The sequence below is a fragment of the Sminthopsis crassicaudata genome, chromosome 2 (assembly GCF_048593235.1).
Source record: "Sminthopsis crassicaudata isolate SCR6 chromosome 2, ASM4859323v1, whole genome shotgun sequence".
NCBI lineage: Eukaryota > Metazoa > Chordata > Mammalia > Dasyuromorphia > Dasyuridae > Sminthopsis > Sminthopsis crassicaudata.
Genome location: NC_133618.1, coordinates 515,106,777 through 515,250,955, shown reverse-complemented (window position 1 = coordinate 515,250,955; position 144,179 = coordinate 515,106,777). Strand labels below are relative to the sequence as shown.

At 37.6% G+C, this 144,179-nt stretch overlaps 3 protein-coding genes across 5 annotated transcripts; 2 read left to right on the top strand and 1 right to left on the bottom strand.

Moving 5' to 3' along the window:
* The first annotated feature begins 2,106 nt into the window (after window positions 1-2,106).
* LOC141553680 (chymase-like) lies at window positions 2,107-5,850 on the top strand. The gene is made up of 5 exons (XM_074285213.1): window positions 2,107-2,196; window positions 2,668-2,815; window positions 3,536-3,671; window positions 4,885-5,139; window positions 5,605-5,850. The coding sequence occupies exons 1-5, from the start codon at window positions 2,133-2,135 to the stop codon at window positions 5,743-5,745; spliced, it is 744 nt and encodes a 247-aa protein (XP_074141314.1). The 5' UTR covers window positions 2,107-2,132; the 3' UTR covers window positions 5,746-5,850.
* A 24,475-nt stretch (window positions 5,851-30,325) lies between these two features.
* Window positions 30,326-133,911, bottom strand: LOC141557955 (chymase-like). Of its 3 annotated transcripts, XR_012486924.1 has the most exons (6): window positions 133,841-133,911; window positions 35,375-35,522; window positions 33,907-34,042; window positions 32,469-32,723; window positions 31,284-32,007; window positions 30,326-31,205 (listed from the first exon to the last, which is right to left on the bottom strand). XR_012486924.1 is itself a non-coding variant. In XM_074294388.1 (5 exons), exons 1-5 carry the CDS (start codon window positions 133,902-133,904, stop codon window positions 31,864-31,866), a joined length of 747 nt encoding a protein of 248 aa, XP_074150489.1. In that variant the 5' UTR covers window positions 133,905-133,911; the 3' UTR covers window positions 30,326-31,863. The 3 variants fall into 3 exon arrangements, 2 of the variants coding, with proteins under 2 accessions (XP_074150489.1, XP_074150490.1); XM_074294388.1 differs by having other exon boundaries at window positions 30,326-32,007; XM_074294389.1 differs by lacking the exon at window positions 133,841-133,911 and adding an exon at window positions 36,044-36,171 and having other exon boundaries at window positions 30,326-32,007.
* Window positions 93,093-98,233, top strand: LOC141557956 (chymase-like). The gene is made up of 5 exons (XM_074294390.1): window positions 93,093-93,306; window positions 93,853-94,000; window positions 95,340-95,475; window positions 97,192-97,449; window positions 97,912-98,233. The coding sequence occupies exons 1-5, from the start codon at window positions 93,246-93,248 to the stop codon at window positions 98,053-98,055; spliced, it is 747 nt and encodes a 248-aa protein (XP_074150491.1). The 5' UTR covers window positions 93,093-93,245; the 3' UTR covers window positions 98,056-98,233.
* Window positions 133,912-144,179: the final 10,268 nt, after the last annotated feature.

The following is a 144,179-nucleotide window of genomic DNA, read 5'->3' as shown; positions in this document are numbered from 1 at the left end:
ACTAGAAACGATGTCATGATTATTGTCCTTAGAACATCTGGATCCCTATCAGTAGGTACCCATTGAAAAGTAGGCAGAGCTCAAGACCACTTGAAAAATATGTCAATGTGTAGCCTCAGGAAGAAAAGATTTAAGGATATGATAGCAATTTTCAAGATTTTTGGCTCTATTTAAGGAAGACATCTTAACAATTAAGGCTACATATCAGGAATAACTGCCTAACAACCAGAGATATACAAAAGTAAAAAGGGATGCCTCAAGAACTTGTAGGAGGCCCTTCTTGGATGTCTTTATGCAAAGGCTATATGGTTAGTTGAGTTATTTCAGGCGAAGAGATTAATTCCTTTTATGTATAGGTTAGACTCGAAGGCCACTGAGTTTCTTTCTGTGCTTTTCTGAGTTAGATCTATTCAAAAGTGGAATCCACTGCTGGAGAAAGTATAATCCTAATGAATCATTGATCAATCTCCTATGAGTTTCATTAGTATAATAATTTTTCAGAATTTGATTGCTTCTGAGTAAACTGAGAAAAACCAAGTTTTTAATCAGAAAAAAGCCAATGACCAGACTTGGAATCCTGTGGTATCCCCACCAAAGTATAGAAATCTTTTGAGAGTTTGCCAGGCCACAAATCACAAGGCTAAAAATTTCCTATACCAATATAGTGGCAAATTGCAACTGTCCATATCTCTATCAAAATCTAGTTTCTGGGGAAGTTATGTGGGGCAGTGGATAGAGCACCAGCCCTGAAGTCAGAAGGAACTGAGTTCAAATCTTTCCTCAGACTCTTACTCTTTCTAGCTGTGTGGCCCTGGGCAAATCACTTAAGCTCAATTGCCTCAACACAAAAAACAAACCAAAAAATAGTTTTTTAAACACTTTTAGCAGCACTTTTTGTTGTAGCAAAGAACTGCTAACAAAGTGAATGCCCATCATCTAGGAAATAGATGAATAAATTAATGCATATGAATGTTATGGGATATTATTCTTCCATAAAAAATTTATGGATGGGATCAATTCATGGAAGCCTGGAGAAACTAGTATGAAAGGCTTGAGTGAGGTAAGCAGAAGTGAGAGTAAAAATGTATACAGTGGAATAGTGCAAAGACTTAAGAACTTTCATAAATGTAATAAATAGTCAGAAGACTGATGGTGAATATGTATGCATGAGAGATAGAGGCAAAGACCAGAATCAGGTGTGTGAGCTAATGGAAAATATTTTCCCCCTGTGTTTCCCCATTACTGTTCCCAGACTCAGTAGAAACAAAAGATCTCTTCACCCATGATCTTGGCCCATTTAGTGATTTGTCTGGATTACTTTTGATTCTCAGTGGCCTTGAGTAATACTCCTACAAGGTCATGGATCGGCATGCTCCTGAGTCAGGACTCAACAAAGTCAAGTGAGATACAGAATGAGAAAAGGGTCACCCTTCCTTTCCCCCCTGTAAATATTCTTACCTTTACCTCATTGCCTCTTTTCCACAATTCCATTCCTTTTCTCTTGTCATATCAGGGTTTTTTGTATCCTTTCTCTTCTGTCATTTCCCAAAACTTCCTCACTCCCATACACTTCACTTCAACTACTATCATTCTATCCTTTCTTTAACTACTCTGCTGAATGTCCAAAAGGGCCCAGGTCTTAGTGTCTTTAGCAGTCTGAAAGGAGTGATCCACCTTCCAGTGGACTTCAGACTCATTTTTGTTCAGAGTTACTTATTCTGCTAATATAATATGTAAACATTGATAATGCAAAACCTTGAAAAAAAGTATTGGTTGGGTTGGGGAGAGGGTCTTAATGGTTGTTATTTTGGTTTTTTGTTTTGGTTTGTTTTGGTTTTTTGGTATATGTAGCCCTAGCAAGTGACACATAAGAAGTACTTTAGTTGGTAGTTTGATTAGTCCAAGTAACAACTTGAGGACCCAGGGCAACACAGAGGGGAGTCAAGAGCAACTGCCAGAGAAATTATGATTAATCAGATAACTGGCTCTGCCCCATTGGAAGACATCATGACGAGGAAGTTCCTGTGGTCAGTGTGGCCCTCCCTCTTCTACCTGCCTTAGCTACAAATGTCAGAAGGTAGGAGAGAGCTGGAGCAGAAGCATCATCTGCTCTGTGTATCCTCTCTGAGAAGATGAAGCTCCTCTGCCTCCTCCTCCTGCTGCTGACTTTTCTTCTGGCTCATGAGACTGGAGCTGGTGAGTCTCCTTTTGCCCAGAGAATCAGGTTTGAGTCAAAGTTCTACATACACTTCCAGGAGTACATGTGGCAGTGTCCCAGGACAGAGACTTCTGCTTGGTAGACACGTCTTACTGGGCCAATCTCTTTCTAGAAAGGCTCTCTAGCCTAAAGGTAAAGGTTAGGTAAAAGTAAAGGGGTAAAGGTGGGATTCAAGCTTGGAGATATTGTCCTATGCTGAAATAGAGATGGATTTTGCAAGGGGATGTAAGAAATATAGTGATGGTGATATTCAGAGTCACAATATTGGACTTAATTCCAGAGGAGAAAAAATAAGACCTGAGAAGCAATAATGACAGAGGGAAAGCCTAGGGGGCTTGGGTTTGGGCTAGGTAGGAGGTGGTGTCCCACTATTTCCATGGACCTGTTTGGCCTCAGTTGTGTATATCTATATATTTGGGGTATGTGCATATGGGGGAATTCTCTTTCAGATGAGATCCTTGGTGGCAAAGAAGCAAGGCGCCATTCCCGTCCTTACATGGCTTTTCTGGATATCAAACTTTGTAATGATCTGTTCAGCTGTGGTGGGTTCCTGATTCGCAATGACTTTGTGATGACAGCAGCCCATTGTGTAGGAGAGTAAGTGTGTCTATCTCCCTTCCCCCTCCCTGATACTCACCAGGTGAGGGATCCATTAAAAATAAGAGTCTAATAAGGGCACTCCTGTCACGTGAAAGGAAAAGAATCCCAGTCTGAGCAAAAGCAAGAGTGAGAAGAGTATTTGTGCTCCTAGTTGAGATCTGCCCTTTCCCTTTCAGGCCAATCCACCTTTGATGACTGTCCTACCCTAAATGATGAAGCTCATGCTTCAGATCTTACCACCCAAGATTCCATAGCTCAGCCAATTTCTTCTTCCCTGACACACTATGATATTTGTTGTTCCCAGAACTTAGCAACTGTAGTTCTATGGAGAACTAAAGTCTATCACAGGGTTCTCTGGGAGCACACATTGGTACAGTGAATCTCCTTTTAATTTCATCCTGGACCTTCTGGACTTTTTGTTCCCTGGAGGCTGAATCAAGAGCAGCCTGAGGCAAAACAAGCAGATCCACTTGTCACCCAGAACTCACCTGGACAACCCTTCCAAAGGAAGTTAGGGAACTGTCTCTACCCCTTACAAGTACTTCAGCCCTGATTGCTTGAGTCCCACATCCCAACCCTGAGCCCCATCAGCTACCATAGAGACAGGGAGGGGAGACTGACATTCTAGGAGAGTCCTTGGACCCCATTCTCAAAATGTTCCCTTCCTGAAGAATCTGGAACTCCTAATACCCCCCTCTTCTCTTGCTTCTCCAACAGTTTCATCTCTGTCAGACTTGGAGCACATAACATCAACAAGAGAGAAGAGACTTGGCAGATCATTAATGTCACAAAACAATTTCCTCACCCAGAATATAATGCTGAAAGGCTTCTCAATGACATCATGTTACTAAAGGTAATAATTAATAGAAAACAAAGAACTGGGAATCAATAAGTTTGGGGCACTAATTCGATCTTATCCCCTGCCTTACCTCTGTCACTTTGGGCAAATAACTTGAACTTTCACACCTCCAGTTTTCTTATTTATACCATGAGAAGTTGGGCAAAAATATGTCTGAGATCCATTCTTGCTTCACTATTCCTTGCTCAATGTTCAGAGATGGGAGTGGGGGGAAGAGGGCAGATCAGCATATTTTACTTCTCCACAAAGAACAGAACCATTAGTAACAGATGGGAGGAGGTGATGGAGAGGCCCATATTTCAATTCTGTTTGAGTAAGAAAAGGTATTCTTCATGGGATCGTAGATTTAAACTTAGAATATTAGAGACTATCTAGTCCAACCCCTTCACTTTATACATGAGGAAACTCTGGCTCAGAGAGGTTTGAACACCTTGCCCAGGATCACAAAGCTACGAAGAGCTAGAGGCAATATTTGGACCCAGGTCTTCTTGGCTCCAAATTCAACCCCCTCCCCACTAACACTCTCAAAATCAGGCCTTCTCAGAGTTCAAATCCAAGAGCTTTTCCATGAAATATTCCACTAAACCAATAAGCCAGCAGCTCAGGAAGTAGTAAGTTCCCCATTACTGAAGGTCCTCAAAGGTTGGATTTCAAGGAGGACATTTCTATTTGGGAACAAATCATACTGTGATGTCTAGGGGCCATTATAACTCTGAGACACTGTGATAGCTGTTTTAGGGGCTATAGTCTATGAGAATTGTGTAATCTAGTAGGAAGCACTAATTCACAATCAGAAAACATGGTTAAGTTCTAACTGTAACCACTTATTACCTACGTGACTATTGACAAGTCATTTAACTTGTGGGAGCTTCAGTTTTCTCATGTGTAATATGAGAATAATAATACATTACCTACTTCACAAGAATGTTATAAGAAAGGTGAGCATGCTGCCTGGGAAACAAATAGTGCTTAATAAATGCTTTTTCAGTCATTCATTCATTCAAATCACTTTGCTACCTATAAAATGCTGTATAAATGTGAGAAATGCTCTTTTCCTACCTCTCTCATTCTGTGATATTAACTCTATATCCTTTTGTCTTCTAGTGTTTTCTCAAAAATCTGAGGTCCCTGCATCTCTGGAGCCCTTAACCCAGCCCATATGACCCATCCCTGGCGCTGACAAAGCCCTTTTCCTTCCTTTTCACAGCTGGAAAAGAAAGCCAAACAGACAACAGCAGTGAGGCCTATTCCCCTGCCCTCAACATCCAATTCTGTCTTACCTGGGAAAGAATGCATAATAGCTGGCTGGGGAGGTACAAAACTAAAGTCCTCGGGATCAGACACTTTACAGGAGGCTGAAGTGAGAGTAACGAATCCCATTTACTGCAAAAACTTTACATGTTTTGATGAGAGATCCCTCTTGTGTGTAGGAACGCCCAAATCAATTAAAACAACGTTCTCGGTGAGTCCACAATTCATATTAAACTTCTTTGGAAATCACTCTCTCTCTAAGAGTCAGAATCCTCCTAAGAAGGGATGGCGTCAGCACTTTCAGCTGGATCTAGGACTTGGGCAGGGGTTTGGAGCATAGGGTTGAGGGGAAGAAATGAGGTCTGTAAGAACAGGAAATATTCCAAATCCCCAAATCCAAGCCCCATTTCCCTAGTATTTGTAGGTGGGAGGATGGGAGACTCATTCTCTACCCCTCCTCCATATCCTACTCAGAGTTTCAGAGAGATACTGATAGGGAGGAGAGAAGGAAACCTGGGTGGGAAGGTGCCTCTGGATATGACCCAAGAAAAGAATCTGTGAGGGAACTTATGAACCCAGGAAGGTCCAGGATTTCTACAAACAGCTCAGAAAGGGCCAGGGCTAAGTGGGGCAAGGTAAGATCTACCTTTCTTGCTTACTCCTCTTTGTCTAACAGGGAGATTCTGGAGGACCCCTCGTTTGTTCTGGTGTGGCCCACGGCATTGTCTCATATGGAAACAATAAATATCCGCCTTCTGTCTTCACAAAAATTGCTCATTACAGCTCTTGGATCAACCAAATCCTAAATGCAAATTAGCTCTGTGGCCCTGGCTCAGCAAAAAGGAATCTCCCTCCTAGGGCCCAGCCTCCTGTCTAGGACTGTTCCTCATCCTAGGGCTGTCCCCTTGTCTGCGCACTTTCATCCGGGAGTCTAAGATGTGTGGGGAAGGGGAGGAGGTTAAAGGGTATGAAGAATTACTCTGGATATTGAACTGAAGGTCTATTATGACTGCAATAAACCTAAGCATCCAAGCTTGTGTGCATCATTACTCTCCACCACTGTAGTCCCCTCTCTTCCTGCCCAAGGTAGTCAGCATAGCAGCAAAGGACCTCCTAGAGAAGAGGGAGTCAGTATTTACAGTTTGGGAGTGGAAGTAAATAGTCCTCATCCTCCTTAGTTGTTGTTTCCTAATGGCCACTCACTGCATTAGGTTTTAATTGGACACCACTAAGAATGCTGGCCTTATTTTGGAAAGAAATAAAAAAAGAAGAGAGTACAGGCTTCACAGAATTCACTAGTGAGCTTCACTATAATTCCTAGTAAAATGCTGGCTTATATTACTTCAAAAATTATTTGTGAACATTTTAAAGAGCTTTTATTTCTTTTTCTTTTTTATTCTTTGCTGTAAGGAATGGCCTTCTGGGATGAAGGAGAGAAAGATATATTTGGAAATAAAATGATAAAAATTTTATAAATGCAAAGCATATAAATTTAAAAACTTGAAAGAAAAAAATTGAAAGATAAGTAATCTTCCACAAGAGTTTATAATGGTTCATCAAGAATAGCGCATGCTAGATTCTCATTAGTTCCCTTTTTGATTGGATTACTAGACTGATAGATGAGGAAAGCCATAGTCTTAGATTTCATCAAGATAGTTGAGAGTGGTCAGATCACAGAATTTAAAGCTGAAGGGGATCTTAGAGAATATGTACTAAGTCTCCTTCATTCTGTACAAGAATGAGGCACAGATTAAGGTTAAGTTACTTGCTCAATTTCATACAGGTACTAAATAACAAATCCAAGTTCTCTGATTCGAAATTCCTACTACCTTAGTATTTCTTTGACAGTATCATGGACAAGATGAATTTAATCATCCAAATTATAATATAGTGAAATTTTACGTTAAATATGTTTGGAATTGTTTCAGTGATAAATCCAAGAGTAGTCAATAATATCAACCATCAATCTATATTGATCTATATTGCCGTGTCCTGGGATCTATGCTTGGTGCTTTCATGTTAACATTTTCATGAAGAACTTGGATAAGGATATAGATGGAATCTTTCTCTTTTTTTTGTTTTTATATTCTCCAGTTACATGTACAAAAAACCTTTTTTTTTTTTTTTTGGTTATACATCTACATATTTTTTACATATTTCCTTATGATTCATTTTAGGAGAGAAACATCAGAACAAAAGGGGAAAATCACAAGAAAGAGAAAATAAAACAAACAAAAAAAAGTGAACATAGCATGTATTCATTTACAGTCACTCTCCATAGTGCTTTTCATATTTGGGTGGTGTTTTTCAAAAGTGTATTGCAGTTACTTTGGATCACTGAACGTCTGAGAAGAATCAAATTTGTCATATTGATCACTACCCAATCTTAATGTTGCTATTGTGTGGGACAAGACCACCAGCTCAAATAAATCAAATAAATTAAGGAGATTTCTCAAGGCAAAAGCAGAAAGGAATTCTCTTATGATCTTGCCAGAAAGGGTATCTCCCTCCCCACAAGCAGTTGGGCAAGAACAAGGGAGGTCCAGTTAACAGACAAGAATTATATGGGGGCCTGGGCTGACACTCCCTATTAGGCTAGACCTTTGCCATGATTAGCCAGGACAAATGACTTCACATTCTAAGTCATAAATGAGGAAAAGCTTTCAACCCAACCACATCTTTAGCATTACTAAATTATCTTCTATGGGAGTTTCAGTGCCAAGGTGGCCCCAACTTAGTCTCACAAAGAAAAGGTCCCACTCCTTGTAAACCAGGAGATTTCTGGAGAAAGAAACCTTGCCCTGGGGCACAGCTGGCCTTCACTCAGGCTTTAGAACACTATCTCCACCTTTTGAGACAGCTGTCAGAGTTCACTTCATTCACTACCTACATCTGCTTATTTCATTCAGCATTAATCCATGTAAATTCTTCTAGGCCTTTCTAAAATCAGGCTGTTCATCATTTTTTTTTTTTTTATAGAATGATAATATTCTATTATTTTTACATACCATAACTTATTCAGGAATTCCCCAACTGATGGGTTTATAGAAGTCATCTCTACAAAACACAGTTGGTAATAAACTCAAAGATAGTAAATACATTAGATGAAAGAATTAGGATTCAAAAGCACTCAATTGAAGTGATTTTTCTGGACTCCTCAATAATACAAAGAAAAAAAGGTGTCAGATAGTCAGAAGACCTGGATTCCAATCACATTTCGGGGACTTATGGCCAATCTGTTCTTAAGATAAGATACTTGAACTTCTCTAGCTTTGTCTATAAAATGAAAGAATTGTACTCAGCTAATCTCGGAGGTCCCTTCAATATCTAGATTTGGTCTTATGTGGGACAGAGACCTTTGTCCAAATGGATCTTTGGGGTGGGGGTGAGGAGGGGAGTTCTGGAGCTGCAACTTAGGAGATGCTGTGTGCTTATTGAAGGCTTCTTTGAATTTGCACCCAGCTCTCAGGGGATCCACAGTTCTTATCAGCAACTAGGGCACCTACCCAAACAAAACAATGGTATTTAATCCCTATACATTTTGATACTTCATCCCAATTCTTCCTAATGTGAAATCTTTTTTTTTTTTAAATAAATATATTTTTAGAGCTAGCTACCTTCCATTTTTCCTTTCCCAAGGTTCACAATATCTGCCCTCCCTTATATGAAGGACTCACCAAATCTTGTCAAAGTCAAAAGGGAGCACCTTTACAGGCTCAAACCGCTTAAAGTTTCCCATGTCAAAAGGAAATGGGAACCTTTAACACATGTTATAGAAGAGAAGCAATCCTAAGAAAGTTCAAGGACCAATCTACTCAGTTAAATCTTTGGAAATACATTGGATTAGGACACCCCTGGGGATTCCAGATAGAGATATTGATACTCTCCCACAGCCTGAATAGCTAGCGAGACTCAGAGATTTGTTGCACTCTTGGGATTATGTAGAATCCAAATATCCCACCAGGATGTTTTAATAGTCCTTTTTTAGTGGACCATCTGCTTCTTTGTAGTGATGCTTAATATAGCTCATGACCTTGGAAGATCTAAAGAAGTCTGAGATGCTTTCTCTCTCCCTGAGTACTTATGTCCCTTTGGGAATTTATGCTCCTGAAGGTCTCTTTCCATAATGATTTTGCTGAAGAGAAATTTTTGCAGGTGTCCTGCTGAGAACAGATTAAATAACTGTTAGGTTTCTGGATCCATAAGCTGTCCCAAATTGTCACTTGTTATATACCACTATTAATGTTATGCCACAGTTCTCAGTCTCCCTAATTTTCCTGACCAAGTCCTCACTCAGTTTCTCTGCTTCTGCTCAAAGCTCAGTCCTGCAAAACCTCCCCTCCCTCTTTATCAGAACATTTGATAAGGAAAAAAGATATTGTGTTTTAGAATATCAGAATGCCTCTCCCTATCCCAAGCTATCAGAATGTCAGATACCATCTTATCAAGATGCCTCTCTTCATATCCAGGGTGCCTCCCCATCTCCAGAAGCTCACCCCACCCTGTCACAGTTCCATTCCAGCTCTCTGCACCCTGACTCTGTCCCTGCCCCAATCTACCCCCCCCCCCCCCCCGCATCTGAGCCATGAGTACATATGTCTTTGAGAACTCATATTGTTGGCTGGATTCTTGGAGATGATAGTCTCATTCAGCCCTGGGACCAAGCCATGAATCCCATGATCCCAGTAAATCTCTCCATTAAATAAATTATTGAATTGTTTTCAAATCTCTATCTTGCTCACTTTCTCCGGTCTTACATTAAAAAAATTTCTTTTGGATTATTAAATGTCAGTGTTACATTTAATACAATACTATCCTGGGCCCCTTGGATGTTAATGTACTTCATTAACAAGTTATTCCTCCAACTGCACAGGATTTATCAGTGCCTAACAGACATAATATTCACCCTCTGCTAATCAGAATGATACTCTTTAAAAAAAAAAATTAAGCTTAAATGCAAAAGAAAAAAAAAATCATTGTCATAAGCAGAGCAGAATATCAAAAAGAATTCAAAATATGAAATCAATATCAACTTCAAGAAAGCCTAGATAATTAGTATACATTGTGTTTAGACCTATCCATCTTTTCTTTGCTTCCTTGTAAATTTTCTTTTGTTCTCTACTGTGTACTTTTTACTTTATTCTTTTTTCTCCCTTCCCTTCTCCCTATCTCCCCCAAGCAGGCTACAATTAGTATGAATATATATACACACATAAACACATAACATATTGCATATATATGTACATACATATACATAGATTATTTATAATCAGATACTTACATATACATATACAGCAAATACATCTACATAAGAAAGACCATATCAAGGTTGTTTGTTCTCCGTTTCTCTGAAGGTGAATAACATCATTCCCCATACTTCCAAATCTTCACATATTTTTCTAAATCCACCAATTCATTTCTTATACCATAGCAATATTCCAAGATAGTCTAAAACAATATTAATATGGCTTACATATACTGCAGTTTCCTTAGTTTTCTTTTTTGACTAAATACCTTTTAGCTTTGACCTTGTCTTGAGATGATTACTGCCACTTTTGATAATAATTTCTTATATTGGACCATCCGTGAACACTATTCTAGACTGCCAGGGCCATACATATCAGTCTTTGGGATGCCCCCAAATACACATGAAGATGAGTCAATCTTGAGGTGCAAAACAGCCTTTCTTTATTAAAAATCTCAATAGGAGTTAGCAGGAAGCAAGGGCAAGAGAGTACAAAAGCAAGTATGTATATGTGTGTCCTATATGCCCGCGTCTCTTTCTCTGCCTGTCTCTCTATGGACTCAGAACTAGTTATTTATACTTACTCTCCTCTGGGATTACCCCATGCCTAGCCCACTGTGCAGATGGAACTACAAAAGGTAAACATCTGGAATTAGTGCTGTGTCCCAGGTGGAGATAGAGCAAGAGGGCACATGCCCATCATCCCAAGGGACTTATTAGGAGTTCCTTTAACACCTGACAGACACCTCCTGCCTCAGAGGCCAAGCCCCTTTTTACCTCCTGGGCTCACCCTACCAGCTGACATGGCCTACATGGCAATGCTCAGAGAAGGAGAAACATCCCTAACAATTTCTATTCCTGATCATTATGTTTGTGTTTCCCATCCCTTATATCTAATCTTATTTCCTATCCCTTTTGACTCCCAACTTCTACCTTGCCTTGCTGTTACTTAATCTACCTCTTTCTTCAAGGATCCCTCCCTTATCTTCTCCCCCCATCCTTCCCCTTTCTCTTTATCCCATTTCCATTAATCTACACACTCTTTCTACCCTCCTCTTAACCTATTCCATATCCTTCTTATAACTTTATAATATTAGAAGACTTTTATGTACATATATGATATATATGTATATGTATACAGATATATGTATATATATGCATATATATGTTATTCACTCATTAACCCATTCTCAATGACAATAAAGTTCCAGAACTACCATCCTGCTTCCCTATCTAATTACTCTGTGTCACTTCTTCCTTTTAACCTCATTCACTTAACATAATATTAAAACAAATTTTAACAAATAATATTAAAACATTCGCAAATAAATATTAAAACAAATTTTAACAAATAATATTAAAGGCTATTAAGAGAGTAACACAATTATCTGGGATAAGTCCTGAAAAAATATACACATTCTATACTAACGCACAGATTAATGTATGCTGTGAGACCATCCCAGAATGGCAAATTTTATTAGCCACCGCTCCAAATTTTGCACATGGATCTCCATTAAAGATTACCCGGCTACTACATAATTGGCGATGGATTTTTGAAGAAAAGGTTTCTAAGGTTCCTCTTAAAGGACCAACAATCTTTACAGATGCCTCCAAAGAAAATATTTGTGCCATATACTCTCATGATTTAACCATAAAGAGAGTAATCAGGACTCCTTTTCAATCCACTCAACAGAATGAATTATTTGCTATCATGCTAGCTCTCACTTATTACCCAGGAGACGTAAATATAATTACTGATTCAGCCTATTCAGTAGGTGTAGTACAAAGAATTGCTAACAATTCCTAACAACTCTTTTCCCACATAGTTTTGCTTTTTAGAATCAAATCATACTCAACTCTACCCCAATCTTTCTTTCAAACAATCAAATTGCTAATAACAATCTTAGACATATGTTTCACATGCATGTATAAAACACTTTATCCTTATTGAGTCCCTTGGAAATAGACTTTGATGTCTACCTTATTTTTCTCATGGATCCTTATGTCAAATTTTTGTTAATTTCAGGTCTTATTGCAACAAATTTTCTTAAAAGTCTGGCAATTCATTGAATATCTATTTTTTTTTAATTCAGGATTATGCTTACTTTCATTGGGTATTATATTTTCAGCAGCACTCCCAGCTCTTTTGCTCTTCAATATGTAGTGTTCCAAGATCTGCCGTCTTTTAATGTAGCCACTGCTAGATCTTATGTAATTGTAACTGTGGCTTTACCATGTTTCAATTAGTTTTCTTGTTGCTTTCAATATTTTCTACTTGACTTGATGATTTCAGAATTGGCTATGCAGGATAATATTCAGAAGCCTGGACTACATTTTCCACCTTGCTTGGCATCCCAAAGTAGCTGCATCATTAAATAGTGGAATGGACCTTTTAGACAATCATATTTTACTCATCATATTTCTCAGATTATCAGGATTGTGTGATCCATTTTCCAGCAATTATTTCTTTATCAAAATCCATTCTACCCCAAAAAGGGAGAGTAATTTCCAGTCCAGAAATTTCTTAAATCTGGCTTTAGAAAACACTAATCTTATTTGGATGGATTATTTTTTTATATAGCTGTAGCTAATCCTCTCCATTCCTTCTTTTTCCTATTCTCTATGCAGAATTGCTGAGGCCTTGAATCTTTTGTCCCCACAGAAAATTCTATACAACTCAGGGAAATACTTTAAGTTCCCCTCCTTTCATTCACATTGCCATTTTCTTTTTTAAAATTAGTACTTTATTTTTTCCTAATTGTATATAAAAACAATTCTAAGATTTCATTTTCACAAGTATTAGAGTTTCAAGTTTTTCTCTCCCCTCTCCCTTCCCTTCTTCCTAAAATGTTAAGCAATTTGATATATATATATATGCAATCATGTAAAGCATCTTTCTATATTAGTCACAGTTATGAGAGAAGAAACAGACCAAAAGGAAAAACATCATGAAAAAGTAAATATGAAATAGGGAAAAATTTTTAAATATGCTTAAATCTATAGTCAAACAAAGTCGATAAGCCCTTTATCTGAATGAGGATGGTATTTAAGAGCTAAGCTGTTCATAGTTGATCATAGCTTTTACTGTATACAATGATTTTCTGCTTCATCTCATTTCACTTTGTTTCAATTCCTACAAAGCTTTCCAGATTTTTTTAAAATCCACCTGCTCATTTTTTGTTGCACAATAGTATTCCCTTGCATCCATATATCACAACGTCTTTAACCATTCCACAACTGATAGTTTCCAGTATTTTGCCACTAAGAGCTGCTGAAATCTCAGTTAAAGTCCTGCATCTAACACTATGGAATACTAGGAACAGATCATTTAGATCACTGAGCCTCTGTTTCCTCACCTGTAAATTGAGGACAGTGAAATTTGCATAAATCTACCTCTTGGATTGTTGTATGATGCTTTAAACTTTAGAGATAGAAAGGGCTTTAGATATTGTACATCCCAAACACTTCCTCTTATAAATGAAGAAGCAGGTCCAGAAATGTTAAGGTGCTAAGCAAAGCTCACCTGAGACAGCTAAGTGACCTGGTGGATGGAGCATTTGACCTAAAGTTGGGAAGAACTGAGATCAAATGCAGTTTTCTTGGCAAAGATACTAGAGTGGCTTCTCATTCCCTTCTCCAGCTCATTTTCCAAATGAGCAACTCATTTATTCGATCTCTGCCTCAATTTCCTCTTCTGTAAAAATAGATTAAAATAGTATCTATCTCCTAGGATTGTTGTGAAGCTAAGAAAACATAATGTGCATAAGGTTCTTTGCAAACTTCCAAATAATATAATATATATATATATATTATATATATGACATTATATATAGATAATATATATTAATATTGTTACCTCAGATGGCAAAAAGCATGATACAATGTTGGTCCTGATACCCAACTGCACAACTAGGTATGACAAGATACCTGCCTGAGATTTTTTAAATTGTATGGAATGTATCATTGGATAGCTTCTTTTTTTAATGTCTAAGCAGTCGAAAATGGCAAAAGAAAATGATAAATGTGTGATCAATAAGCCTGGGTGATCAATGTCAATGACATGAACCTTTTCTGAAGCATTGGTAATAATGATAAAAAAGTTCTTTCCTTCCAGGTTCTTTTGAACTTTCTGAGAGATACCTCACACCCACACTAGAGACATGATAAGATTTTTTTTTTCTCTCATAAAGGATATGGATATTAAAGCAATTTGCAGAGGTTTTAGGTACTTACTCATGCATCTGTGAAAAAATGAATAGTCATAAGCATGTTGACATGGAGTCAGGAACACTTCCATTAGATTTTACTAGCTACATGATCATGGGTAAATCACATACCTTTTGTGAAACTCAGTTTCTGCGTCTATAAAACAGGGAAAACAATATCTATCACACCTACCTTACAGGATTATCCCTGCTATTGGTTCTTGATTTTGGTTTTGTGATGGGATGAGTGGGAGAAGGGAGTGTTTGTTTTGTTATTGTTATCATTGTATACCTAGTGAAGAAACTCACTCTATCAATGTAGAGGAGAAAGTGAGAGATTATTCTAAGTTTGCATCACAGAGATTGTTCGAGTCAGAGGCAGCTCTTGAACACAGTTCTTCCTGACTGAAACTCTCTCCCCATTTATTATATTTCATTCTGAAATTCTCTCTCCATTTATTATATTTCATTCTCTCACAGATTTATTGATAGGCAAAAATAAGCTATTGTAAAATGTTTTGTAAAACTTAAAATGCTATATAAATGTCTGTTGTAGTTGTAGTTGTGGTTGTTGTTAGTACAGTAGATAAAGACAGAACCAGAAATATTTGGGTTACAGTCCAACTTCTGATACATATTGATTGCATCACCAGGCTTAACTTTTCAGTCACTGGACATTTCAGTGTTATATCCGACTGTATAAAACTTTGAGTTGGAGAGAAGGAACCTGCATGCACTGGAAAAAATAATTTCCTAAACTGAAATTTCCTTGTATAAATGAAATCACAAGTCCAATCCCATCCCTTTTTTATGCATGAGTTGATACCACAAGCATATCCTTTTTAATATTTTATTTACGCACTCACTTTTCCTTCTCATGCCATAGAACCCCAATGTATTTTGAGACAAAAATACAGTTCCAAGATTGATATACTTTATTTATTTAATAATAGCTTTTTATTTTCAAAATACCTAAAAAGATAGTGTTCAGCAATCATCCTTGCAAAATCCTGAGTTCCAAATTTTTCTCCCTTACTCTCTCCCTATCTCTTCCCCTGGACAGCAAACCACCCAGAATTGCATATGTTGAACATATGCAATTCTTCTATACATATTTCCACATTTATCATGCTGCACAAGAAAAATAGAATCAAAAAAGGAAAAAATAGAAAGGGAAAAAAGCAAGTAAATAACAAAAATGATGAAAATACTGTGTTGTGATCCACATTCAGTCCCCATGGTCCTCTTTCTGGATGCTGATGGCTCTCTCGATCACAAGTCTATTGAAATTGGACTGAATCACCTCATTTTTGAAAAGAGCCACATGCATCACAGTTAATCATCTCATAATCTTCTTGTTGCTGTGTACAATGTTCTCTTGGTTCTACTCATTTTACTTATATCAGGTTCATGTAAGTCTTTCCAGGCCTTTCTGAAATAATGTTGCAGGTCATTTCTTATATAACAATAATATTCCATAACATTCATATACCACAACTTATTCAGCCATTCTCCAACTGATAGGCATCCACTCAGTTTCTGGTTCCTTGCCACTACAAAAAGGACTGCTGCAAACATTTTTGCACATCAGTCTCTTTCCCTTTTGAATGATCTCTTTGGGATATAGGCCCAGTAGAGACACTGCTAGATCAAAGGGTATGCATAATTTGATAGTCCTTTGAGCATAGTTCCAAATTGCTCTCCAAAATCAATTCACAACTCCACTAACAATGTATTAATGTCTCAGTTTTCCTCCATCCCCTCCAACATTTCTCATTATCTTTTTCTGTCATCTTAGCCACAAGATGGATATATTTTAGAAAGAGTTGTTGAATCTTACTTGTGATAAGCAGCTGGAGGCAGCATAGAACTACCCAAGTGCTACCCTGTTTCTATAGAAGATGAAAGGTTGAGACATGCATGATTTAAGATTTTTTTTACATTTTTCCCCCCTGAGGCTGGGGTTAGGTGACTTGCCCAGGGTCACACAGCTAGGAAGTGTTAAGTGTCTGAGACCAGATTTGAACTCCGGTCCTCCTGAATTCAAGGCTGGTGCTCTATCCACTTCACCACCTAGCTGCCCTCTACATTATATTTTCTTACTTAATGAGATCTATTTTCTCTGCCTCCCATTTCCAGCCCCATTGGAAAAGAAAAAGAAAAGGAAAAATGAAATTCTTGTAATAAATCTGCACAGATATACAAAACAAATTCCCATATTAGCCATGTCCAAAAAATAGAGGTTTCATTCTACTCTTTGTCAAGAAGTCTTTTAAAATAATGGTAGTAACTGCAATGATCAAAGATCTTTGTTTTGCCACGTTATTTGTCTTTACAATATTTTGATGTGATTATATAAATTGTTTTCCTGCTTCTGTTCACTTTAGTCTGCTCATTTCACACAAGTCTTTCTCAGTTTCTCTAAAACCCTCCCCTTAATTATTTCTCATATCTTCTGTATATATCATAATTTGTTCATTCCCAATAATTTGCACATATCATAACTAGTTCATTTTCCAATTGATGGGTATCCTCTCAATTTCAAGAGAGTTTGGGGTTTTTAAATCTACCATAAGAAGAGTTGCTATTAGTGTTTTAGTAAATAATTTCTTTGTTCTCTTTGGGATACATACCTAGGCAGGGTATTCAAAGAGTACACACAGTGAAGTGACTCTGGTTCCATGGTTCCAAATTACTTTCTAGAATGAATGAATCCATTCTTATCTGTGAGTAACTTTGGCAGAGCAAAGCCAGAGAACAAGTGGGCAGGGAGAGCAAGGGAAAAGCCAAATTAAGAATAGTATTCAAAATCAATAAAGACAAGAATTCAGAGTCCCATGTCTGTAACACAGAGCAGACAGTCACATGGGTCAGAGCTCAGCCTGTGGAAGAAATTAAAACAGATAGCTGCCTGCAGATGCCAAAGTTTTTGACCCTCTTCCTCAGCCCTGCCACAGAAGGCCTCTGATGTTTAATGGATACTTCCTGACTCTTGGCCAGGGTCAGAAACAGACCCATAGCACTACTAGCACTGACTTATGCTTTAGAAAGACATCCATGTTTCTACCAGCAACAGGCTCTTGGAGGAGCTGTCCACTAGCAGTTACAGTTAGATCTCTAATCACAATGGACTGGAAAACTACATTTGTCTCATCCTGGAGTTTAGAGGAAGAAGCAGATGTGAAACTTTCCCAGCCTCACAGGCTGAAACATTAAATAATGAGAATGATGGAGTATTCTGACATCTCCCCAATTCACAACATCAGTAGATCCCAATTTCATTGAAATGGGTCTTCCCTCTATTTACCTTGTAGGTTCTCCATGCCTTCTCATTTTCTTCTTGTGTCCATGACCTTATATACTTCCCTCCAAGGAGGGATATATTGAAGTCAGCTTGTACAGCCTTGAGAAAATCAATTGTTAAATTGTCTTTGTAAGTATTTTCAACTTGGATATCAGTAAATGATACAAATTAATGTTTGATTTATTGTTCTATGGATTGTATTACACTTAGTGTAAGTTCTAAGCTAGCTCCCTGGAGGCTTCAGAATCAACCTGAGTCAGGATAATCTAAAGTCCTTGGTCTTTAGGGGAAAAGTGAAGAGAATGGATAAAACTGCCACAAACTCTCCATCTCCCCTTCTCCCTTCTCATTGTCTTCCTCCAAAATGACTCTGGCTTGTCTCACTCCACCCCCTAAACCTTCCTACAATTGTCCTAACCCTAAGCATTGAGCTAGTATTAACTGTGAGAAGAGAAATTCCAAACATGCTAATAGAGTTATTTTTCAATAGGTAATTAGCCTTAAGTGCTTGGTTGTCTGATTCAAGCACACCTTTTAAGGGTTTCAGCCCTTTACATGCCCTGATTTCTTTTCTTTTAGAATACAGGTGATCACTCCATCCCTGACTTCTCAGGAAGATGAGAACCCCAAAAAGGAGGTGATCCCACTCCCCCTTACTTTTCAGGAAGGGAGGTGAAGGCACTAAAAAGGAGATAATTACACCCTACCTGACTTCTTGGGAAGAGAGATGAAAAACACCAAAGGGAAGTGAGGAGTCAAGCCATTTATTGTTAGCAGATTTCTGGGGTGTAGTGTCTTACTAGAAACAGGTATGCACAAACCCATCAGCCTAGGAAGTATTACAGAAGCACATACCAATAAAGCACAGGCTATTAGTGGTGACTCTCCCCACAGCCTGGACAGGCTCATTGTGGTGTAACAAACATGAATTGTACGTGCAAGTAGTGATCTAACAAACAATATGAATCAACAGGGTGGTGTAAAACATTTCCAGAAGTCCTAGAAGGAGGATATAAAAACACCAATCACACATATGCCTCCTTCAGCAGCCAAGACATAGTCCAAAACCAATCTATCCATTGCTTCATGTGTCAGGGAATCCAATAATCCCCACAAGTTTTTGAAATCCTGCAACAGTCTTTTTATGTGTTAGGGAATTCAATGATTCCTGCAGATTTTGAAGTCCTGCAACAGTCTTATCATTTTTGAGAAAATCCAATGATTCCTGAGGGTTTTCAAGTCCTACAATGAGTCAAATACCATAACTGCCATGCTCTTTCAGTGGTGAGCACAATCAGCAATGGAACCACCCGATGTTTCTTGGGTCTTCTCCTTCAAGGGTCAGCTCCATCCCTCTCCAATGGACAAGGCAAATATGGGTCATTGGCACCCATCTGATTCCTTCTCCATCTGTCGAGATACAAGCAAACCTTCTGCCCTAAGCAGTTAACCTATGTGGTCCTTGCCATTCACCATTTTCTGGATCTCTCCATATCACTTGGAGATTATTGAAAGGTAGTGGAGCTGCTCGCATTGGACACTGGCCTTCCGGTGGGTTATAAAACCTGTCTGCTGGTGCCAGTGCATCTTTATCAAAGATTAAGAAGTTAATAGTATAAAGGGGTAGATTTAGAAGTTCTCTAGGGTTACCTGTGGCTTTCCCTTTCTTTTGTTTTTGGAGGAGCATCTTAATGTCATTGTTTCTCCTCTCTACTATTGTCTATACTTGAGGATTAAAGGGTATACCAGTGGTATGTAAAATCTTATACTGGGAACAAAAGTGTGCAAAATGTTTAGAAGTAAATGCAGGTCCATTGTCTGTTTTTATTGCTTTTGGCACACCCATAATTGTAAATGCTTGTGTAAGGAATTCAGTGACCACTCAGGCTGTCTCTTTTGCTGCTGGTATTGCAAAACTGAATCCTGAAAAGGTGTCTACCACAACATGGATAAAAGACAGACGGTCAAAAGATTTATACCGGGTCACATTCATTAGCCAAATTTCATTGGGTCTCAAACCATGAGGGTTCTTCCCTGGAGGGAGTGTAGGAGCGTGGAAAGGAAGGCAAGCTATACAGGTTTTTATTATGCTCCTAGCTTCCTCTTTTGTTATTCCAAATTGTAAATATAAAGCTAGAGGTGCCTGATAATATTTAAAATGAGATTCTTGGGCTTCTTGAAACAAAGGAGTATTGGCCAACATGGTTAGAAGCCTATCTTCCTTTGAATTACCATCAAAAATAGGACCTGGAAGTCCACTTTGAGAGTAGACATGCAAAATATAAATCTTACCTGGAAACTTTCTCACTTGCTCTTGAAATTCCTTAAAGAGCTGATATATATTAGAAGCTACAAATTTTATTTAGGCTGTAGTAATTCTTTGTACCACACCTACTGAATAGGCTGAATCAGATATTATATTTATATCTCCTGGATAATAAGAGTGAGCTAGAATGATTGCATACAATTCATTCTGCTGAGTGGACTGAAAAAAAGTTCTGAATATTCTCTTTATAGTTAAGTCACAAGAGTATACAGCACAAATATTATGTTTGGATGCATCTGTAAAGATAGTTGGTCCTTTAAGAGAAACTTTAGAAACCTTTTCTTCAAGAATCCATCACCAATTATGTAATAATCTGGTTATCTTTAATGGAGACCCATGTGTAAAATTTGGAACCATGACTAATAAAATTTGCCACTCTAGGATGGTTTCACAGCATACATTAATTTGTGCATTAGTATAAAAGGTGTATATCTTGTCAGGTCTTATCCCAGATAATTGTATTGCTGGCTCAATGGCCTTTAAGAAAATTCTAGCCACAAGCACTGGGTAAGGAGTAGGGCTTTGTTTTGGTTGTGCTAGGAGGTTCACCCACTCTAGCACACTGCTCCTTGATGAAGGATTGCTGTGAGTGCCTCTTGTGTAGCAAAAACTGATATTTCCAAGAATTTTTGAGTGACTCAACCACATTGGATAAAGCCACTTCATCTTCTCTCAAGGCCTCTTGAGCTTCTTTTGTAAGCTGTCAAGGTGAGTTTAAAGCACTGTCTCCCTTAAAATGTCATATAATGGGGGCAGCAAAATGGTGCAGTGGATAGAGCATGAGCCCTAGAATCAGGAGGACCTGAGTTCAAATCCAACCTCAGACCCTTAACACTTCCAAGCTCTGTGACCTTAGGCAAGTCACTTAACCCCAATTGCCTAGCAATAAAATAAAAATAAAATAAAAAAAGAAGTGCCCTGGACTAGAACCCACAATCAAAATTAACCAGGCCTTAAAAAAAATGTCATATAATGGTTGCAATTGCTAGGTAGTCAAGCCTAACACTGGACACAACCACTGGATATTTCCTATAAATTTCTGAAAGTTATTTAAGGTGTTTAGCTTCTTTGTTCTTAAAGAAAGTTTTTGTACTGTAAGCACCTTAGAGTATACTTCATATCCTAAATATTGAAAAGGAGCATATCTTTGAATTTTTTCTGGAGCTATATGCAATTTGTAGTTCCATAGTGTTTCTATGGTCTTTTGTAGGCATGCTTCTAACATTTATTCCTCACGTGCACATCCCAATATATCATCCATGTAATGTAATAACATTACTTTTGGAAATTCTTTTCTTACTGGACTAAGAGCAGCAGCAACATACATTTGACACATAGTAGGGCTGTTTTCATTCCCTGTGGCAAAACTGTCCATTCATATCTTTTATAAGGCTCAGCTAAGTTAACGCTGGGCACTGAAAAGGCAAATCTTTTCATATCCTCCTTCTCCAGAGGGATAGAATAGAAACAATCCTCAATGTCTATAACCCAAAGAGACCATTCTCTAGGCAACTGAGTAAGAGATGATAGTCCATGCTGAAAATTTCTCATAGTTTCCATCTGTTCATTTACCTTTCTTAAATCAGTCAACATCCTCCATTTTCCATATTTCTTTCTTACAACAACTACTGGGGAATTCCAAGGACTTAGAAAAGGTTGTAAGTGTCCTTGGTCAAGTTGCTCCTGTACTATTTCTAATAAGGCCTGAAATTTATTGCTACCTAAGGGCCACTGTTCTATGCACACTGGTGAATCAGTTTTCCATTGGATAAGAACAGGTAAAAGTGTTGGCAGGCCTTCAACAGCAGCCCTGACTAAAAAGCTGGAGTAGTTATTTGTAATTCTAATTGTTGTGAAATGTCTCTTCCCCACAGATTGATGGGTATTTTTTCAACTATAAAAGGAATAAAAACTCCTGTTTCACCTTCAAAAGTCCCTCTCAAAGGGGTAGCACTAACTTCAGCTGCTATTGATTCTCCTACACCAGACATGTAGTGTCTGCCTTAATCTTTGAATAGTGACTGAGCCAATTGGCACCTCTAATGACTGTGCGATCTGCACCAGTGTCTACCAATCCTTCAAATGGTATGCCATTTATATAGATGGTGAGCATAAGTCAGTCAGATGTCACAGCTGCTTTTCAGTATATTCCTGGGTTTTGCTGCTTGGAGTCAGAACGTGGGTGACTGTCACCAGATTGCTTATTAGGGGTCTGTATCTATAAACCCAATGCTACTAGAAAACCATTTATATAGATAGTGAGCATAGGTGAGTTAGCTGTCAATAATTTACTTAAATTTAAATTTAAAAAAGAAGCAATTTGCTCATATGCTGCTATGGATTCTGCACAAGAACCTACACCTTTTAGTTGGTCATAGGTGATTGGAGGATTAACTTTGACTATTTTGTTGGGCTTATATCCTTCAGAGTACACTATATTCAGAAAGCCACAACAAATTTTGTCTAGATTCTAAGCATGTCCTTGCTATAGATTTCCATTCAGTAGGGGTTAAGACTTCATAAGCCAAATTCTGTAATAACATCTTAACATAAGATGATGTAGCCCCATAAAAAGCACAAGCCTTTTTTCAGGTCTTTGAGGATTTCTAGATCAAAAGGTGTGTATCTTCTACTTTCTTGACCTGAAGAGTTAAACTCTTGAATCACAGGATACATTTCTATTCTCAAATCAGCTAAATCCTGCCTTTCTTCTGTGGTCATAGTGGTCTAGTCATAGGATGAGGTGATTACTTCGGGGGAGGTGCTGGTGATATAACTGCCCCTCCTACTTCTCCTCCTTCCTCCATCCTGGAATTAAAGTTGATGGGGGCTTGTCAAGGACCTGCTACATAGGCTAAGTTGAAGCTGGGCTGTGAGAGTGAGAATCACCACACCCTTCAAGTTCACTTAAGTTCTCAAGCCCTCTGGCAATATTGCCATTAATCTGTAGTTGGTCTTCCTCTTTTTCCTCACACTTCATCATCTGGCTGTTCTTAAAACTTTTCTTTTTTCTATAACTTGCAGGATTCTTTAAGGCTAATTGTATTATGTTGTATATATAGAACGTTTTCTTCAAAATTGAATCAGGACCATTATCATTATAACATTCACATAGCTGAGCTCCTACTAGTTTCCAATTATCTGCCTCTATTTCTTCTTCCTTGAAGAACCAAGAGGAGTTCATCCTAATGTATCCATGAGTCTATCAATCTGCTCCAAGTTACAAGTAAACCCTGTATTTTTATCAGTCTGAATGTGCTTCCTGTAGATTTCCTTTGGGGTGGGGAAGGAGGTGGGGCTGGAGGTGGGGGAGGATCTTTTCCTAATATCTGCCCCATTTCAGCTAGAAAGTGAGAGTTACTAATTTAGCTCTTAACAAAATAAGTTCGCTGTTTATCTATTAAAATATTTACCCTATTTTCTGGTTACCTGGCACTTCTTCAGTGAAATTAGGGTCTTTGGTTCACATGTTGGGCACCAACATGTAAGTTCTAGGCTAGCTCCCTCGAGGCCTCAGAATCAGCTAGAGTCTAAGCAGAAGTCCTTGGTCTTCAGGCAGAGAAGTGAAGGGGATGGAAAAAACTGCCACAAACTCTCTACCAACCTCCCTTCTCTTCATTCTCCTCCAAAGTGACTCTGGCTTGTCTCACTCCATCCCTAATCCCTCCTACAATTCTCCTAACCCCAAGCATTGAGCTAGGATTAACTGTGAGAAGAGAAATTCCAAACATGCTAATAGAGTTATTGTCCAATAGGTAATTAGCCTTAAGTGCTTGGTTGGTTCAAGTGCACCTATTCAGAGTTTCAGCCCTTTACACTTAAGAAAATGATGGTCAAACACTAATAATACAGAATAAATTTGAAAGTGTGTCCTCATTTTCAGAGAGCCTTTTATTACATTTTTATCAACATATTCCTGCCTATATGATTGAGGTCTTCTTCTAGGTCTTATTACAATACATGAACAATGGTGCAACACTAGAACTTTCTGTCATTCTATGCTCTTATCACATAACTGAGATACTTTCTTTTCTGATTGTACATTTTCAACATAATGTCTTTTATACCAACTCTTGCATACAAGTTATCACTGACAATATGCTACAGCCTACTATACACTATATACTCATCTCCATTAATCTTTGGGTCATCTACAATTTTAATTTTTGGACGAATGTTCCATATCTTACAGTCACATAATATCAGAAGAAAAATAATGATGTTTTTAAAACATGGGATTTTTGGTTGGGGAGCAAAATAACTTAAAATACTGTATGAAAAAAAGTTATATATACATAATAAAAATTCTTAGTTTCCATATAATCAATATTTTTTGTTGTACTTTGTATAAAGTGTGTGCTACCCATGTACAATGTGATTATCCATATGGGTGATTTAAACATATAGAGAGCTAGATCAAGCAGAGACGTTGACAGGTACCTCTAGAATCTTGCCCCAGACCTCCAAATGAGACTGTGATTCCTGTTTTGAGAGGACGAAGAAAGGGGAGCCATGACACTGGCCAGTGTGGGGACTATGCTAGAATTCTTTCTATCTGAGTCCTTGTACATTACTGATGGAGAGATACAATTTATTCAAAAAAAAAAAAAAAAAAAAAAAGCTACTAGCTTCCCTAGTCTCTTAGCTAGGGAAAGAAATTACAAGCTTAGCCACTTCCCACCAAACAATGTTTACACAAAATACCATAAAATAGTAATTAAACCAATTTATTCAAGCAAATACCAAAGTGAAACAAGCAAGGTCTTATGGAATAGAATATACAAGAAAGTACTCAATAGTGAATGAATTGCTGGGAATAAGATGAGATCCACCAAGAGAATAATTCCATCTCACTCAAGGGGAAAGTCCTTAGAGTCCCTAGGGATACAAGCTGGAAACAGAGATATGTTGAGGATCCAGTTTCCCACTTGTAAAGGGCTGAAATTCTTGAATCAATGCACTAGGGTAAGACAATCAAGCACTTGAGGCTAATTACTGATTGGACAATACTCTATAAGAATTTGCTTGGAAAATGGCCCTTCCCAATATCCTGTGGTCCAATCATTTGGTGTATACAGAGAATTGTGGGAGGGACTAGGAGGTTCAGTGAGACTAGCAGAGTCACTTCTGGGAGAGAGACGAGCTGGTGAGGTTGCAGAGATCCTACTCATTCACTCTCATAGTGGACTTCCAGGTCCTATTTTTGATGATAATTCAAAGGCAGATAGCCTTCTAACCATGTTAGCCAATACTCCTTTGTTTCAAAAAGCCCAAGAATCTCATTTTAAATATCATCACACTGCTTGAGCTTTATATTTAAAACTTGGAATAACAAAAGAGGAAGCTAGGAGTATAGTAAAAGCCTGTACAGCTTGAATTCCTTTCCATGCTCCTACACTCCCTCCAGGGAAGAACTCTTGTGGTTTGAGACCTAATAAAATTTGGCAAATGGATATGACCCATTATAAATCTTTTGGTCATCTGTCTTTTATCCATGTTGTGGTAGGAATAGGTGAAAGTGTTGACAGGCCTTCAACAGCAGGCCCTGCCTAAATAGCCAAAGTACTCATTTGTAATCCTCATTGCTGTAAAATGTCTCTTCCCCACAGATTGATGGAGATTTTTTCAGCTATAAAACAAGTAAAAACTTCTGTTTCACCTTCAAAAGTCCATCTCAAAGGGGTAGCACTAATGTCAGCTGCTATTGATCCTCCTATGCCAGACATGTAGTGTCTGCCTTAATCTTCGGCCAGTGACTGGGACAGTTGGCACCTCTAATGACTGTATCATCTGAACCAGTGTCTACCAATCCTTCTAATGGTATGCCATTTATATAAGTAGTGAGCATAGAACAGTCAGCTGTCATAGCTGCTGTTCAGTATATTCCTGGATTTTGTTGCTTAGAGCCAGAATCTGGGCAACTATCACCAGATTGCTTATTAGGAGTCTGTATCAATAAACTTTAGGCTACTACTTCTCCTGGTTGATAAGTCACACATTGTCTACATGTTTTAATGACTGGGAAGTTATCTACACATTCCCCAGTTTCCCACATCAGTGTATGGATGAAGACTGTTTTGTAAGTACTCTCAGGAGGTGAAATGGTCAAGCCTACTATAGAGGCAAGGGATCCATAGGCTGGAGAGGAACAGACTTCGTGTCTCCAGGGGTATCTCAGTAGTCCCAGCTGCATACAACTCTATTCTCTCCAATTGTAATCCCTTTCTCCCATCAGATGGCTTCCTGGCTGATTGGTCATGTCTGGGTATTGGACTTGGAGGCACTCTCTGGGTGTGGCATTGGCTGCCATCATGCCCCAAATATTTTTTGCCTTGGGCCCTGGAGCTGGGCCCCTCATCCTGTTTTCCTAAATCAACCTAAATTCTGATTCCCAATGGTAGCCTCTGTTGCATTTTGGACATGGGATATTGGGTCTTGTTTTCCCACTCTGTTTTCTCACTCTATCTCTATGCCAACATTAAGCTTTCAGAGGCCCTACTTTACCACATTAAAAGCATTGATGAGTCTCTCTGGAAGTCCCTTGTCAAAAGGGAATCTGTCTTCCCATGTTGGGATCTTGGAAAGTCTACATCATGCCTGGCTATAAAAGGTATTTGTGCCCACTGGCACAGTGTCTTATGATTTCCTCTAAAGGAGCATCCTTGTGTAGTACTAGTATAATTCTTCTACAAACCTCATTAACATTTTCTTTAGCAAATCATAATTTCTGTTGCTGCATTTTCACCAATAGTTCATATCACAGCTGTCTGCAAAATTCCCACAAAATCATCAAAGGGATCATTTGACCCTTGTGCTATTTTTGTATCCTTTTCCTTTAAAAAAAAAAAAGTCTCCATTTTGAAATCTTGAGTTACCTTTAGTTCCTTTTACATATATGATATTATCACTTCATACTCTAAATGATGACAGTGAAAATTATGTACAGACTCAATTATGGCACTCAAATCAAACAGGGTTTGGTTCTAAGAAAGAGGGTGCCTGAAAAGTATTGGAATTGCTTGGTCTCATGTCATGATGTAGAGTCTTTTTTGGTATGATTCCCATGGAAAGTTCCAATTAGGATTAAAGAAGGAGAAAAACATCTGAAATTTAGATTAATATTTCTACATATTTTATTTAACGAACCTCATAGATATGATTGAAAGTTATTTAATGGTTCTTCCATGACCACTAATAAAAGAAGGGAAAGTTTTAATTCAGGCCCTATAAAAAATCAATTCACTGAAGACATCACAAAAATCATTAGCAACTGGTCTCTCATTAACTCCCAGTGAAGAATTTAATGTATCTTGACTAAGCAAGAATTGTTCAAGACAAAAAATAATAATAATAATTGAGTTAGCAAGCATTTTGCCCCCAGTAGAACATTATCTGAAATTTGAGAATATGTATTTCAGAATTTCTACCTTGTCTCTGAAAATGGTGTTTTTTCTGTGAATTTTAAGATACTATGTCTTTACAGTCAGCAATTAAATAGTTATTGGATCTCCATGAGAAAATCTAAATCTACTTGACTTTATATTCTTTAGTGAATTAACTAACCTATTTCATCATTTTGGTACTGTGAAAACTTTAGTCAGTTAATGAAAACTAGTCTTTGCTTACATTTTCATCAAATAGTACATAAGCATTGGTTTGAAAGGTACTCAAGTATCTAAGTTCCAGTGCTAGGCTACCTATCAATAAGCTAAAACTCTAGGCAAGGTCAATGACTTCTTTATATCTTCATTTCATTTTCTGTGAAATGTAATAATCGTACTTGTATCACCTATATCTCAAAGGTTTGCTCAGAGGAAAGAGATCTACAAAATTCTTAAAGCATTATATTAATGAGGTTTATGTGTATTATCATGAAGAAGGATCTTATGACAATAAGCATTTAGTAAAAATCAATAGGAAGCAAAGTTATGAATAGGAAACAGTAAACAGATACAGGCTTCTGGAATCTCTTTTTGCCCTCACTTTTGTACTCCCAAAAGGAAAAAAAAAAAGTCATCTGAGATTTTTAAAAAGCAGGCTGCACCTAGAATTATAAGGAAGCAGGGAACGACTGTAATGCGTGAATAATCATTGAAAACTTTTCAAATAAGGTAGAAGGGTTTAAATCAATAGTTCAGACACCTTCATTTGAGAATACTTAAAAATTGGTCTAAAGCAATGACTATAATAATGAATATCTTCAAGAAGAAAATGAGAAAGTCAGACCCATATATTACAAACCCAGAGGTTATTCTAACCAGAGGTTATAATAAGTATAACCTCTTATACACAGAAAACATTGGTGAGGAGAGGAGAAGGAACCTTTTTTGAGAACTGTGGACCTGTGATTTAATCAGATAAGAAACTTCCAGTGCAAAATCATCCTCAATTTCTTTATAATATATAGTCTAGGGGAATCAATTAGGGCACAAAGATAAATGTATTTGCCCAAGATCATATGGACAATATGTGGTCTCAGAGGCAGAATATAAACCCAAATCTTCTTGACCCTAAGGTTGACCCTCTACATAGCTGTCATAGCCACCTTTCAAAAGAAACCTTATCTCTCACCAAATATCTAAGAACATAATATATCACAGGATCTTTTAGGAACGTGTGTGTGTGTATAAATATAATAAGGGTGCACATATAAAGTATATATTATTATTATTATTATTAAATTAGAGGAATGCACATATTTTTACAGATAAAAGAAACTTCAGAAATGATCTGGTACAAAAATTTAATTGACATATGAATAAATTGAGAGAGGAAATGACAGATGTAGTTTTCTTTCCAATAATGTTTGCTGTTATTTCCAAAACCAGGGAAGTCAAAACATTCTTGACTTCAATAATACTTTTAAGCTTTTTCTATATGACTATGTTTATAACAAACTTAAAATAGAGGTAAAGGTTAGATCAAACTGGCATAAGGTAGACTTGGAAAACATTTGTGCTCAAAGACCATTGTAGAGATACTCAAAGATTTGTGCTCAAAAATTATAATGATCAAATCTCCTATTAAGTCATGTCATATCTTGATGACTTTCATTTGCCTTAAAAGGGTTATTGCTATTCTTATTTTTAAACCTGAATTATCTATTTCAAAGATTGCTTTGGAAGAAATGTTTTTGTCTTTGTAGCCCTTAAAGTACCATACAAATACACAATTTCAAATTTTAAGTCCTTAAACTTTATCCCCAACCTCTGTTCTTTACCTCCCACACATTCTATAATACTCTCATAATGGTTCTACTGAAGTTTTCTTTGGATTGTGACCATGTAATTGACAAATCTGCATCATCCCCTTCATATCCCCAGTTTTTATCCCTTTGGATCTCTGTATCATTCCACTTTTTTACCACCCCCTATCTTGACATTTTCTCCTGTGCCTTCTATTATGCTTACACTATCCTTGTTTTCACCCCAACCCCCAATCCTGAATTATTCTTCCTCCTTTGGAAGCTTTTATTTACTCTGCCTACCTAGAAACTCACTCTTGATGTTGCCCAAAATTCTCTCCTTGGGTTTTTGCTTTTTCCCCCTATTTAGTCTCAGTTGTCATTTCTGTAATCTGGCTTTGATGTTATGTGTATCTTTTCCAAACTCCAGTCATACTTGTCAAACTTCTTCTAAACAGCACCACCACTTTATTTAATATTTAGTTATTTTCCTTAACCATGCATTTTTAAAATTATAGCTTTTTTATTTACAAGGCATATGTGAAATACAAACATTTTAGTAGTTTGACAAATCTCAGTATGGCAATGATTATAATCTCAGATGGAAAAGCATAAAATCTTCACTTTCTTTATCTTAAAGCAATGTAGAAGTGACCAAATATAGCATTGATAAAATAGTGTTTCATATCATATCAACAAGTTACAGTATGTCATATCAACTTTACCTTAGTAAAAGATATTTGTATGAATATAAAGAACAGACATTATTATCACAGCATCAATATCAGCCCACCAGTCCTAAGTCCAAGGACCTAAAATGATTTAGCATGTGTATAAATAGATAACACACTTCATATCCAAATGATTTAAAATAAGGTTAGAAAAATCAGCCAAGTATATGACAGGATACCTCATCCAGACTCAAATATAACCAGGTGAAAAAATTCTTGCAGGGAAAACTAAGTTAGGAAATATTAATTTGGTCTTCTCCAGTTCTCCCTTCCAACCTTTTTCATGTGGACAGAGATCCACTGGCCTCATTCCCATTAAGCTAGACATTTTTCTTGAATTCATGAAACATTAGTTTAAGGACACACACACACATAAAAAATTTGTAAACAAAACTCAGACAATTTGATTATATTCCCCTGAGTTTATTTTGGCACATAGCAAGTCTCACTCTTCATGGATAGACTTAGATATAGTTATTATCAATTCTCTCCTATCATTGCAACAAATTAGCTAGCAAGTAAAAGCCATCAGACCTTCAAAAAATGTACAAAAGTCTTAACATACTTTTCTTCCTGTTTTGCCATTCTCCCAGGACACTGCAATATAGATCAATATAGACTGATGGTTGATATTAATGACTACTCTTTAGATTTAGTCACTCAAACAACTCCAAATATATTTAACATAAAATTTCACTATATTATAATTTGGATGATTAAGAGAATCTTGTCCATAAGAGTGTCAAAGAGATACTATGGTTTCAGGAATTTAGAATCAGAGAATCTGTATTTGCTATTTATTACCTGTATTAAACTGAGCAAGTAACTTAACCTTAATCTGTGCCTCATTCTTGCAGAGAATAAAGGAGACTTAGTACATTTTCTCTAAGATCCCCTTCAGCTTTAAATTCTGTGATCTTACCACAGTCAACTATCTTGATGAAATCTAAGACTATGGCTTTCCTCTTATCTATCAGTCTAGTAATCCAATCAAAAAGGGAACTAATGGGAATCTAGCATGAGCAATTCTTGATGAACCATTATAAATTCTTATGAAAGATTACTTCTCTTTCATTTTTTCTTTTCTTAAGGTTATTAATTTATATACTTTGCATTTTAAAAATTTTTATCATTTTATTTCCAAATTTATCTTTCTCCTTCATCCCAGAAGGCCATTCCTTACGCAAAGAATAAAAAAGACAAAGAAATAAAAGCTCTGCATCCTTTTTTAAATGTTCACAAATAATTTTTGAAGTAATATAAGCCAGCATTTTGCTAGGAACTATAGTGAATTTTATTGGTTTATCACGTGAAGGCTGTACTCTCCTCTTTTTTTCTTTCATTCAAATCACTTTGCTACCTATAAAATGCCATGTATATGTGAGAAATTATGCTCCTTTTCCTTCCGCAGTCTATGATACTATTTCCTTTTGTCTTCCCTTGTTTTCTCAAGAATCTGAGTCCCTGCATCTCTGGAGCCCTTTTTTTCTTTTTCTTTTTTATTTCCTTCCAAAATAAGTCCAGCATTCTTAGTGGTGTACAATTAAAACCCAATGCAATGAGTGGCCATTAGGAAACAGCAGCCAAGAACAATGAGGACTATTTACTTCCACTCCAAAACTGTAAATACTGACTCCTTCTTCTCTCTGAGGTCCTTTGCTTCTATGTTGACTACTTTGGGCAAGGAGAGAGGGGACTACAGGAGTGGAGAGTAATCATGCACACAAGCCTGGACGCTTAGGTTTATTGAAGTCATAATCAATCTTCAGTTCGATATCCAGAGTAACTCTTCATACCCTTTAATCTCCCCCCCTCTCCCACATATCTTAGACTCTGGGATGAAGGTGGGCAAACAGGGGGATAGTCCTCGTGTGAGGGACATAGAGAGGAGGCTGGGCCCTGGGAGGTAGATTCCTTTTTGCTGAGCCAGGCCCACAGAGCTAATTTGCTTTTAGGATTTCATTGATCCAAGAGCTGTAATGAGCAATTCTTGTGAAGACAGAAGGCGATTTTATATCCACTTTTCCATAGGCGGCAATGCCTTGGGCCACACCAGAACAAACAAGGGGTTCTCCAGAAAATCCCTGTTAGACATAAGCAAGAAAGGTTGATCCTACCTTGCCCCTCTTAGCCTTGGATCTTTCTGAGTTAGTTACAGAAATCCTGGACCTTCCTGGTTGTTAAGTTCCAGCACAGGTTCTTTTCTTGGGTCATATCCAGAGACACCTTTCCATCCAGACTTCCTTCTTTCCTCCCTATCTGTATCTCTCTGAAATTCTGAGTAGGATGGGGGGGGGGGGTGTAGAGGATGAATGAGTCTCCCATCCTCCCACCCACAAGTGCTAAGGAAATGGAACTTCTATTTGGGCATTTGGAATATTTCCTATTCTCACAAAACTCATTCTTCCCCTCAACCCTAAGCTCCAAACACCTGCCCAAGTCCTGGATCCAGCTGAAAGTGCTGACTTCATCCCTTCTTAGAAGGGTTCTGACTCTTAGAGAGAGAGAAATTTCCAAAGAAGAGAAATATGAATTGTGGACTCACCCTAAATACTGATTTCCTTGAGTTGGGAGTCCCTACACACAACTGGGATCTCTCATCAAAATTTCCAAAGTCTTTGCAGTCACTGGGATTCATTAGTCTCAGTTCCACCTCCTGTAAAGTGTCTGATCTTGGGGGCTTTAGTCCTCTCCTTCCCCAGCCAGCAGCTAAACATTCTTCCTCAGGTAAGACAGAATTGGAACTTGAGGGCAGGGGGAGAATCCCCACTGCTGTTGTCAGGTTTGCTTTCTTTTCCAGCTGTGAGAAGGAAGGAAAAGGGATTTGTCAGTGCTGGGGATGGGTTTATGGGCTGGGTCAAGGGCTCCAGAGATGCAGGGACCTCAGATTCTTGAGAAAACAAGGGAAGACAAAAGGAAATAATATCATAAAGTGGGAAGGGAAAGAAGCATAGTTTTTCAAATGTACATGGCATTTTATAGGTAGCAAAGTGATTTGAATGAATGAATGAAAAAGCTATTTGTTTCCCAGGCAGCATGCTCAGCTTTTTTCACAACATTCTTGTGAGGTGGGTAATAAGGGAATAATGTGTTATTCCCATTTCACATATGAGAAAACTGAAGCTCACAGAGGTCAATATTCATCCTGGTGGTAAGTGGTTGGAGTTAGAACTTGACCATGTTTTCTAATTGTGAGTTCAGTGCACCATACTAGATCTCACAGTTCTTATAGACTATTGCCCCTAAAACAGCTATCACAGTGTCTCAAAGTTATAACGGCCCCCAGACATCACAGTATGATTTGTTCCCAAATAGAAATGTCCTCCTTGACATCCAACCTTTGAAGACCTTCAGTAATGGGGAACTTACTACTTCCTAAGTTATTGGCTTATTGGTTTAGTGGAACATTTCATGGAAGAGCTCTTGGATTTGAACTCTGGGAAGGCGAGATTTTGAGAGTGTTAGTGGGGAGAGGGTTGAATTTGGAGCCAAGAAGACCTGGATTCAAATATTGCCTCTAGCTCTTAGTAGCTATGTGATCCTGGGCAAGGTGTTCAAACCTCTCTGAGCCATGGTTTTCTCATCTATAAAGTAAAGGGGTTGGACTAGATAGTCTCTAATATTCCTTCTACGTCTAAATCTATGATCCCATGAAGGATAGTTTCTTATTCAGACAGAATTGAAATATGGGCCTCTCCACCCCCTCCTCCCACCTGTTACTAATGATTCTGTTCTATGTGGATAAGTAAAATATGCTGATCTGTTCTCTCCCCAACCCCATCTCTGAACATTGAACAAGGAATACTGAAGCAAGAATGGACTCACATATCTTTTTGTTCCACTTCTCATGGTATAGATAAGAAAATTGGAGGTGTGAAAGTTCAAGTTACTTGCTCAAAATGACACAACTATGGCAGGGGCCAAGATGAAACTAGTCCCGAAACTTATTGGTTCCCAGTTCTTTGTTTTCTATTAATTATTACCTTTAGTAACATGATGTCATTGAGAAACTTTCTGGCATTATATTCTGGGTGAAGAAATTGCTGTTTCACTTTAAGGATCTGCCAAGTCTCTTCTGTCTTGTTGATGTTATGTGCTCCAAGTTTGACTGAGATGAAGCTGTTGGAGAAGCAAGAGAAGAGGGAGGTATTAGGGGTTCCAGATTCTTCATGAAGGGAACATTTTGAGAATGGGGTCCAAGGACTCTCCTAGAATGTCAGTCTCTCCTCTCTGTCTCTATGATAGCTGATGGGGCTCAGGGTTGGGATGTGGGACTCAAACAATCAGGGCTGAAGGACTTGCAAGGAGTAGAGACAGTTCCCTAACTTCCTTTGGAAGGGTTGTCCAGATGAGGACAGGGTGACAAGTGGATCTGCTTTTCTTGCCTCAGGCTGCTCTTGATTCAGCCTCCAGGGAACAGAAAGTCCAGAAGGTCAAGGATGAAATTAAGAGGAGATTCACTGCACCAATGTGTGCTCCCAGAGAATCCTGTGATAGAGATTAGTTCGCCATAGAAGTACAGTTGCTAAGTTCTCGGAGCACCAAAAACAGGAGTATCATGGCATGTTAGGGAAGAAGAAATTGGCTGAGATATGGAATCTTGGGTGGTAAGATCTGAAGCATGAGCTTCATCATTTAGGGCGGGACAGTCATCAAAGGTGGCATAATGGCCTGAAGGGGAAAGGGCAGATCTCAACTAGGAGCATAAATACTCTTGCTTACTTATTATGATTCTTACAAGGTACTAAGTCAGCTGAAATTGATAGAGACAATAATTATGTAATTTAGCATGGTTCAGTATGATTGATCTGATCCTACAAGTAGATGTTATGGCCATAACTTGAAACAAGGTACTAAGTGGAATTGAGGAGACAATGGTTAAATCTAGTTTAGCATTGATTTAATCCTACAACAAATAATGTTTTCCTAGTGATGTAATGATTGGAGTATATTCAGTGCACAGCATATAAGCAAGAAGCTCTTAGGGCTAGACACAGAAGCCCACAAGCCCACTCTCAGAGGTGGAGTCAGATTCATTCCAACTTTCACATTTGTGCTGGCTGGAGATTTAGAGGAAGAGAGGCTGAAAATGGTAGAGACAAAGAACTAGCGGCAGGAACCAAGGAGAGAGATAGGCCTCTAAGAAAGCTAACTGAGCTGTTTTGAGGGAGACCATAAAGGATCTGGACTTTAACTCCTGGCTGCATTTGAAGTGATTATTGTTCTGAACTGAAACGAAGGCTGCTTCCAGAAGCCCCCAAGAAACCTGCTCTCAGAGAACATTGCATTTTAGAGAAGACATTTACTCACTCTTGTTTTGCTCAGATTAGGATTCTTTTCCTTGCAGGTGACTAGCCTCCAAGAGATAGGAGCACCGTTATTAGACTCTTATTTAATGCATCCCTCACCTGGTGAGTATCAGGGAGGGGGAAGGGGGAGAGACACACTTACTCTCCTTCACAAATGGCTGCTGTCATCACAAAGTCACTGCGAATCAGGAACCCACCACAGCTGGACCAATTATTACAATGTTTGATATCCAGAAAAGCCATGTAAGGGCGAGAATGGGGCCTTGATTCTTTGCCTCCAATGATCTCATCTGAAAGAGAATGCCCCGTATATATATATACCCCAAATATAAAGATATGCACAACTGAAACAAAACATCAGGTCCATGGAAATAGTGGGACACCACCACCTACCTCTCCCAATCCCAACCCCCCTAGACTTTCCCTCAGTCATTATTGTTTCTCAGGTCTTATTTTTCCTCTTCTGGAATTAAGTCCAATCTTGCGACTCTGAAATATCACCATCACTATATTTCTTACATCCCCTTGCAAAATCCATCTCTATTTCAGCATAGGACAATATCTCCAAGCTTGAATCCCACCCTAACCTTTACCTTTAGTCCTTATCTAGGTCAGGTTATTAGCTTCTCTCATGAGTAGGAAAAACTAAAACTTTGAAAAAAATTGAATAAGGAGAGCCTCTCTAGAAACAGATTGGGCCCAGTAAAAAGTGTCTGCCAGGTCTCTGTCCTGAGACACTGCCACATGTACTCCTGGGAGTGTATGTAGAATTCTGACTCAAGCCTGATTCTCTGGGCAAAAGGAGACTCACCAGCTCCAGTGTCATGAGCCAGAAGAAAAGTCAGCAGGAGGAGGAGGAGAAGGCACTTCATCTTCCCAGAGAGGATACACAGAGCAGATGCTGCTTCTGCTCCAGCTCTCTCCTACCTTCTGATATTTGTAGCTAAAGCAGATAGAAGAGGGAGGGGCACACTGACCACAGGAACTTCCTGATCATGATTTCTTCCAATGGGGCAGAGTCAGTTATCTGATTAATCATAATTTCTCCTACAGTTGCTCCTGATTCCCCTCTGTGTTGTCCTGGGTCCTCAAGTTGTGACTTTGACTAATCAAGCTACCAACTAACTTAAGCACTTTTTATGTGTCACTTGCTAGAGCTACATATACCAAACAAAAAACAAAAAAAAAAAGGCCACAAGAAAATAACTACCAAGTCTTTCTCCCCATCTCAACCAATACTTGTTTTCAAGGTTTTTGCATTATCAACAATGTTTACATATTATATTTTCAGAATAATTAACTCTGAACAAAGATGACTCTGAAGTCCTCTGGAAGATGATTCACTCCTTCCAGCTACTGGAGATACTAAGAACTGGGCCCTTTTGGCCATTCCGTAGATTAAAGAAAGGACAGAATGATAGAGTTGTAGTTAAAGTGAAGGGTATGGGAGAGAGGACGTGGTCAGAAATGACAGAAGAGAAAGAATACAAAAAACCCTGATATAACAAGATGAAAGGAATGGAATTGTGGAAAAGAGACAATGAGGTGAAGGTAGGAATATCTATATAGGGGAAAGGAAGGTTGACCCCTTTCTCATTCAGTATCTCACTTGACTTTGTTGAATCCTGACTCAGGAGCATGCCCATCTGTGACCATATTAGGAGTATTACTCAAGTCCACTGAGAACCAAAAGTAACCCAGACAAATCACTAAATGGTCCAAGATCATGAGTGAAGAGATCTTTTGTTTCTACGAGTCTGGGAAAAATAATGGAGAAAATAAGGGGGAGAAAATATTTTCCATTAGCTCACCCACTTGATGCTTGTCTTTGCCTCTCTCTCCCCTCCACATATATTCAACATCTGTCTTCTGAAGTTTTATGATTATTTATTACATTTTTTAAAAAGCATTCAAAAGCTTCATTGTATCAGTTTCTTGAAAATGAAAATCAGTAATAATATCTGATACTGTAAGCTCCACAAAGGCAGAGATTAGGTCTTTTTTATTATTTATAAAAATTGATTTTATTTTTTCCTTGAGAAACCTTCTTTATTTTTAAAATTATAGCTTTTTATTGACATAACATACCCATGGGTAATTTTTACAACATTGTCCCTGAACTCAATTCTGTTCCAACATTTCCCTTCCCTCCCTCCACCCCCTCCCCTAGATGGCAGGCAGCCTCATACATGTTAAGATGTTAAAAGCATATTTTAGATACAATATATGTGTGCAGATCTGTACAGTTCTTTTGTTGCACAAGAAAAATTGGATTCAGAAGGTAAAAATAACCTGGGAAGAAAAACAAAAAATGTAAGTACTCCATATTCATTTCCCAGTGTTTCTTCTCCGGTGTAGCTGATTCTGTCCATCATTGATCAATTGGAACTGAAGTAGAACTTCTCTATGTTGAAGATATCCACTTCTATCAGAATACATCCTCATACAGTATTGTTGTTGAAGTGTATAGTGATCTCCTGGTAGTGCTCATTTCACTCAGCATCAGTTCATGTAAGTCTCTCCAAACCTCTCTGTATTTCTCCTGTTGGTCATTTCTTACAGAACAATAATATTCCATAACATTCATATACCATAATTTACTCAACCATTCTCCAATTGATGGTCATCCATTCATTTTCCAGTTTCTTGCCACTACAAAAAGGCCTGCCACAAACATTTTGGCACATACAGGTCCCTTTTCCTTCTTTAGTATTTCTTTGGGATATAAGCCCAGTAGTAGCACTGCTGGATCAAAGGGTATACAAGTTTGATAACCTTTTGAGAATAATTCCAAATTACTCTCCAGAATGGTTGGATTCTTTCACAACTCCACCAGCAATTCATCAGTGTCCCAATTTTCCCACATCTGCTCTAACATTCAGCACTATTTTTTGCTGTCACTTTAGCCAATCTGACAGGTGTGTAATGATATCTCAGAGTTGTCTTAATTTGCATTTCTCTGATCAATAGTGATTTGGAACACTTTCATATGAGTGGAAATAGTTTCAATTTCATCATCTGAAAATTGTCTGTTCATATCCTTTGACCATTTATCACTTGGATAATGGCTTGATTTCTTATAAATCAGAGTCAGTTCTCTATATATTTTGGAAATGAGGCCTTTATCAGAACCTTTAATTGTAAAAATGTTTTTCCAGTTTGTTACAGTAGAAATATTCTTATCCCTGCTAGAGGGGACAGTAGAACTGGTAGATAGATGGTATTCTAGAGTTCACAGCTGTAGCTGGGCTGTTATTGATTGGTGAGCTTTCAGGATAGCAAGCTACTGAACTGTTTAAAGAAGAGTGAATCTGGACCATGTTGTAAAAATGGAGCAGGTTAAAGCTTCTGTGCCAACAGGTATTGGGATTGAACCTATGAGTGGCTCTGTCTAGTTGAAATAGGGAGAAAGTCTCAAAAAAATGGTGTGATCTCCATTTAAAATATAAATAAACTAAGTTTAGGGAGGTTCACCAATTCATCCATATTTGCACTGCTTATAAGCATCACAGCTGAGATTCAGAGAACTCTATAGTCCACCTTTCTTTTCCCCAAATACATTCTTTCTTTTTCTCCTCAAACATTTTCCTACTTGAAGTCTGTTCCTTGGGACAACCTTGGCTGGGTTTTGCTATCTTTTATATCTTGAACAGAAAAATTGTGTTCTATGCCTATTGATTTCTTCCATCCTTAGCAAAGTTTGTTTCCAAGCATGCAGCTATGTCTAGTCTCAGTATAGAACTATTAACTGCTCTCTTTTTACAATCCTCTATGTCTCTCCTTTCTCTATCTCCTTTCTGCTCCAGTTTGTGTTGTAGCTTTCAGAGAAGTCCCTAAAGTTCCTTTTGTAACATACTACAAAAGGTGCTACCCTTTCTCTTTCATGTCCCCCTATAATTCAGGGGCTAATTCGATGATATTTGTCCTATATGACTATTGAAACAGCCACCAGGTTTTCCCTTTGGCCTACAAAGGGAATTGGGCTGGCCCAGAACATAAAGACCAACATTGAATCTCCAAGAGAATAATACAACTAATAGTAAGTATACTACCTCAAAGGCAGGATATAGGAAGGAAGAAAACTAAGGAAGTTTGGCTAAGTTCTTGGATAGACTAGTATTGTTGGCTCTAAGAGTTCTATTTGCACTATTCACATGCAGATGAAGAACCCCATAGGGGACTCTAGCTCTATGTCTTTCTGTTCCCTTCTTCCATTTGCTTCTCTGTTATTGTTTGGCTCTTGATGATCCCATTTGGTGTTTTCTTGGCAAAGTTACAGGAGTGGTTTGCCATTTCCTTCTTCAGCTCATTTTACAGATGAAGAAACTCAGTTAAGTGATTTAATGAGGGTCATGTAGCTAGTAAAGGTCTGAGGCTGGATTTGAATCAGGAAGATGAGTCTTCCTGAATCTAGGCCTGGTGCTCTATCCTTTCATTAAATCAGGAAAAGCAAGCCAGTCTGTCAAGAAGCCTTTATTAAGTGACTATTGAATGATAGATAACTGTACTAAATGCTGAAGAAAACAAAAAGGGGAGGGGCAAAAACCAGTTCTTGACCTCGGGAAGTTCACAATCTAATGAGTGAGAAAATAAGTTAACAAATATGTACAAGCAAACTTTGGCCAAAAAAAAAACAGTGGAAATAAACAAGAGGCAAAATACAAGAATGAAAAGGCACCAGTGAAGAAACTCAGGGAGGTCAGAGGGAGAAATAAGGCTGAAAAGCATTATAAGTATGGGGGGACAGTCTGAGAAAATATCTAGAACCAAGAGATTGAGCATCTTGTTCATGAAAAAGTTAGGAGACCCTTGAATTAAAAAGCATGTGTGTAATTGTGGTAGGGTGCATGGAAGGGATAAGACTGGAACGATGGATGCATATGTGTGGATATGTTAAGAAGGGCTTTGAATATTAGAGGATTTGTATTTCATCCTCAAGGTAATAAAGAGCCATTAGTGTTCACTGAGGATTGGAGCATGATATAAAACTATGTTTTAGGAAAATCACTTTGCTGGTTAGGGGAATTAACCACAGAAAATAAAGAGAAGATTTTAGGGTGAAGTAGATTGGATAAATCTCAGAAAGAGTCTCAAATCCCAAATTTAATCATTTGTCTCAGGGGAGAAAATTTGCATAATATTTGGAATTATTTTTTTTCTTGGATGGGGATGTATGCCCCCCCCCACATATACATGTATGTGTTTTTATACATATAAAATATATATACATAAATATATGTATATTTGTACACATATGTAGGTGTGTATGTATACACACATATATGTGTAAAAAACAACTTAAAATTATAATGGGCAAGATAACATCAGGAAGATTATATCCTAATCGTGGAGATAACATCAAAGTCAGCTAAGGGAAGATCAGTGTGAAGTTACAGGGATAGTGAGGGCCATGGAGGAGCAAAGTTATATATTCTATCCAGGAACAGTGGTTGCTGATTTGATCATGGTTCCAGAACTGGAGATAAGGCTATTGGTGGGGAATTTGTATGGGAAAGTTACTTATAAAATGATCAGGTGGTCGGGCTATGGAGGAGGCAGCCGGAGAGAAGAGGTGTGAAACTTGCCTGGATTTGCCTTAAATAGTTGGCCAGGAGAGGTAGTTACCAATGAGGACAGCAGTGTCCCAAGGTGAAAATTCTGGAAATGGAGGATTAGGGCCTGAGTCATGCAGACTATTAATTGTTAACTGTAAGCATTTACCCCTTAGAAATCCACAAGCAATTCAAATGTGAGCTTGATTTATTATTTTGTTGAATATTATTATAGAGCAATGGCATTAAGCTTAAATGGAAACAGGGCCAACAAATTATAAGTATCCTTGTGGACCATATTTTTGACTTTAAAAACCCAACAATTTTCTTTTTTGATAAAAACATAAACAGAATTAAAGCAGATAGGAACTCATTTTTTGGTCTGGCTTGGGCCATTGGAGTTTATTTAGTAGGTGTGTGGGAGTGTCTGACTTGGTCAGATCTATACTTTTGGAGGACTACTTTGGTAGTAGAGGAATGGGCTTGAATGGGAGAAACTTAAGATGATGAGATCTGATTGAATGGTTCAGAATCCACTTGAGAGAAGAGATGGTTGAGTTTGTCTGTATTGTCCATGGATCTATTCTGAGGAACTTGGTAGCTGACTGATTTAAGGGAAATTCTTGTCACTTTATTAGTATAATAATACTGAGCACTGGCTTAAGGTAATTGCAAGGTTAAAAGAAATTGTCACTGCTTCAACAATTTAAAAGCAGAAGAAATACTGATTTGCCTAGCAGAAAAACTGTTGGGGGGAGGGAAGAGCCATAAGAATCATTAGCATTGAAGCATTGTTTAGTAGAACAAATGCATCTATACACCTACAGTCCCAGAGCTGTAAATTGTCTTATACACATGAACTGTCATCATTTATGTGGCTCTGCTAGATTTCTCTGTATATGCTCCCTTTTCCCCAAGCTATAGTATGGGAATGTGATCCAGGTATTTTCCTTATCTTGTGTATCTGTGATGTTATAATTATTCTTGTGCTTTTTTTTTTTTTTTTTTTTTTTTTTTTATCAAGGCCAATCAATAGATTATTCCAACAGCCTAAATGTGAGATAATGCGAGTCTGCAGTAGTGGGAGAGTAGTGTTAGAAATTCAGCAAGAGATTTAGTATCAGTTTTGTGGTAACAAATAGGACAAAAGTAACATTTTCTGAAGCAAAATCTGATCCCTATTAGTGCAGGTATTCTCTGGAACATTTGTTGTAGGTGGGGATTTTTTTCTAGGTTAGATTTAGAATTCTTGTAGACCTTTTGCATGACTTGGGGACAATATCAGATGAGATTGTGGCAATTTAGATTTTACCTCTTATTAATATCTTTATGAAGCCAGAAGAAATTTATAGTTAATTTTGATTTAGAGATGATTGTAATTTTCCCCTATTTCCCATCACCTCCCTAAACAGCTGCTGCCTAGAGATGATAAAAGGAAATAAGACATTTTATAAAGGAAACAGGAAATACGCTAGAGATAAGGATGTTGTTCAAGACCTCCTTGGTTCAGGACCTCCTTTATACTGCTGCCTGAGCTCAGTGGTTTAACTGTGTGAGGGATGTAGAAGACCCTTACCTAAAATGATTACTTAGAGAACATTCAATAGAAAGCAGAAAGGTTGTTTATTAAAACCTCTGGAGGAGGCAGTCCCATAGGGAGATAAGAAAGAAAAAGCTCATGATAGCAGGCTAAAGATATACAGCTTTTATACAAGAGATTACATCACAAGTAAGAGAGCATTGAGAAGGGGAGGGGAAGCATCTAATTGGTTGTTGCTATTCAGAGAGATTGGAATGGAAGGTTTCTGTTTCCCCCAAATCACCTGATTTCTAGGAAACAGATAATCAGGCCTTCAGGCTTAATCAAGCACATAGAGGTCAAGCTAATAGACTAAATATCATTGAATGTCAAATACTGATAAATGTCATCAGCTCAGGTTAAGTAAATTGTTTATAGTTGGACAAGACTCAAGTAAATATGGGCCTGCGTATATTATACAGGTCATAGGGTAAACACAGAAATAATGAAAATAAAATACAGAAAAAAGAATTCATACATTCCTATAAGTTCTTCAACTTATTTCTCTATTCCATACAACTGAAAAAATCAGGTTTACAAAATTAATAGTTGAATTGATAGCCTTTTGTCCTTCTGGTTTCCTTAGGGATTTGGAGCAATGTTGGGAAAGCAGACAATCTAAAAGCTTCTGATCCTCCATTTCTTTCTTCACTTTGTTTTCTACCTTGCCTTCTCCCTCTGTCTTCCCATTCACATTTAGTGTGTGACTTGGGCTATAAGGATCTGGGTTAGAGGGAATGGTTAAAAATAGTTCTACTTCTTCATATCTCCCTCTCTTTATCATCCATGTTCTGACCTGTATCCCCAACTTCAACAGGTCAGGTGGCCAGGGGCAGAAAAAGTTGGAGCCTTCCCATCAAAGGGGCCTCTTATTTCCTCCTTTTTTTCAATTGGCTTCATACATTAAGTCAATGTTAGAATAGCATAGAGCTAAAGGGTCTGATCCTGGGAAGGCCCTTGGCTGGGATTAGACAGTGTTTCAGGGTCATCTTCTGGCAGTCAGTGTAAACTCCAGAGAGGCAAAGTATAACCACTGGTCCCATTATTTATTATTTGTTATTATTTGTTAATTTTCTATTTCTACCATAAGGATAAAAGTGGGAGGAGGGCAGAAAGCAATATATTTCTCCTCTAAAGACCTTGCCCTAGGGACCAAGTCTTCCTTCCTTTTCCTCTTATGCATAACTTCTTTTCCCTATAATTATACTTATACAGATGATTCAAGTACACAGCTTCTTCTGTGTGATGGAATGTAGCACTTAGTCCACATGCCCTTAGGATAATTCACAAGATAAATTATGTTATGCAGATTGTTACATGGATTTGGGGCATTAATAGACCCACCTCATTTGTCTTGGCTTCTTCGGTCCCATTTGCTTTCTTCTCCCTAGTCCTTCCCTTCCCTGAACTATCTAGTCATTTATGTTCTCTCTCCTTCTTTATTTATTCTCATGCTTTGTACTCCAATAAATAAGGTCTCTATGGGTCTTGGCTTTCATTTTTATTGTTCCCATGGTATAGGACAGTGAACCTACCATGTACTCTGCCATCCAGAAATAATGGCTTCTTTCTTGCTGGTCATAGCAGAGAGCATCCTATCTCCAGACTATGGGATGCCTTTCTTGCATGGAATACTCTCTCTCCTCATTTCTGACTTGTGGCTTTCTTCAATGTTCAGCTAAAATCCCATCTTCCCCAAGAAGCTTTTCTAATCCCCCTTAATGCTAGTACCTTCTCTTTATTGGTTATTCAGTTTATCCTGAATACAGTTGTCTTCATTTTTTCTTTCATTAGACGTGAGATTCCTGAGGGCAGGGACTTTTTTTGCTTTTCTTTGTATCTTGTGCCTGGCATATAGAAGGTGCTGCTTATGGACTGACTGTCCTGCATGCTATTTAAATGTTTGTTGAATTGAGTTAAAAAGCAACTGTATATGTTATCAGCAGAATACAACCTGTTATCTTTAAAGTTAACACAGAAAAGAGAAGCTGTATTTATGTGATACATCCAGAAAAATGTGTTCTTTAAGAAATCTAGCTCTCCATCACTAGAAATGGGTTATGGGGAGAAAATAGCTGTTGTCCCAATTCAATGAATAGCTTCAAGTTGCTTAAGAAACCCTTTAAAGGCTGCATCATGAGGGGGAAAGTAGGTTTATGGAAAGTCTCAGAGCACAATCTCTCACCTTACAGGTGATGTATGAAAATAAAATCATGGTAGATAAAGAAAAACTTTCCTGGTGAATCACTTGGCTTTAACTTTTCCCTTTTTTAAGGAAAAAGGACCCACATGGGCAAAAATGTTTGTAGTAGCTCTTTTTGTAGTAGCAAGGACCTGAAAACTGAATGGATGCTCATCAGTGGAGCATGGCTGAATAAGTTATGGTGTATGAATCTTAACATGATAAGATAGTTTGGGCCTGGATTTAGACAGTCCTGTAGACAGAGATGAGCAAGGGATAAGCAATAATATAAGAGTAGTGGTGACTAAAGATCAGAACTCACAGGTTCCTGCTTCATTTCTTTTTGAAAACTTAGGGTGTTCAGTGATGAAAAATGTTTTAGAACCTGAACTATTTATCAATTCCTGAGTTAATACCCAAAGGCCTGCATTCAATGTTTATTGAATTGAATTAGATACTTAGTAAACTGAATTAAGTTTAAATGAATAGGATGAAACAACCAGTCAGTGGTATGTCCTATATAAAACTATAATTGTTAATACTTTGAAATTACATTGTGTTAATTCATGTGTACATATACACATACCTATGTGTAATATTCTCTCTAAAATGTAATATTCTCTTGTTGAGGTTTTCTTGGGGTGGAGGCAGCCTTCTTTTCAGTTCAGTAATCACCACATAAGTAGCCAGATGTTAAAGTCCAAATCCTTTATTGCCTTCTTCAAAGTCTTATCTCCTTCACTTGGGGTTTGGCTAGTTTTTCTGAAGGTCTTCTGGATCTTGGTTTCAGTGGAGAAGCGAAGGAGGAAAGCCTGCCACTTCTGTCTTCCCTCATTCTGATTCTGGCTGTTTGTTAGAGCTTATATCCTCTCTAATCAAAGCTGTGAATCTTGTAGAACCATAGTAAATACTAAATACATGTACTGAACTAGAGAACTGTTAAGCACCCTGCTAAATAACCATAGTCTGTATCAATTCCAGAAACTTAGCACCTTGTTTCCATCTTTTGTTTCAAGTTCAGAGTTCTTCCCATAATACCTATGTATTATACATATATATTTGTATACATGTGTATAATATACATATGTATATGGATACATATATTCTACATCTTTCTCTCTAAGCATATATAAGTAGACAGAATTGTAAGGGTCCTTTAAATTGGCGGCCATAGTGCAAAAGGAGATTGAGTGGCCCAGAAGTAATCTCTGTGGATAAAGGACTGCGGGTGGGTGGGATCCTGGCCATACTGAGATAGCTTCATAATGGTTCTCTTGGTTGGCTGTGTGTGTGTGAGACCTCACAGATCCTTTAAAAGCCCACTGCAGCAACAAGTTGATTTCTTTAACCTGGCTCTCTCTTTAACCTGGGGTAGCCAAGCCAAGCAGATGGATAGCCCAGAGAAGTATGGAATTTGATAGTGAACACTGTGGGTCTTCAGACCATGTGTTCACTAGGGAGTTAACAAGTCAGGGCATTATGTGAGTAGATATAATAAAGGCTTTTAAGTTTACATGGGCTATTCTTGAGTGTGCTATTGGTTATTAAACTATAATTCAAGAAATCATGGCCAGAGACCTTTGAAGGCCTCAGAGGATGCCAGCCAGGTAGATTTAATTAATACTGCAATGGTCAGTGGCCAAAGGTACTCTAGGGCCTAGGAACGAGAAGAGACTGGCAATAATAACTGCTAGGAGGGCATGTTCCACAGAATATTGACTGTATAATGTGTTATAAAGAAGAAAAGGACATTGCATCATATACCCTATCAAACTGGCTTTTGGAGGGTTTGCTATCTTTCTCTGTTAAACCATGCATACAGAGATAGAGTACAATGTTCCTTTTTGGTCTACCACCACACTGTATCTTCAGTGTCTTTTCCATTAAGTGTCTCTGGTGAGAAGCATCTCAGAATCACAAATGGACAAGAGAGGTCTTCTGGGAGAGTGGATGAAAACTTCCAACATGGTCTTAAAGCAGGATAAACTGTCATAATTTTTATATATAACAATAATTAAATCATTAATTCCATTGTCTAATTTGCAACAATTATCCTTTCTATGATCCCCAAAGCTGAATGAAGCTGTAGAATGGAAATTCCTCCTTATCAGGAAAGCCTCAGATTTTTGTCCCCTCATCACCTGAAATTCCAATTATTATTTTTTAAAGGTTATTTGTACCTTTTGTTTTTTTTTTCCAGTCTTCACTGAGTCTTTGCCCAACATATCCCAGTATGTCTCACAAATCGTACCTACTTTTGTAACACAGAAAAACAATGAAGCAAAAACAGTGCCAAAATGACCAGTTCTGATAGGATATGCAACATTCTGCATCTCTAGCATTCTACCCTAGTATTGCTAGAAGGGAGATGATATGTTACATCCTATACTTTTAGGTACAGCTGAAACATTTCAAAACTCTAGGCTTGGCCCAGAATGGTCTGTTTAGGAGGTTCCCAGGAGATTATTTTAGCATTTTTCTGGAGGGCAACTAATTACTTTTTTTGAGGGTAGGGGAGTAGAGTGATATGAAATTCAGTGTCTATGTGAGATTTTTCTATAGAGAGAAGAAAGTCAGTTTTTGTGACAGTCATTGCTTAATAATTCAAATTTGTAATACTTTTCAATTCAATTCAATAAACATTTATTGAGTGCTTACTGTATGTCAGTCACATAACACTATGTGCTAAACTCTGGGGTTACAAATAAGAAAAAGAAATAGTCTTTGTTCTCAAGAACTTACATGCTATTGCTGCTATTGGGCTTATATCCCAAAGAAATACTGAGGAGGGGAAAGGGACCTGTATGTGCCAAAATGTTTGTGGCAGCCCTTTTCGTAGTGGCTAGAAACTGGAAGATGAATGGATGTCCATCAATTGGAGAATGGTTGGGTAAATTATGGTATATGAAGGTTATGGAATATTATTGCTCTGTAAGAAATGACCAGCAGGACGAATTCGGAGAGGTTTGGAAAGACTTACATCAACTGAAATGAATAGAACCAGAAGATCGCTGTACACTTCAATGCTGTATGAAGATGTATTCTGATGGAAGTGGATATCTTCAACATAAAGAAGATCAATGATGGACAGAAACAACTACACCCAGAGAAGGAACACTGGGAAGTGAATGTAAATTGTTAGCACTACTGTCTATCTACCCGGGTTACTTATACCTTCAGAATCTAATACTTAACGTGCAACAAGAAAATTGGATTTACACACATATATTTTATCTAGGTTATACTGTAACATATGTAAAATGTATGGGATTGCCTGTCATCTAGGGGAGGGAGTAGAGAGAAGGAGGGGATAATTTGGAAAAATGATTATAAGGGATAATGTTATTTAAAAAATTACTCATGCATATATACTGTCAAAAATTTTATAATTATAAAATAAAAAAATAAAAAAAGAACTTACATGCTAATGAAAAAAAGGTACCATTACTTTGGCCATTTCAATGGATAACAGACCCTGACAAAACTGCTTACAATTAAAAGTAAGTGTTTAAGATAATAGTACAATATCATAAAGAGAACTGAATAAATGAAAAAAAAATCAGGGCATGGAGATGTTCCAACTGAGTAAAGGTAAATGTGAGAAGCAGCAGAGGCTTAGTGAATAGAAGGAGCTAGTTGCAGTGTCAGGAGAACCTGCATCTCACATGTGATGACTCTGTGAGCCTAAGCAAGTCTCTTGACTAGTTATGAAATCCTCTAAGACTATAATTTACACAGTAAGTGCTTATCCACATTGGTGGAAATCGCAGATTTTATTTATAAAAGAAGGCTATGTGTTTTCTTTATTATAAAATAATTATTTTGAAGTATAGTAAGGATTTCCCATTTTTTAACTAAAAAGGCTAATTTATTATTTAAAGTTACTGTTCAATGAAAATTATTGTCATTTAATACTTTTAAAGAGAGTTGTTTAATCCATTAAGGTTCTCTGTACCCAGTAGTATGATCCTTTTCAGTGATGAAAGCTCAGTTTCTTGTAATTCTGTTTACTTTGATAGTTATGTGTCTGATCCAACACCAGGAGGCACAGGGGACAGTCCTAAGCTGTTGTTTCCTCATTCCATGCTTCCCCAGCTCCCCTCCCTCCCAATTAGGTTGAGACCAAATTTGAATTCAGGCCTTCCTGACTTCAGGACTGATGCTCTATCTACCCATTGTGTCACCTAGTGGCCCCCAATCCATCCTTTTTAAAACTACTACTACCTATAGTCCTAGCTTAGTCCTTTGGTGAATGACAGCTTGTGTGTGTTTATGTGGCTAGTGAGGACTTATTCAATTAGAATCTGGGTTCCAACTTATCAAGCAAATTCTGCCTTCTTTGCTCATTCCTTGTATTTCAGTGAATCCTATTCACATGGCCATAGTATTAAAAGCCATAAGTATGGCTTATTTGTGCATGGTCTTAACTTAAGGAATTGTTACTCCTTAATTTAAGGAGTATAAAGGATTACAATAAGATACTTAAAAACAAATACCCAATGGGCTACATGCCAGCCACTATGTATTTTATTATTTGTGGATATTTGTGAAATCCAACACTTGGTATGCTTGCAGACCACAATGTGAGCAAATGGATCTAGATTTAGAGATTGTATCTGAGATCTGCTTTGGGAGCATGTCTATATAGAGTAGGTGTGTGCACAAAGCTTGATAATAAAAAAATACAGAGACTATGGGAAATGTTTAAATATGATAAACTAATAGGTGGATGAGGAGGCACATTCATGGTCTAAATTTTGTTCTGAAGAGTGACAGTAAAGACAGTTGGGACCTAGAACAACTTGACTCCTCTCTGGCTCCTCCAAGGTAGCTCCTGCTAGTGTGGGCTCAGACCGATTCTTCCTCACATCTCTTCTTCAGTGCCAGACCTTCATCTTAGGCCACAGTTCCTACTCCTACTATCTCAGTGTTTGCTTCATGACCCAACAGCCTTTACAGGATAATTTTGTCCTGCGAAAGGAGCAAGGTAAACCAGAGCTGACCTTCTGTCCAATGATCATAAGCACTTCCTTTGTCCCTCCTCCTCTGTCCATGAAAAATGTACACATCTCCTTGCCATGCCTTACACACATAAACACACACAGACACACACACACACAGACACACACACATATTTGATTTTATCTCTTTAGCTCTCCCTGTAGTGTCTTTTGGCAGCCAAAGCAGGTCCCTTCTCCTTAGTCATGGCACAGGGAAAGTGAAGGGAAGGTGCTACAGTATAAACTCTAAAATGTAAATAGGAAAACAGAAAAGATACAAACTAAGCAGTTAAATTCTCCTCTTTTGGCTCTGTAGAAGTATATCAGAATATCCTGCAGAGTCCTGGGGGGAGGCAACATGTCCCATCTATTCCATCTTCCTCTGAAAGTTTAGATTTAACATCAGTCAGCTCCAAATGTAGAGTGAAAACCTAAAATGTATTTCCGTGGACACAAATAAATAGATGTTTAAAAGAAATAAGCAACAACAGATGACAAAAGGGGATGGAAGGGAGGGAAGAAAATCTTTGAATTTTAGCTCTTATCTTATAGTTTGGAGTCAGAAATTTTTATGTGTCACTTGGCTACATATACCAAAAAAAAAAAAAAAAACCCACAACAAAATAACAACCACCAAGCTCCCTCCCCAGCCCAACCAAAACTTGTTTTCAAGGTTTTGCAGGATCAACAATGTTTACATATTATATTTTCAGAATAATTAACTCTGAACAAAGATGACTCTGAAGTCCTCTGGAAGATGATTCACTCCTTCCAGCTACTGGAGATACTAAGAACTGGGCCCTTTTGGCCATTCCGTAGATTAAAGAAAGGACAGAATGATAGAGTTGTAGTTAACGTGAAGGGTATGGGAGTGAGGACGTGGTGGGAAATGACAGAAGAGAAAGGATAGAAAAAAACTTGATATGACAAGAGGAAAGGAATGGAATTGTGGAAAAGAGGCAATGAGGTGAAGGAGGAATATCTATATGGGGGAAAGAAGGGTGACCCCTTCCTCATTCTGTATCTCACTTGAGTTTGCTGAGTCCTGACTTAGGAGCATTCTCATCCATGACCCTTAAGGAGTATTACTCAAGTCCACTGAGAAACAAAAGTAATATAAACAAATCACTAAATGGGCCAAGATCATAAATGAAGAGATCTTTTGTTTCTATGAGTTCTGGGAAACAGAGGGGGAAATATTTTCCATTAGCTCACCCACCTGATTCTTATCTTTGCCTCCATCTCACATCCACATATATTCAACATCAGTCTTCTGAAGTGTTATGACTATTTATTACATGTATGAAAGTTCTTAAGTCTTTCCAAGTTCTCCCATTGAAATCACTGGATGTATATTTGTACTCTCATTTCTGCTTACCTCACTCAAGCTATTCGTACTAGTTTCTCCAGGTTTCTCTGAATTGCTCCCATTCAAAAATTATTATGGAAGAATAAGAATATCCCATCACATTCATATGACAATTATTCATCCATTCCCTAGATGATGGGCATTCACTTTGTTACCAGTTCTTTGCTACAACAAAAAGTGTTGCAAAAACCATTTAAGAAACTGGGGGTTTTTTGTTTGTTTTGTATTTTTGCCGAGGCAATTGGGGTCAAATAACTTGCCCAGGGTCATACAGCTAGGAAGAATTAAGAAAAGCTCAGAAGAAAGATTTGAACTCAGGTCCTTCTGACTTTGGGGACTGCATCAGCTAGTTTCCTCAAGAAACTAGGTTTTGATAGAAATAAAGACAGTTGCAATTTGCCAGTATTGGTATAGGAATTTTTAAGGCTTGTCATTTTTGGCCTGGCAAACTCTCAAAAGATTTCTATATTTTGTTTGGGATACCACAGGATTCCAAATCTGGTACTTGGCTTTTTCTGATTAGAAACTTGGTTTTTCTCAGTTTACTCGTAAGCAGTCAAGTTCTGAAAAAGTATTATACTAATGAAAGTCACAGAAGATAGGTCAGAAATTCATTAAGATTATATACTTACTCCAGGAGTGAATTCCACTTGTGAATAGCTCTAACTCAGAAAAGCACAGAAAGAAACTCAGTGGCCTTCTAATCTAACCTATACATAAATGGAATGAATCTCTTCACCTGACCTAACACAACTGACCATATAACTTTTACATAAAGACATCCAAAAAGGGCGACCTACAAGTTCTTGAGGCATCCCTTTTTACTTTTGGATAGCTCTGGTAGTTAGGCTGTTATTGCTGATATGTCGCCTTTATTGATTAGATGTCTTCCTTAAGTAGAGCCAAAATCTTGAAAATTGCTGTCATGCCCTTAAATCTTTTCTTCCTGAGGCTATAAATTTCTATATCCTTCAAATGGTCTTGAGCTATGTGTACTTTTCAATAGGCACCCACTGACAGGGATCTAGAAGTTCTAAGAAAAATCACTGTCACTGCTGCTTATTGATTATATTTAAAAAAAAAAAAAAAAAACGTCTCTTAAATTGAATTTTGAAACACTTGCAATTTCTAGCTGGGCTTCACAAATTAAGTAGTCATGGTCCAGTGGAAAGAACTCTGATCTTAGAGTCTGAACAACAATCTTTGGTTCTGCATTTATTGGTTTATATTTTCAATACTGATCCTAGAGAAGTCATTTTAGCTCTAAGCCTCAGTTTCCTTCCTGTGCTTATCTTATCAGCTGATAAAACCTAACAATCCCAGAAACATTCATATTTTTCATTGGGGACATTCATATTTTTCATTGAAGACCAATGGGCCTTTTTGATTAGATAGCATCAGGAAGAGATAGCCCTTCTCTCTAATCTTACCTACACCCACCTCACTAATTACTCATTTACAGACTTGTACTCTGAGTCCAGTACTAAAATGAAAACTATATTACAATGAATATGAGGATATAAAATACAACTGAAACATCAAGAGCATTCCCAAACTGAAAGTTCCTTGAAGATGTCATTACAAACATTCCAGGTAGGCTTAGATTATAAGATACCAGTTTACCCCTTGCTGACATATTGTCTCTATAGGAATTCTTTCCAGTCATTATAAACTCAGCCAACCATCTAGTGTACAAGGGTTTTTCCCCCCACAAGAAAAATTCTCTTGACACTATCCAGGTTGACATATTTATAGGAATATGACATAGTTTCTAGTTTTGCCCGCCTAACACAAAAATATACCTCCTCCATTAAGTTCCTTGAACTAGGAATAGTTGTACTAAATAGCTTGAACTACACTAAGTGGGCCCTGGTCTTTGAAAAAGACACAGTGTGACTCTGCAGCCTACAAACAAGACTATGATCTTACCATGAAGTCAAGTGAATGGTGTATGGGAGAGAGAAGGCATTTATGTGATATATTTTCCCAACTACCCTATTATAAAGACTTTCTAGAGAAGACAACTCACTGAAGTTTCTTTACTGTCTTGATCCCCTTCTTCCCAGAAGCAAGTCAGTTAATTTGGCCACCATTTACATTCACCAATCTCTTTTGCCTTTCTCATTTCCTAATGGATTGTGCCAACATTATTATCTTTAGATTGCTTCCAAAGAGGGCCTTGAGATTTGAACATTCCCCTTATCAAATTTCTTTGTACATCATGTTGGGGATAAGTGATGGGGGAAATAGCATCACCTGCTCTGATCAAATCTTTGAACATCAGAGGATTTTTATTTCATCGTGAAGGTAATAAGAAGACATTAGAGTTCATTGAGAATGGAGCATAATATAAAGCTATGTTTTAGGAAAATCACTTCACTTATTAGGAAAATTAACAACAGAAAATAAAGAGAAGATTTTAGGGTGAAGTAGACTGGATAAATCTCAGAAAGAGTCTCAAATCCCAAATTTAATCATTTGTCTCAGGGGAGACAATTTGCCTAATATTTGGAATTTTTTTTTCTTGGTTGGGTTTACACACACAGACACACACATATGTACATATATACTTATGTATTTTGAATATATATACATACATATATATATATATATAAAGGAACTTACATTTAATCATGGAGATAACATCAATGTCAGCTAAGGGAATGTCAGTGTGAAAGTTACAGGGATAGTGAGGGCCATGGAGGATCAGATTAATATATTCTATCCAAGAACAATGGTTGATGATTTGATCATGGTTCCAGAACTGGACATAAGGCTATTTGGTGGGGAATTTGTATGAGAAAGGTATTTATAAAATGGTCAGTTGGTTGAGCTATGGAGGAGACAGCTGGAGAGAAGGGGTGTGAAACTTGCCCATGTTTGCCTGAAATAATTGGCCAGGAGAGTTAGTTACCAATGAGAACGGCAGTTTCCCAAGGTGAAAATTCTGGAAATGGAGGATTAGGCCCCAAGCCGTACAGACTGTTAATTATTCACTGTAAGCATTTACCCCTTGAAAATCCACAAGCAATTCAAATCAGAGCTTGATTTATTATTTTGTTGACTATTATTATAGAGCAATGGCATCAAGCTTACATGGAAACAGGGCCAATAAATTATAAGTATCCTTGTGGACCATATTTTTGACTTTAAAAACCCAACACTTTTCTTTTTTGATAAAAACAAACACAATTAAAGCAGATAGGAACTCATTTTTTGGTCTGGCTTGGGCCTTTGTTTGGAGTTTATTTAGTAGGTGTGGGTGGGTGTTTGACATGCAGATCTATACTTTGGCAGGACTACTTTGATAGTAAAGGAATGGACTAGAGTGGGGAGAGACTTGAGGGGGGGAAGGCCAATCAACAGAGTATTGCAACAGCCTTAATGTGAGATGAGCGTCTGCAATAGTGGGAGAGAAATGTTAGAAAACAGCAAGTGATTTAGTATCAGTGTTGTGCTAACAAATAGGACAAAAGTGGTAACATTTTCTAAATCAAAATCTGATCCCTATTAGTACAGCTATTCTCTGAAACATTTGTTGTAAGTGGTGATTTTTTTCCAGGTTAGATTTAGAATTCTTATAGACTTTTTTTACGATTTGGGGATAGGATCAGATGACATTGTGGCAGTTTATATTTTACCTCTTATTAATATCTTTATGAAGCCAGAAAAAATTTACAGTTAATTCTGATTTAGAGATAATTGTAACTGTTCACCCCTATTTCTCATCACCTCCCCAAAAGGCTGCTGCTTAGAGGTGATAAAAGGAAATAAGACATTTTATAAAGGAAACAGGAAATATATTAGAGATAAAGATGTTGTTCAAGACCTCCATGGTGCAGGACCTCCTTTATACTGCTGCTTAAGGTCAGTTGTTTAACTGGAAAAATTGGGTTTACAAAGTTAATAGTAAAATTGACAGCCTTTTGTACTTCTGGTTTCCTTAGGGATTTGGAGCAATGTTGGGAAAGTAGACAGTCTAAAAGCTCCTGATCCTCCATTTCTTACTTCACTTTCTTTTCTACCTTCCCTTCCCCCTCTATCTTCCCATGCACTTTTAGTATGTGACTTGGATTATAAGGATCTGGGTTGGAGGGAATGATAATTCCACTTCTTCATATCTCCCTCTCTTTATCAGTCATGTTCTGACCTGTATCCCCAACCCCAACAGGTTAGGTGGCCAGGGGCAGGGAAAGTTGAAGCCTTCCCATCAAGGCTGTCTCTTATTTCCTCCTTTTCTTGAATTTGCTTCATAAATTAAGTCAATATTAGATTAGCATAGAGTTAAAGGGTCTGATCCTGGGAAGGCCCTTGGCAGGGAATTGAGGACAGTGTTTCAGGGTCATCTTCTGGAAGTCAGTATAAACTCCAAAGAGGCAAAGTATGATCACTTGCATGAACACATTCACATGCACATTAATTCATAGTGTCAGAGATTTTTAAGGGTGTTCAACAGCCATTTAGACCAGACTTCACTGAGAATCATTTCTTTAACAGCTCTAACAAGTGATTGCTCTGACTCTGCTTTAGGAGCTCAGTTAAGCTTTACATTGCCTTCATCTGAGAGAATGAGTTTCTATCACTGAAGTATAAACACTCAAAGACCTGAGAGATTTAGGATGAAGTGGATCACCCACCCAAGGATTACTGCCTGATCTCAAACTGCCACTGGTACCATCACTTATTATTGGGTAATTTTCTATTTCTACCACTCAAGTATAAAAGTCAGAGGAGGGCAGAGAGCAGTATATTTCCCCTCTGAAGACCTTGTCCTAGGGGCCAAGTCTTCCTCCTTTTTCCTCTTGTGCATAACTTCTTTTCCCTATAATTGTACTTAAGAAATGATTCAAGTACACAGCTTCTTCAGTGTGATGGAGTGTAGCATCTAAGCCACAAACCTTTAAGATAACTCAAGATAAGTTATGTCATATAGATTGTTACATGGATTTGGGACATTAATAAACCCACCTCATTTGTCTTGGCTTCCTCTGTACTATCTATTCCAAAGTCCCATTTGCTATCTTCTTCATAGTCCTTCCCTTCCCTGAACTACCTAGTTATTTATGTTCTCTCTCCTTCCTTAGATTACCTTCCATTACACTTATTTATTCACATGCTTTCTACCCCAATAAATAAGGTCTTTAAGGGTCTTGGCTTTCATTTTTATTATTCCCATAGTATAGGACAGTGAGCCTATCACGTACTCGGCTATCCAGGAATAATGGCTTCTTTCTTGCTGTTTCTACCAGAGATCATCCTGTCTCCAGACTGTGGGATGCCTTCCTTGCATGGAACAATCTCTCTCCTCATTCTGACTTGTGGCTTTCTTCAATGTTCAGCTAAAATCCCATCTTCCCCAAGAAGCCTTTCCAGTCCCTCTCAATGCTAGTGCCTTCTTTCTATTGGTTATCTTCAGTTTATCCTACACATACAGTTGTCTTCGTTTTTTCTTTCATTACACATGAGGTTCCTGAGAGCAGGGACTTTTTTGCTTTTATTTGTATCCTGTGCCTGCATATAGTTGGTGCTGCTTATGGACTGACTGCCTGCATATGGTCAGTACTAAACAAATGTTTGTTGAATTGAGTTAAAAAGTAACTGTATATGTTATCACCAGAATAAAGTCTTTAAGGTTTACACAGAAAAGAGAAGCTGTATTTATGTGATACATCCAGAAAAATGTGTTCTTTAAGAAATCCAGCTCTCCATCACTAGAGATGGATTATGGGGAGAAAATAGTTGTTGTCCAAATTCAATGAATAGCTTAAAGTTGCTTAAGAAACCCTTTAAAGGCTGCATCATGAGGGGAAAAGTAGCTTTATGGAAAATCTCGGAGCATAATCTCTCACCTTGCAGGTGATGTATGAAAAGAAATTCATGGTAGATATAGAAAAACCTTCCTGATGAATCACTTCACTTTAACTTTTTCCTTTTTAAAAGTAAAAAGGACTCACATGAGAAAAAGTTTGCAGTAGCCCTTTTTGTAGTAGCAAGGACCTGAAAACTGAATAGATACTCATCATTGGAGCATGGCTGAATAAGTTATGGCATATGAATCTTATGTAATATTATTGTTCTATAAAAAGTGATCAGCAGGATGATTTCAGAAAAGTCTGGAGAAACTTGCATGAACTTATGCTATTTGAAGTGAGTAGAAGCAAGAGCAACATTGTACATAGCAACAACAAGATTATGCAATGATCAATTCAGATGGATGTGGCTCTTTTCAACAATGAGGTGATACAGGCCAATTCCAATATTTTTGTGATGGAGAGAGCACTCAAAGAGAGGACTGTGGGGGACTAAGTGTGGATCATAGAATTCAGTATTTTCACTTTTGTTGTTTGTTTTCATTTTTATGTCTCATTTTTTCCTTTTTGATCTTATTTGTCTTGTAAAGTATGAGAAATATGTATGGAAGTTTGGAAATATGTATAGAAGAATTGCATATATTAACATATATTGTATTATTTACTAACTGGGGAAGAAGGTGGGGTATAGGAAGGGAGAAAAACAATTTGGAATACAAGGTTTTGCAAGGGTGAATGTTGAAAAGTATCTGTGAATGTTCTCTGAAAATAATAAACTTTATTAAAAATAAAATAATAAAACAACAACAACCACAATGGAAACTTTTCTTTTTCTTTGGTTTAGTCTGTCAGTAGAGTAAAAGGTAGGAGAGAAAATCCTGGTATTTACAATAGCCTCTTTCTTGGCTCTCTGGCCCAAGTCACTCCTCAACCCTTCAAGCACCATGTTTTTCTTAAAGAAAGAACTGAGAGTCAGATAAGATAATTTGGGCCTGCTTTTAGACAGTCCTATGGACAGAGACCAGAACTATTCAGCTAAGGGATGAAAAATGATATGAGTAGTGGTGATTAAAGATCAGAACTCACAGGTTCCTGCTTCATTTGTTTTTCAAACTTAGGTTGTTCAGTGATGAAAAATGTTTCAAAACCTAAACTAGTTATCAATTCCTGAGTTAATAACCAAAGACTTGCATTCAATGTTTATTTAATTAAATTACATACTTAGTAAACTGAATTAAGTTTAAATGAATAGGATGAAACAACCAGTCAATGGTATGTCCTATATAAAACCTTAGTTGTTAATACTTTGAAATTAGGTTGTGTTAATTCATTTGTACACACACACACACACACACACACACACACACACACACATACACCTTTGTATATTTACATATACATTTGTATACATGTATACACCTATACATATGAATATGAATACAAATATTCTATATCTTTCCTCTTAAGCATAATATAATTAGACAGAATATTAAGTATATAATGTTTTATAGAGAAGAAAAGGACATTGCATCATATACTCTATCAAACTGGCTTCTGGAGGGTTTGCTATCTTTCTCTGCTAAACCATCCATACAGAGAGTACAATCTTCCCTTTTGATCTGCCACCACACAGTATCTTTAGTGTCTTTCCCATAAAGTGAGAAGCATCTCAGAATTCCAAAGGGATAAGATAGAGGTCTTCTGGGAGAGTGAATGAAAACTTCCAACATGGTCTTAAACCAGAATAAACTGTCATAATTTTATATATGAACAATAATTAAATCATTAATTCTATTATCTAATTTGCAACAATTATCCTTCCTATAATTCCCAAAGCTGAATGAGGCTGTAGAGTGGAAATTCCTCCTTATCAGGAAAGCCTCAGATTTTTGTCCCCTCATCACCTGAAATTCCGATTATTATTTTTTAAAGGTTATTGATACCGTTTGTTTTTTTCAGCCTTCACTGAGTCTTTGCCCAACATATCCCAATATCTATCATAAATTGTACTTGCCTTTGTAACAAAGAAAAACAATTAAGCAAAACAAGTGCTAAAATGACGAGTTCTGATAGGATATACAACATTCTGCATTTCTAGCATTCTCACCCTTGATTTGAGAGAAGGGAGATATGTTACATGCTATGCTTTTGGGTACAGCTGAAACTTTTCAAAACTCTGGGCTTGGCCCAGAATGGTCTCTTTAGGAGGTTCCCAGGAAATTATTTTAGTGTGGTTCTGGAGGGGCAAGTTGAAAAGAGGGAACAACTAAATACATTTTATGAGGGTAAGGGAGTAGAGTGATATGGAATTCAGAGTCTCCTCTTCTATGTGAGATTTTTCTATAGAGGGAAGAAAGTCAGCTTTGCTTCAGGATTTTATGTGACAGCCATTACTTAATAATTCAAGTTTGCAATGCTTTTCAATTCAATTCAATAAATATTGAGTGCTTACTGTATGTCAGTCACATAACACTATGTGCTAAACTCTGGAGTTATGAATAAGAAAAAGAGACAGTCTCTGTTCTCAAGAACTTACAATCTAATGGAGAAAATGCAAATGGTAGAAGGTACCATTACTTTGGCCATTTCCTTGGATGACATACCCAGAGAAAACTGCCCACACTTAAAAGTGTTTAAGATAATAGTACAATATCATAAAGAGAACTGATTAAATGAAAAAAAAAAAATCAGGGCAGGGAGATGTTCCAGCTGGGTAAAGGTAAATGTGAGAAGCAGAAGAGGTTAGTGAATAGAAGGAGCTAGTTGCAATGTCAGGAGAATCTGCATCTCACATGTGATGACTGTTTGACCCTAAGCAAGTCTCTTGACTAATTATGCAATTCTCTAAGACTGTAATTTACAGAGTAGGTGCTTATCTACATTGGTAGAAATCACAAATTTTATTTATAAAAGAAGGCTATGTGTTTTCTTTATTGTAAAATAATTATTTTGAAGTATAGCAAGGATTCCTCATTTTTTAAACTAATAAAGTAAGTTATTATTTAAAGTTAATGTTCATATCAAACTGTTCATACCCTTTGATCCAGCAGTGCTACTACTATATATCCCAAGGAAATACTAAAGAAAGGAAAGGGACCTGTATGAGCCAAAATGTTTGTGGCAGCTCTTTTCATAGTGGCTAGAAACTGGAAAATGAACAGATGTCCATCAATTGGAGAATGGTTGGGTAAGTTGTGGTATATAAATGTTATGGAATATTATTGTTCTGTAAGAAATGACCAGCAGGATGAATACAGAGAGGCTTGGAGAGACTTACATGAACTGGTGCTGAGTGAAATGAGCAGATCCAAGAGATCATTATACACTTCAACAATAATACTGTATTAGGATGTATTCTGATGGGAGTGAATATCTTCAACAAAGAGAAGATCTAACTTAGATCCAATTGATCAATGATGGACAGAATCAGCTACACCCAGAGAAGGAACACTGGGAAATGAGTGTAAACTGTTTGCATTTTTGTTTTTCTTCCCAGGTTATTTTTACCTTCTGAATCCAATTCTTCCTTTGCAACAACAACAAAAGAAAATTCGGTTCTGCACACATATATTGTATCTAGAATATACTATAACATATTTAATATGTATGAGAATGCCTGCCATCTAGGGGAGGGGATGGAGGGAAGGAGGGGAAAATTCAGAGCAGAAGTGAGTGCAAGGGATAATGTTGTTAAAAAAAAATTACCTATCCATATGTACTGTCAAAAAATGTTATAATTTTAAAATTAATAAAAAAAGGTTAATAAGAAATAAAGTTAATGTTCCATGAAAATTATTGTCATTTCTGATATTCGCACACATGTATTGTACCTAGACTATATTGTAACACATGTAAAATGTATGGTATTGCCTGTCGTCGGGGGGAGGGAATAGAGGGAGGGGGGGTAAATTGGAAAAATGAATACAAGGGATAATATTATAATATATATATATATATATATATATATATATATATAATAAAAAAAAAAGAAAATTATTGTCATTTCAATCAAACATAATGCTTTTGAAGAGAGTAATAATTTAATACACTAAGTTATTTAATACACTAAGAGTCTCTGTATGCAGTAGTCTGACCCTTTTCAGGGATGAAAGCTCAGTTTCTTGTAATTCTGTTTATTTTGATAGTTACATATCTGATCCAACAGCAGGAGGTGCTGGGGACAGTCCTGAGCTGTTGTTTCCTACTCCATCCTTCCCCCTGACTGCCTCCCCCTGCCCATGAGGCAATCATATCCTCCCATCTCCACTATCTCTTAGTCCTGCTGGTTATCTTTGGTCTATGAAGTCACATGCACGGCCAATAAGAGAAGGAGATGCCTCTTGTTGATGATGCCTCCTAAATGCAGTCAGATTTTTTGCATTCATGGCAGCTCCTGCTAGCTACAGAGATCACATCTGGATGCCTCAGGCACTAAGGCCTTTTACTTCTTTGTTGCACCGTGTGATGTTCCTTTCTTGACCCTTACAAGAAACATTGAGGAAAAGCATATATATATATATATATATATATATATATATATATATATATATATATATATATATATATATATATATATATATATATATATATATATATATGTATATATATATACATATATATATACATATATATATATACATACATATGAAAAAAATTAACCAAATAGAAAAGGAGGTAGAAAGTCTCAAACATGAAAATTATTCTTTGAAAATTAGAATAGGATAGAGGGAAGCCCATAAAGCTGAGAGACCAAGAAATAACAAAACAGTGTAAAGAAGGACAAAAATAGAATAGAATGTGAAACATCTTATAAGAAAAACAACTGATCTGGAGACTAGATCAAAAAGAGAAAATATAAAAAAATTGCAGTACCAGAAAGTTGTGACCAAAAAGAGAACATTGCCATAATAATGCAGAAAATATTTCAAGAAAATTGTCCTGGAGTGATAGAACATGAGAGAAAAGTAGAAATAGAAAAAATCCACCAATCACCACCTCAAAGAGATCCTTTGTAGAAAACACACAGGAATATTATTGCCAAATTTTTAAATACCCAGATCCAAAAAGAATATTTTGCAAGAAACAAGACAAAAGCAATTCAAATATGCTGGAGCTTCAATTACAATTGTACAAGACTTACCAGCAGCTGCAATAAAAAAAACTACAGGTCCTGGAATCATTATCTACCAACAATCAAAAGAACTAGATCTGTGGCCAAAATATCATATCCAACAGAATTATCTATAACTTTGAATGAGAAAAAATGGATCTTCCACAAACTTGCAGATTTTTAGGATTTTATATCAATCAAACCTGAACTTAACAAAAAATTTAACATATAAAAGCCAGTATCAAAGATCAATTTTAAGGAACTCAACATGTATAAACTGTTTAAACATGGACAAATTTTTTATTTTTGGAACAATTGAAATGTATGTATTATATGTGTAAGATCCTTTTCAACAATAGGGTAGCTCAAAAGAAATATTGGCAGAGTTTTGGTAATCATAGTAATCATATTTTACAAATGAGGTGCAGAAGAAAAATAAACAAAGAGACATTGGAGGGGGAGGGAAGGCTCATAGTTCTGAAAACCTACTCATGTCGAGAATTAGTTTAATTATCAGCACTACATATATACCATGAAAGGTATCCTCCAAAATCTATAATGAAATAATAGGAGGACAAATATGTGGAAAGGGAAGCAAAGGGCGAGGGAAGAAGACAAGGGAGAGATCCTTGGGTGGGGGGAGGCTAAGTAGTAGGAAGGTAAGTTATGGAGAAAATTTTAATTAAAGAGTCAGCAGGAAAGATGTATGTGTGTATGTGTGGTGTCTGTGGATGTGAGTGTGTGCATGTATGCACATATCAAAATATGTATACATAAATATATCCTTCTTGACCACAGCCTGCTTGGGGGTGGTGGTGGTGGAGATGAAAAGGGTAAAAAATATATAGTAAATAAGGTTCACAGCAGAGAACCAAAGCACAATTTACATGGAAGTAAGGAAAAGGTGGACACTCATGAATACAGTTTCTTCTGCTAATATACATATATTTTGTTGATCTGTAATTTGTTGTTATATATTTACATCCTCCCTGATATTCTTCTGGGCACATGGCAATGTTCTCTTTGGTTTTGTTTTATTTTGATTTGTATTCCTTTTTTGGGTTTTTTCCTTACCATTTTTTCAAATAAAATAATTTTTTAAAAAGACGTCATTGGTTCTCTTTGTGAGAGTAGGTAGCAATTTTTTTTTTACCATGAATCTTTCAGGTTTGTCTTTAATCTTTGCATTGATCAGATAGCTAAGTCTCACAGTTGATCATTTTTTACAATATTACTATTACTGTGAATATTGTTCTCTTGGTTCTGCTCATTTCACTTTGCATCAGATCTTCTGGGGTTCTCTGACACCATCCCTTCATGACTTCTTATAGCACAATTGTATTCCATTATGATCATACACCATAATTTATCTAATTATTCCTTAATTAATGGGCATGCCTTCAATTTCTAGACACAGTTGTATTCTAATCATAAAATTCAGACTCCTGAATTAAAGTTGTATTCCCAACTCATCTTTCCACATAATTTTCTCACAGGAATTTCATTCTTTTGACTGATCTTTTCTTTTGGCCCAGGGTCAGCAGGAGTTTTTAAAATTTAATGCTCCTTCCCCAGATATACTAGTGGGTTGTTTTGAGGGTATTTATCTGAGATCAGGAGAGGATTTCTAAGGCTGGAGGATAAAGAGTGGGTGAAAAAAATGAAAGAGCAAGTCCTATTGCCTGAGGCTTGGAGGCTCTGGGACTCCTTTCTACTTAAATCAATAAATACCCATTGAATCCTTATAAGATCTGAGGCAACATGTTAGCCACTGACTGGAGCTTCAGTTTGTAAGTAAAGATTTAAAGAGTATCAAAAAGCTGATTACTCTCTTTCAGTCAGTCGTTGGTAATTCTTGCTACCTCTCAAAATAGTATTATTCAGTATTAATATGCATATTAATAAACAACCAATTAAGTTATGCTATAAAGCTTGTAATATTACCTGACACTTTCTCTTCATAGCTATATACGGCTCAAGTAGGACTGTTGTCTGAAATACCCAGATAATTGCCCAGTTCCACACCTGTGCAACAAGACATTTTTAGACTTTTTGAGTTACAAGTTGCTAGCCACTGTTGCATAAAGAACCTACAAGTTACTTCTAAGTTTATTTTTAAACCTTGTTTATGACACAAAGTTATTTTTCTTATATATTTAATATATCAGTTGTTTGTACCAACTTGTTTTATTTTGAGGTCATTAGTTCCTTTCCAAGGAACGCATAGATTAATATTGGCATAGAGTTTGCATTATACTTACATCATTTTGTTGTTGCTATATATAATGTTCTCTTGATTCTACTCACTTCATTTAGCATTAGTTCATGTAAGTCTCCCCAGCCTTTTCTGAAATGATCCTGCTGATTATTTCTTATAGAACAGTAACATTCCATAGCATGCATATCCCTTAATTTATTCAGCCATTTCCCAATTGATGGGCATCCACTCAGTTTTTGGTAAGATCCCACAGATCCTACTGATGTTTTTGTCTCTTCAATGCAATTGAAAATATGACAATTCAAAATACAGTGACAACAATTGATTTAGTGCTTTCATGAAAAATTTCCCCTTTTTTTCTGAATTTGATGAACATACACAGATAATATTTTGTTATACTTTCATGGGTTTTCAGATAAACATGAAATATTTTGTATGAGGCCACTAGTTGTTGTAGTGAATTCTAATATGATGATTCATACTTATATGAAGGGCAGAACTGGTGGTAGAACCTGGGAGAGAAGACAAAGGCTTTGTTTGTTTTTCTTCAAGAGGGACACATAGTTTCCTTTTCTCTTTAAGATCAACTTCAGGGAGAAGAAAGAAAAATATTCTCTTGCAGATATATAAGGTGTGACATATAAGAGGTTTGAGGTTCATAATTTATGGGTAATAATTTTGTTAATTATTAAAATTAAAATAGTTTATAAATTAATAGCATATAATTAATAAAATGGTTCAGGGACACTCTTGAATGCCACAGACTCCTTATGGAATCCACTCTATTTATATGTTCTTGGAGGACTGAATGTTCCTTAGGGTGGAAATCAATTCTGATTAGTTAATGACTTTTGAGAAAATAAATATTATGAGAGATGGACCTATATCCCAGTGAGAGTTTGGAGCATGTGACTGATCATTGAATCTTGGTCAAAGAGACTTATTTCTATTCATATCACCAATCTGTTTGATGCAAGGGAGAATCTACATTTTTTCTGGACCTAAAGCACAATGGGCCAGAATCCATCAATTCACCTAAACTTAAATTTCTTTACCTTTTGAACAGATTTGAGCTTTCCCTTTCAATATCAGCCCTGTATTTCAAAGGCTGCCTGAATAGCTACAGAGACTGATTTCTGAATGAGAAGGTAGAAAAGGGCAAAAATCTTGGTCCTGATTTAAGACCTAGTTATTAATACCAGAGAGAAATAAAAATTTTTGTCAGTGGGAAACTGGATCCTCAGCATATCTCTGTTTCCAGCTTGTATCCCTAGGGACTCTAAGGACTTTCCCCTTGAGTGAAATGGAATCATTCTCTTGGTTGATCTCATATTATTCCCAGCAATTCATTCACTATCGTGTACTTTCTTGTATATTCTAGTCCATAAGATCTTTCTGATTTCATTTTGGTATTTGCTTAAATAAATGGATTTAATTGCTATTTTACTATTTGTTATGGTATTTTGTGTAGACATTTTTGGCGGGAAACACCTTTCCCTAGCTAAGAGAGCTGGGAAGCTAGTAGCTTTTTTTTTTTGTTCTAAATCAATTGTGTCTCTCCACCAGTAATATATAAGAACTCAGAAAGAATTCTAGCATAGTCCCTACACTGGCCAGTGTCATGGCTCCCCTTTCTTCGTCCTCTCAAAACAGGAATCACAGTCTCATTTGGAGGTCTGGGGCAAGATTCTAGAGGTACCTGTCAATGTCTCTGCTTGATCTATCTCTCTATGTGTTTAAATAACTCATATGGATAATCACATCTTACATGAGTAGCACACATTTATACAAAGTAGAATAAAAAAAAGATGATTATATGGAAACTAAGAATTTTTATAATGTATATATAACTTTTTTTTTCATAAGGTAATTTCAGTTATTTTAAGTTGCTCCCCAACCAAAAAACAAACAAACCCATGTTAAAAACATCATTTTTTCTTCTGATATTATGTGACTGTATGACATGGAACACTCACTTATCCAAAAATTAAAATTGTAGTGGATCCAAAGATTAATGGAGATGAGTATATAATATATATGTAGGCTGTAGCACATTGTCAGTGATAACTTGTATACAGGAATTGGTGTAAAAGATATTATGTTGAAAATGTACAATCAGAGAAGAAAGTATCTCAGTTATATGATGAGAACATAGAATGACAGAAAGTTCTAGTTTTGCACCATTGTTCATCCAATGTAATAAGACCTAAGAGAAGACCTCCAACATATAGGAGGAATATGTTGATAAAAATTTAACAACAGGCTCTCTAAAGATGAGGACACACTTTTAAATTTATTCTGTATTATTATTATTTGACCATCACTTTCTTAAGTGTAATACAATCGATAAAACAATTAATCAAGCATTAATTTGTATCATTTATTGATATCCAAGTGAAAAATGCTTACAATGACAATTTAACAATTTATTTTCTCAAGGTTTTATAAGCTGGCTTCAGTATATCCCTCCTTGGAGGGAAGTACACAGACATGAGAAGGAAATGAGAAGGCATGGGGAACCTACAAGGTAAATAGAGAGAGGGAAGACCCATTTCAATGAAATTGGGATCTCTTGATGTTTTGGATTGGTGGGGGAGGTATAAGAATACTCCATCATTCATATTAGTTAATTTTTCACCATGTGAGTCTGGGAAAGCTCCCCATCTGCTTCTTCCTCTGAACTCCAGGATGAGGCAAATGTACTTTTCCAGTTTATTGTGCTTAGAGATCTAACTGTGACTGCTAGGAGACAGCTTTTCAAAGAGCCTATTGCTGGTAGAAGCATGGATGTCTTTCTAAAGCACAAGTCAGTGCTAGTAGTTCTGTGGGTCTTTTTCAGATCCTGGCCAGGAGTCAGGAGGCATTCATTAGGTAGCTAGCACTCATATCCTCTTCAGCTTATGCGGTTTTGTCCACATTATTTTGTTATCCTCTCTTTGGAGAATCTGCTCAGTGTGCTGTAGACTTCTTCCTGATTCTTTTAATCTCTTATGTAGTAGTGCAATGTTAAGTCTATTGACAACTACTTACTCCCTACTGGAGATTGCTCCATTTTCTCTGAGGACTTTCTTTGTCTTGATTAATGTCATATGGTGGGAGAGGATGGAGACATTGGATGGAGGGTTGGCATCTGTATGTTTCCATAAAACATTTGTAGGGCAGTCAATTATGCAAAAATCACAGTTTAAAGTAAGTAGAGGGGGACCTGAAGTATTTCTCTGAGTTGTATAGAATTTTCTGTGGGGACAAAAGATTCAAGGTCTCAGCAATTCTGCATAGAGAATAGAAAAAAGAAGGAAAAGAGAGGATTAGCTAGAGCTATATCCAAAAATAATTCATCCAAATCAGGTTAGTGTTTCCTAAAGCCAGATTTAAGAAATTTCTGGACTGGAAATTTCTCTCCCTTTTGGGGAGGGCAGAATTGATTTAGATAAAAATACAATTGTTGGAAGATGGATCATGCAACCCTGATATCTGAGAAATGTGATGACTACAATATGATTGTCTAAAAAATCCATTCTACCATTCACTGATACAGCTGTTTTGGGTTGTCAAGCAAAGTGGAAAATGTAGCTCAGAGTTATGAATATCATCCTGCATAGCCAAATTCAGAAACCCCCAGGTCAAGGAGAAAATATTACAAGCAACAAGAAAAATAATTGAAACATGGTATAGCCACAATTACAATTACTCAAGATATAGCAATGACTATATTAAAAGACAGCAGATCTTGGAACACTATATGTTGAAGAGCAAAAGAGCTGGGACTGCTGCTGAAAATATAATACCCAGTGACAGTAAGTATAATCCCGAATTTTTAAAAAAAACATAGTCAATGAATTGCCAGACTTTTAAGAAAATTTGTTATAATAACACCTGAAATTAACAGAAAATTTGACATAAAGACCCATCAGAAAAAGAAGGTAGACATCCAAGACTAATTCCAATTTGATTGCAATTTGATTGTCTGAAAGAAAGATTGGGGTAGAGTTGAGTATTATTTGATTCTAAAAAGCAAAACTATGTAGAAAAGGTAAAAAGAGTGATTATGTTAAGTGAATGAGGTTGAGAGCAAGAAGTGATACAGAGTACTTAGACAGGGAGGCAGGCTAGCAGTTTATTATCACTAAGAATGGGCTAATGAGTTAGCAATATATATATGTATGTGTGTGTGTGTATATATATATATATATATATATATACACACACACATATACATACATACACGCACATATACACCTGTACATATAGACATATATACATGCATACATATGCATATATACATATATGTTAAAGTACTAAATATATGTAAACCCTATGTTAAAGTACTAAATATATGTAAACTAGGTAACCATTGTGTCATCAATTCCACTGAGTTAACATCTTGTTTCAAGTACACTTCTTTCAAGTATACTTCTCCAAAGTTCTGCCCTCTACATATATACATATATATTATATATGTATGTAAAAGTCCTCTAACTTTATAAAAATATAAGAAGGATATGGAATAGGTTAAGGGGAGGTAGATTAATGTGTAGATTAATGGAAATGTGATAAAGAGAAAAGGGAAGGATGGGGAGAGAAGATAAGGGAGACATCATTGGAGAAAGGGGTAGATTAAGTAATAGTAAGGCAAGATAGCAGATGGGAGTCAGCAGGGTTAGGAAATAAGATAAGATATAAGGGATAGGAAACACAAACATAAATATCAGGAATAGAAATTATTAGAAAAGTGGAAGTAATCATCTCAAGACAAGGTCAAAGCTAAAAGATATTTAGTCAAAAAAGAAAAATAAGGAAACTGCACTGTATGTTAGCCATATTAATATTGTTTTAGAATATTTAAAATAGACCGAATAAAGTTGAAATATTGCTATGGTATAAGAAATGAGTTAGAGGATTTAGAAAATTATGTGAATACTTAGACTTAAGAGGAATCATGTTATTCATCTTCAGAGAAACAGAGGACAAACAAGCATAGTGTGGTCTTTCTCACATAAATGTATTTGTTCTATATGTATATGAAAGTGTATGATTATAAATATCTATGTGTATATATGTACATATGTGTGAAACATATATTATGTGTTTGTGCATGTATAAACACATCCACACTAATTGTAGCCTTCTTGGGGGAGATGGGGAGAAGGAAAGGGAGAAAATGATTCCAATCTGTGTGTCTTGTGAAGATGACATCTATATGCCCATCAGTTGGGGAATGCCTGAATAAATTATGGTATATGAAATAATGGAATATTATCATTCTATAAAAAATAATGAATAGTCTGATTTTAGAAAGGCCTAGAAGTGAATTAATGCTAAATGAAACAAGCAGAACCAGGTCAATATTGTAGGTAGTGTATGATGTGAACTCTGACAGCTGTCTCACAAGGCAGATGTTCTAAAGCCTGAGTGAAGGCCGGCTGTGCCCCAGGGCGAGGTTTCTTTCTCCAGAAATCTCCTGGTTTACAAGGAGTGGGACCTTTTCTTTGTGAGACTACGTTGGGGCCACCTTGCCACTGAAACTCTCACAGGAGGTAATTTAGTAATGCTAATGATTTGTTCCAAATTGCTCTCCAAAATCAATTCACAACTCTATCAACAATGTATTAATATCACAGTTTTCCTCCATCCCCTCCAATATTTCTCATTATCTTTTCCTCTCATCTTAGGCACGAGATGGATATATTTTAGAAAGGGCTGTTGTCTCTTACTTGTGATAGGCAGCTGGAGGCAGCATAGAATTACCCAGTGCTACCCTGTTTTTATAGAAGATGAAAGGTTGAGATGTTCATGGTTTAAGATTTTTTACATTATATTTTCTTACTTAACAAGATCTATTTTCTCTCCTTCCCATTTTTAGCCCCATTGGGAAAGAAAAAGAAAAGGAAAAATGAAATTCTTGTAATAAATCTGCAGAGACACACAAAGGAAATTCCCATATTGGACGTGTCCAAAAAATAGATGTTTCATTCTACTCTTTGTCATGAAGTAGACTTCATGTTTCAAGATCAGTCCTTTGAAATATTGGTAATAATTTCAATGATCAAAGGTCTTTGTTTTTCAAGCTTATTTGTCTTTACAATATTTTGATGTGATTATATAAATTGTTTTCCTGCTTCTGTTCGCTTTAGTCTGCTCAGTTCAAACAAGTCTTTCTCAGTTTCTCTAAATCCGTCCCCTTAATTACTTCTCACATCTTCTGTATATACCATAATTTGTTCATTCCCAATAACTTGCACATATCATAACTAGTTCATTTTCTAATTGATGGGTATCCTCTCAGTTTCAAGATAGTTTGGGGTTTTTTAATCTACCATAAGAAGAGTTGCTATTGGTTTTTTTAGTAAATAACTTCTTTCTTTGATCTCTTTGGGATACATACCTAGGCACAGTATTCAGTGAAGTGACTCTGGGGCCGTGGTTCCAAATTATTTTCCAAAATGAATGAATCCATTCCTATTTGTGAGTACTTTGGCAGAGCAGAGCCAGAGCTAGTTGCTGTAGTAGATGTAGTTGGTATAGGGCTTCAGCAGCCCTGAAGTCAGGAGGACATGAGTTCAAATCTGGCCTCAGACACTTAACACTTCCTGCCTGTGTGACCCTGCACAAGTCACTTAATCCCAATTGCCTTAGCAGGAAAAAAAATTCTATTTTATTTTGTACCTTTATTTGAAGATCTGGTACTTCTCAGTGACATCTACTTACTCCGGGGATGAAAATTCAATGTTGCATAAAAGAGGCAAGAGAGCTGAATCATGAAGAAAAGCAAAGGTGACTTGTGAGAGGAACACCTTTGCAGGCATGGAGGAAAGCACATGCAAAAATATTAAGACAGGAACGGCAGCACAAAGTAGAAAGCACATGAATAGAATGAGAATTCATTAAGTTGGAAATGTTATTTGGAAATGGACTACAGGGGCATCAAATGATAGGCTAAGATGTATGCCTTCTATTCCATTAGCAATGGGAAAGGTTTAGTGAAAGGTTTTTTGAGAAGGGAAGTAGAAACTTTCTATCTGATATTAGACAGCTTAGCTTGGCAAAGTAGAAAAGATGCATTTAAAGAAATGAGAGAAATTAAGGACAGGTTAAATAATTAGAAATTGTTAGAAATCCAATACCCTGAACAAAGGGGATAATGGCCTGAACTAAAGTGGTTCAGGAAGGTCAAAGGAGAGGAAAGGAATTGCAAAGAAGGAAGGATATCCAGATGGTAAAACTGGCAGGACTAGCCAACTAATTAGATATTGGGAGGAAGTGAAGGAATACAATGAATAAAAAAGAAAGAGTATAAGATGACTATAAAGTTTCAAGTCTGGATTATTAGTAATCAATGATTAAATAATGATAATTGTTGCTTCATCTATATTTTACATCTTCCCAGCTCTGGGGTTTCACCTTACACCTTATAACTTAAAAGTGAGTGTTGTGCCACAGTTCTCTTTTATTGTCCTGACTCAGTTCCCCTAATTATCCTGACTTGGTTTCCCTAAATTGTGCTAACTCAGTTTCCCTAATTATCCTGACTCAGCTATTGTTCTGCTCAATCCTGCAAAACTTCCCCTCTCTCTTAATCATCAGAATATTTGATAAGGATAAAATATCTTATGTTTTAGAATATCAGAATGCCTCTCCCCATCCCAAACTACCAGAATATCAGATACCATCTTATCAAGATGCCTCTCCCCATGTCCAGGGCTCCTCCCTCCCATTGCGTAATCCCATCTCTGGGAGCTCACCCCACCCTGTCAGAGTCCCATTCCCACTCTCAGCACCCTGACTCCACTGCTGCCTCAGTCTACCTCCTGTGTCCGAGCCACGTGTAGATATGTCATTGAGAACCTAGATAAGGCCTCTGGAGAACAAAGGAGTTCATGCTAATTGTTTTGAACTCTGGCTGGAAAATATTTGATTAGGAATTTTAGGATGATTCTGAAATTGTGGGAAATAATGTTATTATGCCTTTGCATGCCAGATTTGTTCTGAGTATTCTTTTGGGCAGTTTTAAAATTGTGGGAAATAATTTTACTGTGGCATATGCAGTCTAGATTTAGTTATCTTTGAGTGTAAGATCTTAAGAGCTTTTGAAGTGAAGTTCTGTTAACTTGCTTGTCATATGCTTCTAATTAGGTAAAATATGTAGCAAGGGAGGTCTGATTTTTCTGAAGGTTCCAACTCTGGCCAAAGTTGGCTCTTAGGAAAAGTCCATTGGGAATAATGGCCACGTGGGGCCAAAGGGAGAGAAAGAAACTAGGATGTTTAATGAAATTCATTATATGAAATATGATAGCAAAAGCAGTTTTATATTATTGGGAATTTAAAGATGTATTTTGCAGCTGCTTTCTGCAGAGGCTTGGTTTTGGCAAATAATTTCAAGAGGTAGGCCCATTTTTAAGTTAATTGACTGAATATTTGTTTATTTTGATACATAATGGTTTTCTTGGTTGAGGAATATAGTCATAAATGTGATCTATAATTTGGTATGGCTATTTCTAAAAGTTTAATTGATATTTTAAAGAATCTTTAAGATTCTTTTACATAGAATTGGATATTCTGTGTAAGTTTAATTGATGGTATCCTGAGGTTAAGCCCATCATTTAAAGGGCTTCTGAAAATAATAGGTTTTTTTTGTCCTTTTGAAAATGTTTCTGTTAAATATAAAAGATAACTTATGAACTTACTGAAACCAATTTATTACTGTTATAAATATGAGGTTATGGCATTTCTAAAAGTTTAATATTTTTAAGAACCTCTTGGTTTCTTTTATGTGATATTAGGATGTTCTGTATAGGATATTCTGTCTAAATTTTAATTGATTGTATTGGGTCAGCCTGCGGTCATTTAAAGAGCCTCTGAAATTAATAAGTTTTTTTTTCTTTTTTGTCCTTTTGAAAATGTTTCTATTATGGATAATATGTAATTTGGGAAATTTGTCTATGTATTGGGTATTTTTAAAAGCAAATTGATTTGTATGTATAATGTTCACTTATGAAACTGTCTACTTAGATATGAAAGAAGTGAACTTACTGAGACAAATTCTTACTGTTATAAATATAAGGTTATGGTAAATATCTGTTTAGGATTTATTTGAAACGTTAGTTAATGGGATATTATTATAAGATGTAAAGTTTCCTGGGCTTATAGATAATGCTATTTGGGAGTTTTAAAGCTCCACCCTCTGACAGTTAGTGGGACAATTAACTGGAGCAAAAATGAATTAAAGCTATTTTATCCTGTTTTGCTGAAAGTTGAGTTTTAACTCTTATGTTATGTTATGGTTATATCCCTGCATTTTTTTTTCCTCCTGTGACTGATTTCTATGAGCAGAGCAATGGTCAATAGAAACTATTAATGCAATTCAATTAAGTCATACCTTGCTGTTTCCAACATGGTTATATGTAATCATCATATCCTAAATACTTTTGCAAATAAATATTTAGTCTGATCATTTATCCGTTACTGGATATTGTATTTTTGATATTCAAGTTTAAAAAAAAAAAAAAGTTTCCAACTAATGAGAGGACAATTAGCACAATGAGACCTAACTGCTATTTATTTGGGCCTGTAGTTGACAGCCATTTGCATGCCCTGTTAAGCAAACCCATCTCTTCACATAGGAAGTTGCTGGCTCTTCACATTGTACAGCAGTCTGGTGAACCAAGTCTTTCTATCTCAGACTGTTCTAACCTTTATTTGTTAGATTTGGGGGGGTGGGTTGTTTTGTTTTTTGTTGTTGTTCTAGATTTTGGTCAAATTAAAGATATTGAACAGCTTTTGAGACATGGATCAGCCTCTCTGAAGCTTTGGTAGCAGGCAGCATGGCCATGCCCATCCCTTCCCTGGACTGAGCATCTGGAATCATCCTCAGCATGAAGCAATTTTTGAGAGACCACTCCTCCTGATGTAATTTGGACTGATATTGGGGAGTGGGAAAGTGGTTGAATTATTGTTAAAATTTTAACTGTATCACTGTGTTTAAGATTTGTTAAAACTGGGAAATTGTCAAAACTGTAACTATTGCTGTTGTGTTTGAGGAAGTTTTAGGAAACTTACTGTACTAGTCTGTTATGTATAGAAATTGTGATTCACTCTTGGGATTTATATGTGGAATGGTTATTTGATAATTCCTTTCCCTGAGAAAAAAAGAGGAAGAGATGATAGAAAATTGAGGAAACTGGTATATTTTTCTTAGGCAATTCTGCCCCACCCCCTATCTCATTGGTTTAGACAGAGTTGGAAATCCTTTAAGCAGTCTTTTTCATTTTTACTCCTTGTTTAAAAATTACTGGGCTACAATTTACCAGTTATATTTTAACTTTGAAATCCCTTATTCTGCTGAAATTTCCCTGGCATACTCAGTGTTGGGAATTATTTTTTAGAAATAATCAGAAGTCAGACACCTGTCTTGGGACTGGCAGTCTCTCTGATCTGTTTCTCCACTCCTGTTACCCCAGTTTCTTAACTTGTATTTCAGCATTCTCAAAGGACCTTGCAGTTTGGTATCAGGCCTCTAAGAGTTTGGAGTTGCCTGCCTTGGTCTAACTGCAAAATCTGCTCAGGAATCTGGATCCTAGTAGCAGCTCCTGTTCTATTGAGAGAGGACAGGTGGAGCTACTCCAGGCCCCACTTTTCCCCCCTTTTGGAGTCCCTGACAGATTAGGGTTAGGATGGGCAGCAGGATTATCTTGAGCACTGCTACTCCCTGTATAAGCAGAGACTGAATTAAATGCACAAACGACTACAAACCTAATTCACAGTGAACTGTCTATCTCAAACTGGATTCTCTGAGATGCTCCCCAACTGCAGAGGACTTGACATGCTTGCAACAGGAAGCCTTTTGTAATGTTGATTAACTCTGAGGTTATCAGGGAGAGACTTGTCCTTGCCATAATTCCTTACATTTTTCTAGTTTTATTTTGGTTTATTTGCTTTACATAGGGTTGGTCTAAATTATGGTGCTAAGACCTTCTAGAGGAAGGTAATTCAATGATTTGAATATTCAGAAGAGAATATGGAATGTAGTCCTGACTCAGTTTCCCTAATTATCATAACTCAGTTTCCCTAAATTGTCCTGCCTCGGTTTCCCCAATTGTTCTGCCTTAGTTTATACTTGTTCTTCTCAATCTTGCAAAATCACCCCTCCCTCTTAATCATCAGAATATTTTATAAGGATAAAAGATTTTATGTTTTAGAATATGTTTAGAATGCTTCTCCCCATCCCAAGCTATCAGAATATCAGATACCATCTTATCAAGGTGCCTCTCCCCATTTCCAGTGCCTCCCCCCATTATGTCATCCCATCTCCTGGTGGCTCACCCCACCTTGTGAGAGTCCCGTTCCTGCTCTCAGCACCCTGACTCTGCCCCTGTCTCAGTCTACCCCCCTGTGTCTGAGCCACGTGAATATGTGTTATTTAGAACTCTCATTGTTTGCTGGATTCTTGGAGAGGATAGTCTCATTCAGCCCTGGGACCAAACCATAGATCCATTTGGTCCCAGTAAATCTCTCCCTTTCAAATAAAATATTAAATACTCTCTAATCTCTCTCTGGCTTCAGTTTCTCCAGCATTACATGAGCCCCCTCAAAAATGGAAACCGTTGATACTGGCAAGGGTTGTAGGAAGAAAGCCATACTAATACACTGTGAGTAGAACTAAGAATTAATAAAACCATTCTGTGTATCAGCATGAAGTTGTGGAGAAAATTAACTATTCTTACAATTTTAAGATCCTCCTCCTCCTCCTCCTGAGTATCTGTTTTCAAGGAGGTCAAAGGCAGAAACAGAAGTCCTATGTATACGAAAATATCTGTAACATTACTATTTTTGTGGAAGACAAAGGGCAGAAACAAAACGAGTATCCATCACTCAGAAAATGTTTGAATAAGTATAATATAGGAATATACCATAATAAAATATTGTCCATTAAGTAATAATGAAGATGAAGAATTCAGAAAACTTTGACATGAACCACAAAGAAACCAAAATGATTATGTACCCAGTGACTATAATGTAAACAGGAAGACCATTGAAAGGATATCAAACTCTGAATTACTTAAAAAACAAAGGGTTCCAGAGTACAGATCTTAAGACATACCTCTTCCCTTGTAGCAGAGAGGGGAAAAGGTTACATATGACATTGGATTCAACACTATATTAAGTATTTTTATTTAATTGTTTTTCTTTATCATAAGGGAGGGTTTAGTTTTGAGAGACATGTGAGAGAAATTTCCAAAAATTATTCTGATGTAAAACAAAAGGCATCAATAAAATTAATTTTTAACAAAATTTTCTCAAATAAATTTTAACTCTCTGAATATATGCCTATAACTTCTAATCCTTTTTTTTTAATCTCTTCTAGCACCAAATTCCATTCTGTACACATAAAAAATGTGCAAAATAGGCATCATCTGACATTGAAAATATCCCAAGAACTCAGTTTGTTAGAGTGTAACCAGAGTAAACATTAACATGACCAAGCACATTGGTGCTCTGAAAATGATAATGAAATAGGTACAGTTGAGGAATAAAATTTTTTTCTGTGATATATCCCTCAATTCAACAACTTCTTTCTTCTCTGGCCAATCAAGGTAGAGAGAGAAGGGAAGACCATAACAATGCTATAGATAGAAAAAAAAATCTTCTCTAGTCATATTTTAAATTTTTTTCCTGTTAATGAGCAGGACCATGAGATTGTTGTATACTTCAACAACAATACTATATGATGATCAATTCTGATGGATGTGGCCATTTTCAACAATGAGATGAATCAAATCAGTTCCAATAGAGCAGTAATGAACTGAACCAGCTACACCGAGCAAAAGAACTCTAGGAGATGACTATGGACCACTACATAGAATTCCCAATCCCTCTAATTGTGTCCGCCTGCATTTTGGATTTCCTTCACAGGCTAATGGTACACTATTTCAAAGTCTGATTCTTTTTGTACAGCAAAACAACTGTTTGGACATGTATACATATATTGTATTAAATTATACTTTAACATATGTAGCATGTATTGGTCAACCTGCCATGGGGGAGGGGGGAGGAGGGGAAAAATTAGAACAAAAGGTTTGGCAATTGTCAATGTTGTAAAATTACCCATGCATATATCTGGTAAATAAAAACTATTAAATTAAAATTTTTTTCCTGTTGTCTATTTTTTTCAGTTATATGTAAACAAAATTTAAATTTTTTTTTAAATTTTGAATTCCAAATTCTTTTCCTTCCTCTTCTCCCTTTTCATGCCTTAAGAAGACAACTTAATATAATTATACACATGAAGCTATGTAAAACATTTCCATAATTAAACATGTTGCAAAAGAAAATACAAATGTGAAAAAGAATAATAAAGTATATGTATACATAAATATACTTGTTTGTGTGTTTCAATTTCATTCAACTCCATTAGGTCTTTTTCTAAAATGGATAGCATTTTTCATCAGAAGTCCTTTGCAATTGTCTTAGATCACTGTATTTCTGAGAATTGTTAATTCACTAATAGGTGATCATTCCTACAATATTGCAGTTACTTTATACATGTTCTCATTCTGCTCATTTCAGTTTGCACCAGCTCATGTAAGTTTTTCCAGATTTTTTTGAACCAATCTTGCTCATTATGTCTTATAGCAAAATAGTATCTCATCACAATCATATACCACAACTTATTCAGCCATTTCCCAATTGATGGGCAGCCCTTCACTTTCCATTCTTTGTCATCACTGAAAGAGCAACTATGAATATTTTTGTACAAATAGATTTCCCCCTTTTCTTTGAACTTTTTGGAATATAGACCTAGTAGTGGCCATTGCTAGGTCACAGAGTATGAAGAATTGTATAGCCCTTTGAGCATTAATTCTCCAGAATAACTGGATTAGTTTACAACTAATACTTGGTGATCCAATTTTCCCACATCCTCTCTAATACTTATTTTCCTTTTCTGTCATATTAGGAAATCTGATAGGTGTGCAATGGTACCTCAGGTTCTTTAAATTTGCATTTCTCTAATCAATGGTGATTTAGAGCATTTTGTCATATGACTATAGAGAGATTTGATTTCTTCTTCTAAAAACTGTCCATATACATTCACCATTTATCAATTGGGGAATGATTCCTATTCTTAATTTGAAGTTAATTCTCTCTATGTATGAAAAATGAAGCCTTTAATGGAGTTGCTGCAAAGAAATTTGTCAAGTTTCTGCTTTCCATCTAATCTTAGCTGTATTATTGTGTGTGTGTGTGTGTGTGTGTGTGTGTGTGTGTGTGTGTGTGTGCGCGCGCGTGCGCTCGCAGAAAACTTTTTAGTTTGATGTAATCAAAAGTATAGGACACTAGGTGGCACAATGGAGAGACTGCTGGCCAGGCCAGGAGGCAAGACCTGAGTTCAAATACAGCTTCATATATTTACTAGCTGTGTGATCCTGGGCAAGTCACTTAACCTTCTTTGCCTCACTTTTCTCATCTGCAAAATGAGTTGAAGAAAGAACTAAGGACCATTCTGGTCTGCTAAGAAAATCCCACAATGAGTCACAGAGTCAGATGCAAATGGGACAACTGAACAATAGCACTTATCTCACCTGTTGAAAGTATTGTAAATCCAACCTGTCAGTTCCTCAGCCAACACATACCTGCATACACTATATAAATACACACAACAAAAATTTCTCCTGAAAAAGTTAAGCACGGAAAGAAACTAATGGCATGATTATTGTTATTATTATTACAAATAATGCATTGATGGGAAGAGGAAAGGAAAAGAATTTATTCAAAATGGAGATTATACAAAGATGTCAAACTAAAAAATTTTAATGTTCATCTCCCACACAAAGGCAAAGCAGACAAAGTCATTGTAACTAGGGTATTATTTTCTCAATCTATCCCATTCCACTTTCTTCCTGTTCTATCAGTATCCTCTAAACCCAGGAGCTCCATACTTCCTTCTTCCACTCACCTTTGCTTTTGTATCTTCAAATACGCACCAGCAATTCCTGAGAGATGGACCTGATGAGCTTACAGCCAGTATTCTCCAAAGACTAACACAGTAAGAGAAGTGAGGAAGAAAAAGAACTGATAGAAGTGCCCATCTACCAGTTTCTCAACCTTTCAAGCTCCTATAAATAATGAAAATTAAAGAGAGGAAATTAACAAAATATAAAAATGAATAAAATAAATTTCTGATTCCAAACTATAAGGTAAGAGCTAAAAATCAAAGGTTTTCTTCCCTCCCTCCCATCCCCTTTTGTCATCTGTTGTTGCTTATTTCTTTTAAACATCTCTTTATTTGTGCATGTTAAATCTAAACTTTCAGAGGAAGATGGAATAGATGGACATGTTGTCAACCCTCAGGACTCTGCAGGATATTCTGATATACTTCTACAGAGCCAAAAGAGGAGAATTTAACTGCTTAGTTTGTAACCATTATCTTTTCTGTTTTCCTATTTACATTTTAGAGTTTATACTGTAGCACCTTCCCTTCACTTTCCTTGTGCCATGACTAAGGAGAAGGGACCTGCTTTGGCTGCCAAAAGACACTACAGGGAGAGCTGAAGAGATAAAATCAAATATGTGTGTGTGTGTGTGTGTGTGTGTGTATGTCTGTGTGTCTGTGTGTCTGTGTGTGTAAGGCATGTCAAGGAGATGTGCACATTTTTCATGGACAGAGGAGGAGGGACAAAGGAAGTGCTTATGATCATTGAACAGAAGGTCAGCTCTGGTTACCTTGCTCCTGTCCCAGGACAAAATCATCCTGTAAAGGCTGTACTAGTGCACAGGAGTTGGGTCATGAAACAAACAGTGAGATAGTATGAGCAGGAAAGTAGCCTAAGATGAAGGGCTGGCACTGAAGAAGAGATGTGAGGAAGAATCGGGTCTGAGCCCAGACTACCAGGAGCTACCTTGGAGGAGCCAGAGAGGAGTCAAGATGCTCTAGGTCCCAAATATCTTTACTGTCACTCTTCAAAAGAAAAATTAGACCATGAATGTGCCTCCCCATCTATCTATTAGTTTATCATATTTAAACATTTCCCATAGTCTCTGCTTTTTGTTTTTTTGTTATTTGTGGATATTTGTGAAATCCAACACTTGGGATGCTTGCTGACCACAATGGGAGCAAATGGGTCTAGATTTACAGACTATATTGAGACCTTCTGCTTTGGGAGTATGTCTATATAGATTAGGTGTGTGCAAAAGACTTGATAATGGCTGGCATATAGCCCACTGGGTGTTTGTTTTTTAGTATTTTATTGTAATCCTTTATACTCTTTAATTTAAGGAGTAACAACTCCTTAAGACCATATACAAATAAGCCATACTTATGGTTGACTTGTAATACTATGTCCATGTGAATGGGATTCACTGAAATACAACAAATGAAAAGAAGGCAGAGTTTCCTTGATAGGTTGGAAGCCAGATTCTAAGATAAGTCCACACTAGCCACACACCCTTCTGCCACTCACCAAAGGACTAAGCTAGGACTAGAGGTAGTAGTAGCTTTAAAAAAGGATGGATTGGTGGCCACTAGGTGTGGAAGTAGATAGAGCATCAGTCCTGAAGTCAGGTGGACCTGAATTCAAATCTCCTCTCAAACATAAGTTCTTAACCCCAATTGCCTAATGGGGGGAAGGGGGGGAAAGGATGGAGTGAGGAAACAACAACTCAGGACTGTCCCCAGCGCCTCCTGCTATTGGATCAGACACATAACTATCAAAGTAAACAGAATTACAAGAAACTGAGCTTTCATTCCTGAAAAGGGTCAGACTACTGCGTACAGAGACTCTTAGTGTATTAAATAACACTTTAAAAGTATTATGTTTTGAACTGCTGCTGAGTGAAATGAGCAGGACCAGGAGATCATTATATACTTCAATAACAATACTATGTGATGATCAATTCTGATGAATGAGGCCATCTCCAACAATGAGATGAACCAAATCAGCTCCAATAGAGCAGTAATGAACTGAACCAGCTACACCCAGCCAAAGAACTCTGGGAGCTGACTATGAACCACTATATAGAAATCCCAATCCCTCTGCTTTTGTCTGCCTGCATTTTTTATTTCCTTCATAGGCTAATTGTGCATTATTTCAAAGTCTGATTCTTTTTGTACAGCAAAATAACTGTTGGACATGTATGCATGTTAGGATTACAAGGTGAGAACTCAGGTTGTCTGGATAGTACTCTGATAATTGGGATTACAAGGTGAGAATTCAGGTTGTCTGGACAGTTCTCTGGCTCGGAGTTCACACCTTTGGTTCAGGCCTTTAGAGGGAATTTACATCTTTGAAATTCTGAGGTGTAGTTTACATGTTTAAAATAAGTTTGCACCTTTAAGAGGAGGAAGTTCATTGGTTGAAGTATTTCCCCAGGCGGGTTGAGTTCTCACATGCCCATTCTCTGGGAGGTTAAAAGGAGGGCAACATTGGGTCTGGAGGAGTCTACTCTAGGCCAGAGTTGGGACAGCTCTCTGCAGGAAGAAGAGTCTGGCCGGGAGATTGAGTTGAGACAGCAGATCTCATCCCAGAGAGCGATCGATCGGCAGTTTCTGGAGACAACAGAACATTACATATAAATATATTGTATTTAACTTATGCTTTCACATATTTAACATGTATTGGCCAACCTGCCATCTGAGGGAGGGGGTTGGGGGAAGGAGGGGAAAAGTTGAAACAAAAACGTTTTGCAATTGTCAGTGCTGGAAAATTACCTATACATAAAATGTTTGTAAAACAAATTAATTAATTAATTAATAAAATTTTAAAAAAGAAAAAAAGGCGTTATGTTTGAAAGAAAAAAAAGCGTTATGTTTGATTGAAATAAATTTGATTGAAAATAATTTCATTGAACATTAACTATAAATAATAAATTATCATTTTTAGTTAAAAAGGGGAAAATCCTTGCTATACTTCAAAATAATTATTTTATAATAAAGGAAACACAAAGCCTTCTTTTATAAATAAAATCTGTGATTTCCACCAATGTAGATAAGCACCTACTCCACAAATTATAGTCTTAGAGGATTGCATAACTAGTCAAGAGACTTGCTAAGGCTCACAAAGTAATCACATGTGAGATGAAGATTCTCCTGACACTGCAGCTAGCTCATTCTATTCACTAAGCCTCTGCTGCTTCTCACATTTACCTTTACCCAGATGGAGCATCTCCATGCCTTGATTTTTTTTTCTTTTAATCAATTTGCTTTATGATATTGTATTGTTACCTTGAACACTTACTTTTAAGTGGAGGCAGTTTTCTCAGGGTATGTCATCCAATGAAATGGCCAAAGTAATGGTACCTTCTACCATTTGCCTTTTCTCCATTAGATTGTAAGTTCTTGAGAACAGAGACTGCCTCTTTTTCTTATTCATAACTCCAGAGTTTAGCACATAGTGTTATCTGATTGACATAAAATAGACACTTAATAAATGTTTATTGAATTGACTTGAAAAGTATTGCAAACTTGAATTATTAAGCAATGACTGTCACATAAAATCCTGAAGCAAAGCTGACTTTCTTCCCTCTATAGAAAAATCTCACATAGAAGAGGAGACTCTGAATTCCATATCACTCTACTCTCCTACCCTCATAAAATGTATTTAGTTGTTCCCTCTTTTCAACTTGCCCCCCAGAGCCACACTAAAATAATTTCCTGGGAACCTCCTAAAGAGACCATTCTGGGCCAAGCCTAGAGTTTTGAAAAGTTTCAGCTGTACCCAAAAGCATAGCATGTAACATATCTCTCTTCTTTCAGTAGAAGGATGGGAATACTGGAGATGCAAAATGTTGCATATCCTTTCTGAACCAGTCATTTTGGCATTGGTTTTGCTTCATTGTTTTTCTGTGTTACAAAGGCAGGTAAGATTTGTGAGAGATATTGGGGTATGTTAGGCAAAGACTCAGTGAAGAGTGGGAAAAAAAAAGTATCAATAATCTTTAAAAAATAATAATTGGAATTTCAGGTGATGAGGGGAAAAATCTAAAGCTTTACTGATAAGGAGGAATTGTCATTCCTGTCATTCTACACCCTCACTCAGCTTTGGGGACCATAGGAAGGACAGTTGTTACAAATTAGACAACATAATTAATGATTTAATTATTGTTATATATAAAATTATGACAGTTTATTCTGCTTTAGGACCATGTTGGAAGTTTTTATCCACCCTGCAGAAGACCTCTGTCTTGTTCCTTTGTGATTCTGAGATGCTCCTCATCAGAGACACTTTATGGGAAAGACACTGAAGATGGGGGGGGGGGAACAGACCCAAAAAGGAACATTGTACTCTATCTCTGTATGCATGGTTTAACAGAAAAAGATAGCAAACCCTCCAGAAGCCAGTTTGATAAGGTATATGATGCAATGTCCTTTTCTTCTCTATAACACATTATACAGTTAATATTCTGTCTACTTATATTATGCTTAGGGAGAAAGATATAGAATATGTGTATTCATATACATTTATATATGTGCATATATGTATACAAATATATATGTATATATACATAGGTGTGTATGTATAAATATAAATGAATTAACACAAGGTAATTTCAAAGTATTAACAAGTAAGGTTATATATACATATATATATATATATATATATATATTTGCATGTATATACCACTGACTGGTTATTTCATCCTACTCATTTAAACTTAATCCAGTTCACTAAGCATCTAATTTAATTCAATAAACATTGCATGCAGGCCCTTTGTTATTAACTCAGGGATTGATAAATAGTTTACTTTCTGAAACATTTTTCATCATTGAACAACCTAAGTTTAAAAAACAAATGAATCAGGAATCTATGAGTTCTGATATTTTCAAAACTCTAGGCTTGACTCCTTGCTACTACAAAACAGGCTACTACAAACATTATTGCCCATGTGGGTCCTTTTCCCTTAAAAAAGGGAAAAGATAAAGAAAGCCAAGTGATTCACCAAGAAGGTTTTGTTTATCTGCCATGAATTTCTTTTCATACATCACCTACAAGGTGAGAGATTATGCTCTGAGATTTTCCATAAAGCTGCTTTTCCTCTCATGATCCTACCTTTAAAGGGTTTCTTAAGCAATGTAAAGCTATTCATTGAATTGGGACAACAGCTATTTTCTCCCCATAATCCATCTCTAGTGATGGAGAGCTGGATTCCTTAAAGAACACATTTTTCTGGATGTATCACATAAATACAGCTTCTCTTTTCTGTGTAAACCTTAAAGATAACAGATTTTATTCTGGTGATAACATATACAGTTACTTTTTAACTCAATTCAACAAACATTTGTTTAGTACTGACCATATGCAGGCAGTCAGTCCATAAGCAGCACTTGCTATATGCAGGCACAGGATACAAATAAAAGCAAAAAAGTCCCTGCCCTCAGGAACCTCATGTGAAATGAAAGAAAAAATGAAGACAACTGTATGTGCAGGATAAACTGAAGATAACCAATAGAAAGAAGGCACTAGCATTGAGAGGGACTGGAAAGGCTTCTTGGGGAAGATGGGATTTTAGCTGAACACTGAAGAAAGCCACAAGTCAGAATGAGGAGAGTATTCCATTCAAGGAAGGCATCCCATAATTTAGAGATATGATGCCCTTTGCTAAGGGCAAAGAAAGAAAAAAGCCATTATTCCTGGAGAGCAGAGTATGTGGTAGGTATACCGTCCTAGGCCATGGGAATTCAAAAATAAAAATGAAAGCCAAGACCTTTAGAGAACTTATTTATTGGGGTACAAAGCATGTGAATAAATAAGTGTAATGGAAGGTAATCTAAGGAAGGAGAGAGAACATAAATAACTAAGTAGTTCAAAGAAGGGAAGGACTATGGAGAAGACAGCAAATGGGACTTTGGAATAGATGGTACAGAGGAAGCCAGAGCAAACAAGGTGGGTCCATTAATGCCCCAAATCCATATAACAATCTACATAACATAACTTATCTTGAGAGTTATCTTAAAGGTTTGTGGCTTAAGGGCTACATTCCATCACACTGAAGAAGATACGTACTTCAATCATTCATACAAGTTACAATCCTAGGAAAAAGAGGTTATGCATAAGAGGAAAAGGGAGGAAATATACTGCTCTCTGCCTTCCTCCCACTTTTATACTTGAGTGGTAGATATAAAAAATCAACCAATAATAACCAAAAGTAAGTGATGGTACCAGTGGCAATTTGAGATCTGGCAGCAATCCTTGGGTTGGGTGCTCTGATTCATCATAAATCTCTCAAGTCTCTGAGTTTTTGTACTTCAGTGATGGAAACTCATTCTCTCAGATGAGTGTAATATAGAGCTTAACGAGGCTCTTAAAGCAGAGTCAGAGCAATCACTTGTTAGAGCTGTCTGCAGGGATTCTCAAACTACAGCCCTCGGGCCAGATGTGATGGGCTGAGGACATTTATGAGGCCCCTAGAGTTATGGCAAATGGGCTGAGGGGCGGAGACAGTGTGAGTTTTTGTTTTTACTATAGTCCGGCCCTCCAATAGTCTGAGGGACAGTGAACTGGGCCCCTATTTAAAAAGTTTGAGGACCACTGTGTCATAGGAATGATTCTCAGTGAAGTCTGGTCTAAATGGCTACTGAACACCCTTAAATATCTCTGACACTATGAATTAATGTGCATGTGGATTGGTTCATGCCAGTGGTCATACTTTGCCTTTCTGGAGTTTACACTGACTTCCAGAAGATGACCATGAAAAACTGTTCCTCAACTCCCAGCCAAGGGCCTTCCCAGGATTAGATACTTTAATTCTATGCTAATCTAACATTGTCTTAATTTATGAAGCAAATTCAAGGAAAGGAGGAAATAAGAGGCTCCCTTGAATGGAAGACTCCAAGTTTTGCTGCCTCTGGACACATGATCTGTTGGGATTGAGGATACAAGTCAGAACATGGGTGATACAGAGAGGGAGATATGAAGAAGTGGAATTATTTTTAATCATTCCCTCCAACCCAGATCCTTATAACCTAAGTCACATATAAAAGTGAATGGGAAGATAGAGGGAGAAGGGAAGCTAGAAAAGAAAGTGAAGAAAGAAATGGAGGATCAGGAGTTTTTAGACTGTCTACTTTCCCAACATTGCTCCAAATCCCTAAGGAAACCAGAAGTACAAAAGACTGTCAATTCTACTATTAGCTTTGTGAACCTCATTTTTCCAGCTAAACAACTGAGCTCCAGGCAACAGCATAAAGGACATCCTGAACCATGGAGGTCTTGAACAACATCATTATCTCTAATGTATTTCCTGTTTCCTTTATAAAATGTCTTATTTCCTTTTGTCACCTCTAAACAGCAGCCTTTTGGGGAGGTGATGGGAAATAGGAGAAACACAACAATTATCTTTGAATCAAAATTAACTGTAAATTTCTTTTGGCTTCAGAAAGATATTAATAAAAGGTAAAATTTAAACTGCCACAATTTCATCCAGCCCTTTCTCCAAGTCATGCAAAAGGTCATTCTCTCAACCTAGGTAAATATAAGAATTTTAAATCTAACCTGGAAAAAAATCATCACCTACAACAAATGTTCCAGAGAATATCTGTACTAATAGGGATCAGATTTTGCTTCAGAAAATGTTACCACTTTTGTCCCATTTATTAGCACAAAACTGATACTAAGTCTCTTGCTGAGTTTCTAACACTGCTCTCCCACTATTGCCGACCCTCATTGTCTCACATTTAGGCTGGTGCAATAATCTGTCGATTGGCCTTCCTGCCTCAAGTCTCTCCCTACTCTAGTCCATTCCTCTACTACCAAAGTAGTCCTTCAAAAGTATAGATCTGACCATGTCAGACACCCACACACACCTACTAAATAAACTCCAAAGGCCCAAGCCAGACCAAAAAATGATTTCCTATCTGCTTTGTGTTCTTCTTTAAATCAAAAAAGTGTTGGGTTTTTAAACTCAAAAATATGGCCCACCCAAGGATACTTATAATTTATTGGCCCTGTTTCCATTTAAGCTTGACGCCATTGCTCTATAATAATATTCAATAAAATAATAAATCAAGCTCACATTTGAATTGCTTGTGGATTTCCAAGGGGTAAATGCTTACAGTGAACAATTAATAGTCTGCACGACTCAGGCCCTAATCCTCCATTTCCAGAATTTTCACCTTGGGACACTGCTGTCCTTATTGGTAACTACCTCTCCTGGCCAATTATTTCAGGCAAACCCAGGCAAGCTTCACTCCCCTTCTCTCCAGCTGTGTCTTCTGCATAGCCCGACCACCTGATCATTTTGTAAGTAACTTTCCCATACAAATTCCCCACCAATAGCCTCATCTCCAGTTCTGGAACCATGATCAAATCAGCAACCACTGTTCCTGCATAGAATATATAAATCTGCTCCTCTGTGGCCCTCACTATCCCTGTTATTTTCCCATTGATTTCCCCTTAGCTGACATTGATGTTATCTCCACGATTAGGATATAATCTTCTTGATGTTATCTTGCCCATTATAATGTAAGTTCTTTTTATGCATATATATATATATATATATATATATATATATATATATATATATCTACACATGTAGACATATATACATATAATTATGTATATATATTTATATGTATACAAACACACACATATGTGTGTGTACATCCCCATCTAAGAAATAAAAAAATTCCAATTATTACACAAATTGTCTCCCCTGAGACAAATGATTAAATTGGGATTTGAGACTCTAAGATTTATCCAATCTACTTCACCCTAAAATCTTCTCTATTTTCTGTGGTTAATTCCCCTAACCAGCAAAGTGATTTTCCTAAAACATAGTTTTATTTCATGCTCCATTCTCAATGAACTTGAATGGCTCCTTTTTAATTTCATGATGAAATAAAAATCCTCTGGTGTTTAAACCATAACATATCCACACACCCATGTACCCATCTTTGCAGTCCTATATCTTCCATGCACACTACCACCATTACTCACATTACTCACTTTTTCTCCTAGGGATCTCCTGGCTATTTCATGAATAAGACACTACATCTCTTGGTTCTGCATATTTTCTCTGGCTGTCCCCTATACTTATAATGCATTTCTTCCTTATTTTTCCCTCTGAGCTCCCTGTCTTTCTTCACTTCTGATTAAAATCCCACCTTCTATGGGAAGTCTTTCCCAGTGCCTTTTAATTCTTGTGTTTTGCCTCTTGTTTATTTCCGATATTTTCTTGGCTGCAGCTTGCTTGTACATATTTGTTAATTTATTTTCTCACTCATTAGATTGTGAATTTCCCAAGGGTAAGAAGTGGTTTTTACTCCTTTTTATTATCTTCAGCATTTAGTAGTGTCTATCACTCAGTAAACACTTAATAAATGCTTCTTGACAGAATGACTTACCTTCCCTGATTTAAAGAAAAATTAGAGCACCAGGCCTAGATTCAGGAAGACTCATCTTCCTGAGTTCAAATCCAGCCTCAGACCTTTACTAGCTGCATGACCCTCATTAAATCACTTAACTGAGTTTCTTCATCTGTAAAATGAGCTGAAGAAGGAAATGGCAAACCACCCCTGTATCTTCACCAAGAAAACACCAAATGGGATCACCAAGAGCCAAACAATAACAGAGAAGCAAATGGAAGAAGAGAACAGAAAGAGCTAGAGTCCCCTATGGGGTTGCCCATCTTCATCTGCATGTGAATAGTGCAAACACAATTCTTAGAGCCAACAATACTAGTCTATCCAAGAACTTAGCCAAACTTCCTTAGCCTTCTTCCTTCCTATATCCTGTCTTTGAGGCAGTATACTTAAAGTAAGTTGTATTATTCTCTTGGAGATTCAATGTTGGTCTCTATGTTCTGGCCCAGCCCAATTCCCTCTGTAGACCAAATGGAAAGCCTGGTGGTTGTTCCAATAGTTACATAAAAGAAATATCATCAAATTAGTCCCTGAACTATAGGAGGACATGAAAGAGAAAGGGGAGCACATTTTGTAGTATGTTACAAAAGGAACCTTAGGGACCTCTCTGAAACCTAGAACACAAACTGGAGGAGAAAGGAGATGGAGGAGGGAGAGACATACAGAAAGGTAGAAAGAGAGAAGTTAATAGTTCTATCCTAAGAGCATACATAGCTGCATACTTGGAAATAAACTTTGCCAGGGACAGAAGAAGTCAGGAGGCATAAAACACAATTTCTCCATTCAAGATATAAAAGATAGCAAAACCCAATCAATGTTGTGCCAAGGAACAAAATGCAAGTAGGAAAATGTTTGAGGAGAGAAAGAAAGGTGCATTGGGGAAAAGAAAACTGGAATATAGAATTCTGTGTTTGAATCTCAGCTCTGATACTTATAAGCCACGCAAATATGGTTCAATTGTTGAACCTCCCTAAACCTCAGTTTCTTTATATCTTAAATGGAGATCACACCAATTTTTTTTGAGACTTTCTCCCTATTTCAACTAGACAAAGCCACTCATGGGTTTAACCCCAATACCTGTTGGCCCAGAAGCTTTAACCTGCTCCATTTTTACAACATGGTCCAGGTTCACTCCTCCTTAAACAGTTCTGGCCTTCTACTCTGAAAGCTCACCAACCAGCAACAGCCCTGATACAACTCTAGAATATCATCTATCTAACAGTTCTAGTATCCCCTCCAGCAGAGACAATAATATTTCTACTCAAAGGAAAATATTTTGTAACCTTAAAAGATGATTGTGGTATAAATGACTGTTATGAGAGGCCCCATCAGTTGGATCCTGATGAGTAGAACCAGCTGGAGAAAAGCACACAGACATGAGGGAATAAAGACAAAGCTTCAGTCTGGAGGTCTCTGAGACAATCATTGATCCAGATCAAATCATCTCCACGTGAGGACACAGTAGAGAAAGAACTGTTGGTTTCATAATGACCTTCACCAACACACCCAGATCCCTAGATAGAAGACTGTTGACCTGTTGTATAACTGCAAGATGTGATCAGAGATAGTGATGCTATCTCCCCCAACACCGATCCCCAACCTGATGCACAAAGAAATTTGATAAGGGGAATGACCAAATCACAAGGCCCTCTTGGGAAACAACCTAAAGATAATAAGCTTAGCACAATCCATTAGGAAAGGAGAAAGGCAAAAGAGATTGGTGAATGCAAATGGTGGCCAAATTAACTGACTTGCTTCTGGGGGGAAGGGGATCAAGACAGTAAAGAAACTTCAGTGAGTTGTCTTCCCTAGAATGTCTCTGTAATAGGGGAGTAGAGAAAATACATCACATAAATGCCTTCCCTCTCCCATCCACCATTCACTTGACTTCATGGTCAGATCATAATCTTGTTTGTAGACTGCAGAGTCAGACTTTATCTTCTTCAAAAGTGTAGTTCAAGCTACTTAGTTCAACTATTTCTAGTTCAAGGAATTTAATGGAGAAGGTATTCCTATAAATATATTGACCTGTTTAGTGTCAAGAGAACTTTTGCTGGGGGGCGGCGGGGGGAAACTCTGGTACACTAGATGTTTGGCTGAATTTATGATGACTGGAAAGAATTACTACAGAGACAATATATCAGCAAGGGGATAAACTGGGATCTTATAATGTAAATTTACCTTGGATGTTTGTAATGACAATTTCAAGGAGCTTTCATTTTGGGGATGCTCTTGATGTTTCAGTTGTATCTTATATCCTCATGTTTATTGTAATAGAGTTTTTTTTTCATTGTATTAGACAAAACTGAACTCAGAGTTTGTGACTGTAAATGAGTCATTAGTGAAGTAGAGATATGCAAGATTAAGGAGAAAGGCAATGTGTTCCTGATGCTATTGAATCAAAAAGGTCCAGCCTATTGGTCTTAGGAGTCCCCAGGGAAAAATCTGAATGTTTCTGGGATTGTTAGGTTTTATCAGCTGATAAGATAAGCACAGGATGGAAACTGAGGCTCAGAGCTAAAATGGCTTCTCTAGTATCACAGTGTTGAAATATAAATCAATAAATGTCAGAACCAAAGATTGTTGTTCAGACTCTAAGATCAGAGTTCTTTCCATTGGACCATGACTACCTAATTTGTGAAGCAAAGCTAGAAATTGCAAGTGTTTCAAAATTCAATTTAAGAGATGTTTATATATATATAATCAATAAGCAGCTGTGACAGTGATTCTTCTTAGAACTTCTGGATCCCTCTCAGTAGGTGCCCATTGAAAATTAGGCAGAGCTCAAGGCTACTTGAAAGATATAGGAATGTAAAGATTTAAGGGCATGGTAGCAATTTTCAAGATTTTTGACTCTATTTAAGGAAGACATCTTAACAATTAAGGCTACATATCAGGAATAACTGCCTAGCAAGCAGAGCTATCCAAAAGTAAAAAGAGATGCCACAAGAACTTGTAAATCCCCCTTTCTTGGATGTCTTTATGCAAAGGTTATATAGTCAGTTGTGCTATGTCAGGTGAAGAGATTCATTCCTTTTATGTATAGGTTAGACTAGAAGGCCATTGAGTTCCTTTCTGTGCTTTTCTGAATTAAATCTATTCAAAAGGGGAATCCACTACTGGAAGAAGTATAATCCTAATGAATTTCTGCTCATTGATCTATATCCTGTGAGCTTCATTAGTATAATAAATTTTCAGAATTTGATTGCTTCTGAGTAAACTGAAAAAAATTAAGTTTTTAATCAGAAAAAGCTAAGGACCATATTTGGAATCCTGTGGTATCCCCACCAAAGTATAGAAATCTTTAGAGAGTTTGCCAGGCCACAAATGACAAGGCTTAAAAATTCCTATATCAATACAGGTAAATTGCAACTGTCTTTATTTCTATCAAAACCTAGTTTCTTGAGGAAGCTAGGTGGCGCAGTGGATAGAGCACCAGCCCTGAAGTCAGGAGGATCTGAGTTCAAATCTGGTCTCAGACACTTAACACTTCCTAGCTGTGTGACCTTGGCAAGTCACTTAACCCCAATTGCTTCAGAAAAAAGGAAAAAAAAAAAAACACTTTCATAAATACTTTTAGCAGCACTTTTTGTTGTAGCAAAGAACTGCTAACAAAGTGAATGCTCATCATCTAGGCAATGGGTGAATAAATTATGTCATATGAATGTGATGGGATATTCTTATACTTCCATAAAATTTATGAATGGGAACAGTTCAGAGAAACCTGGGAAAACTAGTATGAATGGATTGAGTGAGATAAGCAGAAATGAGAGTACAAATGTATACATTCAGTGACTTCAATGGGAGAACTTGGAAAGATTTAAAAACGTTCATACATGTAATAAATAGTCATAACACTTCAGAAGACTGATGTTGAATATATGTGGATGTGAGATGGAGGCAAAGACAAGCATCAGGTGGGTGAGGTAATGGAAAATGTTTTCCCCCTCTGTTTCCCCATTACTGTTCCCAGACTCAATAGAAACAAAGATCTCTTCACTTAAGATCTTGGCCCATTTAGTGATTTGTCTGGGTTACTTTTGGTTCTCAGTGGACTTGAGTAATACTCCTACAAGGTCATGGGTGGGCATGTTCCTAAGTCAGGACTCAGCAAAGTCAAGTGAGATACAGAATGAGGAAGGGGTCACCCTTCTTTCCCCCATATAGATATTCTTACCTTCACCTCATTGCCTCTTTTCCACAATTCCATTCTTTTCTTCTTGTCATATCAGGGTTTTTTCTATCCTTTCTCTTCTGTCATTTTCCACCACGTCGTCACTCCCATACCCTTCACTTTAACTACAACTCTTATCATTCTGTCCTTTCTTTAATCTACGGAATGGCCAAAAGGGCCCAGTACTTAGTGTCTACAGCATTTTGGAAGGCATGATTCACCTTCCAGAGGACTTCAGACTCATCTTTGCCCAATTACATATTCTGATAATATAATATGTAAACATTGTTGATAATGCAAAAACCTTGAAAACAAGTATTGGTTGGTTGGGAAGAGGGGCTGAGTGGTTGTTTTTTTGTTGTGGGTTTGTTTTTTGGTATATGTAGCCCTAGCAACTGACACATAAAATGTGCTTAAGTTAGTTGGTAGTTTCATTTGTTCAAGTCACAACTTGGGGACCCAAGACAAAACAGAGGGGAATCAGGAGCAACTACAGGAGAAATTATGATTAATCAGATAACTGGCTCTGCCCCATTGGAAGAAATCATGACCAGGAAGTTCCTGTGGTCAGTGTGCCCCTCCCTCTTCTACCTGCCTTAGCTACAAATGTCAGAAGGTAGGAGAGAGCTGGAGCAGAAGCAGCATCTGCTCTGTTATCCTCTCTGGGAAGATGAAGTGCCTTCTCCTCCTCCTCCTGCTGACTTTTCTTCTGGCTCATGATACTGGAGCTGGTGAGTCTCCTTTTACCCAGAGAATCAGGCTTGAGTCAGAATTCCACATACACTCCCAGGAGGACATGTGGCAGTGTCCCAGGACAGAGACTTCTGCCTGGCAGACATGTCTTACTGGGCCCAATCTCTTTCTAGAGAAGCTCTCCTTATTCAAATTTTTCAAAGTTTTAGTTTTTCCTACTCACCATGGAAGCTTATGATCTGACCTTGTGCTTGGATAAGGACTAAAGATAAAGGTTAGGTAAAAGTAAAGGGGCAAAGGGTTGGGATTCAAGCTTGGAGATATTGTCCTCTGCTGAAATAGGGATGGATATTGCAAGGGGACATAAGAAATATAGTCATGATGACATTTCAGAGTCACAACACTGGACTTAATTCCAGAAGAAAAAAAATGAGACCTGAGAAGCAATAATGACTGAGGGAAAGGCTAGGGGGGTTGGTTTGGGCTAGGTAGGAGGTGGTGTCCCACTATTTCCACGGAAATGATGTTTTGTCCAGTTGTGTATATATATTTGGGGTATGTGCATGTGGGGGTTTCTCTTTCAGATGACATCATTGGGGGGAAAGAATCAAGGCCCCATTCCCGTCCTTACATGGCTTTTCTGGAAATCAAACTTTGTAATAATCGGTCCAGCTGTGGTGGGTTCCTGATTCGCCGTGACTTTGTGATGACAGCAGCCCATTGTGCAGGAGAGTAAGTGTGTCTATCCCCCTTCCCCCTCCCTGATACTCCCGAGGTGAGGGATGCATTAAATAAGAGTCTAATAAGGGTGCTCCTGTCTCTTGGGGGCTACTCACCTGGAAGAAAAAGAATCCTAATCTGAGCAAAAGCAAGAGTGAGAAGAGTATTTGTGCTCCTAGTTGAGATCAACCCTTTCCCCTTCAGCCCAATCCACCTTTGATGACTGTCCCGCCCTAAATGATGAAGCTCATGCTTCAGATCTTACCACCCAAGATTCCATAGCTCAGCCAATTTCTTCTTCCCTGACACGCCATGATACCCATGTTTTTATTGCTCCCAGAACTTAGCAATTGTACTTCTTCTTTTTTTTTTTTTTTTGGCAGATGGTAGGGAAATCCCTACTCCCAAATACACTTTATTGAGACCTTATTGCTTATACAATGAAGGATACACTGATTTGAGCTATAGAAAAATCCTACATGCCCTAGTCTAAATTATTCCTGAAAAGGAGTTTCTGGCTTACTAGGAATTAAGGGTATATCACAGGACAAGTGGCCAAGCCAAGGGCCAAGATTTCCTAGCAGGAGCAGAATCCAGGAATATAAAGCAACAGAGCTGATGAGAGCCCTCCAGACTGTAACAAAAGCATATGGGCCATAAGAGAGGGCAAGTACCATTCCTTCTGAACCTGCTCATCCCTGATTTGATAAAGGAGACTTGGTCATGACTCTGGACAAACAGCAGCATAGAGGGGAAGAGTTGAGTTTCCCTCTGTAATTACAGGAGTTTATTGGATGTAAGGGAGGGTGGGGGAAGAGAGAAGAGACACACCCAATTGGTAGAGTTGCCAGACATTATGGACCATGGCACTGGCAGAACTTTTCAGAAAGATTGGGATGGGACAAAGGAGGTCAAAGTTGCCTGCAACATTTTGGCTTTTTGATGCAAGCAATTGTGCTTCTATGGAGAACTAAAGTCTATCACAGGGTTCTCTGGGAGCACACATTGCAGTGAAGCTCTCCTTAATTTCACCCTTGACCTTCTGGACTTTCTGTTCCCTGGAGACTGAATCAAGAGCAGCCTGAGGCAAAACAAGCAGATCCACTTGTCACCCTGTCCTCATCTGGACAACCTTCCAAAGGAAGTTAGGGAACTGTCTCTACCCCTTGCAAGTACTTCAGCCCTGATTGTTTGAGTCCCACATCCCAACCCTGAGCCCCACCAGCTGCCACAGAGACAGGGAGGGGAGACTGACATTGTAGGAGAGTCCTTGGACACCATTCTCAAAATGTTCCCTTCATGAAAAAACTGGAACCCCTAATACCTCCCTCTTCTCTTGCTTCTCCAACAGCTCCATCACAGTCAAACTTGGAGCACATAACATCAACAAGAGAGAAGAGACTTGGCAGATCATTAATGTCACAAAACAATTTCCTCACCCAGAATATAATGCTGAAAGGCTTCTCAATGACATCATGTTACTAAAGGTAATAATTAATTAAAAACAAAGAATTGGGAATCAATAAGTTTGGTGCACTAGTCGATCTTGGTCCCTGCCTTAGTTGTGTCACTTTGGGCAAATAACTTGAACTTTCACACCTCCAACTTTCTTATCAATACTATGAGAAATTGAACAAAAAGATATGTGAGTCCATTCTTGCTATTCCTCGTTCAATGTTCAGAGATTGTTGGGAGGGGGGAGGGCAGATCAGCCTATTTTATTATCTACAAAGAACAGAACCATTAGTAACAGGTGGGAGGAGGGGGTGGAGAGGCCCATATTTCAATTCTGTCTGAATAAGAAAATATCCTTCATGGGATCATAGATTTAGACGTAGAAGGAATCTTAGAGACTATCTAGTCCAACCCCTTCACTTTATACATGAGGAAACCTTGGCTCAGAGAGGTTTGAACACCTTGCCCAGGATCACAAAGCTACAAAGAGCTAGAGGCAATATTTGAACCCAGGTCTTCCTGGCTCCAAATTCAACCCTCTACCCACTAACACTCTCAAAATCGGACCTTTTCAGAGTTCAAATCCAAGAGCTCTCCCATGAAATATTCCACTAGACCAATAAGCCAGCAGCTCAGGAAGTAGTAAGTTCCCCATTACTGAAGGTCCTCAAAGGTTGGATGTCAAGGAAGACATTTCTATTTGGGAACAAATCTTACTGTAATGTCTGGGGGCCGTTATAACTCTGAGACACTGTGATAGCTGTTCTAGGGGCTACAGTCTATGAGAATTGTGTGATCTAGTAGGAAGCACTGATTCACAGTCTCTAACTCCAACCACTTACTACCTGGGTGACTATTGACAAATCATTTAACTTCTGTGAGCTTCAGTTTTCTCATATGTAAAATGGGAATTGTTGGGGGCGGTAGCCCCTTGATATTCCTTGCTTGATCTCCAACTTCCTTTGGGACTTGGGCCTTTGATACAAGATCTGGTCAAACTAGTTTGGGCTATCTGAGCTGGCCAGGGTTTTATAGCCCCCATTCTAATCTGCTCAAACAGACCAAATGCCAGCAGGAAATTCCTTTTCGGGAAAAGACCGGTCTGTCCCCAAAAGATAACAAGAGAATCCTTATCTTATTTACATCACTCTCAGGAACCTCCTTACATCACTGCATCTGAATGATTGTGCTCTGGTATAAAACAGAGTCCTCAAAAATCTATTCTTTGCAAAATTGGCCTTGTACCTTGCAGCCATTTTGCCCACCGGCTCTCTGGTGTTTCCATTCTAATCAATAAAGACTGTGTTTCCATACAGCATTAAGTAGCAAATTCATTTGCTGCTGACCCCCCCCCCCTTGGTTACTTTGGGGAAGGAAGAAGAGAGAGAAAAGGAACTGACCCATCTCAGTTTAGACCTCAGTTTACTCCTCATCAGGAATAATACATTATTCCCTCATGTCCCACCTCACAAGAATATTATGAAAAAAGCTGAGCATGCTGCCTGGGAAACATATAGTGCTTAATAAATGCTTTTTCATTCATTCATTCAAATCACTTTGCTATCTATAAAATGCCATGTACATGTGAGAAATTATGCTCCTTTTCCTTCCCCACTCTATGATACTATTTCCTTTTGTCTTCCCTTGTTTTCTCAAGAATCTGATGTCCCTGCATCTCTGGAGCCTTTAACCCAGCCCATATAACCCATCCCCAGCACTGATAAAACCCTTTTCTTTCCTTCTCACAGCTGGAAAAGAAAGCTAAACTGACAACATCGGCAGTGAAAACTCTGCCCCTGCCCAAAAGATCCAATTCTGTCTTACCTGGGAAAGAATGTCTAGCAGCTGGCTGGGGAAGGACAGGACCAAATCTCCCAGGATCAGACACTTTACAGGAGGTGGAACTGAGACTAATGAATCCCAGTGACTGCAAAGTCTTTGACTGTTTTGATCAGAAATCCCAGTTGTGTGTAGGGACTCCCAACTCAAGGAAATCAGTATTCTTTGTGAGTACACATTTCATAGTCTATGCTTTGTAAATCACTCTCTCTCCAAGAGTCATAACCTTCCTAAGAAGAGATGGGGTCAGCACTTTTACTGGATCCTAAACTTGGGCAGGGGTTTGGAGCATAGTGTTGGGTGAAAGAATGAGGTCTGTGAGAATAGGAAATATTCCAAATCCCCAAATCCAAGTCCCATTTCCCTAGCACTTGTGGGTGGGAGGGTGGGAGACTCATTCTCTACCCCTCCTCCATATCCTACTCAGAGTTTCAGAGAGATACTGATAGGGAGGAGAGAAGGAAGCCTGGGTGGGAAGGTACCTCTGGATATGATACAAGAAAATAATGTGTGCTGGAACTTATGAACCCAGAAAGGTCCAGGATTTCTGCAACCAACTCAGAAAGAGCCAAGGCTAAGTGGAGCAAGGTAGGATCAACCTTTCTTGCTTACTCCTCTTTGTCTAACAGGGAGATTCTGGAGGACCCCTCGTTTGTTCTGGTGTGGCCCAAGGAATTGTCTCCTATGTAAACTTGAATGCAAAACCACCTTCAGGCTTCACAAGAATTGCACATTACAGCTCCTGGATCAACCAAATCCTAAAAGCAAATTAGCTCCGTGACTCTGGCTCAGAAAAAAAGGAATCTCCCTCCTAGGGCACAGCTTCCTCTCTAGGACTGTCCCTTACACTAGAACTGTCCCCCTGTCTGCCCAGCTTCATCCCACAGTCTAAGATGTATGGGGAACATTGAACTGAAGGTCCACTATGACTGCAATAAACCTAAGCATCCAGGCTTGTGTGTGTGATTACTCTCCACCACTGTAGTCCCCTCTTTCCATGCCCAAGGTAGTCAGCATAGCAGCAAAGGACTTCCTAGAGAAGAGGGAGTCAGTATTTACAGTTTTGGAATGGAAGTAAATAGTCCTCATTGTTCTTGGCTGGCATTTCCTAATGGCCATTCACTCCATTGAGTTTTAATTGGGCACCACTAAGAATGTTGGTCTTCTTTTGGAAAGAAAAAAAAAGTAAGAGAGTTCAGCCTTCATATGATAAACTATTGAGATTCCTTATAGTTCCTAGCAAAACGCTGGCTTCTTTTACTCCAAAAATTATTTGTGAACATTTTAAAGGGGGCTTTTATTGCTTTTTCTTTTTTATTCTTTGCTGTAAGCAATGGTCTGGGATGAAGAAGAATGATACATTTGGAAATAAAATGATAAAAATTTTAAAAATTCAAAGTATATAAATTTTAAAACTTAAGAAAAGAAAAAATGAAAGACAAGTAGTCTTCCATAAGAGTTTATAATGGTTCATTAAGAATAGCTCTTGCTAGATTTTCATTAGTTCCCTTTTTGATTGGAATACTAGATGTAATATTCTTCTCTAAAATATATTGTTCTCTGGGAACAAATTTCTTGGAGGGCTTCTGGGAGCAGCCTTCCTTTCAATTCAGTGTAACCACCCCAAATGCAGCCAGGGATTAAAGTCCAAATCCTTTATCTTCTCCTTTGAAGTCTTATCTCCTTCACTTGGGGCTCGATAGTTTTTCTTAAAGACTAAGACTGCCTTCTGCAGAAGAACTTAAGTAAGCTGCCTTCTCTGGGTGTGAATCTCAACTGAATCCTGGCTTCTGAATTTCTCAGAGTGAATTCTAGCTTATATATGCTCTCTTAAAGGTGTGAATCTTGTAGAACTCTAATAAGTACTCAGTACATTAGTGAACTAGAGAACTGTTAAGTACCATGCTAAATTAGATAACTGACTTAGCATCTTGTAAGAATCCTAACAACTAGACTGATAGATGAGGAAAGCCATAGTCTTAGATTTCATCAAGATAGTTGACTATGGTAAGATCACAAAATTTAAAGCTGAAAGGTATCTTAGAGAATATGTACTAAGTCTCCTTCATTCTCTGCAAGAATGAGGCACAGATTAAGGCTAAATTACTTGCTCAATTTAATACAGGTACTAAATAGCAAATCCAGGTTCTCTGATTCTAAATTCCTGAAACTATAGTATCTCTTTGACAGTCTCATGGACAAGATGACTTTAATCATCCAAATTATAATATAGAGAAATTTAAATATGTTTGGAGTGGTTTGAGTGACTAAATCCAAAGAGTAGTATTAATAGCAACCATCAGTCTATATTGACCTATATTGCAGTGTCCTGGTATAATGCTGGAGAACTGAGGAAGGATAGAGATTAGAGAGTTTTTAATATTTTATTTGAAAGGGAGAGACCACGGTTTGGTCCCAGATCTGAATGAGACTATTGTCTTCGATAATACAGCAGTGACTTTGGGATACAAGATTCTTTTATAGGGTAACAAGAATGATGACATAATGGGAGAGGTACCTAATGGGGAAAGGCAACTGAATGAGGATGACCTAATCGAGGGAGGTACCTAGGATAGCATAATGGAGGGAGGTAATGGAGAGGCTCCTGATATTCTAATGATATCTAAGATATAAGACCTTTATCCTATCAAACAATCTAATGATTAAGAGGGAAAATAGCCTGGGGCAGAGTAACTGAGGTAGTACAATTAGGGAAACTGAGTCAGGACAATAAAAGAGAACTGTGGCACAGCATTCCACACTCTCTCTTCTGAATATTCAAGTCATTGGAAAACCTTTCTCTAGATAGGTCTTATCATCATAATTTTGACCAATTCTATGTAAAGCAAATAAACCAAAATAAAACTAGAAAAATGCAAGGACTTATGGCAAGGACAAGTCTGTCTCTAACAACCCCAGACAGCAATACAAAGCATCCCTGTTGCTAGCATGTCAGGTCCTCTGCAGTTGGGAAGTACATGGACAGTTCACTGTGAGTTAGGTCTATGGTCATTTGTGCATTTAACTCAGTCTCTGCTTACAGAGCAGCAGGGCTCAAGACAGTCATCTGCCCATTCAAAGGGGCAACTCTCTCCAGGGGAGAAGGGTGAGTCTTGGAGTAGCTCCACCTGTCCACGGCCCAGAGGAACAGACAGGGCTGCAAAAAGGATCAGATTTCTGAGCAGAGTGTCAAAGTATGCAAAGTTAGATTGAGGCAGGCAAACTCTGAACTTTTAGAGGCTTGATATCAAACTGCAAGGTCCTTTGAGAATGCTGAAATACTAATTAAGGACCTGGAGTAACAGGAGTAGAGAAACAGATTAGAGAGACTGCCAGTCCCAGGACAGGTGTCTGACTTCTGGTTGTTTCTAAAAAATAATCCCCAAATCTGAGTCTACCAGAGCAATTCCAACAGAATAAGGGGTTCCAAGCTGCATAACCAGCAAATCATAGTCCAGTAATTTTAAGGACTTCCAATTCAATCTGAACTAGTGAAATAGGGGGTGGGGCAGAAATGCCTAAGAAAAATACACCAATTTCTTCCTATCTCTTCCTCCATTTTTTTCTCATGGAAAGGAATTATCAAATAACCATACCACATATAAATCCCAAGAGTGAATCAAAATTCCTATACATAACAAACTAAAAATCCCTCAAACACAACAGCAATAGTTACACAAGTTTAACAAATTCCATCCCAAACCTTAAAAACACGAGGAAATAGATCATCCAATCAAGGTTTGATAGCCATTCATGAACCATTCCCAAATTCCCCCATATCAGTCCAAAGTACACTAGGAGCAGGGGCCTTGGTCTCTCAAAAACTGCTCCCTGGCAGAGTCCAGGGAGGGGGATGGGTGTGGCGTGGCATGCCGTGCCAACAATCAAAGCTGATCTAGGTCCCAAATGTGGCTGTAATTTGACCAAGATCTAGAAAAAACAAATCTAACAAAGGTTAAAACAGACTGACACAAAATGTGAAGAGGCAAGTATGAATTGGCCAGCAGCTTAATAGGTTTTCTTCACAGGACAGGCAAACAGCTGTCAGTTATCCCAATAGTTATATAGCAGTTAAGCTTCACAGACCACTGTTAATTGTCCTCTCATTAGTTAGAAACCGTTAAAAAAAAATTGAATATCCAGACACAATATCTAGTAACTGATAGATGACCAGGCTAAATATTTATTTGCTCAAGTATTTAGGATATAATGATTACAGATAATCATATTGGAAACAGCAAGGTATGACATAATTGAATTGCATTAACAATTTCTTATTGACTTATTGTTCTGATTATAGAAATCAATCACAGGAGTAAAAAATGCAGGGACCTATCTATAACATAACATAAGCAATCAAAACTGATCCCTAAGCTCATATAGGATAAATAGCCTCTATAACTCAGTTTAACTCCAAATAATTATCCCAATGAAGCTTTAAGACTCCCAAATATTATTAATTACAAGCCCAAGAAATTTTTACTTCAAATAACAAATCCCATCAACCAAAGCTTCAGATAAATCCTAAACAGATATTTACCATGATACAAATCAATTTGCTTTAAAATACCCAATATACAGACAAATATGCCAAATTGCATATTGTCCATAACAGAAACATTTTCAAAACAACAAAGAAAAAAAAACTATTATTTTCAGAAGCCCTTTAAGTGACGGGCATAACCTCAGGATATAATCAAAACAGTCAAGTAAAATTTATATAGAATATCCTAATACCACATAAAAGAATCTGAAAGAAATAGCCCTACCAAATTATGGAACACATTTATGACCATATTTTTTAACCAAGGAAACCATTATGTATATTCAGTCACTTAACTTAAATCACAGTTTGCTCCTTTCAGCCAAGAACCAGATGGCTACAACTTGGTTAAAAAAAATCGCTGAAACACAGTTTAGGAGCAGGGATGAGGAAAGGATTCCATGTGGCCACCCTCTAAGTCAGGCTTAATTGGGGGAAGGGGATTTCATATGGCTATCCTTCCCCCCACTCCTCCTCCAAAGAGGTAGTGGGAAGAGGGAAAGCAAACTAAACTGCATCCCTGGACAAAATACTCTTTCCTGTTTCCCACTCAGAAATTTTTCACAGAAATCCTTCCATTTAAATCTTTCCTCTGTATTTAACTCTTCTCTTCCCTTAGCTACATACTTTAAACAATTCCCAAACCTACAACATTTCTCCATTGCTAAAGTAGCATAAAGAAAGCAGGGGGGGGAGGGGTGAGTTTAATCTTCACCTTTGAAGACAAAAGATCCTCTCCCGTTCTCCCTCTCCCCTCTTCTTTTCTCCTCTCAAATACCTTCCCAATACTATTTCTTACTCCCTAAAATCATCCAAACCTTTAATTGCTCCTACAAATCAATCCTTCATAAGTATCCAGCAGAGCTGGATTTAAAACATAACCAAATCTAGCCTGCATAGGCAACAGTAAAACCATTTTAAAACTGCCTAAAAAGATAATTTTTTGTTTGGTTTAGTTTTATTTTTTACTTAGGTTTTAACAAGTTCTCCAAAACCTTTCCCCAAGTTTCAAAGCAATAAGCATAAACTCCTTTGTCCTCCAGAGGCTTTATCTGTCCAGCCCAGCCCAAGCCAAGCCTGAATTTTAAATTGCTTCAAGGAAAAACCCATCTGCCAGTTTAAAATAGCCCAGTTGTTTTTGTTTGTTTGTTTGTTGTTGTTCCTTTACTTACAACTTAGTGCAATCAAGTTAAAAAGTTTAAAAAGTCACAAGCAAATTTTACAATTGCAATATTGAAATAACCAATTCCTAATCATTGTTCTTAAACCTTTAGCAGAGCTCTTTGACCAACAAAATTGACAAGTCACACAGAACATAGAACATAGACATAGACTGCACAATTACAAATCAAACAAAACATTTAACACATAGCCAGAGAGTGCCCAAAAAGGCACTCAGAGTCAGATCAGACCAGATGTGTCTTAGAGGACACCCAAACAGAGGGCATCATGCAGCGTCCCAGAATAATAGATACCTTTCTCAGAATTTAATGCCTGTTGGCATTTTTTTATTATGAGAGTCCAGTAGCTAGCACAGACAGACAGAACAGGTAAACAGATCAGATTATGTCCAAAGACATCCAGACTTCCTCTTCTGTGGCCAAAATGGAGTGTCCACCATCAGGCATTAGGCATGATTGTGGCTGAAAACTGCTCTTGTTCTTTGAGACTGGAAAAAAAATCCAGAGGCCTAGCCTCTCCAGGCCAAGAACCCAGAACCTCAGCCACCCCAAAGTCCAAGTCTAATCTCTACTCCCATTCTCAGTTTCTAATATGTCATTGGGAAGCCTCCAAAATGTAATGCCAAAGAAAATGAGGCAAGGTAGAGATTAAAGAGTATTTATTTATTATTTATCAAATACTAATTTATTAAATGGAAGAGATTTACTGGGACCAAATGGATCCATGGTTTGGTCCCAGGCTGAATGAGACTATTGCCTCCGAGATTCCAGCAACGAATGTGGGATACAAAATTCTTTTATAAGGTAACAAGAATGATGAATAATGGGGGAGATACCCAGGATGGGGATGACCTAATGGGGGGAGGCACCTAGGATGACATGATGGAGGGAGGTACCAGAGAGGCTCCTGTAATTCTAATGATGTCTAAGATATAAGACCTTTATCATATCAAACATTCTAATGATTAAGAGGGAGTGGTTATAGCCTGAGGCAGAGTAATTAGGGGAACTGGGTCAGGACATTGAAAGGGAACTGTGGCATAACTTTGGGATCCATTCTTTATACTCTCATATTAAACACTTTCATCAATAACTTGGATAAGGATATAGGATGGAAACTTTTTTTTTTTTCATTTTTATTTTCCCCAGTTATATGTAGAAACTTTTTTTGGTTATACATTTACATTCATTTTTTACTTATTTCCTTGTGAATGATGTTAGGAGAGAAATATCAGAACAAAAAAGGAAAAATCAGAATAAGAGAGAGAAAATAAAACAGGAAAAAAAAAGTGAACATAGCATGTCCTGACTTACATTCAATCTCCATGGTGCTTTTTCTGTATTTGGGTGGTGTTTTCCAAAAGTTTATTGGGGTTCCTTTGGATTACTGAACCTCTGAGAAGAATCAAGTTTGTCATAATGATCACAACACAATCTTAATGGTGATATTGTATGGAACAAGACCACCAGCTCAAATAAATTAAGAAGATTTCTCAAGGCAAAAGCAGAAAGGAATTCTACTATGATCTCTCGAGAAAGGGCGTCTCCCTCCCTACAAGCAGTTAGGCAAGGAGATGGGAGGCCCAGTTAACAGACAAGAATTTTTTGTTTTGTTTTGTTTTGTTTTGTTTTTGTTATTGTTGTTTATTTAATTTTTATTTTATTTTATAATTATAACTTTTTTTTTTGACAGTACATATGCATGGGTAATTTTTTACAACATTATCCCTTGCACTTACTTCTGTTCAGATTTTTTCCCTTCCTCCCCCAACCCCCTCCCCCAGATGGCAGGCAGTCTTATACATGTTAAATATATTACAATATATTCTAGATACAATATATGTGTGTATAACCGAATTTCTTGTTGCACAGGAAGAATTGGATTCAGAAGGTAAAAATAACAGTTTACACTCATTTCCCAGTGTTCCTTTTCTGGATGTAGCTGATTCTGTCCATCATTAATCAATTGGAATTGGATTAGCTCTTCTCTATGTTGAAGATATCCACTTCCATCAGAATACATCCTCTCACAGTATCATTGTTGAAGTGTATAATGATCTTCTAGTTCTGCTCGTTTCACTTAGCATCAGTTGATGTAAGTCTCTCCAAGCCTCTCTAACAGACAAGAATTACATGGGGCCTGGGCTAACACTCCCTATAGGCTGGAGCTTTGCCCTGATTAGCCAGGACAAGTGACCTCGCACTCTAACTCATAAAGGAGGAAAACTTTCAACCCAACCTATGCTCAAAGGGCTATCAAACTGTGCATACCTTTTGATCTAGCAGTGTCTCTACTGGGTCTATATCACAAAGAGATCATTAAAAAGGGAAAGGGACCTGTATGTGCAAAAATGTTTGCAGCAGTCCTTTTTGTAGTGGCAAGGAACCAGAAACTGAGTGGCTGCCCATCAGTTCAAGAATGGCTGAATAAGTTATAGTATATGAATGCTATAGAATATTATTGTTCTGTAAGAAATGACCAACAGGATGATTTCAGAAAGGCCTGGACTTATATGAACTGATGCTAAGTGAAATGAGTAGAACCAAGAGAACACTGTACACAGCAATAAGAAGATTATGAGATGATCAACTGTGATGGATGGGGCTTTTTTCAACAATAAGGTGATTCAGTCCAATTTCAATAGACTTGTGATCCAGAGAGCCATTAGCATCCAGATAGAATACCAGGGGGACTAAATGTGGATTATAACACAGTATTTTCATCTTTTTTGTTGTTATTTACTTGCTTTTTTTCCCTTTCTCATTTTTTTCCTTTTTGATCCTATTTTTCTTATGCAGCAGGATAAATATGGAAATATGTATAGAAGAATTGCATATGTTTAACATATATTGGGTTGTTTGCTTTCCAGGGGAGGAGATAGGGAGAGAGCAAGGGAGAAAAATTTGGAACTCAGGATTTTGCAAGAGTGATTGCTGAACACTATGTTTGTAGGTGTTTGAAAAATAAAAATCTATTATTAAATAAATAAGGTATATCAATCTTGGAACTGTTGTGGCAGATAACAGTACCAGGAATTTTGTTTTGAAATACGTTGGGGTTCTATGTGAGTGTATAAATAAAATATAAAAAAGGATATGCTTATAGTATCAATGCATGCATAAAAAGGAGATGGGACTGGACTTGTGATTTCATTTATACAGGGAAATTTCAATTTAGGAAATTATTTTTTCCAATGCATTTTACACTGGCTTATTTTTTGCCTCTCAATAAAGCTGTGAGAGAATGAAATATAACAAATGGAGAGAGAATTTCAGTCAGGAAGAGCTGTGTTCAAGCTGCCTCTGACTCAGACTGTCTCTAAGATGCTCACTTAGAATAATCTCTCAGTTTTTCCTGACAATTTTTAGAGACTATAATTTGAAGAATGGTTGCACTGGTAGAATGAGTTTCTTTGCTGGGTGTTCAGTGATAACAAGAACAACAAACACTCCCTTCTCCCACTCATCCTACCACAAAACCAAAATCAAGAACCAATAGCAGGGACAATCCTGGAAGGTAAGTGTGATAGATATTGTTATCCCTGTTTTACAGATGCAGAAACTAAGTTTCACAAAAGGTAGGTGTTTTACCTATAATTCTGTAGCTAGTAAAATCTAATGGAGGTGTTCCTGACTCTATGTCAACATGCCTATGAATAGTCATTTTTCACTGATCCATGAGTAAATATCTAAACCCTCTGCAAATTGCTTTAACATTCATCTCTTATGAGATAAAAAAATGCTATCATGTAGTATGGGTGTGAGGTTATCTCTCAAAAAGTCCAAAAGTACCTGGAAGGAAAGAATTTTTTATCATTATTACCAATGCTTCAGAAAAGATTCATGTCATTGACATTGGTCACCCAGGCTCATTGATCACACATTTATCATTTTCTTTTGCCATTTTCGACCTGCTTAGACATTGAAAAAGAAGCTATCCAATGATACATTCCACCCAATTATCATAGATAATAATATATATATTATAGCATTTTGAAGTTTGCAAAGACCTTATACATATTATGTTTTCTTAGCCTCACAACAATCCTAGGAGATAGGTACTATTACATCTATTTTTACAGAAGAGGAAATTGAGGCAGGGATCAAATAAATGAGTTGCTCCTTTGTAAAATGAGCCTAGCAATGTCTAGAACTTTAAGTATTTCCGCATCACAGAATCAATGACCATAAAAGCCTAGAGTACTTGACAAATAACAAAAAACAAATCAGATTTTTGAATCATAGCTACCTATAATAGAAAGGGTCTTAATAAGTCACCCAATTACTCCTGTTCCTTGTTGTGTGAATTGCCTTTACTATAACCTCCCCTCTACCTATTTGTCAGATTGCCTCTGCTTGAATATTTATAGTGATGGGGAATTCATAACATCATGAGGTAATTAATTCCATTTTCTGAAAGTTCCAGTTGTTAATAATTTTTCTTTAAGTCTCAAATCCATCTTTCTGTAATTTCTAACCTTTGGTCTTAGTTCTCCCCAAAGTCAAAAGTAATGAGTTTAATGTCTATGCCCTGTGACAAACCCTCAAAAATTTTGACAGGTATCATTTATGATCTCCCTCATCCCAATCTTCTATTTCCCAGCCTAAAAATATCTAATTCTTTCAAATAATTCTCATGAGTGGAAGCTATATGGAACATGTAAAAGGACAGACTGAAATCAGAAACAAATTATGAGGTTATTACAGTAATCAAGGAAAGAGGTAGTAGAGCCTGAACTAGAGTGATGATTGTACAAGTGAAAATAAAGGGATGAATTCAAATGACTTTAGGGAAGTAGAATCAGCAAGGTTTAGCAGCCGTTTGGATATGGCGCCAGATAACTGAAAGGATAGTGGTAGTGGTGTTAACAAAAATAGGGAGATTTGAAAGAGGGGTAGAGTCAGGGTAAAATTTTGTGTTGGACTTTTAGTTTGGGATACTTAGAAGATATCCAGGGAAAAATATCAAATGGACAATTGATGATGCTATATGGGAGGTGACAAATTAGTACTAGACATATGGAATTAGTATTCATCAGTATAAAGATTGAACTCAAAAATGAAGATTAAGAGAGATAAGAGGGATCAGGATTCCTCTTTGAGAGACATTAACACTTAAGGGAGGGAGACAGATGATTCAGGAAAAAAAAGAAGTCAAAAAGGATGAAGATTTAGTACTGACAAAGAGAAGATTTGAAGCCAAAGAAGGGATGGAATCATTCCAGACAAGATGAAAGAATAAGGAAAGAAATCAGAGATATGAGAGAAAAGGAAAGGACAGTGGAATAGGAAGAAAAGAAGAGGAATTTGAGAGACTGGAGATACATGTATTTGCGACCTCTTTGACTTGAATTCTCCTTCTTAATTTCTTGTCACACTCCTCCCCCTCCCCCATTTCCTCCTCTATCTCTTTACCTGGGTAATATTTTTTTTCATTTCTTAGGAGAACTAGTGCACCAATACTTGCAGCTACACAACAGAACAAGTATAACATAAAAATTTTGGTTTTTGTTTCAGGAAATCGAAATAGGAAGGAAAATTAAATTAAGGCTCTGATAAAGATGATTAAAATCACTCTGCTCCTATATGATCAATTAGGGTGCAGGATATGACATCAAAAGTAAATTTTTTGTTTTCTTCTATGGGGTTATTGTCAACATTTATTTCTTCTACAATGATACAAATATTATCTTTTGCTGGAGCATCTACCACTCATATCCTCTTCAGCTTATGCAGTTTTGCCCACATCTTTTTGTTATCCTCTCTTTGGAGAATCTGCTCAGTGTGCTGTAGACTTCTTCCTGATTCTTTTAATCTCTTATGTAGCAGTGCAATGTTAAGTCTATTGACAACTACTCACTCCCTACTCAAGATTGCTCCATTTTCTATGAGTACTTTCTTTGCCTTGATTATGGGTTTAATGCCATTTCTCAAATGTTTCTAAGAGTCTGCATTGATCATTGTTCATTTGTAATTGTGATGCTTCTGAGATGATTGCATTCTGTAACTTCCATAGAGCGCCATTGGGAGATTTCTGGTATTAAGGAGATGGCAATTGGGAATCATTGAAAATATAATTTAATTTCATGATTGCATTTCAATTTATCTCCAACTATTCAGTTTTCAGAGTTATCAGACATGCCCCTACAATGGGAAACAAATAATCTGAGGCCCAGTTGGGAGTTACCTTTGAATTCTGATGTGTCAAGATTTGAATTACATTTATCATCAAGAGTTTTTATCTAAATCTAATGTACTCTCTCGTATTTAGGGCCAGATTTTCATTTAGATATGTTAATCATTGATGACTACTGAAATGGTTAGTTATCTGATACTCTCAGAGTGATTGCTTGCCATAATGAAGATTTCTTTTATGTATAGTTTGAACTATTTAGGTCCCAAGGTCCCTTGAGACTATTAAATTCAGTGATTCTATTGTTCTCTGTGTCTGCTCCTGGACTCATTTGTCAAATATGGTCACTAGGGCATAGCATCATGAGCTTATACCTAAGCAATGCTCTCTGTGGTGAAATGTGAACATCACCACAAGTCCTGCTTTTATAAATGTTTAATTCTTGGTGATTTATAGAAGAGGGCAGCTCAGTAGTTGGAGTGCCAGGAAGACTCATCCTCCTGAGTTTCAATGTGGCCTCTTACTAGCTGTGTGACATTGTGTTATGGGCCAGAATTCTGAACTTGAAACAAAGGTTTCTTACAAGGTTCACACCTTGGATAAGAGAGCACATAAGCTCAGACAAACTCAGCCAGAATCAGAACTGGAAAACAGAGACTGTGGTGGTGGTCCTCCTTCCCCCCCTCCCCCCACAGAAACCAAGACACATTCAGGAGGACCTCAAGAAGCTGGCAGAGGCAGAGAAGACAAAGGACTGGAGGCTCTCAGAACCAAGCGGCGAGATAGGCCTCTAAGAAAGCTAACCGGGCCCCAGGAAAGGAGACAAGACTTGGAAAGATACAATAAAGGATTTGGACTTTAACTCTGATTACTCTTGTGGTGATTACTGAACTGAATGAAGGCTGTCTCCAGAGACCCCAAGAAAACCTCAGCTAAATATTAGAGAGAATATTACAACATTGGGCAAGTCACTTAACAATATTTGCCTTAGTTCCCTTATCTGTAAAATGAGCTGGAGAAGGAACTGACAAACTATAGAATTTCTGCCAGGAAAACCTCAAATGGAGTCTTAAAGACACAGATACACTTGAAAATGATCAAGGCCAGGATGATTCCTTAAATCCTTATTAATTTACAGTAACTTCTTCATTTTAAACTTTAAGAAATTGATGTCCAGAGAGGTCTTGAAGGTAATGAAGCTATAGAACTGGCAGCTATGATTTCAGCTTTTGCCAAGGTGAGTAAGATGAGGAAACCCTAACCCTCCTGCCTCTGAGGTTCTTATCATAATGAGATTTTATGCTTCTGTCTGAATATACATAACACAACACACCCACTTTTGTACAATATAGTCCTTTATAAGATTCAGGGACATATCAGGCAAGTAAATTGAAATCGATTTTAATATTTATTAACATTCACAAGAGATCACAACCTCAGCTAATCCAGTTCTTGTGAAGGTGATAGCTGGATGCTTTCTGGTCCTCTTATGCCAGTCCACTCCCCATGGGGCCTATCCCCCAGGCCAGTGTAGTCAGTTACATGTCAGTGCAGGGGATCACATCTGTAGGGAGAGTGTTAGTGCCCATGTTGGTTGGTCTTTATGATATTGGATCTGGTGCTGCTCAACTTCTGGGTGGTGATCTTCATTCAGCAAGGTGATACCACAGAGCACAGAGAGCCCGGCCTGGAGCCAGAGACCATAGTTCAAAGCTGACCTCAGATACTTAGTAGAGCAGTGACTTTGGAAAGACTTGATCTCCTTATCTATAAAACAGAGATAATAATAGCACTTACCTTTTCCTTATTGTGAAGATTAAATGAGGTGATATTTGTAAAGTGCTTAGCACAGGATGTGGCACATAGTAGGTGCTATATAAATTTAATGATTATTTACCATCATTGTTATCATCATCATCGTCATTATTCCTATGCTTCAAGAATTGTATCTTGGAGATTTGGGATAATTTGACTTGTTGAGGAGGTTAAAAAGGAACGAGTCCAGCCTGTGTTTAGTCTTTTAAGTTGTTTTATTCAGCACACATGTGGAATTTTGTCTGCATAGGTTTCAAAGGGCTCTTTATTTCATACTCTTAAATAATTTTATCGGGTGAGATCCTTGTACAATATAGTCTTTTGTAAGACTCAGGGACATATCCAAATAGCAAAATTGTTGAAGTAGATTTTTAGCATCCAACAATCCAAGACAATTCCAAAGGATTTATGATGAAAAATGCTATTCACCCCAGAAAAAAACTGATGGAGTCTGAATGTAGATTGAAGCACACTTTTTCTTTTTCTTAATTTTTTTTAGTCTGTATTTTCATATGACTAACATGGAATTATGGTTTGCATGATTGAACATGGATAATCTATATCAAATTGCTTGTCTTTTCAACATGGGGGGAGAAAATGAGAGAATTTGAAATTCAAAAATTAAAAAATTGAAAATTGTTTTTATATTTAATTGAAAAAAATACTAAGTTTTAAAAACAACAAGAAGTCCTACTTCAATAGCCTCTGCTTTAGCATCTGGATTAAAACAGCATCACAGTAAACAAGGCAATTTATCTGCATAGATACTTGTCAATTTGTGATTAAAATTACTTTAGTCACTAAAATTTTAAAAAATGAAATAATCAAATGCAATAAGGGAAATAAGCAGAATGGGAGGAGCTTAAGAAGGAGTTAAAACAAACTGGAGAGGGAATAATCATAAACAAAGTAGTCTTTTTTATCCTAAATAGGATTAAAAGGGGAGAAAAAAGAAAAAAATTCAAAGTAAGAGGAACCTTAGATCTCTTACACAACTGGTTGACACTTAAACAAATTCTGATATGTGGATATAATGGAATGTCATTGGGCTATAAGAAATGATTAAAAAAAAAAAAAAGATATTTATAGAGAACCCAGAGTGGTAGGTAGTAATGCAGAATGAAGTGAACAAAAGCCATAGAACAATTTATGCAAGAATAGCAACAATGTAAAGATAAACAACTTTGAAAGACTTAAGAACTGTCCCCAGAAGAGCTCTAATGAAGTACATTGCCTACCTCCAGAGTGGTGATGGCTTTTGGGACACTATGTGGATTGGTTTGCTATATAGTATTCTTTTTTATTACTGCGTTTTCTCCCCTTGAGGGGAAAGTTGGAGGAAGAGGGAAATGTAGCCATAATGATCCCAAAACCTGAAGATGATTATAGCATTTTTTAAAGGGTACAGAAGAGAACAGAAGGAATTTCAGAAGGGAAGTACAGGATATGGAATGATTTTGAAAGTAGCATGTTGAATTTTATCACATTCATTTAGAAAAAAAGCAAGCAAGTATGAAATAGAGATTTATTGTATCATATACAATGTCTTTCTGTATGTGTGTTCTGCTCTAAAGATAAAAATGCTCTTTTTTTTGGAGGGTGGGAATCTTTTAAGATTGGAATAAAACAACTTAAATAAAAAGGCTTAATAAAAGTAAAGAACCTCCACCACATACTTTCACTCCTTGGTCCCCTCAACATTTTCTAATAGACAACATGTAATTGGACTTCTAAGAGCAAGATGGTGGAATCAACAGGAAATCACCTTAACTCTTCCATTTTTACCTCCAAACCATAAAAGAGTGGCCCCAGATCCTGGATTTGGAATCTTGGAACAGCAGAATTAGTAAAAAGAAAGTCTTTTAACCCAGCATTGACAATTGAGAAACCTTTTGTCCCAACTTTTCCCCTTCTTCCTCCCACCCCCTCCTCCAGATGGCAGGTTGAGCAATATATGTTAAATATGTTAAAGTATAAGTTAAATACAATATATGTATAGATGTCCAAATAGTTATTTTGCTGTAAAAAAAAAAAAAAAAAAAAAAAAGAATCAGATTTTGAAACAGTGTACAATTAGCTTGTGAAGGAAATAAAAAATGCAGGCAGACAAAAATAGGGGTATTGGGAATTCTATGTAGTGGTTCAAAGTCAACTCCCAGAATTCTTTCGCTGGGTGTAGCTGGTTCAGTTCATTGCTGCTCTATTAGAACTGATTTGCTTCATCTCATTGTTGGGGAGGGCCTCAAGACAAACTGTTTTTATACAAGAAAAAGTAAATTTCAAATCTAAGATTATCATTGTGTAAATCAAAAGAAAGATTGGGGTAGAGTTGAGTATGATGTGATTCTTAAAGTAAAATCACTTAGGAAAATGTAAAAAGAGGGACTTCCAGCTAAGATGGCAGAAAGGAGGCACACATCTGCTTAAGCTCCACGTTTTCTCTCAGAATTTATTTCATGACATTGAAATTAATGCTTGACTGGAAAAAAAATGCATAAATAATTACCAACAGAAGACATCCTTGAAATTCACCAGAAAAGGTCTGTTTTTGCTCGAGAGCAGGGATGAACAGATCGGGCACAGGCTGAAGGCAAGCAGGAGAGCTTGGCAGGCAGCTCACACTAAGCAGACCAGAGTGGGGAAGGGTGTGATCCCTGCTGTTTCTGCAGAAAAACCTTTACCACAGTGTAGATATTCTGTTTTGGCAGAAAGCCATAATCAGCAGAAAAGCTGTAAACACCAGAGGTAAAGAATAAAACCCCCAAAAGCTAGCATCTCTCTGGATCTGGCCACTCCCACCCCCACCCGGAGTGACTCAACTTGTTCTTAGAGCCTCAGAGTCTCAGAGCACAGATGCAGCGCAGCCACTGCTGTCCTGCTAGTGCCTTGCTGCTGTCCCCCACAGTCTGTAGAGAAAGCCAGTAACACCATCCAGACCCCCCCAAAAAAGCAGACCATTTGTTTTTCTTCTTATTTTTTTTTATTCTTCTCTGACAAAATGAGCAAAAAATTTAAAAGGACTCTAACCATTGAACAGCTTCTGTATGGATAGAGAGCAGACTTTAAACCCTGAGGAGACCAAAAACAGACTGTCTCCAAATGAATCCCCAAAGGGAGATATGATCTGCTCCTCAATACACAAAACTATCATAGAAGAAATCAAAAGGGCTCTCACAAGAGAAGAGAAGATAAATGGGAAAAGGAAAGGGAAGCTTGGCAAGAGAGTCTGGAGAAGTCTTCCAACAAATTTAAAGACAGAGTGGATCAAATCCTTGAAAAACAAAATTAGTGAATTGGAAAAAGAAAAAGCTCTCTAAAAAATAAAATTGGCGAAATGAAAGAAAAAAATCCCATAGAACAAAACAATTCACTTAAAAACTCATTTTGGACAATTAGAAAAAAATATTTTAAGAAGTGAGTGAAGAAAATACTTCATTGAAAATCAGAATCAAACAAATAGAAGTGAATGTCTCAAGGAGACACCAAGAATCAGTTAAGCAAAACCAAAAAAATGAAACAATGGAGAAAAATGTCAAATACCTGCTTGGGAAAACAACACTCCTGGAAAATAGATCCAGGAGAGACAATCTGAGAATAATTGGACTCCCTGAAAAATATGAGGAGAAAAAAGAGTTTGAATACAATTTTCCAGGAAATTATCAAAGAAAACTGCCCAGATGTTTTAGAAACAGAAGGTAAAAATGACATTGAAAGAATTCATCAATCACCTACTGAAAGAGACCCTAAAAATCAAAACACCAAGAAATATAGTGTCCAAATTTTAGAACCATCAGACGAAGGAAAAAATACTGTAAGCTACTAGAAAAAGTTTCAAATATAGAGGAGCCACAATAAGGATTACCCAGGATCTAGCATCTTCCACATTAAAGGATCGAAGGGCCTGGAATATGATATTCCAAAAGGCTAAGGAACTTGGTATACACCCAAGAATAACTTACCCAGACAAAATGAGCATCTTTTTCCAGGGAAGAAGGTGGACATTCAATGAAATAAGTGAACTCCATTTATTCTTTTTTTTAATTTTATAATTATAATTTTTTTTGATAATACATATGCATGGGTAATTTTCTTACAACATTATCCCTTGTACTCACTTTTTTTCTGAATTTTCCCCTCCCTCCCTCTACCCTCTCCCCTACATAACAGGCAATCCCATACATGTTAAATATATTACAGTATATCATATATATAATATATGTGTATAAAACTGAATTTCTTGTTGCACAATAAGAATTGCATTCAGAAGGTAAAAGTAATCTGGGTAGAAAGACAATAGTACAAACAGTTTACACACAATTCCCAGTGTTCCTTCTCTGGGTGTAGCTGATTCTGTCCATCATTGATCAATTGGATCTGAATTAGATCTTCTATTTGTTGAAGATATCCACTTCCATGAGAATACATCCTCATATAGTATTGTAGTTGAAGTGTATAATGATCTCCTGGTTCTGCTCATTTCAGTCAGCATCAGTTCATATAAGTCTTTCCAAGCCTCCTGCTGATCATTTCTTACCAAACAATAATATTCCATAACATTTATATACCATAATTTACTCAAGCATTCTCCAATTGATAGGGATCCATTCATTTTCCAGTTTCTAGCCACTATGAAAAGGGCTGCCACAAACATTTTGGCACATACAGGTCCCTTTCCCTTCTTTAGTATTTCTTTGAGATATAATCCCAGTAGTAGCACTGCTGGATCAAAGGGTATGCACAGTTTGATAACTTTTTAGGCATAATTCCAGATAGCTCTCCAGAATGGTTGGATTCTTTCACAACTCCACCAACAATGCATCAGTGTCCCAGTTTTCCCACATCCCCTCCAACATTCATCATTATTTGTTCCTGTCATCTTAGCCAATCTGATAGGTATGTAGTGGTATGTCAGAGTTGTCTTAATTTGCATTTCTCTGATCAATAGTGATTTGGAACACTCTTTCATATGAGTTGAAATAGTTTCAATTTCATCATCTGAAAATTGTCTGTTCATATCCTTTGACCATTTATCAATTGGAGAATGGTTTGATCCCATCTATTCTTGATGGAAAAAAAACGAATCTAAATAAAAAGTTTGATCTCCAAATATAGAACTCAAGAAATTCCTAAAAAGGTAAAAAGAAATATTGAGAACTATATTTTTGCCATAAAGATATATAAAAAACACATGTATAATTTGTTCTAGAAACTAGAGGCAAAAAAGAAATTATACCAGAAAAAAAAGGGTAAAGTGGGGGTACTACATCTCACAAAGAGGCAAAGGTAACCTATTATATCTGAGAGAAAGAATGGAGGGGTATGAACATGGTGTGTATCATATTCTCATTAGAATTGGCATAAAGAGAAAAATATAGATATATTTGATTTATGGTGAAACTAATTCTACTTCATTGAAAAATGAGAAGGGAAAAGTGAAAAGGGAAGGAGTAAGCTAAGGGGAAGGGAATACAGAAATTGTGAGGAAAAGGGGTAAAATACGGGGAGGAACTCTAAGGTAAGGAAAGGATACTAAAAAGGGAGGGCTGTGAGAGGCAAGTAGTGCTCACAAGTTTAATACTGGGGAGGGGGGAAAGGGGTAAGGAAAGGAGAAAAACATAAGCAGGGGTTAACAAGATGACAAGTAATACAGAATTAGTCCCATAAATGTGAATGGGGTTAACTCTCCCATAAAGAGGAAATGGTTAACAGACTGGATTAAAAGCCAGAATGCTACAATATGTTGTTTACAGGAAACACACTTGAAACAGGGTGACAGATACAGAATTAAGGTTAAAGGTTGGAGCAGAATCTACTATGCTTCAGGTGAAGCCAAAAAAGCTAACCAAAAAAGCAGGGGTAGCCATCCTCATCTCAGATCAAGCAAAAGCAAAAATTGATTTAATTAAAAGAGATAAGAAACTGCACTATATCTTGCTAAAGGCTAGCATAGATAATAAAGCAATATCAATATTAAACATAGATGCACCAAGTGGTATAGCATCTAAATTCTTAAAAGAGAAATTAAGAGAGCTGCAAGAAGAAATAGACAGCAAAACTATAATAGTGGGAGATCTCAGCCTTGCGATCTCAAATTTAGATAAATCAAAGCACAAAATAAATAAAAAAGAAGTTAAATAGGTAAATATAATACTAAAAAAGTTAAATATGATAGATCTTTGGAGAAAACTAAATGGAAACAGAAAGGAAACACTTTCTTCTCAGCAGTTCATGGAACCTATACAAAAATTGACCATATAATAGGATATAACAACCTCATATTCAAATATAGTAAGGCAGAAATAGTAAATGCATCCTTTTCAGACCATGATGCAATGAAAATTACATTTAATAAAAAGCCAGGGGAAAATAAACCAAAAAATAATTGGAAACTAAATAATCTTACACTAAAGAACGATTGGGTAAAACAGCAAATCATAGACATAATAACTTCACCCAAGAAAATGACAATAATGAGACATCATACCAAAATGTATGGGATGCAGCCAAAGCAGTAATAAGGGAAAATTTTATATCTCGACAGGTCTACTTGCATAAAATAGAGAAAGAAAAAGTCAATGAATTGGGCTTGTAACTAAAAATGTTTAAAAAAGGAACAAATTAAAAAACCCCAGGCAAACATGAAACTTGAAATTCTAAAAATAAAAGGAGAGATTAATAAAATTGAAAGTTAAAAAAAAACTATTTGAATTAATAAAACTAAGAGTTGGTTTAACTAATCAATAAAACTAATAGTTTTATTGATTAATTAATTATTTGTTTTAATTTACTTATTAAATAATTAATTTAATTATTAATTAATTAGTAAAACTAAGAGTTGTATGAATTAATTTTTAATTAATTAATTTGTTAATTAATTAAATTACTATTAACATAATTAACTAAATTATTGATTAATTAGACTTAGCTAATTAATTAAGAGTTTCATTTAATTAATTAATAAAGCTAAGAGTTGGTTTATTAATTAATAAAACTAAGAGTAAAAAAACCCAACAAAATAGGCAAACCGTTAGTAAATCTGATTAAAAGAAGGAAAGAGGAAAATCAAATTGTTATTCTTAAAAACGAAGAGGGAGAACTGGCCACTAATGAAGAGGAAATTAGAATAATAATTAGGAGTTACTTTGCCCAACTTTATGCCAATAAATGCGATAACTTAAATCAAATGGAAGAATACCTTCAAAAATATAGCTTGCCCAGATTAATAGAGGAAGAAGTAAGTAGTCTAAATAGTCCCATTTCAGAAAAAGAAATAGAACAAGATATTAACCAACTTCCCAGGAAAAAATCCCCAGGACCAGATGGATTTACATGTGAATTCTACCAAACATTTAAAGAACAATTAACTCCAATGTTATATAAACTATTTGAAAAAAACAGGGATTGAAGGAGTCCTACCAAATTCCTTTTATGACACAGACATGGTACTGATACCTAAACCAGGTAGATTGAAAACAGAGAAAGAAAATTATAGACCAATCTCCCTAATGAATATTGATGCTAAAATCTTAAATTAAATATTAACAAAAAGATTACAAAAAATCATCCCCAGGATAATACACTATGACCAAGTAGGATTTATACCAGGAATGTATGGCTGGTTCAATATTAGGAAAACTGTTAGCATAATTGACTATATCAATAGCCAAATTAACAAAAACCATATGATCATCTCAATAGATGTAGAAAAAGCATTTGACAAAATCCAACCTCCATACCTACTAAAAACACTTGAGAGTATAGGAATAAGTGTCCTATTCCTTAAAATAGTCAAGAGCATATATTTAAAACCGTCAGTAAGCATCATATGTAATGGGGATAAACTGAAACCTTTCCCAGTAAGATCAGGAGTGAAACAAGGTTGCCCACTGTCACCATTACAATTCAATATTGCATTAGAAACACTAATCTCGGGAATAAGAGAAAGAGATTAAAGGCATTAGAGTAGGTAATGAGGAAACCAAACTATCACTCTATGCAGATGATATGATGGTGTACTTAGAGAATCCCAGAGATTCTATTAAAAAGCTATTAGAAATAATTCACAACTTTAGCAATGTTGCAGGATACAAAATAAATCCACATAAATCCTCAGCATTTTTATACATCATCAACAAAATCCAACAGGAAGAGATACAAAGAGGAATTCTATTCAAAATAACTGTCAATAGTATAAAATATTTGGGAATATATCTACCAAAAGAAAGTCAGGAATTATACGAGCAAAATTACAAAACACTTGCCACAAAAATAAAGTCAGATTTAAATAATTGGAAAGACATTGAGTGCTCTTGGATAGGCCAAGTGAATATTATAAAGATGACATTACTCCCTTAACTAATCTATTTATTTGGTGCTATAACAATCAGACTCTGAAGAAACTATTTTAATGACCTCAAAAAAATAACAACAAAATTTATATGGAAGAACAAAAGGTCTAGAATTTCAAGGGAATTCATGAAAAAAAAAATCAAATGAAGGTGGCCTAGCTGTATCTGATCTAAAACAATATTATAAAGCAGCAGTCACCAAAACCATTTGGTATTGGCTACAAAATAGACTAGTTGATCAGTGGAATAAGTTAGGTTCACAGGACAAAACAGTGAATAATCATAGCAATCTAGTGTTTGACAAACCCAAAGATCCCAACTTTTGGGATAAGAATTCATTATTTGACAAAAACTGCTGAGAAAACTGGAAATTAGTATGGCAGAAATTAGGCATGGACCCACACTTAACACCACATACCAAGATAAGATCAAAATGGGCCCATGATTTGGGCATAAAGAACGAGATTATAAATAATTTAGAGGAACAGAGGATAGTCTATCTCTCAGACCTGTGGAGGAGGAAGGAATTTGTGACCAAAGGAGAGCTAGAGATCATTATTGATCATAAAATAGAAAATTTTGATTACATAAAATTAAAAAGCTTTTGTACAAACAAAACTAATGCAAACAAGATTAGAAGGGAAGTAACAAACTGGAAAAACATTTTTATAGTTAAAGGTTCTGATAAAGGTCTCATTTCCAAAATACATAGAGAAATGACTCTAATTTTATAAGAAATCAAGCCATTCTCCAATAGATAAATAGCCAAAAGATATGAACAGACAATTTTCAGATGATGAAATTGAAACTATTTCCACTCATATGAAAGAGTGTTCCAAATCACTATTGATCAGGGAAATACAAATTAAGACAACTCTGACATACCACTACATACCTGTCAGATTGGCTAAGATGACAGGAACAAATAATGATGAATGTTGGAGGGACTGTGGAAAACTAGGACACTGATGCATTGTTGGTGGAGTTGTGAAAGAATCCAACCATTCTGGAGAGCAATCTGGAATTATGCCTAAAAAGTTATCAAACTGTGCATACCCTTTGACCCAGCAGTGCTACTACTGGGCTTATATCCCAAGGAAATACTAAAGAGAAGAAAGGGGCCTGTGTGTGCCAAAATGTTTGTGGCAGCCCTTTTTGTAGTGGCCAGAAACTGGAAAATGAAAGGATGTCCATCAATTGGAGAATGGTTGAGTAAATTATGGTATATGAATGTTATGGAATATTATTGTTTGGTAAGAAATGATCAGCAGGAGGCTTGGAAAGACTTATATGAACTGATGCTGACTGAAATGAGCAGAACCAGGAGATCATTATACACTTCAATAACAATACTGTATGAGGATGTATTCTCATGGAAGTGGATATCTTCAACAAAAAGAAGATCTAATTCAGGTCCAATTGATCAATGATGGACAGAATCAGCTACACCCAGAGAAGGAACAATGGGAAATGAGTGTAAACTGTTTGCATTTTTGTTTTTCTTCCCAGGTTATTTTTTACCTTCTGAATCCAATTCTTCATGTGCAACAATAAATTAGCTTCTGCACACATATATTGTATCTAGGATATACTATAACATATTTAACATGTATGGGACTGCCAGCCATCTAGGGGAGGGGGTCAAGGGAAGGAGGGGAAAATTCGGAACAGAAGTGAGGGCAAGGGATAATGTTGTAAAAAAATTACCCATGCATATGTACTATCAAAAAAGTTATAATTATAAAATTAATTTTAAAAAAATTTTTTTAAATGTAAAAAGAGTGTCTCTTACAATTGAGGTGTTATCAGAATTAATGACACAGAAGACTTAGATGGGGGAGGATTGGTATTTCTGGAGCCTACTCTCATTGGGAATCTGTTAAAGAGGAAACAATATGTATATATATAGAATGGTATAAATGTTTCCTGTAATCTTCTTGAATTGTGAGAGATCGGTTGTCTGCTCAATTATAATCCTTCTCTGGGAGGAGATCTGTAAAATATTTTCCTCTGTGTGCAGGTTTCTTGGGAGCTCTGAATCTTTTCCAACTCTTATCCTTTCTCAAATCAGACTGGTCTCCTTTCACCCTGCCTGGAGTCAGAACTCTATCCCAGAGTCGATTCTCTCAGACCCAATGCTGTCCTTCTTTTATCCTCTCAGAGAATAGGCATGTGAGAACTCAATGGGGCGTGGGGAAATACTTCCACCAATGAACTTGCTCCTCTTAGAATTCCTAAGGTGTAAACTCCCTTTAAAGGGTTGAACCAAAGGTCTGTGCCAGAGAGCTGTCAAGACAACCTGAGTTCTCACCTTGTCACTGTCCAGACAACCTGAATTCTCACCTTGTAATCCTACAGTTTCCTAAATTTAGAAGGAAATAAGAAGATAAGAGGGTATGGAGTGGGAAGAGGATAAAGGAGGGATTTTTAGAGGGCATCCTACTAACATCAGATCGGGGTCAAAGTGAAAACAACATAATAGATTTAGAACGGAATTAAGGAAGAAATAGGAGGATGAGGAAATTGGATAAGGTGGGAGAGTATAGAAAAATTGTGTATTAATAGGAAGAGGATAAAGAGGGATTGGGTGGAGGGGAGGATAAAGGATCTAGGGGTGATAAGTAATAGGAGGAAAAGGTATAAGAGGGTCTGCCAACCCCCCACCAGCCTTGGACATCACACAGGGTATAGCTCAGACAAACTGAGCATAGCCTTGTAAGGATGAACAAGATGGTGATGGGAGGAAAGGGTCTCACTTGAAGAAGCAAAGTGGCAGATCCCAAGAGAAGCATGCTGGACCCTAGAAGGAGTACCTTGAATATCCTTATTAGGAAAGGAATGCACACATCATATCTACATGTAGCTTCCTGTAGAGAATCATGTACCTCCTATAGGCTAGAATGTGATTATGTATGAAGTAATAACTAGAAAAAAGCATCAAGATGAAAAAAGAACCTGCAGTCTTTGTAATAAATGGAGTCTCACACCACTCTGGCTCTCGCCTCTCATTGCTCACAGTCTTCGCCATTTCAGGTGGACAGGCAGTACTGGTCACATAAGGCCTGTTCCACTCTAACAGACCTCCCTTCTCCTTGCCTAACTGCTTATGCACAGGGAGATGTCCTTTCTCGAGAAGTCGTAAGAGAATTCCTTTCTGCTTTTGCCTTGAGAAATCTCCTTAATTTTATTTGGTTTATTTGAGCTGGTGGTCTTGTCCCACACAATAGCAACATTAAGATTGGGTTGTGATCAATATGACAAATTTGATTCCTCTCAGAGGTTCAGTAATCCAAAATAACCGCAATAAATTTTTGGAAAACACCACCCAAATACAGAAAAAGCACTATGGAGAGTGAGTGCAGATCAATACATGTTTTTTTTTTTTTTTCTGATTTGTTTTCTCTCTCTTGTGATTTTTCCCTTTTGTTCTGATGTTTTCTCCTAACATGATTCATAAGGAAATATGTAAAAAATGAATGTAGATGTATAAACAACAACAACAAGGTTGTTTCTACATGTAACTGGGGAAGATAAAAATGAGAAAAAAAGATTCCATCTATATCCTTACCCAAATTTTTGATGAAAGTGTTTAACATGACAGCACAAAGAATAGACCCCAGGAAACTGCAATATAGATCAATATATACTGATGGTTGATGTTAATGACTACTCTGGATTTAGCCACTCAACTCCAAACATTTAGCATAAAATTTCTCTATATAATAATTTGGATGATTAAAGTCATCTTGCCTATTAGACTGTCAAAAAGATAGTATGATAATAGGAATTTAGAATCAGAGAACCTGCATTTGCTATTTAATACCTGTATAAAATTGAGCAAGTAATAACTTAATCAGTGCCTCATTCTTACAGAGAATGAAGGAGACTTAGTACATATTCTCTAAGATCCCTTTCACCTTTAAATTCTGTGATCTTACCATAACTATCTTGATGAAATGTAAGACTATGGCTTTCCTCTTATCTATCAGTCTAGTAATCCAATCAAAAAGGGAACTAATGAGAATCTAGCATGAGCAATTCTTGATAAAAACTCTAATGGAAGACTACTTGTCTTTCTTTTTTTTTTTTTAATTTATATACTTTGCATTTTAAAATTTTTTATCATTTTTTTCCAAATATATCTTTCTGTCTTCATGCCAGAAGGCCATTCCTTGTAGCAAAGAATAAACCAGAAAAACAAATAAAAGCTTTGCATCCCCTTTAAAATATTCACAAATAATTTTTCAAGTAATATAAGCCATCATTTTGCTAGGAACTATAGTGAAGCTCACTAGTTTATCATGTGAAGGCTGTAATCTCTTCCTTTTTTTCTTTTCCAAAATAAGGCCAGCATTCTTTAGTGGTGTCCAATTAAAACCAAAACCTAATGCAATGAGTGGCCATTAGGAAACACCAGCCAAGAACAATGAGGACTATTTATTTCCACTTCCAAACTGTAAATACTGACTCCCTCTTCTCTAGGAGGTCCTTTGCTGCTATGCTGACTACCTTGGGCAGGGAGAGAAGGGACTACAGTGGTGGAAAGTAATCACACACAAAAGCCTGGATGCTTAGGTTTATTGCAATCATAGTGGATCTTCAGTTCAATGTCCAGAGTAATTCTTCATACCCTTTAACCTCCTCCCCTCCCCCACACCTTAGACTCTGGGTTGAAGCTGGACAGATAGGGGGGACAGTCCTAGTATGAGGGACAGTCCTAGAGTGGAAGGCTGGGCCCTTGGAGGGAGATTCCTTTTTTCTGAGCCAGGGTCTCAGAGCTAATTTGCTTTTAGGATTTGGTTGATCCAGGAGATGTAAGGAGCAATTCTTGTGAAGACAGAAGGCGGGTTTGTATTGTTGTTTCCATATGAGACAATGCCTTGGGCCACACCAGAACAAATGAGAGGTCCTCCAGAATCTCCCTGTTAGACAAAGAGGAATAAGCAAGAAAGGTAGATCCTCCCTTGCCCCACTTAGCCCTGGCTCTTTCTGAGTTGGTTGCAGAAATCCTGGACCTTCCTGGGTTCATAAGTTCCCTCACAGATTCTTTTTTTGGCTCATATCCAGAGGCACCTTCCCACCCAGGCTTCCTTCTCTCCTCCCTATCAGTATTTCTCTGAAACTCTGAGTAGGATATTGGGGGAGGAGGGTACAGAGTCAGTCTCCCACCCTCCCACCCACAAGTGCTAGGGAAATGGGACTTGGATTTGGGGATTTGGAATATTTCCTATTCTCTCAGACCTCATTTCATCCCCCCCACCCCTATGTTCCAAACTCCTGCCCAAGTTTAGGATCCAGCTGAAAGTGCTGAAGCCATCCCTCCTTAGAAGGGTTCTGACTCTTAGAGAGAAGAGAGAGAGAGAGAGAGAGAGAGAGAGAGAGAGAGAGAGAACTGTTTTACTTGAAGTGTAATTCCCTACACACAACTGGGATCTCTCATCAAAACAGCCAAAACACATTTTGCAGTCACTGGGATTCATTAGTGTCAGTTCCACCTCCTGTAAAGTATCTGATCCTGAGGGCTTTGGTCCTGTCCATCCCCAGCCAGCTGCTAGACATTCTTGCCCAGGTGAGACAGAATTGGATCTTGACGGCAGGCCGAGAGTCCCCACTGCTGTTGTCAGTTTGGCTTTCTTTTCCAGCTGTGAGAAGGAAGGAAAAGGGCTTTGTCAGTGCTGGGGATGGGTTATATGGGCTGGATTAAAGGCTCCAGAGATGCAGGGACCTCAGATTCTTGAGAAAACAAGGGAAGACAAAAAGAAACAGTATCATAACATGGGTAAGGGAAAGAAGTATAATTCCTCACATGTACATGGCATTTTATAGGTAGCAAAGTGATTTGAATGAATGAAGGAATTAAAAAAGCATTTATTAAGCACTATTTGTTTCCCAGGCAGCATGCTCAGCTTTTCTCACAACATTCTTGTGAGGTGGGTAATGAGGGAATATTGTATCATTCCCATTTTACATATGAGAAAACTGAAGCTCACAGAAGTTAAATGACTTGTCAATAGTCACCCAGGCAGTAACTGGTTGGAGTTACAACTTGACCATGTTTTCTGACTGTGAATCAGTGCTTCCTATTGTTATGCCACAGTCTCCTTGAGCCGTTCTACCTCAGTTTCCCTGCACTAATTTCCCTCATTGTCCTGACTGAGTTTCCCTGAGTTGTTCTATCTCAGTTTCCTTAACTGTTCTGCCTCAGTCCCCTAAGTCGTAACCCCTCCCCCCCGGTTCATTAAGACTGAGGACCATTTGCTCTAAGGTTATAAATTGTCAATGGGAGATGAGGAGCAGATTAGACTTCCTGACTCCTAGCTCCTTCTGCCCCCAAGAATTTATGACACTGCCCCTCTAAAATATTCCAAAAGATAAGACTATCTCAGACACTTCATGACATCTTTACTTCTGTTATTCAAACATTCTGACTGGCTTTTAGTAAAAATTTACAACTCCCCCCCCCCATCCTGACAGAACCAAGGCTTCTAATTTTCCCCCTCTTTTTCCTCTCCTTTGTCTGAAGAGCTATAAAGGTGTTTATCATTCCCCCATTCATGACTGGATACTTTGAGACGAGAGTCCTGTCCAGTCAATTAAACTCTCCAATTAATAAAATTTTTAAAAACTCTCTAATCTCTATCTTGCCTCAGTTTCTCCAGGCATTACATTTTGGAGGTCCCAGCGAGATAATAGAGACTGAGATGGGATTAGAGATTAGAGATTACAGACCTCTTGGTCATCAAGGCCTGGGGCAGCTCAGGATCTGAATCTATTCCTAGAAAAATCAGCCCTCTGGATTTCTCCAGAGTCTCTGGGAAAAGAAGCAGCTCTTCAGCCGTGGACACGCCTTCAGATCTATTGATTGATTCGGCTCCTGGGAGAGTAAGTTTTTGTGTCATTTTAGACACCTGGTCTGGTCTGCCTGTTCTGTCTGGTTATGCTATAGCATCTGGAAGCTCAGAATAATAATATGCCGACGGGCATCGAAATTCTGAGTAGGGTATCATTCTGGGATGCTGGAAGATAACCTCTGGCTTGTTTTCTGTCTTAATATGTTGTTACTGTTGTGACTGCAGTCTGTGTGAGTTTTGTTCTGTGTTCCGTGTGATGTTTGTTCTATGTTCTATGTGATTTGTCTGTTTTGTTCATGTAAGAGCTCTTTTAAGTTTTAGGAACTGTTGATCTTTTAAGTTGTAAGTTTTAAGAACTGTGATTGAGAAATTTGGTAATTGGATATAAGGGCAGAAAGGTTAGACTATTCTGTCAGAAACAGCAGTGTTAAAGATAGTAGGAGTTTTTCCCTTATATCTGTTAACTCAGCCACCTTATCATGGGAAAAAGGGAAACTGCTTCAAAAACAATAACTCCACTTGAATGTCTTCTTAGTCTTTTTTCTGAGACATTTAAACATCATGATTATGGAATATCGTGGAAAAAGGCTAAACTGAAACTGTTTTGCCAGAAGGAGTGGCCTTCTTTTGGGGTAGGATGGCCCCCTGAAGACTCCTTTGATAGGGAATTAGCTTGGGCGGTGCACAGGGTAGTCACAAGCGAACCTGGCTATCCGGTTCAGTACCCTATATTGATGTTTGGCTGCAAGTTGTCTCTTACCCTCCTTCCTGGCTAAGGGCTGTGGCCATGACAAATGGTATTCGAGTTTTGGTCACACAGTCCCTGAGGCCAGACAAGGAAAGTTGCAAATTGCCAGCAGCTCAAACAAAAACAGAGAAAAAAGTTCTACAAGATTCTCTGGAAGACCCCTTAGATAATCACCTTCCCCCACCTTATTTGAGTTCAGGTCTGTATTCCCCTTTGCCTGAAATCCTGAACCCGGCTATTCACCACCTGGGCCTTTATCCCCTTCTCTTTCTCTGCTACCGTCTTCCCCTGCCTCCCTTTCTTCCCCCACCTCTGTTTCTTCTCCTGCCGGCACACAGGGGCTTGGTATGGCCAGTACAGAAGTGCTGACTCCTGCCCCTTTACCGACTCATTCCCCCATTTCTCCGCCTGGCCCTCTGCAGCCTCTTTCTCTCTCACCTTCCTGTACTGGAGGTGGAGTTGAATACAATACTTCGGGATCTGTCCAGCCAACCCCGGTTCTCCCCAAACCTGTTCTGCCTCTAAGGGAGACGAGGGGGGCAGAAGGCGTTCCATTCTTAGTCTATGTCCCATTTTCTACAAATGATATTTATAATTGGAAAGCTCAAAATCCTCCTTTCTCTGAGAAACCTCAACCCTTGATTAATCTCCTTGAGTCTGTATTTCATACCCACCAGCCCACGTGGGATGATTGTCAACAGCTCCTTACCACCCTCTTTACTATAAAGGAAAGGGACAAAATTAAAAGGGAGGCCAGGAAAGCTGTATTGGGACCGGGAGGAGGATCTGTAGAAGAGCATCGTGCTCAGATTGAAGCCAGTTTTCCCTCTGAAAGACCTTCTTGGGACCCCAACTCCCAGCAGGGCGTACTGGGCTCTCTGCTTATCACAGATACCTTCTCCAGGGTCTTAAAGCTGCAGCCAGAAAGCCTATTAACATGACCAAGATTTCTGAAGTTACTCAGGGTGCAGAAGAATCCCTGGGAGCATTTTTAGAAAGGTTGTATGAAGCTTATCGAACTTATAGCACAATTGACCCAGAAGCTCCCGAGAACTATAGATCTGTGAATATTGCATTTGTTAGTCAATCTGCTCCAGACATACGCAGAAAATTACAGAAGCAGGAAGGATTTGAGGGCATGAATATATCTTGACTAGTCGAGATAGCTCTGAAAGTCTTTAATACTCAAGACACACCAGCTAAGACATCAGGTAAAGAGTACGCCAAGGCAGTAGTGGCAGCCATGAGAGAAGCAAACAATTTCCCTGGGAATATTTCCCAGCCCTGTGGGCGGCAGTCATTAGGCTCAGACCAGTGTGTCTATTGTAAGAAAACAGGGCACTGGAAGAGAGAATGCCCAAACCGAAATCGTCCCAGGGATGTCCTTGCTCTAGATGGGACAGACTGCGGAGGCCCTGGTTCTCTTTCTCTCTCTCTAGACCCCCGAGAACCTAGGGTATGATTACAAATTGGGGGTCAGCCTGTTGAGTTCCTGGTGGATACTGGAGTTACATACTCCACTTTAACAAAACCTTTGGGTCCAGTATCTCCAAAATCTACTTCTATACAAGGGGCATGTTGACATCCGCTGGGAGGGAAATTAAGAATAAGGCAGAGATACTTTCCCTGCTCGATTCTATCTGGTTACCCTTCTCTGTCTCTATTATTCACTGCTCAGCTCACCAATCTGGTGAAACAATGGAAGCAGTGGGGAATCGGGCTGCGGATGCAGCAGCTCGCCAAGCCGCCATCTCCTCCCCCACCTCTTCCTTGCCTTTGGCAATCACTCCCTTTCCTCCATTACCTCCCTACTCCCCATCAGAGAATATTTTCGCTTCTCAGAGGGGAGGTCAGAGGGAGGGAGCTTGGTGGTATATAGAGGGCAAGATTTTTATTCCACAAGCATTAAGTAGAATGCTGGTGAAGGATTTGCATGATTTCACTCATTTGGGTGAAAAGAAAATGCATCAGTTATTGAGCAGATATTATATAAAGGATGTCAGCCAATTGATCAGAAGTTATATTCATAGATGTAACACTTGTGCTAGAGTAAATATGCAAAGAATTAAGGAAGCCCGTGTGGGAATCAGGCTTAAGGGACATGTTCCTGGGGAAAGATGGGAGGTAGATTATACTGAGGTACAGCCATCAACAGCTGGGTACAAATACCTGTTAGTTTTTGTGGATACTTTTTCAGGTTGGACAGAAGCCTTCCCCACTCGAAATGAAACAGCTCTCACAATGGTCAAAAAGATACTAAATGAGTTAATGCCCCGCTTTGGTCTTCCAGTAGCCATAGGGTCTGATAACGGGCCTGCCTTTGTTGCCAAAATATCACAAGGCATAAGCAAGGCCCTGGGCATCGACTGGAAGCTCCACTGTGCTTACCGACCTCAGAGCTCTGGACAGGTAGAAAGAATGAATAAAACACTAAAAGAATACCTTACAAAGCTTGTTTTAGAGACTCAGAGCTCTTGGGTCTCGCTCCTGCCATTTGCACTACTGAGGAGTAGATGCACTCCCAACAGACTGGGCTTAACTCCGTTTGAAATTCTGTTTGGGAGACCACCTCCAATTTTACCCGTGGTCAGGGAACATATAATGGCTGAAATTTCTAACTCCTCCCTTATCAAGTTTCTACAGGCCCTACAGAAAACCCAGAAGGACATCTCACACCTTGTTCGAGAAGCCCTTCCAGTTCCCCTCTCTGAACCAGCGCATCCATTCCAGCCTGGTGATGCAGTCCTGATAAAGAAATTTTCTACCTCTGGCCTAGAACCCAAGTGGAAAGGACCTTATACTGTGATTCTCACCACGCCCACAGCTGTTAAAGTTGAATCAGTCCCCGCCTGGATTCACTACAGCCGAGTGAAACCCTCAGTCACCACAGGGTGGAAAACAGAGATTGGTGACAACCCCCTGAAACTGAGACTGATCCGTTCCTCCGGTCCTTGATTTCCCCCAAAGACACTGGGTGGGAAACCCTGGGAAGATTAATTCTTGTAATTGCTCTGTTATTTTGTGAGTGCCCTAAATTGTCTGTATATCCCCCCCTTAAGGGCTCCTTTCCCCTTTGTGTGTTTCTACAGTCTGGAAGTGCTATTATGGGTTTTTTCTTAATTCTCTTCCTCCTTCCTTTGTTTTCCAAAGCTCTGGGAAACCCACATGCCCCAAAGCCTGTATGGACAATGAACTTTAGAGACCTCGCAGGAGGTCCCTCCTTTTCTGCCACATACTACTCAGGCTTACAACCCTCGATGACAGTAGATCCCTCCTGGCTCCCTGCTTCTACTTCAGGGCTCCTATAGACCCCCGCTCCGACTTTGCCCTGGTGTTGGATGGTGCTCACTCCATGGAGATAACTCCTTTAAGATGACCATCCAAACCTTTGACCAGAAGACTCAGACCACACTGGAACCCCCCCACATCATCCTAACGATCCAGCAACTGTCCCACCAGAAGTGGGAACAGTCCCGAACTCTTACCCTTTGTTCCCAAGCAGGTAGCACGTTCAAATTCAGCCACTACCTCCTAGTTCAGCGTAAAGATCCGCCCCCATCTAAGCCCGCGGGACCTCTGACTGCTTTACTAGTCCCACCTAGGACACCAGTCCTTGCTGATCCTATTCTGCCACCACCATCCCTAGCTCCACAGACCCCTGCTCTGACCCAAAGTTCTCCTATTATTCCTGACCTGTTAGTACCAGTTGACAGTCCCCCTGAATCCTTTGGTTCTCACTCTATGCTTGATTTGTTGCCCATAGTGCACTCCTATTTGAACTCCACAAATCCCCAGCTGGGCTATGATTGCTGGCTCTGCTTTAACTCTGAACCCCCTTATTTTGTTGGGATTGCCCTGACAGACTCCGTTCCTGGAACCACTTCTCAGTTTAACTGTACCTGGGAGCAGCCTAAAATCACTCTTGGGAGTCTCCGAGGTACAGGAACCTGCCTGGTGACTGCTTCCACGAGTCTTTCTGACCCTCTCCTCCAGTTCTGTAACCCCAGTTCCTTGATTAATAGTTCAGCTTCCTCAGCAGATGTTGCAGTTTGGTATCAAGCCCCTGCAGGGATGGCCTGACCAGGTGTGCTTATTCTGCCACTCTCCTCAGAAGGCCAGACTCGTTCTGTGTCCTGATAGCGGTATTCCCCAGCCTGTCTGTCCTTCCAGGAGGGGACGGATGGAGCCACTTCCGGTCTCATTCTTCCCCCATGGAGACAATCAGACAGAAACGGGCTCTGCCATTCCTTCCCCTCTTAGTAGGGCTCAGGTTGGCAGGCACCACCGCCCTCAGCACTGCAGCCCTCCTGAAGGGCAGTTCTGGGTATGCTGAGCTAAGTGCACAAATGACCACAGACCTGACTCAGATCGAGTCATCCATCTCCAAACTGGAAAGCCAAGTTGACTCCCTGGCTGAGATGGTACTCCAAAACCGTAGGGGACTTGACCTACTATTTCTGCAACAGGGAGGCCTATGTGCTGCCCTAAACGAGGAATGCTGTTTTTATGCTAATAACTCTGGGGTGATCAGAGAAAGTCTAGCCCTGGTTCGTAAGAATCTTGAGACTAGATGACTGGAGCAGGGATAGGGAAAGAACTGGTACCAGTCACTGTTTAATTCTTCCCCCTGGCTAACAACACTTGTTACATCTATTGCAGGACCTTTGATTCTCCTTCTTCTTGCCTTTGCCATAGGTCCTTGCATCTTTTCTACTCTGGTCCTTCTCATCCGCTCCCAATTATGGTGCTAAGACCTCCTGGGTATCAAGAGGAAGGTGTTCAAAGATTTGAACATTTAGGAGAGAGAGTGTGGAATGTTGTGCCACAGTCTCCTTGAGCTGTTCTGCCTCAGTTTCCCTGCACTAGGTTCCCTCATTGTCCTGACTGAGTTTCCCTGAATTGTTCTATCTCAGTTTCCTTAACTGTTCTGCCTCAGTCCCTAAGTCATAAAATCCCCCTAGTTCATTAAGACTGAAGACCATTTGCTCTAAAGTTATAAACTGTCAAGGGGAGATGAGGAGCAGATCAGACTTCCTGGTCCTAGCTCCTTCTGCCCTCAAGAATTTATGACATTGCCCCTCTAAAATATTCCAAAAGATAAGACTATCACGGATACTTCTGACATCTTTACTTCTGTTATTCAAACATTCTGACTGGCTTTTAGTAAATATTTACAACTTCCCCCCATCCTGACAAGGCTTCTAATTTTCCCGCTCTTTTTCCTCTCCTTTGTCTGAAAAGCTATAAAGGTGTTTATCATTTCCCCAGTCAAGACTGAATACTTTGAGATGAGATTTGAGATCGGACTAGTACCCAAACCTATTGATTCCCAGTTCTTTGTTTTCTATTATTACCTTTAGTAACATGATGTCATTGAGAGACTTTTCAGCATTATATTTTGGGTGACGAAATTGATGCCTGACTTTAAGAATCTGCCAAGTCTCTTCTGGCTTTCTGACATTATGTGCTCCAAGTTTGACTGAGATGAAGCTGTTGGAGAAGCAAGAGAAGAGGGAGGAATTAGGAGTTCCAGATTCTTCATGAAGGGAACATTTTGAGAATGGGGTCCAGGGACTCTCCTACAATGTCAGTCTCCCCTCCCTGTCTCTGTGGCAGCTGATGGGGCTCAGGGTTGGGATGTGGGACTCAAGCAATCAGGGCTGAAGTACTTGCAAGGGATAGAGACAGTTCCCTAACTTCCTTTGGAAGGATTGTCCAGATGAGGACAGGGTGACAAGTGGATCTGCTTGTCTTACTTTAGGCTGCTCTTGATTCAGCCTGCAGGAAACAGAAAGTCCAGAAAGTCAAGGATGAAATTAAAAGGAGCTTCATCCCAACAATGTGTGCTCCCATAGAACTACAGTTGCTAAGTTCTGGGAGCACCAAAAGCATGAAAATCATGGTGTTAGGGAAGAAGAAATTGGCTGAGCTATGGAATCTTGGGTGGTAAGATCTGAAGCATGAGCTTCATCATTTAGGGTAGGACAGTCATCAAAGGTGGATTCGGCTGAAGGGGAAAGGGCGGATCTCAACCTGGAGCATAAACACTCTTCTCACTCTTGCATTTGCTGAGACTAGGATTCTTTTCCTTTCAGGTGAGTAGCCCCCAAGAGACAGGAGTGCCCTTATTAGGCTCTTACTTAATGCATCCCTCACCTGGTGAGTACTCAGGGAGGGGGAAGGGGGACAGACACACTTACTCTCCTGCACAATGGGCTGCTGTCATCACAAAGTCACTGCGAATCAGGAACCCACCACAGTTGTACCGATTATTACAACGTTTGATTTCCAGAAAAGCCATGTAAGGATGGGAATGGGGCCTTGATTCTTTACCCCCAACGATGTCATCTGAAAGAGAAACCCCCACATGCACATACCCCAAATATATATATATATATATATATATATATATATATATATATATATATATACACAACTGAGACCAAACATCAGGTCCATGGAAACAGTGGGACACCACCTCCTACCTAGCCCAAACCCAAGCCCCCTAGGCTTTCCCTTAGTCATTATTGCTTCTCAGGTCTCATTTTTGCTCTTCTGGAATTAAGTCCAGTGTTGTGACTCTAAAATACCATCATCACTATATTTCTTATATCTCCTTGCAATATCCATCTCTATTTCAGCATAGGACAATATCTCCAAGCTTGAATCCCAACCCTTTACCCCTTTACTTTTACCTAACCTTTACTTTTAGTCCTTATCCAAGCAGCACAAGGTCAAGTCATAAGCTTGCCTCATGAGTAGGAAAAACTAAAACTTTGAAAAATTTGAATAAGGAGAGCTTCTCTAGAAAGAGATTGGGCCCAGTAAGAAGTGTCTGCCAGGCAGAAGTCTCTGTCCTGGGACACTGCCACATGTCCTCCTGGGAGTGTATGTGGAATTCTGACTAAAGCCTGATTCTCTGGGCAAAAGGAGACTCACCAGCTCCAGTCTCATGAGATAGAAGAAAAGTCAGCAGCAGGAGGAGGAGGTAGAGGAGCTTCATCTTCCCAGAGAGGATACACAGAGCAGATGCTGCTTCTGCTCCAGCTCTCTCCTACCTTCTGACATTTGTAGCTAAGGCAGGTAGAAGAGGGAGGGGCACCCTGACCACAGGAACTTCCTGGTCATGATTTCTTCCAATGGAGCAGTCAGTTATCTGATTAATCATAATTTCTCCTACAGTTACTCCTGTTTCCCCTCTGTGATGTCCTGGGTCCTCAATTTGTGGCTTTGACTCACCAACTCACTTAAGCACTTTTTGTGTCACTTGCTAGAGCTACATATACCAAAAAAAAAAAAAAAAAAAACTAACCGTAAAACAAAACCACACACAACAAAATAGCAACCACCAAGCCCCTCTCTCCAACCGGACCAATACTTGTTTTCAAGTTTTTTGCATTATCAACAATGTTTACATATTATATTATCAGAATATGTAACTCTGAGCAAAGATGAGTCTGAAGTCCTCTGGAAGGTGGATCACTCCTTTCAGACTGCTATAGACACTAAGAACTGGGCCCTTTTGGCCATTCAGTAGATTAGTTAAAGAAATGATAGAATGATAGAGTGGAAGTTAAAGTGAAGGGTATGAGAGTGAAGAAGTAGTGGGAAATGACAGAAGAGAAAGCATAGAAAAAACCTAATATGACAAGAGGAAAGGAATGGAATTGTGGAAAAGAGGCAATGAGGTGAAGGTAAGAATATCTATATGGGGGAAAGAAGGGTGACCCCTTCCTCATTCTGTATCTCACTTGAGTTTGTTGAGTCCTGACTGGGGTGCATGCCCATCCATCACCCTTTAGGAGTGTTATTCAAGTCCACTCAGAACCAAAAGTAATCCAGACAAATCACTAAATGGGCCAAGATCATAAATGAAGAGATCTTTTGTTTCTGTAAGTCTGGGAACAGTAATGGGGAAACACAGGGGGGAAATATTTTCCATTAGCTCACCCACCTGAGTCTTGTCTTTGCCTCCATCTCATATCCACATATATTCACCATCAGTCTTTTAACATGTTATGACTATTTATTACAGTTATGAAAGTTCTTAAGTCTTTCCAATTTCTCCCATTGGAGTCACTGTATGTATACATGTATACTCTCATTTCTGCTTACCTCATTCAAGCCATTCGTACTAGTTTTCTCAAGTTTCTTTGAATTGGTCCAATCCATAAATTTTTATGGAAGAATATTATCTCATCACATTCATATCCATTAATTTATTCATCCATTCTCTGGAGATTGGACATTCACTTTATGACCAGTTCTTTGCTACAACAAAAACTACTGCTAAAACTATTTAAGAAACTTTTTTTTTCTCCTTAGGCAATTGGGGTTAAGTGACTTGTGCCTTAAGCCAGGAAAACTTAAATGTTGGAGGAAAGATTTGAAGTCAGGTCCTTCTGACTTTAGAGCTGCTGCTCTATGAACTGCTCCATGTAGGTTCCCCAAGCAATTAAGTTTTGATAGAGATAAAGACAGTTGCAATTTGCCACTGTTGGTTTAGGAATTTTAAACCTTGTCATTTGTGGCCTGGCAAACTCTCAAAAGATTTCTGTACTTTGGTGGGGATACCACAGGATTCCAAGTCTGGTCCTTGGCTTTTTTCAGATCAAAAACTCAGTTTACTGAGAAGCAATCAAGTTCTGAAAAATTATTATACTAATGAAACTCACAGGAGATAGATCAATGACCAGAAATTCATTAGGTAGGATTATACTTCCTCCAGCAGTGGATTCCACTTTTGAATAGATCTAACTCAAAAAAGCACAAGAAGAAACTCAGAGGTCTTCTAGTCCAAGGAATGAATTTCTTCACAACTGACCATATAACCTTTACACGAAGACATCCAAGAGGGGTGACTTACAAGTTCCTGAGACATCCCTTTTTACTTTTGGATAGTTCTGATTGTTAGGCAGTTATTCTTGATAAGTAGCCTTAATTGTTAAGATGTCTTCCTTAAATAGACCCCAAATCTTGAAAATTGCTATCATGCCCTTAAATCTTTTCTTCCTAAGGCTAAACATTCATATATTCTTCAAGTGGCCTTGAGCTATCTGCACTTTACAATGGGCACCTACTGATAGGGATCCAGAAGTTCTAAGAAGAATCACTGTCACTGCTGCTTATTGATTTTATTTTTTTTTTAATATCTCTTAAATTGAATTTTGAAACATTTGCAGTTTCTAGTTTGGGTCCACAAATTAGATAGTCATGGTCCAATGGAAAGAACTCCAGAGTCTGAACAAAAATCTTTGGTTCTGACATTTATTGACTTATATTTCAATACTATGATACTAGAGAAGCCATTTTAGCTTTGAGCCTCAGTTTCCATTCTGTGATTATCTTATCAGCTGATAAAACCCAACAATCCCAGAAACATTCATATTTTTCATTGAGGACTCTTAAGACCAATTGGCTGGGCCTTTTTGATTCCATAGCATCAGAAACAGATAGCCCTTCTCCCTAATTTTGCATATCCCCACCTCACTAATTACTCATTTACAGACACAAACTCTGAGTCCAGTTTGGCCTAGTACAATGAAAACTCTATTACAATAAGCATGAGGATATAAGATACAACCGAAACATCAATAGCATCCCCGAACTGAAAGCTATATGAAGCTGTTATTACAAACATCCAAGGTAAGTTTAGATTATAAAATCCCAGTTTACCCTTTGCTGATATATTGTCTTGGTAGTAATTTTTTCCAGTCATCATAAATTCAGCAAACCATCTAGTGTTGTAAAAATGGAGCAGGTTGAAGCTTCTGTGCCAACCTGTATTGAGGTTGTTCCCATGAGTGGCCCTGTCTAGTTGAAATAGGGAGAAAGTCTCAAAAAAACTGTGTTATCTCCATGTAAAATATAAAGAAACTGAGGTTTAGGGTGGCTTTTCCCCCAAGAAAGGTTTTCTTGACACTATACAGGTTGTTATATTTATAGGCATATGACATAGTTTATAGTTTTTTCCCACCTAATACAGAAATATACCTTCTCCATTAAGTTCCTTGAACTAGAAATAGTTGAACTAAGCAGCTTGAACTAGAGTAAGTGGCCTCTGGTCTTAGAAGAAGACAAAGCCTGACTCTGCAGTCTACAAAAAAGAATATGATCTGACCATGAAGTCAAGTGAATGGTGGATGGGAGAGGGAAGGCATTTATGTGATGTATTTTCTCAAATCCCCTATTATAGAGACTTTCTAGAGAAGACAACTCACTGAAGTTTCTTTACTGTCTTGATCCCCTTCCTCCCATTTGCATTCACCCATCTCTTTTGCCTTTCTCATTTCCTATAGGGATTGTGTAGAGCTTATTATCTTTAAGTTGTTTCCCAAGAGGGCCTTGTGATTTGGTCATTCCCCTTATCAAATTTCTTTGTGCATCAGGTTGGGGATTGGTGTTGGGGGAGATGGCATCACTATCTCTGATCAAATCTTGCAGTTATAGAACAAATCATCAGTCTTCTATCTAGGGATCTGGGTGTGTTGGTGAAGGTCATTATGAAACCAACAGTTCTTTCTCTACTGTGTCCTCATGTGGAGATGATCGGATCTGGATCCCTGTGATTGTCTCAGAGACTCCAGACTGAAGCTTTGTCTTCATTCCCTCATGTCTGTGTGCTTCTCTCCAGGCTGGTTCTACTCATCAGGATTCAATTGACGGGGGCTCTCATATCAGTCATTTATACTGCTACCATCTTTTAAATTTACAAAACGTTTTCCTTTGAGTAGAAATATTGTTGTCTCTGCTAGAGGGAATATTAGAACTGTTAGATAGATGATATTCTAGAGTTCACAGCTATAGGAGGGTTATTAATAATTAGTGAGCTTTCAGAGTAGAGGGCCAGAACTGTTTAAGGAAGAGTGAACTTGGACCATGTTGTACAAATGGAGCAGATTAAAGCTTCTGTGCCAACAGCTGTTGGGGTTGTACTCATGAGTGGCTCTGTCTAGTTGAAATAGGGAGAAAGTCTCAAAAAAAACTGTGTGATCTCCATGTAAAATATAAAGAAACTGAGGTTTAGGGTGGTTTAATGATTCATCCATATTTTCCCTCCTTATAAGCATCAGAGCTGAGATTTAAACTTAGAACTCTATAGTCCAGCTTTCTTTTCCCCAATACACCTTTCTTTCTCTCTTCAAACACTCTCCTACTTAAAATTTGTTCCTTGGCACAACCTTGGCTGAATTTTGCTATCTTCTATATCTTGAATAGAGAAATTGTGTTCTTTAATTCTTGATTTCTTCCATCCCTGGCAAAATTTGTTTCCAAGTATGCAGCTATGTATGTTCTTAGGATAGAACTATTAACTGCTCTCTTTCTACCTTTCGGTATGTCTCTCCCTCCTCCATCTCCTTTCTCCTCCAGTTTGTGTTCCAGGTTTCAGAGAGTTCCCTGAGGTTGCTTTTGTAACATACTACAAAATGTGCTCCCCTTTCTCTTTCATGTCCACTCATAGAGCACTCTAGCTCCATGTCTTTCTGTTCCCTTCTTCCATTTGCTTTTCTGTTATTGTTTGGCTCTTGGTGATCCCATTTGGTGTTTTCTTGGCGAAGATACAGGAGTGGTTTGCCATTTCTTTCTTCAGCTAATTTTGCAGCTGAAAAAACTGAATTAAGTGATTTAATGAGGGTCATGCATCTAGTAAAGTCTCTGAGCTGGGATTTGAACTCAGGAAGATGAGTCTTCCTGACTTTAGGCCTAGTGCTCTATCCTTTCATTAAATCAGGGAAGGTAAGCCTGTCTGTCAAGAAACATTCACTAAGTGCCTATTGAGTCAAAGACACTACAGTAAATGCTAAAGATAAAAAAAGGGGGGGAGGAGGGGTAAAAACAGTTCTCAACCTTTCAAAGTTCACAGTCTAAGGAGTCAGAAAATAAGTTAACAAATGTGTATAAGCAAGCTATGGCCAAGAAAACATTGGAAATAAATAAGAGGCAAAACCACAAGAATTAAAAGGTATTGGAAAAGACTTGCTTTAGAAGGTGGGATTTTAATCAGAAGTGAAGAAAGACAGGGAGGTTAGAGGCAGAAATAAACAGGAAAACATTATAAGTATGGGGGACAGCCTGAGAAAAATCTAGAACCAAGAGATGGAGCATCTTGTATATGTAACACGCAAGAGATCCCGGAATTGGAAAGCATGTATGTAATGGTGGTAGGGTGAATGGAAGGTATAGGAATAGAAGGATGGGTACATGTGTGTAGATATGTTATGAAGGGCTTTGAACACCAGAGGATTTTTATTTTATCCAGAAAGTACTAAGAAGCCATTAGAGTTCACTGTGGATGGAGCATGAAATAAAACTATGTTTTAGGAAAATCACTTTGCTGGTTAGGGGAATTAACAACAGAAAATAAAGATAAGATTTTAGGGTGAAATAGATTGGATAAATCTCAGAAAGAGTCTCAAATCCCAATTTAATCATTTGCCTCAGAGGACATAATTTTTTAATAATTGGAATTTTTTTTTTCTTGGATGGGATACAAACATACACACACAACACACACACATATATATATACCTATATATTATGTATATCTATGTGTGTATGTTTATATACATATAAAATATGTATACATAAATATATGGATATATGTCAATGTGTGTAAGTATATATGTATGCACACATATATGCATAAAAAGAACTTACATTATAATGGACAAGATAACATCAGGACCTTACAATCTAATCGTGGAGATAACATCTATGTTATGTGGCAGCTAAGGGAGGATCAGTGTGAAGTTACAGGGATAGTGAGGGCCATGGAGGAGCAAAGTTATATATTCTATCTAGGAACAGTGGTTGCTGATTTCATCATGGTTCCAGAACTGGAGATAAGGCTATTAGTGGGGAATTTGTAGGGGAAAGTTACTTACAAAATGATCAGGTGGTTGGGCTATGGAGGAGACAGCTGGGAGAAGGGGAGTGAAGCTTGCCTGGGTTTGCCTGAAATAGTTGGCCAGGAGAGGTAGTTACCAATGAGGACAGCAGCCCCAAGGTGAAAATTCTGGAAATGGAGGATTAGGCCCCAAGCCATGCAGACTGCTAATTGTTCACTATAAGCATTTACCCCTTGGAAATCCACAAGCAATTCAAATGTGAGCTTGATTTATTATTTTGTTGAATATTATTATAGAGCAATGGCATTAAACTTAAATGGAAACAGGACCAATAAATTATAAGTATGCTTGTGGACCATATTTTTGACTTTAAAAACCAATACTTCTCTTTTTTGATTAAAACACAAACAGAATTAAAGCAGATAGGAACTCATTTTTGGTCTGGCTTGGGCCTTTGGAGTTTATTGAGTAGGTGTGTGGGAGTGTCTGACTTGGTCAGATCTATACTTTTGAAAAACTACTTTGGTAGTAGAGGAATGGACTAGAGTGGGGAGAGACTTGAGGTAGGAAGGCCAATGAACAGACTATTGCAAGAGCCTAAATGTGAGATAATGAGGATCTACAATAGTGGGAGAGCAGTGTTAGAAACTCAGCAAGAGACTTAGTATCAGTTTTGTGCTAACAAATAGGACAAAAGTGATAACATTTTCTGAAGCAAAATTGGATCCCTTTTAGAACAGATATTCTTTGGAACATTTGTTGTAGGTGGTGATTTTTTTGCAGGTTAGATTTAGAATTCTTGTAGACTTTTTGCTCAATTTGGGGATAGGACTGGATGAGATTGTGGCAGTTTAGATTTTACCTCTAATTAATATCTTTATGAAGCCAGAAGAAATTTACAATTAATTTTGATTTAGAGATGATTGTCCTATTTCCCCTATTTCCCATCACCTCCCCAAACAGCTACTGCCTAGAGGTGATAAAAGGGAATAAGATATTTTACAAAGAAAACAAGAAATATCCTAGAGATGAGGGTGTTGTTCAAGACTTCCATGGTTCAGGACCTCCTTTATACTGCTGCCTGAGGTCAGTTTTTTTTTTAATTAATATTTTTTTTATTTTATAATTGTAACTTTTTTTGACAGTACATATGCATGGGTAATTTTTTACAACATTATCCCTTGCACTCACTTCTGTTCCGAATTTTCCCTTTCTTCCCTCCACTCTCTCCCCTAGATGGCAGGCACTCTTATATATATTAGATATGTTATAATATATCCTAGGTACAATATATGTGTGAAGAACCAAATGTCTTGTTGCATAGGAAGAATGGGATTCAGAAGATAAAAAATAACCTGGGAAGAAAAAACAAAAATGCAAACAGTTTACACTCATTTCCCAGTGTTCCTTCTCTGGGTATAGCTGACTCTTTCCATCAATGATCAATTGGAACTGAATTAGATCTTCTCTTTATCACAGATAAAGAGAATACATTCTTCAGAATACATCCTCATATAGTATTGCTGTTGAAGTGTATAATGATCTCCTGGTTCAGCTCATTTCACTCAGCATCATGTAAGTCTTTCCAGGCCTTTCTGAAATCATCCTGCTGGTCATGTCTTACACAAAAATAATATTCCATAACATTCATGTACCACAATTTACCCAACCATTCTCCAATTGATGGACATTCATTCATCTTCCAGTTTCTGGCCACTACGAAAAGAGCTGCCACAAACATTTTGGCACATACAGGTCCCTTTCCCTGCCTCAGTATTTCTTTGGGATATAAGCCCAGTAGTAGCACTGCTGAATCAAAGGGTATGCACAGTTTGATAACTTGTTGGGCATAGTTCCAAATTGCTCTCCAGAATGGCCAGATTCTTTCACAACTCCACCAACAATGTATTAGTGTCCTAGTTTTCCACAGTCCCTCCAACATTCATCATTATTTGTTCCTGTCATCTTAGCCAATCTGACAGGTGTGTAGTGATATCTCAGAGATTTCTTAATTTGCATTTCTCTGATCAGTAGTGATTTGGAACACTCTTTCATATGAGTGGATATAGTTTCAATTTCATTATCTGAAAATTGTCTGTTCATATCATTTGACCATTTATCAATTGGAGAATGGTTTGATTTCTTATAAATTAGGATCAATTCTCTATATATTTTGGAAATGAGCCCTTTATCAGAACCTTTAACTGTAAAAATATTTTCCCAATTTGTTACTTCCCTTCTAATCTTGTTTGCATTAGTATTGTTTGTACAGAAACTTTTTAGTTTGATGTAATCAAAATCTTTTATTTTGTGATTAATAATGATCTCTAGTTCTTCTCTAGTCATAAATTCCTTCCACTTCTACAGGTCTGAGGGGTAGACTATCCTCTGTTCCTCTAATCTATTTATGATCTCATTCTTTATGCCTAAATCATGGACCCATTTTGATCTTATCTTAGTATATGGTGTTAAGTGTGGATCCATATCTAATTTCTGCCATACTAATTTCCAGTTTTCCCAACAGTTTTTTTCAAATAATGAATTTTTATCCCTAATGTTGGTATCTTTGGGTTTATCAAACACTAGATTGCTATAGTTGTACTCTTTTTTTGTCCTTTGTACCTAATCTGTTCCACTGATCAACTGGTCTATTTCTTAGCCAATACCAAATGGTTTTGGTGACTGCTGCTATATAATATAGCTTTAGATCAGGTATACCTAGACCACCTTCATCTGCTTTTTTTTCATTAATTCCCTTAAAATTCTCGACCTTTTATTCTTCCATATGAACTTTGTTGTTATTTTTTCTGGGTCACTAAAATAGTTTCTTGAGAGTCTGATTGGTATAGCACTAAATAAATAGATTAGTTTGGGGAGTATTGTCATCTTTATTATATTCGTTTGGCCTATCCATGAGCACTGGATGTCTTTCCAATTATTTAAATCTGACTTTATTTTTGTGGCAAGTGCCTTGTAATTTTGTTCATATAATTCCTGACTTTTCTTTGGTAGATGGATTCCCAAATATTTTATGCTCTCGACATTTGTGTGGAATGGGATTTCTCTTTGTATCTCTTACTGTTGCAATTTATTGGTGATGTATAAAAATGCTGAGGATTTATATGGACTTATTTTGTGCCCGGCAACTTTGCTAAAGTTGTTAGTTATTTCTAATAACTTTTTATTAGAATCTCTGGGGTTTTCTAAGTATACCATCACATCATCTACAAAGAGTGACAGTTTGATTTCCTCATTACCTACTCTTATTCCTTTAATCTCTTTCTTAACTCTTATTGACGAGGCTAGCATTTCTAATACAATATTGAATAGTGATAGTGGACAACCTTGTTTCACTCCTGATCTTATTGGGAAAGGTTCCAGTTTATTTCCATTACATAGTATGCTTACTGATGGTCTTAAATATATGCTCCTGACTATTCTAAGGAATAATCCATTTATTCCTATACTCTCAAGCGTTTTTAGTAGGAATGGATGTTGGATTTTATCAAATGCTTTTTCTGCATTTATTGAGATGATCATATGGTTTTTATTAATTTGATTATTAATATGGTCAATTATACTAATAGTTTTCCTAATATTAAACCAGCCCTGCATTCCTGGTATAAATCCTACTTGATCATAGTGTATTATCCTGGAGATGATTTTCTGAAGTCATTTTGCTAATATCTTATTTAAGATTTTAGCATCAATATTCATTAAGGAAATTGGTCTATAGTTTTCTTTCTTAGTTTTCCATCTACCTGGTTTAGGTATCAGTACCATGTCTGTGTCATAAAAGGAGTTTGGCAGGACTCCTTCATTCCTTATTTTTTTCAAATAGTTTATATAACATTGGGGCTAATTGTTCTTTAAATGTTTGGTAGAATTCACATGTAAATCCATCTGGTCCTGGGGATTTTTTCCTGGGAAGTCGATTAATAGCTTGTTCTATTTCTTTTTCTGAAATGGGACTATTTAAACAATTTATCTCCTCCTCTGTTAATCTAGGAAGCCTATATTTTTGGAGGAAGTCATCCATTTCACTTAAGTTATCAAATTTATTGGCATAAAGTTGGGCAAAGTAACTCATTATTTCTCTAATTTCCTCTTCATTGGTGGAAAGATCCCCCTTTTCATTTGTAAGACTAACAATTTGATTTTCCTCTTTCCTTTTTCTGATCAGATTTACCAAAGGTTTATCTATTTTATTGGCTTTTTCATAAAACCAACTCTTGCTTTTATTTATTAATTCAGTAGTTTTTTTACTTTCAATATTATTGATTTCTCCTTTTAATTTTAGTATTTCAAGTTTGATTTTTGGTTGGGGGTTTTTAATTTGGTCTTTTTCTAGCTTTTTAAGTTGCAGGCCCAATTCATTAATCTTTTCTTTCTCTATTTTTTTTAAATAAGCCTCTAAAGATATAAAATTT

Excerpts from the sequence above, each read along its gene's own strand:
- LOC141553680 (XM_074285213.1), top strand. The coding sequence starts at position 2,133 with ATGAAGCTCCTCTGCCTCCTCCTCCTGCTGCTGACTTTTCTTCTGGCT. Across the intron at positions 2,197-2,667 it reads GGCTCATGAGACTGGAGCTG|ATGAGATCCTTGGTGGCAAA; the intron begins GTGAGTCTCCTT and ends ATTCTCTTTCAG. Across the intron at positions 5,140-5,604 it reads CAATTAAAACAACGTTCTCG|GGAGATTCTGGAGGACCCCT; the intron begins GTGAGTCCACAA and ends TTTGTCTAACAG.
- LOC141557956 (XM_074294390.1), top strand. The coding sequence starts at position 93,246 with ATGAAGTGCCTTCTCCTCCTCCTCCTGCTGACTTTTCTTCTGGCTCAT. Across the intron at positions 95,476-97,191 it reads ATGACATCATGTTACTAAAG|CTGGAAAAGAAAGCTAAACT; the intron begins GTAATAATTAAT and ends TCCTTCTCACAG. Across the intron at positions 97,450-97,911 it reads CAAGGAAATCAGTATTCTTT|GGAGATTCTGGAGGACCCCT; the intron begins GTGAGTACACAT and ends TTTGTCTAACAG.
- LOC141557955 (XM_074294388.1), bottom strand. The coding sequence starts at position 133,904 with ATGAAGCTCCTCTACCTCCTCCTCCTGCTGCTGACTTTTCTTCTATCT. Across the intron at positions 32,724-33,906 it reads ATGACATCATGTTACTAAAG|CTGGAAAAGAAAGCAAACCT; the intron begins GTAATAATTAAT and ends TCCTTCTCACAG. Across the intron at positions 32,008-32,468 it reads CAAGGAAATCAGTATTTAGG|GGATTTTCTGGAGAACCCCT; the intron begins GTGAGTCCACAA and ends TATGTCTAACAG.